Raw genomic sequence first — 121,896 nt, 5'->3', positions numbered from 1 at the left:
CAAATGAAAAAAAATGAAATATCTTTTCACTTTGACATTATAGAGTATTTTGTGAAGATCAATGACAAAAAGAAATCACAATGAAATGCATTTCAATCCCACTTTGTAACGAAACAAAATGTTTTTAAAAAACAAGGGGGGGGGGGTTCTGAAACTTTATCAGCTTGAGACCCAAATTAGAATTTGAACGTCCTCCTGTGACCCAAAAAATCCTCCAACGACCCAAGTTAAAAATAAATAGTGTGTGATTATAGATGTATTCTCAAAACTCGCGACCCATGTATCACATGCCCAGGACCCACTTTGGGTCCCAACCCATAAGAAACCCTCATATAGATTATAGTCTAGGTTGTCTAGATCAAATACTATATGACCAAAATATATTATAGACTGTAAATTGGTTTACTCACTATATCATAAATAATCTGACACCCATCAACCCAAAAAGGATGAACAAAATAACCATTGTAAACGTTTTGAAAAAGTATTGTGTGCAATTTATTGAATGATATTCTCTCTTCGTTATACAGTACATATTTGAACAAATGAGCTCTTTGAAATTGTATAAAGAAATCTACAACATTGTAAAAGATTAAGCGGTTCTCTGCATTCAGATTTAGTTCTTATTTACAACAATGTGATTTTGATGAGCACATGGGGAATTACTAGCTGGTCCCAGATCTGTTTGTGCTGCGTTACAATGACCATAAGCTAAGACATCACAAAACAGATCTGGGACCAGGCTAGTGAATTACTTTATCATAGCATGTTCAACTTAGCATAGAACCAATTTACTCAATTAATTTTGTATTTCATAATATGCTTTAATGTTACCAGAGTAGATATAGTCACAGGAATCATAGTAAATCTAATTTCATCTCAACCTTTTACACTAAACCGAAAACCCTGACAAATACAGTCTAACTTGTATAGCATTATCAATAATGAACAAATCCTATTCAATAAAATATGTGCTTGTTTCATAAAATATTTCATTATTGTTTGTTATAGTGTCTCTCTTTTTTGCTTCATATCTCCTGTGGTAAGAGTGTTGGTTCTTTCCCTCTCCCAACCCTTGTAGGCCAAAGGTACAAAGTAAAAGTGGACAGACAATTCAGGAGGGGGCTTATTTTTGCTTCGTAGGCCTTTGGACCAGGGAGTGGCATGACATGTACTCCTACCCTGGAGTACCCTATCTGGGCACCCCCTGAAATGTATTGTTGTATCCTAGCCTTGAGAGTCATATACTGTAAATCAGTTCAAATTGACTTCAGTCTCACAGAAATGAGTTTGCTGTTGAGTCCAAGTGAGAATGGCAAGTGTCCACCACGACAGCAATGTCTTCTAGAAGTTTGAAGATGTAGAAAAATGTTCAGGAAATGGCCCGTAGTCAGAATTCCATAGTGAACACATCCAAAAAGATTGTTGACCACCCTAATATGTCACACTCACTAACAGCACAGATGAGTCGAGTCAAAACTGGTGATGTGAAAAACACTTCTGAGTTATAAGGAGATTAAGTGTGACAAGACAAACAGCATCGCTAAATGCAGTAAGGAATTGGAACATGGCCACACTTTAGCAATATTGTAAAGCCTTGAAAATACCATTATAATAAACAAGAGCTGTTAATTATGAGACAGTCTAAAATGTCTCTTCCTTGTGGAGGTTTGCTACCAATGCAGACCTACAACTCATGAGAATATCAAGTGAACACTTTTAATGCATGAAAACAGCATGGTCAAATGCAGTTTCATGGAACACATCAAGTCAGTGTACACTGTGTAATCTACACCAAAGGGACCATGATAAAGTTGTTGTTGTTGTTGGTTTAAGAGTATTTCAACTGGCCTTTGTCAATTAGTCACTCGATTTCCTCTAAACAAAACAATGGCTTCATAATTTCAAGCAAAATGCGACATTGTGAATATCGACCAATCCAATACACCTGAGTAAGGCCTAGATCTAAATCTCCGAAACAAACGCTTAAAACATTATGTCTTAAAACACCTCAACACGTGTCATAAGATCTTTCATGCCTACAGAGAATCAGGACATTGGTTAAACATCTTGAGGAAATTGGCCTAGGTGTGTCCCTCGGGTTTGTGTATTGGAGCAGTGGGTTGTTTAAATGTATGAGACAAGCCTCTGCCGTAGTCTCTCAGGGACAGACAGTTGCTGTCATTTACGTATTCACGCAGATTAGAGCAGAAGTGGACTGCCTTTCGGTCATCCTGTAATAGCTTTTTTGTCCTTGACGCACTCCATCACTCTCTCTCTCTGCCTCGCACTCTCACCATATGCATATTACATTATTTCAATTCCTGTCAGGAACTGACTCAAATCGAAATAAAGCTGGCAGTGTTGACAGATCTCAGTTGTCTTTCCTCTGAAACTAACAGGATTATCCCTGATTAGTGCTTGGATGGGAAACCACCTTGGAAAACGGGTGTCTGGAAGTGGTTTTGGAAGGCCAGAAGGGGCCCGCCGGAGCCCAAGTGAAGTGATGGGGGGGGGGGGGGGGGGGGGGGGGTGACATCCATTCTTATCATTATTGATACAGTCAATTTCATTATTTTCTTCATTTGACCATTACCCTGTTATCGACTTACAATATAAATTGCTTTGCGCAATCTAGCAGGCTCTCATATAGTGCTACAAATAACACTTGTTACCCACATGTTCACGCTGCCTGAAGAAGACTCTTTTAGTCAAAATGTGTTGCAGTCGTGCGTTCTGATGTTATATACACTATAGGCCGATCTGCTCCTTATACAGTATGTATTCGTTGTAAAAATGTTCTGTATCGTACTGGCCGCCTACTTGTTTTCTTTCTTGGCCTACCTTCCACTGCCCTCATCTCACCAATATGTTGTTATTATCATTTTTTAAAATTACCTTTATTTAACTAGGCAAGTCAGTTGAGGACAAATTATATTTACAATGACGGCCTACCCCAGCCAAACTCGGACGACCCTGGGCCAACTGTGCACCGCCCTATGGGACTCCCAATGTGGTGCAGCCTGAATTCAAACCAGCTCCTGCAGTGATGCATCTTGCACTGAGATACAGTGCCTTAGACCACCGCGCCACTCAGGAGCCTCATGTTATAACAGAATGCATCCAAGTCCAAGGCACTGGATTACAAAACACCAGAGAAACGAGTTGGAATGGTCCAGAATAAGCATGAAAAACAAATAGCCACGTCTAACTACATTGGTCACAAGAGCAAACCAAGAACACAACTTGTCAGACACACCAACCCCCTTCCTGGTAAATGATCAAATCACCAATGACAAGTGATTGTCACACAAAGCCTGGAGATGACTTATTCACAGAGAGGGAGCAGAGCCATTGACACCCCGCCGTTTACTGAGCAGAGCAAAGGGGGCCATCAGCAATTCAGGCAAACACACAACAGCAAACAATAGGCTGCAATCAAGACCGACCTTTTCCCAGGAGGGGGGATGATGGCCAATAAAGCCAGGCCTTTCCAATGCAAAGCCTGATGCTCAGGCTATTCTGTCACTGTGGTGGTGGGGAGAAAAATAACCCCAAAATGAGAAACGAGAAATGGAGCAACTAGCTGACAAGCAACCAGGCATATGGTTGGAATGACTTAAGTAAAAAAAAAAGTGAATGTCGTTTTTATTCAAGCGAACACATTGTATGTGTCCCATGTGGTGACCCGGGTGTTGCGAGCACCATCTTCAACAGACTGAGCCATTGGAACAACTGAGGAACCACTAATTAATGAGCAGGGAAAGGTAGGTGTTTGTCGCCAGCAATATGGTATAGGAGAACATGTTGGGGGGGATGGGAAGGGGAAATGGAAGAAAAGTCATTGGTTTTGACTCTGACATATAGTGAAGATGTAGGTAGAGTTCCCTGTCACTACTGCACGCCCTAGCCATGTGTGGGGAAACCACGTGGATTTGGACAGAGAACATTCAATAGCAGTTGGTCAGTGTGTGAGAGATAGTGAGAAGGGGGAGGAGACTGCATTCTTCAGTGTTTTGTCAAACAACAAGAAACAAACACAATGAACCAGTATCTGGCTACCACTAAAAGTCTTAATTAGCTATAAAAAAATATATTTTAAAACAGTACTGGTTGGAAATGTATGGTCGGAAGCATTTTTGTAATGACCAACTGTGAAAATGCTGTTCACTGGTAGTATACAGTTCACTCTGCCTTTTTAATAGAATTTGTCTCAAATTGCACCCTACTCCCTAAAAACAGTGCATTACTTTTGAAAAGTACTTTCAAAGGGAGTTCACTTTGTAGGGAATAGGGTGCCACTTGGGTCACACACATGGCGTCTCCCCGCAACCATTGGAGTCTTTTAGAGAAAGCAACATATTTTTAGAGAAAAGGAAATGCTACACTAGCTACACTCTAGTAGCTCCGATGCTATGATTTAGTTACTAATGTTTTCGACAGCAAGCTGTCTTCATCAGAGTTTCATCATTTGAAAATCACCAACTTTTGACAGGTACCCTCTAACAAATGTCCCCAAAACGTATTGATCTCTCACACCCAGATAAAGAATGTATTACCGATATTTTCATTTGACAAAGTTAATATGTTTTGTTAGATGAGCGATTAGGCTACTTTTTAATCACTTGACTGGAATCATTCCATTTTCCACATTTACAGGCCCCTTGAGAGAGTGAACCACCTGATGGCTATACATACCACACAGGCAGAAAGGTAATGCATTTCCATTTTGTTAAAGGACCAACAAAAAATACATGTCAAAGAAATTAAAAAAATAGATGTACTATGAGAGATGTAATCATTTGTTTCAATTTAAAAAAAAATGTAGGTAGCTAGGGATGATATTTAACGTAAAAAGTAAGAAAACTGCAACAATGGTAGGCAGTGGTGTGACAGGGTGCTTAGTTAAACATCTTTAATGCAAACAATGTGTTCTGCTACATTCAAGAATGAAATCCTTCCCTCCAAAACTGTCATGGACAATTGAGATGAAGTGCAAACTATTACCTGTACGGGAGGGGGGGGGGGGGGGGGGGGGGGTAAGAGAGCTTCCAACATGGTTTCACATAGTGCTACTGAAATAGTCTAAAGCAGTTTCCTCTCCTAGTCTCCTAATCCTTTCTCGAGTTGTGTCCTTTCCTTTCTCCCTCTCTTCTGAATAGGCCGCCTGGTCAGGAACTGTGACGTGGGAAAAGCCATACAGTAGCACTGAATATGCAGTGCAGTGAATCACAGACCATTTACATGGGTATGTGCAGTGTGGAGAACAGTCGAATACAACCACTGTCATTTAGCAGGCATTAGTCAAAGTTATTTGATGCTTAACCTCAAGTCCGAATTGGCCTTAGTTTCATTTGCTATCCTATAGAGATTTGAAATGGAATGAATGGTTGACGTGACTGAGATTTGAGGTGGAACTAACCACAACTTTCCCATGCATACTGAGTAGTGGTCCCATATGTGAAACACACCAGCATCTGTGCAAACTCATTTACAATATAAAAAACAGTGATGCCAAAACACCAAAAGGTGAATTGTAGAGAGGGAAGTTGAGGCAGAAGTTTGGGAGAGAAACCATTTTGAATTATATTGCTGCCGCAACAAGCTTGAGTTGCTAGAAGTACCTACTTTATAAAACCCACAGACTTTTGAAATGTTCAATGAAATCGCCACAATGATGCAGCATAACGTTGTTAAAAGCATCCTGAAATAACAAGGAAACAATAAAAACTCAATCACTTTTTGCCCAGTGGGACAGTTCTCTATGGTGGTCCTGTCTACGTTTTCCACAAAACCTGAATTATATTCAATTGATCTGATATACCTACACCATGGTTGTATTCATTAGGGAACAACATAGCGAAACATTTTGCAATGGAAAATTAAACGAGAGTTTCCACCAGGTTTCAGTCTGTTTTTTTCCCCTGTGTGGTGCCTTATAAAAAGGACCGATTAGTAAATTCACAAACCAATGGAGACACATGCGAGTGCAAAGTGTTGTCACGGGACCGTGGACATTGTCACGGGACTGTGGACATTGGCTGATGAATACATCCTCAGACCAAAAATGGCAGAAAACAATATCTCAATGGAAAAGTAGGATCTTCAAACGTTATTCCAGTAAATATCGACGTATGAGTGTAGTTCGAGTCGGTTATAAAGTACCGATTCTTTTTTTTTTCAGATATATCTTTAAAAAGGTTGGACAAAGACATACATTATGTTTTCAATAGATCTCACATATAAAGTTGTGGTATTTGACATGAAATACCCCAATCCTCTATTTCCTAATTCAGTTTTCAGTGCCCTGCTCTCCAAAACTGCTCACAAATCTAGAGCTGCAGGCAAAGGCTCATACAAAACAGATGAACACAATGAAAACAAAAAAGCACCAGGAAGACATAAGATAGCTGTGGGTCTGATGCGTGCGTGTGTGTGTGTGTGCGCTCCTCCGAATAAGTGTGTGTACGTTTGACCGCATGGTGGTGTTGTGCAAACTATGGGTTGGCCAAGGCAAGGGAGAGGGAGGGGCATTGGAAAGCACAAACGCTTACTCTTGTCCGCATATTAGATATCTTATAGCCAAGATACAGGTACATCTAAAATAGTCTTGATATAGTTTCTTAAGGAGATAATAATAATACCATCATCAACAACAAAAAAATGTCATCATTTGCGAAATAGTCAAGAGTTTTGTGTGTATGTACTGGTATGTAGGCTATCTGCGGCGTTTTAAATGTGTGCTGCATTATGTCATGTTTCGTGTTTTGTGTGGACCCCAGGAAGAGTAGCTGCTGCTTTCGCAAGAGCTAATGGGGATCCTAATAAAATAACCCCAATAAAAGTTCTAAAAATAGTAACAAAGGCTGTGGTTTAGGTTTTTCCATTGCAGCCTCGTGAGAGGAGACAAGCATTCCCCATATAGTCTACAACCCAAAAGTTCTCTCTCACTCTCTTTGTTTCTCACTCCATCTTCTGTAGACTGGCGGCCACCAAGACCAGACGACCCTGCGTGTGGTGAAAAGACCCCAACCCTCCCTCTCTCCCTCCGCCATCATCCCTTCCTCCATCCCAGTTTCTCTCTCTCTCTCTCTCTCTCTCTCTCTCTCTTAGAGGCGAGTCTGGGCCTCAGGGACATAGATCTCGATGCTGTCGGCGCTCTCCGTGGCCGAGTTCTGCCGGACCGAGGCGGCCCTCTTGGCAGCCAGTAGGCGCTTGCGGGCCTCCGTCCGCTGCTTCTCCGCCGAAGAGGTGGACGAGGCGGAGTCGGCGCTCTTCTCGCGGCCCAGCACCGGCCTCCCCTTACCGGGCTTCTTTGGCACTGGAGGAGGGGCCTCTTTCTTGTCCTCCTGGTGGTGGTGGGCCACAATGGACGGAGTCAACCACAAGGGGGCAGAAAAGACATGGGAAAGAGAGACACGGGAGAGAGAAGGGGTTGGGTGGAGGGGGGGATGAGGGGGGAGAGATGAGAGAGTGAGAGGATGCAAGGCGTTGTTGCTGTAGGAAGAAAACCTTGTAACTCCATTAAAAGCTGTAACTCCCCCACTTTTAATATTTTATGACTTTAGGACCAAGAAAAAGTATTCAAAATAGCATCTGATTATTAATAGCTTTCGTGAAATGTATGTTCATACATGGTTTCAGTTTGTTTCAGTTTTGGAGATACAAGGTTTTATTCTGAAAGCAACGAAACAACGGAGGGTAATGCAGAGGTTGCAAAAAAAGAGCATTGTGAGTGCCATTTGATAAACGTAGATCTTTGACAGGGACATTTGATTATGGTGAAGCTTTCTACAACAAAATGTACAAGGTGGCTAACTTGACACAGGGCCAATTATATGGACAACACAGATAAAATACGTTGAATATAGGAGATTTAAGGTGACACTTTGTCAGAGTAGACGCTGAACAATACCTGTGTGAATAACATGACGAGGACATTAAAAAATGGTCACACTCTATTTGGCCGTACGCCATAAAAAAAGTGTCACTATATTCATATAACTTAAACAAGACATAACACATATCGATGCTGTTATGACGAACAGTTCAAATGAAGTGTATCCCATTGGATGAATCACACTGAATCTAATGCAATGTCCCTGCAGAAGTAGTGAAACGGAAACTGCATGAACTCAAAGCAGTTGAACCACACATCCACCCAACTGCTCTCACCAAAACATACTCCTTCCACTACAGTCAATCCAGCAGCCATCAAACTAACCACTCCCTACACACGCGCGCGTGCACACACACATCCAAGATAGAGCGAAAGCCAGGGCCGCATTCCATGACGTGATGCAACCTTTGCCATTGCCATGCAAGTTCGACTTCAGACCGCAGCATTTATTTTACCGCTGACATGCATGCTCAAAGGAGGGGCCTAAAAGCGCAGAAACAGTCCAAAACAAACTGCCCTCTTTGAGATTGAACACCATGCATGTGTAAAGGGAGGTGGCTTCTCTCTAGCCCCCTTTACATTGGGCTGGGAAGCCCCTTTAAGTGTTCCCCTCACACAGGGAGGGGGAGAAGAGAGAGGGGAGATGGGGGGGAGGGAGGAGAGAGGCCAGTTTCGGCGGCTTTCCTACCCCAGTCTGGGCACTGGGCAGCAGGGGTGGGAAGTACCTTCCGCTCGGGGGGCGAGTGGGCCACGGCAGGGGACTGCCAGTCGCTGGACTTGAGTTGGTAGAGCTCGTCAAATTTGAGGCTGATGTCCTCGATGGAGAGCTGCAGCAGGTCCCAGAAGCCCGCCAGGTCCTGGGCTGTGGGCCGCGGGTTGGCGTTCACATTCTGGAGGGAGGGAGAAAAAAAAAGAAGAAACAAAATGGGGGAGTAGGTGGGAGAGGGAGAAATAGTGAAAAAGAGAGCGAATGTTAGAGGGGGAGAGGGAAATGGTGAGGGAGAAAACAAGAGAGGGATAAAGAAGAGGTTTGAAATTCATCGAGTCTTGCTCTGTCCACTTTTGATACTAGAGGGAGCTGTCCTACAACACAATGTCAGTGAAGACCTCTGTCTCACTGAATAGATCCGCGTTTCCCAAACTCGGTCCCGGGGACCCCAAGGGGTGCAAGTTTTGGTTTTTGCCCTAGCGCTACACGGGTGATTCAAATGATCAACTCGTCACCAAGCTCTGATTATTTGAATCAGCTGTGTAGTGTTAGGGCAGAAAACAAAACGTGCACCCTTGGGTTCCCCAGGAACGAGTTTGTGTAAATCATTCTGTCGGGATGTGTAGATGTTGTTTGTCCTTGCACTCAAGTGTGCTACTGTATTGTCATTTGATATATGCCTCTGTAAAAACCTACGCTGCTGTCTTGGGGCAGGTCTTCCTTGAAAATATATATTTTTCCCTGCTTGATAAAGTATAAGAAGTCAAATGAAATAAAAAGCACCACAAAAGTCCCTTAACGCAAGGTAGAATGACCACTTTACATAAGCAGTATACTGACTGTATAGTGACTTGGGTGGCACTCTGTTTTGCCGTGCAAGCTATGTCTGTCAGAGTCTGACGGACGGCTTGACGGTCACACTTCCACTTGTTTTTTTCCACCTGACCCACTCGTTCTGTGACTAATGCGCTACCAGACTATTCTTTGTTATGGTTGGGTCTACCTGGTTATGGTCGGGTCTTGTGTGGCTCAGTTGGTAGAGCCTGGCGGTTGTGGGTTCAATTCCCACAGGGGACCAGTATGGAAAATGTATGCACTCACTTACTGTAAGTCACTCTAGATAAAAGCGTCTGCTAAAATGTAAAAAAAAAAAAAAGTTAAATGCTTGCGTTTCCTGCCATCTGTTCAACTAGACTTAGTTTGAGGGACAGTTCTCGTTCTGTGGGATTTCAACACCACAACAATGTATGGTAGAACTAACTGTTTCCAGCTGAAAACTGTATGTATTGAGAGAAATTATCTGGATTCTGAATAACATTTCTCCTTCAAAAGGGACATGTTGTGTAATGATAGGGGGGGGATCCCAATAGGTAATTGTCCAATAAATACAAAAAAAGGTAGTCTTTATTTGTAGGATAGAATTTGTATTGGATGTCAGAACATTTCTTCTGAATATAGATGCCTTTTGATAGAATTATATCAGCAAAGCACAGCATAGCCCAAAGGTTCAATACACAACCATTAATGCAAAACATGAGTTCAACAATATGGTGGCATTAAAACTGACTCCCATTACAACCGACTCATTGAACACAAATCAGTACCCCTTTCTACAACGATACGCACACTGAACTTTATGACCACATGATCAGTATTCAGAAAAACGGTGTTAACATCCATGGATTCTTGGTCCTCTGTCTGAATAACTGCACGTCTAGTTCTCATTTGAGAGAACGTAAAACATTCAGTCAAGGATGACACTGAATTCCCCTGAGAATAGGCTACAAGAGGACGCAACCAACAAAATGCAATCGTTTGCCGAACGTCAGTCTTATCCTACTGATTGGGGCTGTCATAGTCGGAGTCCGCTGTACTGAGATCAGGAGATCAGTGGAATGATGGGATACAGAGAGACGTGTCTGACTTTTTAAGGGTGCTTAACCACTCAGGTCGGGGAAAAGCCCGGTCAATTAATTTTCCATTGACCTTACTGCCTGTTAGCATTCAGCTTGTCACTTAGCTAATGCTAATCTCTCAGTCGCATTTCATGTGGCATGTGTTTGCCTAATGATGTGATGTGTGTACAATCAGATGTGGAATTTATTTTTTTGTGTGCTTTTTTGTAATGTCTGGTTATTTGATGTGTGTGTGTGTAGAGTATGGAATAGTATTGTTTTGTCTGGTAATGTTTTTGTAGGGTAGTGTTGTTTTGTTTTGTGATGTTGTTGTGGTGGCAAAACAAACATTGTTTGGTCTAGTCTAGATTTTGTTGTCACCGGGTAGTATTGTTTTGTCTGTTTATGTGATGTGTGTATGGGTGAGTTGGAATATGCAGAGGTGATTACTTACCAAGTTTTGTTCACACAGCCCTCTGAACTGCTCAAATTTCTTGGTCATGAGGAGCTGAGCACTGCCCACTGCACTGCGGACCTTCCCCAACACTGCAGATAACAAACACACACACAGATTGACTCAAACAGACAAGACAGACCAGACACATTTTGCTGTGCATTTGGAATACAACGCTAATCAATGGAGCGTCTTGAATGTCTATTGTTTCACTCAGGAATGAAACCCTAAACTAGGCTAATGGTAATAAACTCTTCCCATAGCTACTGATGTGTATCTGGTCTTACCGTACAGTCTCAAAAACAACAAGACAGTGTTCTTGCCATGTACTGAGTAAATACTTAGAACACTACCATCTTGAGAGAGATGTGGTTGTCTACACACTTCCCCCTGTCTGTACAACTACATCGAAAGCTAGCACACAAGGGAATCTGTGAAAAGGATTTGTCACACAGGGAGAAACGAGATGATTTGCGAGGGAGAGCAACCTGTTTTAACAGGAACATTACATTGTAACAGCAAAACATGCCAACAACGTTACCAAAATGAACCCCAAGCTAATGTTGGGCGTCTAGACTAGAGGTGGATGTTGAGGCCATGTCAGAATGACTCCATAAGAGGGCAACACGAGAGGATCACAATGTCTTTATGACGTGGTTTTACTGCTGCGTCAGAAGTAGAACGAACATCTGCATTGGTGAAATCTGACCATTGGATGATGAGGTTATGGAATTGAGAATAGGGACCAGCGGAACCAGGTATTTTTCCATGGTCCTGCAGTAATCCGATTTGATGTCGACTCGATCTTGCCAACAGTGAGAGAAATGCACATGTGAGCACACATACACTGTGCACGCGCAGGTACACACATGCGTGACCTTGGCTGGTTCTTGGTTTGGGGCGTGCTTGACTGAGATGATGTGTCAGGACTGTGCAGTGTGTGTGTGTGTATGAGTGTGTGTGTGTGTCTCAGGCCTACTCTCTCTTGTGTGCTGTGTCAGCCTGATGTTGAGGCGTTAATATTATCTGGGTCTGTAATTCGGTCCAGAGTAGATTAGTGTAATTCTAGTATAAAACAGGTCTGTCTGTGTGTTAACCCCAGGTATTACCGCCTCATCCACTGCAGTGTGTGTGTGTGTTTGTGTGTGAATCCTGTGGTTGAACCCTACTTCCAAGGCTTTGAACCTTTGGATCGAGTCAGTTCAGGTCTAACCACTATCTAGATCAGTTCATCCGCATGGTGTGGATGTGAGTGGGGGCTCTTTCATAAAGAATAGGCTACATTATGTCATCTCAGAAAAACTTTGCATAGGGTTGAGTTAGGGAGAGGTTTGTCCCGGAGCATAGTCTGTTGTCAGGGTATGGCCTACTTTCTGATAGGTTCATGATCATTATGTCTGCACAGGAGCAAAATTTTCAAATGAAAGCGGTCAATGATAGTTGTAACTAGGGTAGGCAATTGTTTGTATATGTCCTGCAAGAATAGAACGATTAGTTGTCTTACCCTCCTCTGAGAGCTGGTTGTCTTTGGTCTCTTGCTCCATCTGCTGGCACCAGCCCTCCATGCGGCCCGTCTCCGCCTGCAGCAGCTTGAGGAACCAGTGGCCGTCCCGCCGGCAGGCAGGGCCTGGAGGGGGCACCGCGTTAGGGTTCCCGCTGCCGCTATTTCCGTTCCCGCTCTCCAGCCAGGGGTCCGGAGGGGGCAGGGATGAGGGGTCCAGGGCTGGGTCCATGCTCTCGGAGAAGGAGTCGGAGGAGTCGGACCGTGTGGTGGAGCGGTTGAGGATCTGCCGAAGCGGAGGTGGCGACGTACTGGTGTCAACGGTGGGATTTGATCCGTTGCCCTTGCTGACCTGGCCGCTGCACGGGGGCGAGGCCATGGATTGGCAGGCGCTGTTGACCATGCTCTTCTTCTCGGCGGCGGGCTTGGCGTGGGAGTTGGCGTGCGAGTTAATGGGAAGGTCCTGTGTGTCAGAGTCTGTCTCCTGCTTGGAGGCCATGCTACTGGAGCGACTGTGCCTGAAAAAAACCCACACAAAACAGTGAGAAAATAAAAAGTGGTCAATGTTCCATCAATATCGATGGCAAAACAGACAATGCATCTCTAATAATGTTATTCTGTCAAAACAATGGATAAGTAACACCAACCTGCAATCAAAAGCCAACCAAACCAACCCCAGCTGCTTCGGTAACTGAGCCAACCATCCATAACAAAGACTAGAGGACAAAAATACGACCTAGCCTTTTCCTGCTGCCAAACAAACCAAGGAATGTTCTCAACGCCAGCCACTACATCCTCTACTGATCAATACAGGTATAAAAACAGAAGACGGATATCGATCACAGTGTAGCGTTGCCTTGTCGACATGATGCGGTGGTGCACTCAGCTTGGAGGCAGTAGACAGGAGACACAGAACATAGCCTAAACCATAGAGATGGATAGAGAGCATACCACACAGTTGACAACGTTAAAATGGTGAAAGCCCTCCATTGCACTGCACATGCCATCGCAGTCTTTTGTGGAAAGTTCGATCTCTATCCATCTCTATGACTCATCACGTGTACGGGTAAAGGGCTTGGCTGGGGAATGGTATGTTAGTGCAAACCCTGACCTTTGTCGGGACCTTGGCTACAACGCTACCTTCCGATTGAAGTGATAGAACAGGAAACGCCAAACTTTCATCTGTGGAAATATTATGGATACTTGGCAGTCTGAATATCCATGGTTAAGAATAGGATAATAATAATAATAATAGATGGGGAGGGAGGTAAAATACATACTTTAATTGTTGGTATGGGGTGCCAATAAATAGCATTTATGTTTAAATTAGAAATAGGACTAGGAGGTGGTGTTTTGAAAATGAGTCTGTTATCGGTGGACATTCCGGTATAGAAGCTCTTTGTTTAGGCTCTGTCTAAGATATCAAATGATAAAGGCCACATTCAGATGTATTCAAATAGTGAGATAATTCTGACAACCAACTGGTATTTGCAAAACAGCATGAAAACTAGGAGGGAGGTCAAAGAGAGGGAACAAAGGGGAGTGAAGCCGAGTGTGGCATCCGAAGACTTCCTGGCATTCAAAATATTGCGAAACTATGTAAAACTACATGACAAGCACTACGCTACAGAACTACAGAATGACTTTCAAATGTCGCATGCGTCATTGTAAAATAGCTTATGTAAATATTGTATGCTCTTGGCAACATAGAAGGTGTGTTACTGTTTTCTCACATTATGTATATTTTCTCAGGGTCTACATCAAAATGGCCCCTCAGAAATGAATATATTTAGGCAACATTTTATTGTGTGGAGGAGAAACGAACGGGAGTCACAAACGGGACAGGAAGTGCACTTACCAGCCGTCGTCCGCCTGGATTCCGATTGACTGGAATCTGGCCAATGGCGGTGGCGGTGTCTCCTCTCGCTGGACTTCCTCCTGAATGCAGTCAACCTAACAACCGATCAAAAAAACAGTATTCAATACAAAACATTTGTCACCTGGAAAAGGTTGATTCCGGTAGAAAATCTGTGGTGCTCCAGGTCATATTTTTTTGCAGTCGATCTGCGCGCCTGGTACTGTATATAATGTTTATGTGGTTCCAGAGACAGTAAACACTTCTGCAGGCATTGTGAGATCTGACCATTTGCATCGCGCAAAAAAAGAACCAGCTGCCTCATTCTAGAGACAGTCTGAAAAAAAAAATCTATATTAAATAATTAAGTGAAAGCATAATGTTTTCCCCAGGCAAGGATGGGGAGAACTCTGAGTTTTTCATTTTCCAGATGGCACTTTTTCAAAATTCTAATTCAGCATGCCCCATATGAGCTGTAAGCATAAGAAAAATACATGTTTAATTAGCACAGTTCACTGTTTGTTTATTCTTTAAAATGATCAATGGTTAGGTTAAATAGCCTCCAGCAGCCCAATGGTTGCACGACAGTCCATTGCTGGACCTAAGCCATACTGCCAAACTTGTACCACAGACACACTTACTCTAGCTTTTTACCTCAAACACTAAGAAACATACTGTGATATTAATGAATCTAATGAAACGTTAATGACTCCACTGTAACACCACTGACAATACCATAATGTCACCGACAGTACTTTAACGTCACAGATAGCACCGTAACGTCACTTTTATATTACCGTAACGTCACTTTTATATTACCGTAATGTCACTTTTATTACCGTAACTTTTATTACCGTAACGTCACTTTTATTACCGTAACTTTTATTACCGTAACGTCACTTTTATTACCGTAACGTCACTTTTATTACCGTAACTATTACCGTAACGTCACTTTTATTACCGTAACGTCACTTATATTACCATAATGTCACTGACTATACCATATCGTCATTGACTAAACTGTAACGACGCGCTCCAACCTGTATCCCTATGGAGGATAGCTTTCTCCGGGGCACGATGTCCGCTCGTGGCTCCTCTGCTGTCAGGCTCCCTCTGCTGCCGGCTGTCCTCAGGGGTTCATGCTGGGAGTCATTGGTGTCAGTCCCGGTGGTGGCGTGGTGGACGGTGGTGGCGAGGGGTTCCCGGTGGATGGCGATGGGCATGGGGATAGGCCGAGGGACACCCCGAGCCAGGCTGTTGGCGCGCGTGCTGTCGAGGCTGTCGGAGGAATTGCTGTGTGCCTGGCTAGACTGGCTGGTGATGGTCTCGCTGCGACGGTCGCGCTCAGACTGGTGGTCCAGGTAGGTGTCCTGGGCCGACTCAGTGCTGCTCTGCACCGTCACCGAGATGTAGGGCTTGGAGGTGGTGCGGGGCGGCACGGGCGGGGGCGCCGGCTTCTTACAGGTGGTGATGCATGTGGAGACTGGAGGGGATGGAGAGAGAGTTTTGAGTTAACAAGTCTTTATTGTTCTACAATGATATACTGTAAAGCTTTGAGGGTTCAGAGAGATCAATTCCTATGAAGTGGCGTCAGCGTGAATTTTGAAGACCGCTGTACTTTGTCCGTTCATTTGCATACCAACAAAACTGATGTCAGGGAAAGTGTCGCCACCTTTAATATAAGATACCTTTATCTCCAAGCAGAAATAAACAAACCAAATGCACGCTAGATTAGCGCGAAGGAGGAACACCTGCACCAACAGGAATCTTCTAAAGCGGAGAATTACATTTACTGGCACACGGAACATACAGTACATACCGTGCACATAATGTCATACAGGTGGTTAGCATGAGTGGCATGCGTCAAAGTCCACATTTCAGATTCAGTCAATTAAATAATGAATGCAATTGCATGTGAACAGGAAGTACAGATCACCACCGGCTGATTGCTGAGTCGAGCCTATGGAGCTTTCACATAGCTTGATGAATAAGACAATTGATTCAAGTAATTCCAGCCCAGAACCCCTAGCCCGAAGAACACGATCCCAATCCCATGCTTCAGGTGATGTGACTGACTGAGGATGGATGCATCGAGAGACAGAGAGAGAGAGAGAGAGCGAGAGAGAGCAATTCCTGGTAATGGAGGACCAGTACCTGAGAAGCAGCTCCAATGGAGTGACTGACCATTCGGAAAAGCAGGTGTGCTGTTGAATAGCGCCGATCCTGTTTTTTCAGACCGTCTTTGTTTCTTTGTTTCTCCTCCTGTCCCATCGATGCCTCCTCCACTGAACCTACAATGCCTTTTCAACTCAAACTTCATCCCAAGTCAACTGAGGCTTTCAATCTTCGTCATTTAAATGTTTTGTTTGTTGTTTTACCTTCAATGCGCTTTTGAGATTATCTGAAGTATTTTGGGGGAAAATTCTTAACTATTATTATATATGTAACTCGAGTATGCCTAGAAGGCTCGGTCTGTTACGTTTGTAATTGTTTTTTGGCATTTATTTAAGAGGACCTCAATGAAAATATGTTTTTTTGTTTGTCATCCTCGATTTATTTAAATTTAAATTCATTATCCACTTGTCTGGTTGTATTGTGTTTTAAATGATCAAATAAATCCATCTATCCATGGTAGAGTAATCACCCTGCTACACTACAGCCATCGAGGGAGTGATTCCTTTTATATCAATGAAGGCTGCTATACTGCCTGCGTTGCGTTGAGTCCAATGGAATCGTAAAGGTTCAATTCTCGATGGCTGACGCGCGTTCATTCTATCTTGGGAATTGAAATAACGAGAAATAAAGTTGATTTTGGTTGGTTTCTGGTGTAGCAGGTAGAGTGTCGAATTGACACGATGCTGATGGCGACGCAACGCGACACGTGTAGCGTAGCTGAAGTGTAAGCAAAGGGCTGTGGGGATGAAGTTGAGAAAGAAAGAAAAAGAGAGGGAGAGAGACAAGAAGCACTCCCAACTGAATAGAAGGAGGGTGTTGTGTGCAATCTGTTCTGCTACATCAGCATTTAACTGCGAAGGCCAATTCTACTCCTTCCCCTCTTTGTCAACAGAATGGTGACATACAGTACAGCAGGTGACATGAGGGACATATTAAGGACGATACTCAGCAATAATAGAATAACTAAAGGAACTCACCACTGTTGGATCACCAAATATATATATTTTTAAATGGTTACATATCATTTAGCGGACACTCTTATCCAGAGCAATTAGGGTAAAGTGCCTTGCTCAAGGGTACATTGATAGATTTTCACCTAGTCAGCTTGGGGATTCAAACCAGTGACTTTTTGGTTACTGACCCAACACTCTTAATCGCTAGGCTATCTGACGGAGTTCCTATTTGTGTATTTTCATTATAGGAACTCCATTCCCACCCACGGCTTACCCCACCGCACACTAATGCTTTTCTAACAACATTTAATAGGGACTTATGTTTGTTTTTTTGCAGAGTCATGATAACTAAGCTCGGTGACCCACAATTGGAGCCATTAGGCTGTGTGTGTCCAAATCGACAAGGATACTGCCTTTGGATTGGGACACAGCCATAGTCTGGTTCAGTCCATAAAGCACACATTCATGGCTTGCGAGACGAAAGAAATTCATTATCAGTGAAGTGCTTTCAGTCATCACTGTAGCCCACGTGTTGGAGTATAAGTAGGCTACATTAAACCACTTACTGATGCAGACTTGTTCAACACACTATCACAGCTTATTGTGAAATAGACTAAAATGACTTATCCGAAGTGTGACAGGCACACGATAAAGTCCACTTTTCCATGTGCATTAAACGATTTTCATCACAACGCATTTTGCGTGTATTATACAATTTTCTTTCTTCATAACGCATTCGTGTACAATTCCAATTTGATGTGGCTAACATTAGCTAGGTTGCTAAAGTTAGCTAGGCTAGGGGTTAGGGTTAGTCAACATGCTAGCTAAGTAGTTAAAGGGTTAGGTTTAGAAGTTAGGTTAAAGGGTTAAGGGAAAAGTTAGCTAACATGCTAAGTAGTTGCAAAGTAGATAAAAAGTAGCAAAAAAACGTAAGTTATCCGTGATGAGATTCGAATACACAACCTTTGGGTTGTTCGACGTTTGCGTTATACACCTACACATCCTCCCTGACCAACTCCCTCCTATCATTTCTGTTTTAAGTAACCTACTGTCTTCATCTGTGATTGAAATGTACTTTTTATTTTGTCTTTCATTGTTGAAGTGTACCTATGATGAAAATTACAGGCCTCTCTCATCTTTTTTAAGTCGGAGAACTTGCACAATCAGTGGCTGACTAAATACTTTTTTGCCCCACTGTATGACCCTATACCTGGCATGTAAGTTTCTCACTTATGGGTGGCACAAATTGGGATTTGGGGGAGGGGAATGGGAAGGGTATATGCAAACTAAATTCTGTAGTATTACTATAGTTAAAAAACTGTAGTGTTTTTGGGGACATAACTGTAATATTAATTATGGTATTCTACAGTATACAAGACAATTTTGTACTAAGTACTACACATGATCGAGGAATACTGCAGTATACTACAAAATTCTATAGTAAGTACTGTAGTATTCTATAGTAAACTGTATTATTTTTTCTTGTGGGTGTGTTCAGTAGAAATGTTCTGTCCTTGATAGACAGGGGTCAGGGGTGAAACTAATCCAAAATGGCACAGTTAAAACTATACAGGAACTTATAGTGATAATGACATTGTCACTGAGCCCTATTCTGTGTTGACTGTAACCAAAGGAGTTGCTGTTGCCTTTTGATCACACCACATTAAGTCTTCCTTATGGTCCTATAAAATGTGGTGAAATGTGAGTGTGATGAGTATTTCACAAAGAGGCAGTGGTTGCTATGTGAAACTTTATTTGACACCATTTCTAGACTTACAAATGATCTTATTTTGAGCCAATATGCTACAACAGGAAAATAATTTTGCAGCAAGAGCAAATGTGAATTATAATATATGGACATTTCTGTAGGGGTTATTACATTTTTCGTAAAAGAAAATCTACTTCAGAAGCCTTTTTTCAGAAACCTTTTTTAAACCTTGAATACACTACAAGTTTTCCTGCAACAATGTGATCAAATTAAGATCCTACATTTGTAATAAAAGGGGCAAGCAGGATCCTGTTCCATAGGATGCTAATTTCAGGCTAGCATCATGCTACAGATGACTCTGTGGTGGGTCCATTTTGAGTGTTTGAAAATTAGCGGAGCTTACTTGAATAGAGGACATTTCTTTCACAAAAATGCCAATGTTTACAGTAGCCCAAAAAATGGCTTTCACACAACTTTGCTTCCTTGTTTTCCACTCCTTATGGAGCTTAAGGCAGGGTGGGAGGGGATATGCAGCAGGTCTATGTAGTGGAATTAGCAGGGACATTGGCTTAGTAATAGCCAGGGGGAGTTAGATAGCATTTTTGGGGCTTGGGGTGGGAAAAAAAATTTAACCACTGCCTGTTAACCACTGCGTGTGCTTACGTCACCACCCCACAAGACTGTGGATTTTGTGTGACGACACTTCTTTCCAATAAGAATTCCTTAAGCGTGTCCTAAGATGGATATGGTCATGTGTCCTTTTTATATGACTTGTGGAGACTCGAATGATCATATTTGAATAATATTTGAAAGTGGAGATGAATTTAGCCTGGTATAATTCTGGATATATACATACAGTGGGGAGAGCAAGTATTAGATACACTGCCGATTTTTCCCACTTACAAAGCACAAAGAGGTCTGTAATTTTTATCATAGGTACACTTCAACTGTGAGAGATGGAATCTAAAACAAAAATCCAGAAAATCACATTGTATGATTTTTAAGTAATTAATTAGCATTTTATTGTATGACATAAATATTTGATACATCAGAAAAGTAGAACTTAATATTTGGTACAGAAACCTTTGTCTGCAATTACAGAGATCATACGTTTCCTGTAGTTCTTGACCAGGTTTGCACACACTGCAGCAGGGATTTTGGCCCACTCCTCCATACAGACCTTCTCCAGATCCTTCAGGTTTCGGGGCTGTCGCTGGGCAATACTGACTTTCAGTTCCCTCCAAAGATTTTATATTGGGTTCAGGTCTGGAGACTGGCTAGGCCACTCCAGGACCTTGAGATGCTTCTTACAGAGCCACTCCTTAGTTGCCCTGGCTGTGTGATTCGGGTCGTTGTCATGCTGGAAGACCCAGCCACGACCCATCTTCAATGCTCTTACTGAGGGAAGGAGATTGTTGGCCAAGGTCTCGCGATACATGGCCCCATCCATCCTCCCCTCAATACGGTGCAGTCGTCCTGTCCCATTTGCAGAAAAGCATCCCCAAAGAATGATGTTTCCACCTCCATGCTTCACAGTTGGGATGGTGTTCTTAGGGTTGTACTCATCCTTCTTCTTCCTCCAAACACGGCGAGTGGAGTTTAGACTAAAAAGCTCTATTTTTGTCTCATCAGACCACACAACCTTCTCCCATTCCTCCTCTGAATCATCCAGATAGTCATTGGCAAACTTCAGACGGGCTTGGACATGCGCAGGCTTGAGCAGGGGGATCTTGCGTGCCCTGCTGGATTTTAATCCATGACGGCGTATTGTATTACTAATGGTTTTCTTTGAGACTGTGGCCCCAGCTCTCTTCAGGTCATTGACCAGGTCCTGCCGTGTAGCTCTGGGCTGATCCCCCACCTTCCTCATGTCATGCAATAAAATGCTAATTAATTACTTAAAAATCATACAATGTGATTTTCTGGATTTTTGTTTTAGATTCCGTCTCTCACATTTGAAGTGTACCTATGATAAAAATTACAGACCTCTACATGCTTTGTAAGTAGGAAAACCTGCAAAATCCGCAGTGTATCAAATACTTGTTCTCCCCACTGTATATATATTTTTTTACCCCCTTTTCTCCCCAATAGGTCTTGTCATATCACTGCAACTCCAGTACGGACTCGGGAGAGACGAAGGTAGAGAGCCATGTCTCCTCCAAAACACGATCCTGCCAAGCCGCACTGCTTCTTGACACACTGCTCACTTAACCCGGAAGTCAGCTGCACCAATGTGTCAGAAGAAACACCATCCAACTGGTGACCGTGTCAGCGTGCATGTGCCCGGCCAGCCACAGGAGTCGCTAGACCGCAATGGGACAAGGACATCCTGGCCGGCCAAACCCTTCCTTATCCCAGACAACGCTGGGCCAATTGTGCGTCGCCTCATGGGTCTATCGGTCGCTGCCGCCTGCGACACAGCCCAGGCTCGAACCCGGATTTGTAGTGACGCCACTCACGAGGCCCTAGCCTGGTGTAATTCTAACTACCCAGATATGTTTATTATTCACCTACGTGAGCTGAATTTCCTAAATGACAAGCAGTTACAGTTAAAGGCTAACAACAAGCACTAAGCATGACACATAAAATATAGGCCAATGCCATGGCACATCACATTTTGGACATCTGGGCAAAAACTGGAACCGTCCTAAATCAAAAATGCCATGACCTTTTTCTAGCACATTTCCTGAGGCAATCCCCCAAAATGTTTTACCCTTGGCTTAAAGGAAATGTGTACGACTATGACAGCTCTTTCAAAACAGCTCAAACTTGGTACGAGGTGTGGTGTGAACATAAAACATACAGGAACTCAAGTCCTTTTGTTCACCTGACTTAGAATTCCTCACAATCAAATGCCGACCGCATTATCTACCAAGAGAATTCTCTTCGATCATAATCACAGTCGTGTATATTCCCCCCCAAGCAGACACATCGACGGCCCTGAAAGAACTTCATTCAAATCTATGTAAACTGGAAACCACATATCCAGAGGCTGCATTTATAGTAGCTGGGGATTTTAACAAGCCTAATCTAAAAACAATGCTTCCTAAATTCTATCAGCACATCAATTGCGCAACCCGGGCTGGCAAAACCCTAGATCATTGTTATTTTAACTTCCGCGACGCATATAAGGCCCTCCCCCGCCCTCCTTTCGGAAAAGCTGACCACGACACCATTTTGTTGCTACCAGCCTATAGACATAAACTAAAACAGGAAGCAACCGCACTCAGGTCTGTTCAACGCTGGTCCGACCAATCGGACTCAATCCAAACTCGTTATTAAGCTCGAGACCCTGGGTCTCGACCCCGCCCTGTGCAACTGGGTCCTGGACTTCCTGATGGGCCGCCGCCAAGGGTGAGGGTAGGTAACAGCATCTCCACCCCGCTGATCCTCAACACTGGGACCCCACAAGGGTGTGTTCTCAGCCCTCTCCTGTACTCCCTGTTCACCCACGACTGCGTGGCCATGCACGCCTCAAACTCAATCAAGTTTGCAGACGACACCACAGTGGTAGGCTTGATTACCAACAACGATGAGACGGCCTACAGGGAGGAGGTGAGGGCCCTCGGAGTGTCGTGTCAGGAAAATAACCTCACACTCAATGTCAACAAAACAAAGGAGATGATCATGGACTTCAGGAAACAGCAGAGGGAGCACCCCCCTATCCACATCGATGGGTCAGTAGTGGAGAGGGTGGAAAGTTTTAAGTTCCTCGGCGTACACAAACTGAAATGGTCCACCCACACAGACAGTGTGTTGAAGAAGGTGCAGCCTCAGGAGGCTGAAGAAATTTGGCTTGTCACCAAAAACACTCACAAACCTTTACAGATGCATCACCGCCTGGTACGGCAACTGCTCCGCACATAACCATAAGGCTCTCCAGAGGGTAGTGAGGTCTGCACAACGCATCACCGGGGGCAAACTACCTGCCCTCCAGGACACCTACACCACCCAATGTCACAGAAAGGCCATAAAGATCATCAAGGACATCAATCACCCGAGCCACTGCCTGTTCACCCCGCTATCATCCAGAAGGCGAGGTCAGTACAGGTGCATCAAAGCGGGGACAGAGAGACTGAAAAACAGCTTCTATCTCAAGGCCATCAAACTGTTAAACAGCCTTCACTAACATTGAGTGGCTACTGACTCAACTCCAGCCACTTTAATAATGGAAAAAATGTATCACTAGCCACTTTAAACTATGCCACTAATGTTTACATACCCTACATTACTCATCTCATATGTATATACTGTACTGTATACCATCTACTGCATCTTGCCTATGCCGTTCGGCCATCACTCATTCATATATTTTTATGTACATATATGTACTGATTCATTCCTTTACACTTGTGTGTGTATATAAGGTAGTTGTTGTGAAATTGTTAAGTTAGATTACTTGTTAGATATTACTGCATGGTCGGAACTAGAAGCACAAACATTTCGCTACACTCACATTAACATCTGCTAACCATGTGTATGTGACAAATAACATTTGATTTGAGGCTGGTCCTTCCATCGAGATGTACGGTATTTCAAACCCTAATATTGTTATGTTAGTAAGATCTCCCTATGACTGTCCATCTCAGCTACTCTATGGGCACCAGCTTTTTAAAAACCCTCACAGCAGCTTTTAAAAACCCTAGCAGCAACAAACAGGCGAGGGAACTCGGAAACAAACACTCCAAACAAAAGATCTGTTGTGTGGCTTGATCCACAGACAGCCTTAGCCTCAATATGTGTCGCGACCTCACCTAATTAATGTTGCACGGTATACCAAAGCTTTTTCGATACTAGTACATGAAAAACGGTTCGGTACTAGATTTTTAAAAATAAATAACAACTTTCGGTACTTCTTTCAAATGTGTCTCACATCGTTTACTGATTGAGGATCAAGTCTCTATCAGCACAGCTGATGTCCCCTGTTTACGCGTGAGCACCGTGCCTGCTCCACTTTTAGCCTGCACTGGGAGTCTGGGCTGCATCATGTTAGCTCCCCACCACAGGAGGTTGGTGGCACCTTCATTGGTCATGGCTGGAGAAGAATATGTGGAAAGGTATCAACAACAAACACATGGCTTCCATGAGTTTGATGCCATTCCATTCGCCCCGTTCCAGCCATTATTATGAGCCGTCCTCCCCTCAGCAGCCTCCACTGCAGTCCCCACTCTTGCTGCAAAAAAGTTAACAAACTTGAATAATGCAACACGGCACACAGAAAAGCTAAAACTGTTAATTACTGTTCGCAAAACAAAATGTCCATTACAGGCTAGAAGAATTTACAATGCAAGAAGATGCATGTAGCTTCCATCTTAGTAGGCTAACTTTCCTTGTTAGCTTACTGCTAAAGCTAACATCAATTCACTACCCTAGTATCTTGTTTGTGATAATATGCAAACCACAACGTAAAATATTGCTGATTTGAAAGCTGATCGTCACAAAAAAACATTATTAATTCACTTTGTGTTCTCTGTCTCATGTCTCTCCCAATCAAGATCATGTTCACTAGATCCTTGAACTGATTGTATGTAAATGATGTCATGGGTCTTAAAGAAACAGCACACACTTTTATAAAAGAAGAGATTTCTTTGTCTATGCAAATGTTGTTGATCAGTACAATAAAATAAGTCCCAAATGCATGCACACTCCTATTGAAAATGCATTCACCTGTATAGTGCGATCACGCCTAGGCTACATCTTGATTTACCCAGTTTATCGATAGACTAGAGATTTACCATTCAAATCAAATCAAATTTATTTATATAGCCCTTCGTACATCAGCTGATATCTCAAAGTGCTGTACAGAAACCCAGCCTAAAACCCCAAACAGCAAGCAATGCAGGTGTAGAAGCACGGTGGCTAGGAAAAACTCCCTAGAAAGGCCAAAACCTAGGAAGAAACCTAGAGAGGAACCAGGCTATGTGGGGTGGCCAGTCCTCTTCTGGCTGTGCCGGGTGGAGATTATAACAGAACATGGCCAAGATGTTCAAATGTTCATAAATGACCAGCATGGTCGAATAATAATAAGGCAGAACAGTTGAAACTGGAGCAGCAGCACAGTCAGGTGGACTGGGGACAGTAAGGAGTCATCATGTCAGGTATTCCTGGGGCATGGTCCTAGGGCTCAGGTCAGTTGAAAGAAACTGAAATAAATAAATAATTACAATTATGTGGTTATGTAGTTAAAATATTTTTTATTTTATTTAGTTTTTTACAAATGTATTATTTGATTGTATAATTGATTCATTAAAGCATACATTCAAAAATCGAACGTCAATTGTAATGATATTGAACTCAAAATATCTATATGGATGCAATTCTGGACCTGGGCTAATAAGCCTTTTTTGTTGTTGTTGCCATTGTCTCGTTGTGGTATCAAGTACCGCGATGGTATCGAGTATCTTGATAATAAACCTGGTATCAAAGTCCAAATTCAGGTATCGTGACACTACACCTAATGATACGCACACATGAACTCACTCGCGTCTTGCTGTAAATCGGCAGGCTAGTTTTTGCGCTGCCTCGTTGCTGCGTCAAAGTACAGGCTAGCTCTCGGTTACCGTAGAATGGCTGAGCTGGAACTACTAAGGCTTGTCTCTAGGTGAAACGACAGGCTGCACCACTGAGAAAAACTGTACGCCCTTGTGTCACTCCAAAACCACAGACAATTCATGAAGAGTCTCAGTGTAAAAGAACTGCAAACTTTCAACGTCTTCTCACTGTAAATGTTGTAAAAGACTATCCAGAGCAAAAAAAATGTGTCTTGTACAAAATGGTACATAAATCCCTACAGCAAGGTCAAGAGCAAGAGGGGGGCCTTCACTTGGAATGCAACAACAATACACAGAATGTTTCAAATACATAGGTTTCACATTGACAAAGAACATACCAGCATGACGGGTTGAGCCCTGAATAATGGATGCTCTTCGGAATGCTCTGGCTTTCACCATTCCGTCACTACTAGCAACAATAACACTGTACCCAGTTGCTTCTCTCGCTCTCCTCATACACTAGAAGTTGCCTCACCTCGCATTTCTAGTTCAAATGGTGCCGTCACATTCTTTCCCACAACAGTAGAGCTTTTAGAACTGTACAACAATGGCAAATAGCTTGCGTAAGGACGAGTAGAAGTACACATTTCCAATGTTGTCATCCATCTCTTCATTGACATACCACCGATAACATAATCAGTAACTACCATGGTCGGGCCCCAGGGAAAGAATTTTCTAAAGAGAGACAGGAAAGCAACACATGCTGTCAAAGATGTACTGCCATACTGACCGTTGTGAGTCGTTGATTCCTGTGTTATGTATGGGTCTGCGGGTCACACTTAATATGGCAAAAACCCTATACCAGAGTAAATATCTGGGTAATACATTATAATATATGTAATTACCCTGTAATAGGATAGAAGTAAACACTCTTATGGCTTGCAGACGTTTTAGAAAACGTATTATGAAACAGGTTAGCACTGTGTACAGTAACTGCTTGTAAGTAAGATTATATGACATAAATTATCTAAGACTAGGCCTATATGAGAACATATTCCCTCATAGCTAGCCAGGAATAAGACTTTTGTGAATTAGTCAATGTGTTTCCCTGCTGTTTAATGCTATACCTGTATCCCCGAGCTTTTGACAGACATCCATGCCAGGGGAAGATAGTGCTGAAGGGGGACTAGTGACCACTGCCTGTCTGCCAACTCTAATAACAGAGACGTCGACAGGGCTGAAGGGGCTTGTCGTCGCAATGGCAGCTATGTGACATGCTGGCTCCACTCCAGATTCCAGTCTGTATGTTTGTGTGCATGTTCGAGACGCATTTTTTGGATACTTGCCCTGCCCTATGGGGCACCAAGTGGCATATTATTATTGCATAATTACAAACAGTCTGCCCAGAATGTATCCTTGTGTGAAACCCCCCCCCCCCAAAAAATCTGATTCTCTTACAAAAAACCCTAACAGATGGAAAATCATAAATTACCTCCTCTTTTCAAATCACACAGAGATTATTCATGCTGGTTTACATGGTTATTGAGGCTGTGGGTTTTGGGTTTGCCTATAACCTACATCAGGCTAGCTCTGTGACAAAGAGATGGATACAGAAGAGAGGACACATCTCGAGAAGGGAAAAAAAGGGTGCATCTCAATAGTTTAAAGTAGCTTCCTTTAGTTGTCTTCTTTAGGTCATTTGCACGGGACATTAAAAAAAATGACAGGCGAGAGGAAGCCACTTGAGACTTTTGAGATGCACCCAATTAAATGTGAAATGTGTGATCTCCTACCAACACGGGAAGAGAGTGTAGCTGTCTCCAGAGTACATTTCCCTCCCAATTTCTGGCTATTATGCATAAGTCACTCACACACACACAACATAAGACAGCCCCAATGTGCAATGACTGCGATGACGCAACTAATCTTTCCGCCAGTTACGTACATAATGTTGATGCTGACAAAGCTTGCTTTCAGAAGCCATCTGCAAAGCAGTTTAAAGCTTTGCAAACAGTCCAGCTAAATACTGTTCCTGCTTAATGGCACTAATTGAATGAAGCTCAGGCGGTACGGGTTGTTGGCTGCCACCACCACCAAACTGAAATCCTATTAAATAGGAGTAGCTGTTCTGAATTAAACAGAAGGACTAAAACAAAAACAACACTGGAAACCCAGAGATTTGTTCAAAATGTTTACTCTGACTGGAATGCGTGTGGACAACGGTCCGGTCTTCTGCCATCTGTATTAACGGTCAAGCTATCAACTGGCGGGACTCTAGTTCACCATGAGTTATTGGAAGTGTAAAAAATAATATATCATGGACAGATGCAAACTACGCAGGATAGTTGTCATGACAAGTCATTCCATCCCACTGGGCACATACTGGTTGAATCAACCCTGTTTCAACTCCCGAGTGGCACAGCGGTCTAAGGCTTGCTTCTGAAGCTAAGCAGGGTTGGTCCTGGTCAGTTCCTGGATGGGAGACCAGATGCTGCTGGGAGTGGTGTTGGAGGGCCAGTAGGAGTCACTCTTTCCTCTGGTCTAAAAAAAAATAACCCAATGCCCCAGGGCACTGCCCTGTGTAGGGTGCCGTCTTTCAGATGGGATGTTAAACAGGTGTCCTGACTCTCTGAGGTCATTAAAGAACCCATGGCACTTATCGTAAGAGTAGGGGTGTTAACCCCGGTGTCCTGGCTAAAATCTCAATCTAGCCCTCAAACCATCACGGTCACCTAATAACCCCCAGTTTACAATTGGCTCATTATTCCCCCTCCTCTCCCCTGTAACTATTCCCCAGGTCGTTGCTGCAAATGAGAACGTGTTTTCAGTCAACTTACCTGGTAAAATAACGGATAAATAAATAAGACAGTGCACAATTGGCCCAGCTTCATTCGAGTTTGGCCGGTGTAGGCCTTCATTGTAAATACGAATTTGTGCTTAACTGACTTGCCTAGCTAAATAAAATAAATATTGAATAATATAAAAATTCTATGTGTATTGTGATGTGGAAAATACATCATCAGCCAGTACTGTTTTCATCTAATTTCAATCAGCGTTGTCAACATTGAAATGAAGGTAAAACTTTAACTTAAATACATTGACTTAACCCGACTAATAGGTTGTAACATCAATATAATCATTAGAACTGTTTATACGTTGAACTTTTGTTGAAAAGTCCATAGAAATGTAAAAAAAATGTTTTATACGATAATCAATATACTGTATCTAAGCCCATTCAATCTGTCCCATGAGGTGGTTTGAGTAAAATTATTATTCGATTTTTTTCAGCAGAATTGACATTGAAATGACTAAAACTAAATCCTAACGATAATGGTAATAGACTTAAATGTATAGTCTCTTTACGCTCTCCAGCTTGCTAACAGTCATCGAAATGAAAGCTAGAAAGTCAGGGCAAAGGAAATATGACGGCAAGGAAATAGAACCAATTTTAAGTGCGGCCATCCGGACCTTTGTCAATTTGGTCATATGTGCATATTAATTCTTAAAACCTGTTTGGGATAGGGGCAGTATTTTCACGTACGGATGAAAAGCATGCCCAAAGTAAACTGCCTGCTACTCAGGCCAAGAAGCTAGGATGTGCGCATATAATTGGTACATTTGGATAGGAAACACTAAAGTTTCTAAAACTGTTAAAATTATGTCTGAGTATAACAAAACTTATTTGGCAGGCGAAACCCCAAGGACAAACCACCCAGGAAATGTTATTTTAGAGGTGACTGTTTTCAATTGGTTTTCTATGGGAATCTAGATTTCTGAGGCATCTGGTTGCAGTTCCTAGGTTTTCCACTAGATGTCAACAGTCGTTATAAATTGGTTGATGTTTATCTTTTGAGTAATGAAGAAGTATGGCTGTTCAGACTGCGTGTCGAGTCTAGTGTACTGTTGTGTTTGGGGCGCGTGACCTGGCGCTCCATCCACTTTAATTGTATCCGCTATTGAACACGGTTTATTCCGTCTTAAATGTTATCGATTATTTATGTTTTAAAATATCTAAAGTTGGATTAGGAAAGTTGTTTGAAATGTTTGGAACAAGATTACAGGTAATTTATTAGATAATGTGTAGTCATGTTGGGCGAGTTGGAACCGGTGTTGTTCTGAATCAAACACGCCAAATAAATTGACATTTTGGGGATATAACGACGGAATTAATCAAACAAAAGGACCATTTGTGATGTTTATGGGACATATTGGAGTGCCAACAGAAAAAGATCGTCAAAGGTAAGGCATGAATTATATCGTTATTTCTGAGTTGTGTCGCGCCTGGCGGGTTGAAATATGATTGTCATGTGTTTGTTTGATGGGGTGCTGTCCACAGATAATAGCATGGTTTGCTTTCGCAGTAAAGCCTTTTTGAAATCGGATACGGTGGCTGGATTAACAAGAAGTTAAGCTTTATTTTTGTGTATTACAATTGTATGAAAGTTAAATATTTTGAATAATTTCTTTTGAATTTAACATTGGAGTGATAAATGAGCAGATGATGATCAAGTAGAGATACTGGTGTGCAAAAGAGAAGAAAAGTAAATAAAATAAAAACAATTATGGGGATGAGGCAGGAAGATTAGGTGGGCTATTTACAGATGGACTATGTACAGCTGCAGTGATCAGTTAGCTGCTCAGATAGTTGATGTTTAAAGTTGGTGAGGGAAATAAAAGTCTCCAACTTCAGCGATTTTTGCAATTCGTTCCAGTCACTGGCAGCAGAGAACAGGAAGGAAAGGCGGCCAAATTAGGTGTTGGCTTTTGGGATGATCAGTGAGATATACCTGCTGGAACGTGTGCTACGGGTGGGTGTTGTTATCGTGACCAGTGAACTGAGATAAGGCAGAGCTTTACCTAGCATAGACTTATAGATGACCTGGAGCCAGTGGGTCTGGCGACGAATATGTAGCGAGGGCCAGCCGACTAGAGCATACAGGTCGCAGTGGTGGGTGGTATAAGGTGATTTTGTAGATGACATCGACGAAGTCAAGGATCGGTAGGATTGTCAGTTTTACTAGGGTAAGGTTCGCGGCGTGAGTTGAGGCTTTTTTGCGAAATAGAAAGCCGATTATAGATTTGATTTTGGATTGGAGATGTTTAATATGAGTCTGGAAGGAGAGTTTACAGTCTAGCCAGACACCTAGGTATTTATAGCCTGTCCACATATTCTAGGATGGAACCGTCCAGGGTGGGGATGCTAGTCGGGCAGGTGCGGGCTGGTTGAAAAGCATGCATTTGGTTTTACTAGCGTTTAAGAGCAGTTGGAGGCCACGGAAGGAGTGTTGAATGGCATTGAAGCTCGTTTGGAGGTTAGTTAGCGCAGTGTCCAAGGAAGGGCCAGAAGTATACAGAATGGTGTCGTCTGCCTATAGGTGGATCAGGGAATTGCCCGCAGCAAGAGCGACATCATTGATATATACAGAGAAAAAAGTCGGCCCGAGAATTGAACCCTGTGGTACCCCCATAGAGACTGCCAGAGGTCCGGACAACATGCCCTCCGATTTGACACACTGAACTCTGTCTGCAAAGTAGTTGGTGAACCAGGTGAGGCAGTCATTAGAAAAACCAAGGCTATTGAGTCTGCCGATAAGAATACGGTGATTGACAGAGTAGAAAGCCTTGGCCAGGTCGATGAAGATGGCTGAACAGTACTGTATTTTATCGATGGTGGTTATGATATTGTTTAGTACCTTCAGCATGGTTGAGGTGCACCCGTGACCGGCTCGGAAGCAGGATTGCACAGCGGAGAAGGTACGGTAGAATTCGAAATGGTCAGTGATCTGTTTATTAACTTGGCTTTCGAAGACTTTAGATAGTAGGATATACTTGGTGGTGTGGGGGTCCTTAATAATTGATCAAGTGGTGGGTGGGTCCATGAAACAATCCCATAGTGTCCCACTGTTCCGGAGGGAGACCCACACAAGCCCAGAAGCAATAAAAGCAATTAAGGGGGGGGGGGGTGGTAGCAGTCGGCATCAGATCTGTAACTAAGGATGGATGGAGGGAGAACAGTATTGTTGGGTGGAGAAGCTGCCTCAACGTGTGAAAGAAAGTGAGTTGTAAACCGCTTTAGGTGGTTTATTGCTTTTGTGCTGATAGTCCTCTATGGCGTCAACGATACTAAACAAACACAAATGTCTCATAGCACACACTTCCCACTGTCAGTTTAACTCAGTCTTACTTTGTGGCTTAACTCCTACAGTACCACGTGACACCTGCACATTTTTGACTTATTTTGCTTGTACCATTGGACTTGTCTATTTCTTCTGCATCCACTGATATCAACCATTGGTCTGTGTGATTAACAGGGGTTGAGCTAGAGCGATGTATGTGAGACAAGGGCAGATCCCGAAAAGGTCCGGTGGTGATTCTTCTCACAAAAAAACGTCTATAAAATTCAAATGGGTTTCACAAAAAAACTATTATGACCCATCTATGAAAAGCTGAGACTCTCACGAACACGTACATTTAATGTATTGCTCTATGATGCTCACAAGCCACTCAAGAGTAGTTAGGAGGTAAGGAGTAGCTTCATTCTATAGCTAGAGGACTCCTGATATCTCCAGGAGTGATAAGTAAAATTTGTGTCTGTTTATCTGTTGTCCTTTTGCTAGCTAGGGCCATTTACTTTAAAGTGCTGCCTGTTTTCCCAGTAGCCTACTTGGTGTGTGAACTGCCGACTGCTAATAACTTGCAGATGATTGCTGATACATCAGCCAGGATCAAGGGGCAGGGCAATTTGTGACATGCTTGGTAATCAGTGGCTGTATTGGAAGGGGGAGTTGTTTCTCCTCTCCTAAGCTATCAGCAATTAGTACAGGGGGGGGTGCTCTTCACCTCTGCTAGGCAATTAGCAATTAGTGTTAGTACTTCAGTCTCCCCTGGTTTCTTAGCGGTGGTCTCGTCGGCAAAACTAAGATCATCACCAAAAACAAAGACGGTTCTGTCGAGTTGTTCAAGGAAGGAAAGAAGGTGCCGCTCTCACTTGAGTATCTTGCCTAGTTATTTTCAGATGATCTCATTTAGCTCTTTTGTAGCTTTGGCAACTTTCTATACCTCACCCTTTCCAAATCCCCCCCAACTCAGAAGACAGACAATTCGCATGACCTCATCTTTACTAGAGGCTGTTTTCCTACTAATCTCATTGCAAACCCCATCCAGGTCTCTGATCACTACTTTGTTAACCTTTTCTGTCTCCCTTTCATCCAGCCCCTACCCAGATGGTCATGATCTGTCAATCGTTCTCTCGCTCTCCTATCCTATCATCACTCCCTTCTGCTAAATCCTTCTCCCTCCTCGACCCTACTCTCCTCCCTTTCCGCATCCTATGACTCTCACATTCCCCTTTCCTGCTGGTCGGCTCATCCATCCCCTCTTGCTCTGTGGCTGAGTGACTCATTACGAGCTTACAGGGCTGTGGACAGCTGAGCAAAAATGGAGAACTAAACTTCTGGAGGACCTATCATACTTTACTCTCTCCATCTTCTCTTCCCCTGTATCAGCTGCTAAAGCCACTTTCTATCACTCTAAAGTTCACGCTTCGGCCTCTAAACCTAGGAAACTATTTTCCACCTTCTCACTCTCTTCTCTCTATAGTCACTCTGCTCTTTCGTCAAATCCTCAAATGGTCACTCCCATCATTGCTATGTGGATGACACACAACTACCCCCCCCCCCCCCCCCCCCCCCCCCCCCCCCCCCCCCGACAAGACGGAGCTGCTTTTCCTCCGGGGGAAGGCCTGCCCGCTCAAACCTCTCCATCACAGTTGACAACTCCAGTTTCACCCAGCAAATATTCTTTGGGTGACCCTGGACAACATCTTCCCCTTTTCCGCTAACATGACATTAGTGACTCGTTCATGCTCTACAATATCCGTAGAGTACGACCCTACCTCACAAAAGAAGCAGCGCATGACCTAATCCAGGCACTTATCTCCTGTCTGGGCTTCCTGCTTGTGCCATCAAACCCCTGCAAGTTATCCAGAACGCTGACGCCTGGTTTTTAACATCCCCAACTTCTCCCAAGTCACCCTGCTCCTCCACACATGCCAACGGGCTTCCAGCTGAAGCTCACATACACTACAAGACCATAGCACTTGCCTACGGAGCAAGAACTGCCCCTTCCTACCATGCTCAAACGCTACAGCCCAAGCACTGCGTTCTGCCACCTCTGGTCTCTTGGCCCTCCCACACCTACGGGAGGGCAGGTCCCACTCAACCCAGTCCAAGCTCTGCTTTGTCCTGGCACCCCAATGGTGGGACCAGCTTCCCCCTGAAGCTTGTACAGCAGAAACACAACCTCAACACAGGAGGTTGATGGGGAGAATGGGCATGTGGTAATGACTGTCGAGGAATGGTATCAAACACACGGTGTAAAGGTGTTTAATGCTGTTCCATTTGCTACTTTCCGGCCATTATTATGAGCAGTTATTCCCTCAGCAGCCTCCACTACTCTTTGAAGAGTATCTCAAATAATCCCCCCCCCCCCCCCCCCCCCCCCCCCTCCATGCCAGTGATGTCCCACCTAGCTATTTTAAGATTAACTGCAAATTGTGTCTGCTAAATGACTTGTTCTACATGGGATTCCCTATGATATTCTAAGACATGGGGTCTGTAATAAACTTGCATAGCTGCAGTCAAACTCCGCAACAGTTGTCACTGACTAGTTGGATATATTTCCCACTGGGCAAACCATTTATGCACTTACAACATTCATATGCATTTTCGCTCAGGGTTTTTCTTGGGGGAACTTTTTATTTATTGACATTTGCCAATAACAAATCAACTGTTTGTCAAAAGAAAATGGTAAAACACTTAATTGCGAGGCTAAATATAGGGCTGGACATGCAGATAAATGAAAGTTGTTTAAAAAAATGCTTGGGTCCTTGAGCCTGATGAGGTTAACAGAGAATGTTCCATTGGTTCAGGGTGACATTCAGTATAGAAATGTATTTTTTTGCCTGGCCTCAAATTATATATGTGACACTGAAATTAGTATGTTATCTTACATTTGGTATGGTTACTTAAGCCACAAATGAAAGGAGGTTGGATGGGTAGGCTACTTAGTATGTTAGCTAACCCTTAACCTTAACCCTAATTCAGTATTCCTTAAAGGGTCGTAGCCATTTCCTGCAGTCAAATTACCTAGCGGCCTCATGGGTGGAATGTTAATATTTGTTCTGATATGATAATTAAACTTTTTTTAAATAACGTCTCATCCAGGGTTTGTCAAATTGTTTTGTTATATTTCAGTCTTCTGTGATGTATACTGAACCAAAATATGAACAAAACAAAGTGTTGCTTCATGAGCTGAAATAAAAGATCCCAGAAATGTTCAATTAGCACTAAAAGCTTCTCTAAAATTGTGCACAAATAATAATAATCCGTCCACCTGACTAGAAGCTGGTTAAACATGATCATTACACAGGTGTGCCTTGTGCTGGGGACAATTAAAAAGCCACTCTAAAATGTGTTGTTTTATCACAACACAATGCCACAATTGTCTCAAGTTGAGCGAAGTGTGCAGGAATGTCAACCACAGCTGTTGCCAGAGAATTGAATGTTAATTTCTCTACCATAAGCCACCTCCAACATCGTTTTAGAGAATTTGGAAGTACATCCAACCGGCCTCACAACCGCAGACCATGTGTAATCACGCCAGCCCAGGCCCACCTATGGCTGCGCCCCTGCCCAGTCATGTGAAATCCATAGATTAGTAAAATCGTTGAATCTATATTTTTGTTCAGTATATATTTTGTTGTAAACATATATAATACGTTGTAGAACAATCCACACATATATATATATATATATATATATATATATATATATATATATATATATATATATATATATATATATATATATATTGAAAATAAGAATGTGTTCTTAACTGACTTGCCTAGTTAAATAAAGGTTAAAAAAAAAAAAAGACACACACACACATACATATATATATATATATATATATATATATATATATATATATATATATATATATATATATATATATATATATATATATATAGTGTGGATTGCTCTCCATCCGCCCCTGATTCAGAATATACCATCTTTATAGTAATGGTATTCTTGGTTCAATAGTTATCTACTGATGAATGGATGTCCACCGAATTTCCAATATAAAACACATTTGACCTCGGTTGACTTAACGTTACACCGCGCGCGCTCTGATCTCGATTCCCGAATATTGCGCATCTATAGGCTAAACTGTGGCTAAATATTACGAAAGCCAACTGTCCTCGTCCAGGTTTACTGTCAAAAATCAAATACAGCTACAGTAATATATCCATCCAAACAGTATCCCTTGCATTATACTCGCTAACATTATAGTTTGCAAAGCTGTTCAGGACTTAAATGAGAACCGATTTGAGAACCGAAGGTAAACATTATTGGCAAAAAACACTTACCCTTGTATCAGAAGATAAAAACTGAAAACGAAGCTTAGAAATGGCTTCGGGATTGCAGGAGCTGTTACTTCGAAACAACTCGTTTCAACACAAGCTTCTTGGTAAAGCCTTCTTTTGTATTGCCCAGTTCCCAGGAAACGGTGGGGAAAGAGGCGTGGTGATTACGGTCAAGAGCGCTGCGATGTGGAGGCTTTGGACGTGGAAGTAGGCTATCATTTCATGGATGCAAAATAGCAAGGAAACTCATGATGGCAATTCAAACCAACTGAGTGTGTCTTTCAGCCTCTGTATTACGAGTGGTTCATAGTCTAGTAGAGAGGGAGAGAGAGAGACACGCTTCAGCCTCCACCGAAGCCAACTTCACAGGTGGCCAAGCCTGGACCATAGCCAAGGGTGACTGACCTTGTCAGATATGGGATAACAACAGGATGTGTTCACAGCCTGGTATCATAGACTAGACATAACATAGTACATGTAAATCCTGCATGCTCAAATTAGTATGATATGTTACATTTGGTATGGTTACATAAAGCAGATGGTTACTTGGGTGGCTGTATAACCAAACGTTTAGCAACCCAAAGGTTGTGAGTTTGAATCTCATCATGGACAACTTTAGCATTTGAGCAACTTTTCAACTACTTACTACTTTTTTAGCGACAGTACTTTGCAACTACTTAGGATATTAGCTAACCCTTCCCCTTTTAGCTAACAATTTCACAAACCCTAACCGTAACCCTTTAACCTAACTCCTAAACCTAACCCCTAGCCTAGCTAACGTTAGGTTAGCCAGATAACTATTAACCACCTATCCACCTAGCTAGAATTCATAGCATGTCATACATTTAGCAAATTCGTAACATATAATACGAATAGTAATTCGTAACCTACTGTATAATACAAAATGGGTGATGGACATCCACAAATGAATACATACCAAACGAAACATAACATATCATACTAAATGAGTGTCCCGGATTTATGGACAGAATAATACAATGCTCTGAGACCAGGTTGGTGTTCAGGGTGGTGAGTAGTCTGACAAGTAGAAAGCTTACCCTCTCAATAATGATAACCTCAACCATTAGCAGGTAAAAGTGAAAAAATGACCTAAGATCAGCCTCTAAGGTAGGCCTACTCACCAGTGCTGGTGCTGTAGGTACGAACAGTAGTGGCGGTTGGCGGTGGCGAATCCGAGTCCACAGAAGCAGTGTCGTCATCCTGCGAGCATCCGGCCTGGATGGCCCGCAGGTAGCTATGGCTACGAGATCGGAAGCACGTGGGCATGGGTAGATCGGGAGGCTCCACTGCCTGGGAATGGGAGCGCGAGAGTGTGTGGGAATCTCGGAACGACGACTCGGCGCAGCTATCCTCGTAGCGTTGGCTCAACATCTCCAAGTCTCGTAGCTGGAAGGAGAAAGACAGGTTGGCATGGGTGGCATAGGTTGGCATCTTGGCATGGGTGGCAGAGGTAGAGAGAGAGGGACAGCGTTACACGGCTCCTGCTGCTAGCAGGAGAGTGAAAGAAAGGCATGGTTTGTCCCGGGACCAGAGAGGCATGGTTGTTAGAGATCCATGGATTAAACCTGGGTTCTAATAGTATTTGCATTTTTCAAATACATTTCCTGTACCTTTTTCAAGTTACCTAGCAAATCGGAACCAATGGAATAGTCCCAAAAGTGCATGTAATACCCATGTAATACTTCAAGCAGGCTCACGGAAACACTAAGTGTTTTGAATTAAATCAAATACTATATGAACCAGGTCTGCCATTGAGAGCACAGCTGACTGCGTCTGTTAGAGGAGGGAGCTAATTCCAGTTTTTTAAATGTATTATATTTCACCTTTATTTAACCAGGTAGGCCAGTTGAGAACAAGTTTTCATTTACAACTGGCCAAGATAAAGCAAAGCAGTGTGACAAAAACAACAACACAGAGTTACACATAAACAAACGTACAATCAATAACACAATAGAAAAATCTATATACAGTGTGTGCAAATGTAGAAGAGTAGGGAGGTAAGGCAATAAATAGGCCATAGAGGCGAAATAATTACAATTTAGCATTAACACTGGAGGGATAGATGTGCAGATGATGATGTGCAAGTAGAGAAACTGGGGTGCAAAAGAGCAAGAAGATAAATAACAATATGGGGATGCGGTAGTTGGGTGTGCTATTTACAGATTGGCTGTGAATAGGTACAGTGATCGGTAAGCTGCTCTGACAGCTGATGCTTAAATTTAGAGAGGGAGATATAAGTCTCCAACTTCAGTGATTTTTGCAATTCGTTCCAGTCATTGGCAGCAGAGAACTGGAATTAAAGGCGGCCAAAGAAAGTGTTGGCTTTGGGGATGACCAGTGAAATATACCTGCTGGAGCGTGTGCTATGCTGGGTGTTGCTATGGTGAACAGTGAGCTGAGATAAGGCCGGGCTTTACCTAGCAAAGACTTATAGATGACCTGGAGCCAATGGGTTTGGCGACGAATATGTACCGAGGGGCAGCCAATGGGAGCATATAGGTCACAGTGGTGGGTAGTATATGAGGCTTTGATGACAAAACGTATGGCACTGTGATAGACTACATCCAGTTTGCTGAGTGGAGAGTTGGAGGCTATTTTGTAAATTACATCGCCGAAGTCAAGGATCAGTAGGATAGTTTTACGAGGGTATGTTTAGCAGCGTGAGTGAAGGAGGCTTTGTTTTGCGAAATAGGAAGCCAATTCTAGATTTAATTTTGGATTGGAGATGCTTTATGCGAGCCTGGAAGGAGAGTTTACAGTCTTACCAGACACCTAGGTATATGTAGTTGTCCACATATTCTAAGTCAGAGTAGTGATGCTGGTCGGTCGGGTGCAGGCAGCAATCGGTTGAAGAGCATGCATTTGGTTTTTATTGCATTTAAAGCAGTTGGAGGCCACGGAAGGAGTGTTGTATGGCATTGAAGCTTGTTTGGATGTTTGTTAACACAGTGTCCAAAGAAGGGCCAGATGTATACAGAATGTTGTTGTCTGCGTAGAGATGGATCAGAGAATCACCAGCTGCAAGAGCGACATCATTGATATATACAGAGAAAAGAGTCGGCCCGAGAATTGAACCCTGTGGCACCCACATAGTGACTGCCAGAGGTCCGGACAACAGGGCCTCCGATTTGACACACTGAACTCTGAGAAGTAGTTGGTGAACCAGGCGAGGCAGTCATTTGAGAAACCAAGGCTATTGAGTCTGCCGATAAGAATGTGGTGATTGACAGAGTCGAAAGCCTTAGCCAGGTCGATGACGACGGCTGCACAGTACTGTCTTTTATCGATGGCGGTTATGATATCGGCAAGTTGGCAAGTTGCTGCAGGGGGTGCAGAGCTGTTGGCCGCAGTAGAGGTAGCCAGGTGGAATACATGGCCACCGGTAGAAAAATACTTATTCAAATTCTCGATTATCGTAGATTTATCGGTGGTGTGACACATTTGGATGGGATGCAGTAAAATGCACCCAAGAGGACACATTACAGTATTAAGGCTGGGTGAGGGGTCAGGAAAGTGCAGCAGTAACACTTTCTCCCAAATCAACTCCTCATAGCAACTTGTCAAAGTCTAAGGCAGTTGAGAAGCTAAGCAAAGCTAACAACCATGCAATTTTTAACTGCCAATTAGTTTCAGTATCACTTTGTAAGTATTAATCAAAGATGTCTAACTTCTCATAAAAACATAGCCATTTGATTGACTTGCATTAAATTGGTTTCGAAGCCAGATTAAAGGCGCAGCAGTTCAAATGAAGGACTCTTGAGGTTTGACTGAGGGACATGAACAATCTTTCTAAGAGGCGAGCCTAACGCAGTGTTGGAGTGACAGGGACGTGATGAGTATGGTGTTTGAGTTGTCACTTATGCAGTTGGCTCTGTCGCACACTTCAGCAAATCAAAGAGTGGGGAGTAACGACAGCTCAGAGAGAGAGCGAGAGAACGAGTGACAGATAAAAAGGGAGAAAGTGAGAGAAAGAGTGAGGGCATGAGATCTATAGCCTGATCCCCGATCTGTTTAGCGCTGTCTCGCCAACTCTTAGGGTCATCGTCATGTCTGTACTTTGCAGTCCCCTTTATAATAACAGCATGTTATTCTGCGGTTTTTGGTTGATATACAGTCAACTCACAGAAAGGCGTTCTGTACCTTGCAGCTCTGAAGATTAGTAATTTACATGTAGGCCTGAATCCGCATGCATTTTCCTGAATTCATAAAACGTTGTACATTTCCCAAGATGGGGTCAGAATGCTTAATACTAATGGATTTTAAAGCCTAGTTTGACAGGCCTTTTGTAAAAGATCAAAGAGGATCAAGAGTCGTTCTTCATAACCATGATGACCTAGAAAGGTAATGGATCTTTCTGTGTAAATGGAGGAATTAGCTTTTTTGGCTCAGAACATTAATATGAGAGACATAATGAAAATGGACTCTTTTTTTTTCAATAGGAGAATTATTCTATTGCAGTCATGTCGCTGAAGGCTGTTATCAGAGTAATTGCCCATTTGACAAGGCAAACTCTCATTTCGAGGCAAAAGAGGGGCCTCTTGAAAATGACTTGAGTGATTTGCAGGTGGAATGAGTGGAATGAGCTAGGTGATTTTTGAGAGGTGTATAAATACTCTCTTCTACCTCATTAGAACAGAATCAACTGAGGTGGAGAATTGGAGGGCTAATGTTATACTTCACTCCAAAATCAAAATATGTCCAATTATATGTGCCGCAGTCTGCTCCTTCCTGCATCTAATTCCCTTTCTCTGTACATCCCCACTATTCTGTCACAAAAATAATTAAAAGTACGATCGGAAAGAAGAAGAACAAAATAGAGTCTAATGAGTCTAATGCTGAGATAAGCTCAAGTCCCATTCTAGTTGTATGACCCCCCCCTCCAACCCCCATCACAGGTGACCTCTGACCTGGCTAATGCAGCTGCTCCTCCCCAGGGTGCTGCATCCGCCACCCTGGCTGAAGTCCTCATCATCCCAGCGGGGGAACAGGGAGCCCCCCACCGGACCCCCCAGACAGTCCAGGTTGTCCAGGCTACGGTTGGTGGACAACTCTCTCAGAGAGGGAAGACAGCTGAAGAGGACAGGAGGAGGAGGAGGAGGAGGGGAGGATGGGAAAAGAGTTGACGTGAGAAGACGGGATGATATCAGAGAGAAGGGAAGGAGAGAATGAGCAAAGAATGGAAGAGCCGAGAGGAGTGGGAAAAGGGATTATGAAGGAAAGAAAAGAGAGAAGTAGAGGGGAGGGGCAGACAGGAGATGAAAGGAAGATAAATTCAGTTTAGGTCGCTTCTCATCCCTGGTTCCATTCATTATCATTTTCATTACCTGTCAGCATCATTGCCCCTATCATGACACCTGTGAATAATGTTTCGCCCATCTCATCTCATTACAATAATATAACCCATATACTGTAGCCCTCAAACACTGCAAAGCCAATGATACACAGGTCAAGTATATGTAAAGTCTTATTCCACGCATCAGGGTGCCAATATCAAAGACTATTAGGGAAAACAATCCAAATTCACTTCATATCAGCACATATTGAATGTGATTACCAAAAGAGAACCTACTATTTATTTGTCTTTGCTGGCCCACAGTGATAGCGACATGACATTTCACTTTTCATGTGATTGTGATGATTCTTCCGTACATACAGTTGAAATTGGAAGTTTACATACACTTAGGTTGGAGTCATTAAAACTCATTTTTCCACCATTCCACAAATTTCTTGTTAACAAACTATAGTTTTGGCAAGTCAGTTAGGACATCTACTTTGTGCATGACACAAGTCATTTTTCCAACAATTGTTTACAGACAGATTATTTCACTCCTAATTCACTGTATCACAATTCCAGTGGGTCAGAAGTTTACATACACTAAGTTGACTGTGCCTTTAAACAGCATGGAAAATTCCATAAAATTATGTCATGGCTTTTGAAGCTTTTGATAGGCTAATTGACATAATTTAAGTCAATTGGAGGTGTACTTTTGGATGTATTTCAAGGCCTACCTTCAAACTCAGTGCCTCTTTGCTTGACATCATGGGAAAATCTAAAGAAATCATCCAAGGCCTCAGAAAAAAAATGGTAGACCTCAAGTCTGGTTCATCCTTGGGAGCAATTTCCAAATACATGAAGGTACCACGTTCATCTGTGCAAACAATAATACGCAAGTATAAACACACATGGGACCACGCAGCTGTCATACCGCTCAGGAAGGAGACGTGTTCTGTCTCCTAGAGATAAACATACTTTGGTGCGAGAAGTGTAAATCAATCCCAGAACAACAGCAAAAGACATTGTTAAGGTGCTGGAGGAAACGGGTACAAAAGTATCTATATCCACAGTAAAACGAGTCCTATATTGACATAACCTAAAAGGCCGCTCAGCAAGGAAGAAGCCACTGCTCCAAAAGCGCCATAAAAAATCCATACTACAATTTGCAACTGCACATGGGGACAAAGATCGTACATTTTGGAGAAATGTCCTCTGGTCTGATGAAACAAAAATAGAACTGCTTGGGCATAATGACCATCGTTATGTTTGGAGGAAAAAGGGGGAGGCTTGCAAGCCGAAGAACAACATCCCAACCGTGAAGCACGGGGGTGGCAGCGTCATGTTGTGGGGGTGCTTTGCTGCAGGAGGGACTGGTGCACTTCACAAAATAGATCATGAGGAAGGAAAATTATGTGGATATATTGAAGCAACATCTCGAGACATCAGTCAGAAAGTTAAAGCTTGGTCGCTAATGGGTCTTCCAAATGGACAATAACCCCAAGCATACTTACAAAGTTGTGGCAAAATGGCTTAAGGAGAACAAATAGTAGGTATTGGAGTGGCCATCACAAAGCTCTGACCTCAATCATATAGAACATTTGTGGGCAGAACTGAAAAAGCACGTGTGAGCAAGGATGCCTACAAACCTGACTCAGTTACACCAGCTCTGTCAGGAGGAATGGGCCAAAATTCACCCAACTTATTGTGGGAAGCTTGTGGAGGGCTACCTGAAACGTTTGACCATGTTAAACAATTTAAATGCAATGCTACCAAATACTAATTGAGTGTATGTAAACTTCTGACCCACTGGGAATCTGATGAAAGAACTAAAAGCTGAAATAAATCATTCTCTCTATTATTATTCTGACATTTTACATTCTTAAAATAAAGTTGTGATCCTAACTGACCTAAGATAGGGAATTTCTACTAGAATTAAATGTCAGGAATTGTGAAAAACTGAGATTAAATGTATTTGGCTAAAGTGTATGTAAACTTCCTACTTCAACTGTACAGTCATGACCGAAATTGTATGCTAAATAAATGGGATAATTATATTATTTTATACTAATACAATTGCTCAGAGAAAGATATTTGTTTAAGAAGTGGGTCGTTCCACCAATTCAAGTTGATCACATTTTTGGGGGGATTTCACCTAATGTTAATATTCTGTCATAAAGAGCACATGTTTAATTTAATTAAAAAAATAATTTTCCCATCTCAGGAGGTCTAATTTAAAAAATAAGTGCCTGTTAACTGCCAAATAAAGTAACAGGGTTGACAGTAACAGGGTTGATGGTTTAATCTTAAATCAGCCATAAATCCCCTTGTGACAGGGGGAATGGAAGCGCATTGTGGCCAACAGGGAGTGGCAATTGAATGCGAGCTTCACAAGGACATTTGACATTGTTAAAATACTCATTTCGTGGAACGAAAAAGGATAGGGGTCAATATTTTTGGCACCCCGGCTTTCAATACTCCGGCACCCTCCCTTTGCGAGGATAACAACAAAGAAAGAAATTCATAAATGATTTGACCACAAAATAAAGAATTTGCAATGGCCATCTCAGTACCCGGACCTGAACCCTATTGAAAACCTGTGGTTTGAATTGAAGCAGGCAGTCCATAAGCACAGATGATTAAGGATCTGGTAAGATTCTGTATGGATGAGTGGTTGAAGATCCCTCCCAATGTGTTCTCCAATCTCAGAAAACATTTGAGAAAAAGGCTCAGTGTCATTATCCTAGCAAGAGGATGGTGCCGGAGTATTGATAACAGGAGATCCAATCATTTTAAATCATATTTCTCTGAGCAATATATATTTTTGTCATGACTGTACAGACGGAGATCCCTGGCATGGAAGGCCAGCTGTGCATTGGCAATCCTTTATTTGGGAGGGGGGGTACTTTGTGTGAGGGCAGAGGGGGCAGTGGGGGAAGCAAATTAGTTTGGAGGAAAAGGCGGGTGTGGTGGGTGGCATGACTTTGGCATGGCGTTGGCACTCACGTGGCATGGGTAACCGAAGAGGTGGGCAAGACCTGGGGGGCAGGGGGAGTGGTGACTGATTGATTGATTGATTGGGGCAGCATCCAATCCAGTGTAAGCGTAAGCCTGCCACCTAATGGTGATTAGCTGGCTGCCTAGCACTGACCTGCCCAGTTGGTGCAGAGAGGACACACTGTGCAGAGGAGACCACAGTGCCTCCAGCTCCCCCTGCAGCATGGCGTAATCCAGGGCTCTGCTGCTCCTGCCAACCAGGGTGGAGCAGACCACGGCGGGAGAACAGGGGTTTGGCGTTTGGGTTTTGGCAGGGTGGGGGGGAGCAGGGTTAGAGTCATTTAGCATGCAGGTTTGAAATCATTTACGTATTTTAATGACATGTCATTTTTTTTAAGCAACACTCCTGCTACTTTATCATGTTGTGTGTGTTGTCAATATCAACAAAAAGCTGCGTCTATCATGACGTAACAGAATATATTCACTTTTGCTTCGTGATTGCCAGTCTGCAACAACACGTCCCTATGGAAATACATCCGTGTCAAATTCTATCACACAAAGGTTTAGGATATTATTGGCACACATGTCATGCCATATAATCCTGACCTCAGAGAACATGGAGAACACAAACCTTACAAACTCCTTTAAGTTCCTTCAAATCAAAGGAGACATTAGAGGAAACCGTAAACCCAGCAGCTTGCTCATTGTTGATCCCATTCTCTGTGACTCTTAATCAAAATGGGTTTCGATTCGTTTGTCATTATGTGAAAATGAACAGGACCCCCAATGCACTGTCCCCCCCCCCCCCTGTGTCTAGCCCAGTGTGTGTCTGTCTGCTTCAGAAAGCATGTAATCTAGAGACAATGAACTAGAAACCCTAGTCAGTCTGTCAGGGGGAGAGGAGGAGACTATAGCCTAGTTTGTGGTGACTCACTATCTGTCTGTGCAGTAGCTGAAGGCGGCATCGTGTGTGTGATGTTCCGAAAATGTTACGGTAAGAGGACTCTATCCTTTCAGGCCAAGCCGCTACGTTGTGGAAACGTTAGTAAATCAACGGTGAGGAAACCATAATCAGAGCTCTGGCATGTGTAGGAGGCAGGAGTCTGACGGTGCTTAATCCCACGCGTGAGTGAGCACAGCTTGTCTGACTGTGTGTGTTAGTCTCTATAGTATGCAAGGCCTGTTTACTGGCATGCCAAAAGCTGGCAGCATGGCCGTCTCCTTCCTGCATGTCACAGCTCTGTTTTGAAATGGTGCCATGGGCTCAGTGTGTGTGTTTGTTTATGTGTGTGTGTTTGTGTGTAGGTCTGTGTGTGTGTGTGTGTGTGTGTGTGTGTGTGTGTGTGTGTGTGTGTGTGTGTGTGTGTGCGTGCGTGCGTGCATCTAAGAGAGAGGGAAAGGATGTGGATGTGTGTGTATACTATGTGACATAGCCTTATTCATTCTTCTCGAGTGGTGCAGCGGTCTAAGGCACTGCAACTGAGTGCTAGAGGCGTCACTACAGGCACCCTGGTTCGAAATCCAGGCTGTATCACAACCGGCCATGATTGGGTGTCCCACAGGGCGGTGCACAATTGGCCCTTCATCGCCTGGGTTTGGCCGGTGTAGGCCGTCATTGTAAATAAGAATTTGTTCTTAACTGACTTGCCTAGTTAAATAAAGATAAAATATACATCATGCAACTGTGTGTACGTCTGTATGCTTGTGTGTGGGCGTCTAAGAGAGAGTGAAAGGATGTGTGTATGCTATGCGACATAGCCTTATTAATGCTTATCCTATACAATGTAATTGAGTTGATACTACACTGAACAAAAATGTAAACACAACAATGTAAAGGATTTTACTGAGTTACAGTTCCTATAAGGAAATCAGTCAATTGAAATAAATTCATTAGGCCCATAATCTATGGATTTAATCTGTTGGTGTTGTTGGTACCTTGAAAAAAAGGTAAGGGTGTGGGTCAGAAAACCAGTCAGTATCTGGTGTGACCACCATTTGCCTCATGCAGCGCGACACATCTCCTTCACATTGTTGAACAGGCTGTTGGTTGTGGCCTGTGGAATGTTGTCCCACTCCTCTTAAATGGCTGTGTGAAGATGCTGGATACTGGTGGGAACTGGAACGCACTGTCGTACACGATCCAGAGCATCCCAACCATGCTCAATGGGTGACGTGTCTGGTCAGTATGCAGGCAATGAGGTGATGGTGGTGGATGAATGGCACGACAATGGGCCTCAGGATCTTGTCACGATATCTCAGTGCATTCAAATTGCCAGCGATAAAATGCAATTGTGTTCGTTGTCTGTAGCTTATGCCTGGCCATATCATAACCCGACCACCACCATGGGGCACTCTGTTCATAACGTTGACATCAGCAAACCGCTCACCCACAAGACGCCATACACACTGTCTGCCATCTGCCCGGTACAATTGAAACCCGGGATTCATCCATGAAGAGCACACTTTTCCAGCGTGCCAATGGCCATCAAAAGTGAGCATATGCCCACTGAAGTCGGTTATGACGCCGAACTGCAGTCAGGTCAAGACCCGGGTGAGGACAATGAGCATGCAGATGAGCTTCCCTGAGAAGGTTTCTGACAGTTTGTGCAGAAATTCTTCGGTTGTGCAAACCCACAGTTTTATCAGCTGTCCGGGTGGCTGGTCTCAGACCATCCCGTAAGTGAAGAAGCCAGATGTGGAGGTCCTGGGTTGGCGTGGTTACATGTGGTCTGCGGTTGTGAGGCCCGGTTGCCAAATTCTCTAAAACGACATTGGAGGTGGATTATGGTAAAGAAATAAATGGACATTCCTCCAGTCATCATGTCAGTTGCGTACTCCCTCAAAAATGTTGACATTTCTGGCATTGTGTTGCACATTTTAGAGTGGCCTTTTATTGTCCCCAGCACAAGGTGCACCTGTGTAATCATCATTCTGTTTAATCAGCTTCTTGATATGCCACTCTCAGGTGGATGGATTATCTTGGCAAAGGAGAAATGCTCACTAACAGGGAAGTAAACACATTTGTGCACAACATTTTAGAGAAAGAAGCTTTTTGTGCGTATGGAACATTTCTGGGATCTTTTATTTCAGCTCATGAAACATGGGACCAACACTTTACATGTTGCATTTATATTTTTGTTCAGTGTAGTTCGGGTTTGCGTCAACTTGAAAGTGTTATAAAGTCTACAAACTCTATGTCAGCAAGGCAGTATTGATCAAATCGCTACATCAAAAAGGTCTACATGTTAGTATGCTGACATGAATGCATGTTTGCCTACATTAATGTCCATGTGGGATACTTTGGTGCTGAGCTTACTTGCGTGACGGTAGCTGGTCGCTCAGAGACTGCTGGGTGGCCCTGAGGTAGCTCTGGCGGCGGGCGGCCATTTTGGGCGAGGGCTTGATGCTGACGTCTGAGTCGTCGCTGTCCTCCAGGTCACCCATGGCCTTCACGTAGCTGCCACTCCGCATGCGCCTGCATGGGATCTCGTTGGCTCCGGCTACTCCACCGCTGCGACCCAGCGTGTTACTCCAGTCCCCCTACAAGCAGCAGCCCATATATATATTCTTATATATGACAATATACCACTATGTAATTTATATTGAGATGATTGTGTGTGTATTGTGATATTCACATAATATAATTTGTTTTGCTGAATTCATTCAGTAATCTAAAGTATCTACAGTATGTTCTAAAGACCCACAACAGATCCCTGAGGGACACCATCCTACTTTTCTTGACCATAGCTATGGTGTTATCGATTGCACATGTAAATAAACGTTTTGAACAAAAAAAAAATTAATGAAATCATTAAGAATGTTATAGGGCTGTTACATTTGACCAACTCCTCCCTCAATATCTTTACTTTGAAAACCAAGTAAAAACAATTTGTATCAAAACAATTCTATGGGTAAAAAAAAGCATGTTAATGTCACATGGATAAATGTCACGACATAAAGTCAGGCTGATAAAATGGATGATGCACAGTAATCATACCAAACTGGTAGACAGGGCCATATCTTAGTGAAATAAACTGAGGTAATTGAAAAACAAGACAAGCGGACATACAGTGGAGGAATAGTCAACCTAACACTCAAATGGTCCAACACATACAGTATAGTAGGTTTATTGTAGTCACAAGGCTACAAGTTTTATGTTTCGATCCAAACAGATCTTTGTCAAACCTGAAAAACTGTCTGGATATTTGTTGGAATATTTAACCCTATAAGTGCCAACAGGGGTCAATTTTGACCCTCAAGTGGTCAAAGATTGCCATTTCAGACAACCCTCCCACAATTTACCATGATTTCAGTGTTAACATAGTAATCTCTATTTTGTGTACTTGTTTTGCGTGGCTAAACTGAACATGTAAACTTAGTAAACTTAGTGATAAAAGCACCACATTTGTACCCTGAAAAGATATAGATATGGAATACCATAGTATCATAACAAAGTCATAATACCCATAAAACCTAGCGGTCAAACAGCGAAATGGTTCCAATAGTCCCCCCCCCCCCCCAGCCAAAAATGCCATATTACAACGTATGTGTTGTGATAATTGCGTTGTTTGCTCTATAACCTGTTCATTTATATGCCTTGTGACCGTGATATATAGGCCTAAAGGCCGAGACAATAAGAAGACGCATTGGCAGAATAAATTCAACCACACGTTTGTTTTAGCACAAAACCGGACAGCAACCTCTGTCCAGTGAAGTCCACAAAGCATATTGCATGTACAGTAGCAGACACTTACATGACCTACAGCATGGTGTTTCTAAAACCCCCTGTGGAAAAAATGAAATGAAAAAACGATTGGAACCATTTCACTGTTTGCACTTTACTAGTAATATTTTGGGCAACTTTTACTTCACTAAACTAAATGATGTCTGAGTGTTGGAGTGTGCTCCTGGATATCTGTCAATAAAAATAAAAAAACAAACAAATGTCTTCTTGATTGTTTAATATAAGAAATTTGAAATTATTTTTATTTTACTTTTACTTTTGATACTCAAGTACATTTTAGCAATTCCATTTACATTTGAAACTTATGTATATTTAAAACCAAATAAAGACTTTTACTCAAGTAGTATTTTACTAGGTGACTTTCACTTTTACTTGAGTCATTTTCTATTAAGGTATCTTTACTTTTACTCAAGTATGACAATTGAGTACTTTTTCCACCACTGGCTCTATGGAGCTACCCCAGATATGGCCGCTCGGGGGGCATGGCAACCACTGTAACTAAAAAAATACCAAATCGAGAGTCTCATCTTTTCGATGCAATAGGAACTGAATTGATAGCCCATAGCATTCCAAAGTTAGAGCTAAGAGTCTGATGGCACCGGCGCCCATATCGCCTATATTGCCGGCCATCTTAGGTCATACCAGTAGGTCAGATTAGCTGTTTCGCCAATGTCTCAGCCTCTGAGTATCACAGAAACAAAACACTTTGAATGAATAACATGTTCATAACAAGTGGCTATGGATGAAATTGATCAAAATTTCTGTTCAAAACATGAAACCATACAAAAACGTTTATTTTGAAACATCAAATTTGACTATAAATGTGCAATTATTTTCAAAATATATGCTTATTTTGGGGGAATTTAAACTATTTACTTGTGTTACAAAATGTAAACAAAAGAAAAAGTGTTATTGTTTGACAGAAAGTGTATTTTTGTCATATTTTCCTATTTTGGTAAAAAAAATATCCCCTTTAAAATCTTTAATATGTTGCCACTTTTAGGGTTGTGTCCACTATGCCTTATTCTATCTCTCCGCAATTTCTTTATGTCCAGCACATATCCGTTTGACAACAAATTTTTTTTAGATACTACTCACCTGTCTGCCCACTTGCAGGTAGTTGCAGGCCAGCTCCTGCTGGCACGACTTGGACTTGAGCATGGACCGGTCCAGGGTGGCCGAGTGGCCCTTCTGCAGCACCTGTCTGGGCTGACCCAGGGTCAGTGTCGACCACGAACCCCCCTTCATAAAGTCATTACTGTTCACCCCCATGCTGATCCCACCTCCTCCTCCGCCCCCACCTCCGCCCCCAGGTCCTGGCAGTGCCTGTTGATACTTTATGACCTCGTTGTGGCTCTTGGATGAGCTGATGGTATTGTATCCGCTGTGGACCACGTAGCGGCTCTGGTGCCCCTGCTGCTGCTGTAGTGCCCCCTGCTGGGAATCGTAGGCAGTACCGTGGGTGGCGTGCTGGGTGGCATGTGCTGTGGGTCGTCCCAGTGTCATGGCTATGGGGTTGCGGTAGTTGCTGAGGTCAGCACTGTCCAGGTCGTCCGAGCTCCAGTAGCCCGACATGTTGGAGCGCGGCCGCCGCTTGCCCGTGCCGCCCCCATCTGACTTGGACCCGCCCCGGTCTTTGCTCTTTGCTCGCTGGTCCCGCTTCCCACCGTCCTCGGTCCCGGATGAGGTCCCACCGCTGCCACTTCCTGCCCCCGAACGCCCATTGACACCCTTGAGGTTGTGGCCATCCATTGACTGTGACTTGGCGAAGAGCTTCTGGACAGAGCACACCAGGTTACGGATGCGCCCGGGGCTGTCGGTGCGCTGCTTGGAGGCGGCGGAGAGGGCGGCCGATGTGCTCCGGTGGAACTGCAGTGTGCTGAAGCCATCTCTGGGCCCCCCAGGCAGCTGCTTGTCCAACTGGTCCAGCAAGTTAGGCGCCAGCTGCCGGTTCATCTTGGCCCCGCCGGAGATGGTGGCAGAGCCGCTGGTGATCATGGGCCCCCGACTGCTCTGCAGGCCCCCCATGCCACTCGAGCCATGCATCCCTATGCCCATTCCCATGCCCATGGACATGGAGGTGCCCAGGGTTCCCGTGCTAATGCCCCCGATGCTGTCCCCCTGTGGCGGGGAGAAGTCGGACGGGTCATAGTGGGCGTTGTAATGGATGCGGGGGAAGGTGCTGCTGTTGGACAGCTGGTTGTTGAGGGGGAGAGAATAGTCCGGGGGCAGGGAGCCCTGATTGTAGTGGTGGTCCACAGAGGGGTTGTAGTGGTGCGGGTCCATGGTGCCGTAGTGGTCCATGCTGGTGGGGCTGAGAAGGTAGGGGCTGCGAGGCAGTGTGGCGGCCTGGTGGGGGTACAGGGGCTCCGGGGGGCCCTGGGTGGGGTCGCAGGAGTCGGAGCGATTGCGGTTGGCTCCTAACCCTTTCATGGTGGTCAGGAGGGGCCCCCTTCTAGAAGACTCCCCAGCCAGGGAGAGACGAGAGGCCTGGAGGATGACTCCTGGAAAAGAGAGAGAGAGAGAGAGAGAGAGAGAGAGAGAGTTGGGTAAGCTTCTACCCAGACAGACACACACCATTTCTTACATGCAATACATATGCACAGGCAAACAAACAAAAAACATTTATGCGCACAGACTGACGAGCACTGTGAAATTATTTCATCTCAATGAGCCAACACCCCACAGCCTTCCACGGAGAACATCAGTCTTCAAATGTTAAAATGTTGGAAATAGATAGGAACAACAAGACTAGAAACAATGCAATGTTGCAACCTGTGGGTCAGAAGGTTTGTTTTGTCGACAATTGCTGGCAGCCACATACAGCTACATCCATGGCATTGTAGAGTTATACTTTCAACTGAAGAGAGCAGTTGGAAAATTGTGACTATTGGCAATTAATCTCTCCTTATCAACATTTCTTGACGAGATAATCATAACCTGACATTGTAATCTGAGAGAGAGAGAGAGAGAGAGAGTGTGGATAGTGTGTGTTTTTGTGGTGCGTGCATGGGGATGGGATGTCATTGTCATTGCTCTCGGCATAGCATGAGTAGCCAGCTAAACCCATCAAGACATCCCTTTTATCCTCTCACACATCCAACATCAAACCTCCACCTCGCTTCTGTTCCACTCTGATAGCAACACCTCCTGCTACCAACTATCCTCCACAGCCGGGAGGTACCCAGTGCCTTATCACCAGGAGAGCCCTTACCTCCGGGTAGACCCCTCCCTTCTCCCAGCTTCCCATCTGTCTCTTCCTCGCCAGTCTCCAATACATGAGAGCTTTTCCAGCGGGCATCCCTGGCACGGGGCACTAAGACTGGCACGCCCAGTGGTATTATGATGAGGGTTAAGAGGATTGGTGGCAGGGGGTGGCAGATGGGGATTGGCTGGTTGGTGCCCCGCCGCCCGCCTGCCCAGCCCAAGACGGTCTGTGCCAGTGCCCAGCCTGGCAAGGTGGTTAACGCTTGCCATTGCAAAGGGATGGAGCTTTACGGAAGGATGGTTTACGGGGTCAACAACGAGTATCTAATACACTGCAAGCAAGTTGTGTCTGATTTATCTGTGTTTTCTTTATGTAACATGGGTCTGGTTGATCTATTAGGGGAATGGTTAACTAAAGAAATACAGAGTAACTGTCTCTGTTGTCTCCTGTGTCTCCATATGCACTCTCAAAAACTGCAGGTACGTACAGACACAATAAGCTCCTTTACAACCTCTTGTGGAATACAATCATTTGGTGTAAACCTAAAATGCTTTCAACATGTTGTTGCTACAGTATGGCGTTGACAGACTGTGTACAGATTGTCTGTACTGCACACACTTTTATTCCTCTGAAAGAGATCTCACCTACTGTAGTTTATGGCTGTGGGCACAAGGCCAAGCCCTGGACAGTACTGGATACGAAAGGACACCAATCAGAATTGATCTTTACCCTGGAGTGGGTTTTTGACTACAAACACTTTCTGATGGGCTATAACGGACTCGTTACAGGGGAAAAATAAACTTGTATAGTTAGAGGGAAACAAAACTCTGGTTGCAGGGTGCAGCACATTGCTTCAGCACCAACAGTCACAAGAGGAGGCAGCGATTCACAGATTGTTTAACAGCAGTAAAAGTGAGCATTCAGTTTAAATACGTTAGTCATAAAATGTGTTCAATTTTCTACAACAATCTACTCTACAGTATTTGAATAACCGTAGCGACGGTTTTATTAACGGTATAAAGCCAGGTCTTTATACACAAACGATCTCTTGCGTCACTATTTACTACACAATTCTATGTCAAACAACAAGAGTTCTGTGATAATCGAGTCCTGCTTCTTGGAAAAGTCAACAATCGTTGGTGTCAAGCAAAAACAAGAATGATCACCAAAAATGTGCACCCCTTTTAGGTCCCCAGGACCAGGGTTAAGAAACACTGCCCCAAGGAGCTGCTTGGCCTTTAAAACGCCAAGGGTGTGTTCAGTTGGTAAGTTTTGCTATGTTTTGCGACAGTGTGCTGAACGACATTGTTTTCTTACAACTGAGATACATTTGCTGGATGGGCATGAAGGGGTGTTGACCGGAAGGCTTGCTAAAAAAATCCTGCTGAAGCGGAGCGCACTATACGCGGTCACCCAATCAACAGCAAAGAGTTGCAATACTCCTCAATATTCTGTTCACATCAACATTTGCTACATTTCTCTCTTTCGGAACGCAGCAGGTGTAGTAGGCCAAAGGTATTTTAGTCGGGATATATAGTATGTGTACACTGTAAATGTAGTGGTATTAAAAGTACTGAATTGGGGAGTAGGTTTTTATATATATCGAAGGTGTGTGCATTTAGTGAGTGTGTGTTTATAGGGAATGGGTGTGGCTCTACAGGGATTTCTGCTATTTTACAATTGAAAATAAACTCAAGTCAAGGGAATTAAACAAGTTACGTATGTTTAGTTTTGTGTGTTTTGTGTTTACATATGTATGTGGTCAATAATGAGTATCTGATTTCTCAATGATTTCTTGGATGCAAAAAGGGTCAGATTAATCTATTTGGTGAATGGTTAAATCAATAAATAAAAAGTGGAACTGACTCTAGTCTGTTGTCTCTTGTGGCTCTCTACACACTCTGAAAAACTGTCAGGATGTTGTTTTTATTGTCTGATAGTATGGTCCTCTGTAGCTCAGTTGGGCGAGCATGGTGCTTGCAATGCCAGGACAATGGGCTTGATTCTCGGGACCACCCATCCTTAAATTGTGTACACGCATGACTAAGTTGCTTTGGATAAAAGTGTCTGTTAAATGGTATATATTATTATATCAAAATGTTATTAAGTATCAAGTTGATAGCTCTGAACAACTAATAAAAGTGCATTGAATTCTGACTGAGGACAGGACAAGAGCAAAATGCCCATGCAGAAAGAGCTAATTTGGCTGACAAAATTGCGTAATTTATTAAATGTAACTAGGGTGGAAATAATATAAGGTATACATTTTCTTCCGAAGCAGAAAATATGATAATTGTACTACCACGCTGACTGAAAATGATAGCAACGGACAAATAAATCACACATTATGTCTCAATTAATTTACAGCCCCATGTAAATGGAGTGTGATTTTCTAGCAGGCAAATGAGATGAATGATTCTGAAGGTGCAGCTGTAATACGCGCACACATACACACAGGCGCACATGAACGCATTCACAAACAGGAAAGAATGCACACACACACACACACACACGCTGGATAACCCAGCTCCCCGAGAGTAGTCTAACTCATCCGTATACGCTAACGATTGATTTAGCGCATCTCTCCCCACACAACCGACTGCCACTTCTATCCCACCGCAATTAGCATGCGACAGACTCATGCTAATTTAACGTGATAATCAGAGAACTGTTTAAATACAATCTCTCTGCTGATAGATAGCCCAGAGGGTCAACTCCTCACTATCAATTCACAGCACATTTAGCTGACAGTCTCATATCGCATCCTGCCACACTGCTTGGCTTGGTTTAGCGTAGCCTCCTGAATGCTAATCAGCGTTGTCCTCTGATGAGCATAAAACATGTGCTGTAGTAGGAGGGTATACGCAAGAATACACCATTTACCTTTAATATTTGTGACCATTGCATGTACTCACTTCTTAATCCCCAATATCAATGTTAAATTATTTTGGTCACTGAGCAAATTTCAGGTCTGCTGAGCACAAACTTGAACTTTGTAAAAAAGGATGTGCAAATTCTAGCAGGTGTTTATTGTGAACACTGAGGATGTACCAGCTTTACAGTTTCAGACAGTGGTCAAGTAGCCTACTGTGATCATAATGTAGGACTACCAGAGTGGCCTACCATCAACATTTTAACTTGGAAATAGCTGTTCTATAATTTCGCCTACAGCAGCAGCCAATGTGTGGTGTTCAATGTAGGCCTACATTCCATGATACTTTTGGGCTTGACATTAACATGTTTATCCACTTGTCTTTCAGACAAGTAGGTGACTGAAAATGTTGTTGTGTTTGTTGCAAGAACCTACTTTACAAAATAAATAAATAATATTATTATTGCCATACCATTATTACAGAGAATCAGACAAATTATTCTACCCTCTGCCTATTGGCTGCCTAGCTCATTCAAGCCTGTCTCAAAATACAACACTGCCCCTTTAATACCAAAAAAGTCATTTACCTGACTTGCTTTTCAAAGATGTCTAGAAATGTAAACATGTTGTGCTCTTGTAGGAACCAATCACTCCCCCATTGCTGACTACAAATGATTTATAACTGGGCTAATAACTCACTAACTAGTAAAGGATATAAACAAATGTGCACACTTGGCTACATGCAGCTCTCGCTTTGATCACAAAACAAACGCATCTACTCACAACTGCTCATGCTGTAAACACAGTCCAGTCCAATTGCACAGATCCATATGGAAATGGTCTATTTGCATATAGGCTTACTGCAGCTCTGATTGGTTATGCAGCTCCGATCTGTGTAGAATACGGGCTAAGTTGTGCCTGTCAATGTAGTAGAATCCTACTCCAATGCGTTCTGCCTACAACAAAATCTCTTGCATAGTCATTTTTGCATACCAAGTCTTCCATAGTTTGTTTTGTTTTGTTACATAGTTTATAGTACATAGTACATATGTTGCATTGAAAGTGGCTAATATTGTGTTGATTCGATCACAATTCACCCAGTATAGGGAAATGTTGATAGTGCTAACTAAGGAGGAAAACTCTAGAAAGTTGAGTGAAGTTCAATCTCGTGCTTCTCTGCACGGGCTGATATTTCCTCTGCATGGCAGTTATGCGGAGGTAGTGTAGGGGAGGTATACGCTGTATCAATTAATAAGGCTGATAGAAAAGATCAGAATGTTTAGCTTAAGATTTTGATAAACAATTATTTTTCACATTTTAAGTGCAACAATGAGCACACACATTTGTAAGTACAAATGTTCCAAAATGCAATTTGCAGATAAACACTTTTCTAGAATTTGCACTGTACATACGAGTGGTTTCCTGGACAGAGATAGAAATATCTGATACAAATTTTGAAAGAGGGGAGATCTAAAGATGCAACTATTCTATCATGTGTTGCTAACATGACTAGGATAATGGCTTTGGCTTAGACAACAAAAGAAAGTTGATTTGAAAACCATTAGAACAGGAGAGCGCATATACAATACAGTATCAACTCGCCTGTAAAAAATTGGAACCTGCACTTGTATATTAATGATACTGTTGTGTATGCTATTGCACCCACAGTCAACCAGGCTCCCATCTCAACTACAGTCTGCCTTCATTGTGTAACAGAGAAACTTTATTGACCTGAAATTAGTATTGAATGGCAGGTTATATGTTGTTCTCTAGACCACATAAAACTAACTGATGATAGAATAAAGTGCCTTTAGGAAAGTATTCAGACCCCTTGACTTTTCCACATTTTGTTACGTTACAGCCTTATTCTAAAATTGATTTTTTTTTAAATTCAGCAATCTGCACAAAATACCCCATAATGACAAAGCAAATAAAACAACTGAAATGCCTTATTTACATAAGTATTCAGACCCTTCGCTATGAGACTCGAAATTCAGCTCAGGCGCATCCTGTTTCCATTGATCATCCTTGAGATGTTTCTACAGCTTCATTGGAGTCCACCTGTTGTAAATTCAATTGATTGGACATTATTTGGAACGGCACATTCCTATCTATATAAGGTCCTGGAGTTGACAGTGCATGTCAGAGCAAAAACCAAGCCATGAATGTAACGACAGATTTCCTCTTCGTCTGAAGAGGAGTAACAGGGATCATACCAAAACGCAGTGTGGTAAGTGTCCATGTTTTAATAGTATAAGACTGAACACGACAGAATACAAAATAACAAAGTGAATATAAACGAAACAGTCCCGTGTGGCACAAACACTGACACAGGAAACAAACACCCACAAACCAACAACGAAACCCAGGCTACCTAAGTATGATTCTCAATCATAGAGAACACACGACACCTGCCTCTGATTGAGAACCATACTAGCCCGAAACAGAAACCAAACATAGAAACACAAACAGACTGCCCACCCCAACTCACGCCCTGACCATACTAAATAACGACAAAACAAAAGAAATAAAGGTCAGAACGTGACAATGCTGTGGGGATATTTTTCAGCGGCAGGCACTGGGAGACGAGTCAGGACCAAGGGAAAGATGAGCAGAACAAAGTACAGAGTTATCCTTGATGAAAACCTGCTCCAGAGCGCTCAGGACCTCAGACTGGGGAGAAGGTTCACCTTACAACAGGACAACAACCCTAAGGACACAAGACAATGCAAGAGTGGCTTCGGGACAAGTCTCTGAATGTCCTCGAGTGGTCCAGCCAGAGCCAGGACTTGAACCCGATCGAACATTTCTGGAGAGACCTGTAAATAGCTGTGCAGGAACACTCCCCATCCAACCTGACAGAGCTTGAGGATCTACAGCAAAGAATGGGAGAAACTCCCCTAAAACAGGTGTGCCAAGCTTGTAGCGGTATACAGTGGCTTGCGAAAGTGTTAACCCCCCTTGACATTCTTCCCATTTTGTTGCCTTACAACCTGTCATTATTATTATTATAATTTTTTTTTTTTGGGGGGTTGGGGTTGTTGTATCATTTGATTTACACAACATGCCTACCACTTTGAAGATGCAAAATATTTTTTATTGTGAAACAAACAAGAGATAAGACAAAAAAACAGAACTTGAGTGTGCATAACTATTCACCCCCCCCGAAGTCAATACTTTGTAGAGCCACCTTTTGCAGCAATTACAACTGCAAGTCTCTTGAGGTTTATCTCTATAAGCTTGGCAGATCTAGCCTCTGGGATTTTTGCCCATTCTTCAAGGAAAAACTGCTCCAGCTCCTTCAAGTTGGATGGGTTCCACTGGTGCACAGCATTCTTTAAGTCATGTCACAGATTCTCTATTGGATTGAGGTCTGGGCTTTGAATAGGCCATTCCAATACATTTAAATGTTTCCCCCCAAAAAACACTCAAATGTTTCAGTAGCAGTATGCTTAGGGTCATTGTCCTGCTGGAAGGTGAACCTACATCTCAGTCTCAAATCTCTGGAAGACTGAAACAGGTTTCCCTCAAGAATTTCCCTGTATTTAACACCATCCATCATTCCTTCAATTCGGACCAGTTTCCCAGTCCCTGCTGATGAAAAACATGATGTTGTTCTCGGGGTGATGAGAGGTGTTGGGTTTGCGCCAGACATAGCGTTTTCCTGGCCAAAAAGCTCAATTTTAGTCTCATCTGACCAGAGTACCTTCTTCCATATGTTTTGGGAACATCAAATGTGTTTGCTTATTTTTTTCTTTAAGCAATTACTTTTTTTCCTGGCCACTCTTCCATAAAGCCCAGCTCTGTGGAGTGTACGGCTTAAAGTGGTCCTATGGACAAATACTCCAATCTCCGCTGTGAAGCTTTGCAGCTCCTTCAGGGTTATCTTTGGTCTCTTTGTTGCCTCTCTGATTAATGCCCTCCTTGCCTGGTCCGTGAGTTTTGGTGGGCGGGCCACTCTGGGCAGGTTTGTTGTGGTGCCATATTCTTTAAATTTTTAAATAATGGATTTAATGGTGCTCCGTGGGATGTTCAAAGTTTCAGATATTTTTTTATAACCCAACCCTGGTCTGTACTTCTCCACAACTTTGTCCCTGACCTGTTTGGAGAGCTCCCTGGTCTTCATAGTGTCACTTGCTTGGTGATGCCCCTTGATTAGTGGTGTTTCAGACTCTGGGGCCTTTCAGAACAGGTATACTGAGATCATGTAACAGATCATGTGACACTTAGATTGCACACAGGTGGACATTATTTAACTAATTATGTGACTTCTGAAGGTAATTGGTTGCACCAGATCTTATTTAGGGGCTTCATAGCTAACGGGATGAATAAATATGCACCCACCACTTTACAGTTTTTACATTTTTATTTCACTTCACCAATTTGGATTATTTTGTTTATGTCCATTACATTCAATCCAATTAAACATCTATTTAAATACAGGTTGTAATGCAACAAAATAGGAACATTCACCAAGGGGGGTGAATACTTTTACATTTCCGTAAGATTTCAGACCCTTTACTCAGTACTTTGTTGAAGCACCGTTGGCAGTGATTACAGCAGAGTCTCTTTGTGTACAGTGCCTTGCAAAAGTATTCACCCCCCTTGGTGAATGTTCCTATTTTGTTGCATTACAACCTGTATTTAAATAGATTTTTAATTGGATTGAATGTAATGGACATAAACAAAATAATCCAAATTGGTGAAGTGAAATAAAAATGTAAAAACTGTAAAGTGGTGGGTGCATATTTATTCATCCCGTTAGCTATGAAGCCCCTAAATAAGATCTGGTGCAACCAATTACCTTCAGAAGTCACATAATTAGTTAAATAATGTCCACCTGTGTGCAATCTAAGTGTCACATGATCTTTTACATGATCTCAGTATATATACACCTGTTCTGAAAGGCCCCAGAGTCTGAAACACCACTAATCAAGGGGCATCACCAAGCAAGTGACACTATGAAGACCAGGGAGCTCTCCAAACAGGTCAGGGACAAAGTTGTGGAGAAGTACAGACCAGGGTTGGGTTATAAAAAAATATCTGAAACTTTGAACATCCCACGGAGCACCATTAAATCCATTATTAAAAAATTGAAAGAATATGGCACCACAATAAACCTGCCAAGAGAGGGCCGCCCACCAAAACCAGGCAAGGAGGGCATTAATCAGAGAGGCAACAAAGAGACCAAAGATAAGCCTGAAGGAGCTGCAAACATTTCTAAAACCTGTTTAAATATAAATTAGCAAACATTTCTAAAAACCTGTTTTTTTGCTTTGTCATTATGGGGTATTGTGTGTAGGTTGATGAGCAATTTATAATATTTTATTTTAGCAATTTTAAAATAAAGCTAACGTTTAAAAAATCAAGGGGGCTGAATACGAAGGCACTGTATGTACTTTGGATGGTGTCCTTATTGATCGTGTCCCTGCTTACACATATCTGGGCATCTGGATAGATGAAAATCTGTCTATTAAAAAGCATATTGATGAGTTAGTTAAGAAGCTGTGAGTAAAAATGGGCTTCTTCTATAGAAATTGGTCCTGCCTCTCTGTCCCGTTTGTTGTAACGATGAGACCAAGGCGCAGCGTGAGATGAATACATTCTTACTTTTAATTCAAATGAAGAACACTTAAACAAACTAACAAAACGAACGTGACGCTATATTAACTGAGTGAGGACACAGGCAACAACACATAGACAATAACCCACAGATAAACCAAAGAATACGGCTACCTAAATATTGTTCCCAATCAGAGACAAAGATAAACAGCGGCCTCTGATTGAGAACCAATCTAGGCAACCACATATAAACCCCTAGGATAGAGAAACCCCTAGACATACAAAACCCCTAGACATACAAAAAACCCTAGACATACAAAAAACCCTAGACATACAAAAACAACCTAGACATACAAAAAACCCTAGACATACAATAACCCCTAGACAATACAAAAACCAAACACACCACCCTTATCACACCCTGACCAAACCAAATAATATTGAAAACTAAGATAACTACGGTCAGGGCGTGACACTCTCGCTACATAATAGAATGCCGATTATTCAGTTGACGTTCCTATTGGTCCTAGACTATGGCAACAACATCTATATGAAAGCAGCTGCCACTTCCTTAAAGCCAATAGATGCAGTTTATCATGGAGCACTGCGCTTTATTACAGGCAAGAATTTAAGTACTCATCACTGCATTCTGGCACAGACAGTTGGTTGGCCCTCTTTGATATCACGTAGGTTTTGATACATTGCTATGTTTTTATTTATAAAGCCCTTTTACAAAAAGTCACACTGTACCTAACATCATTACTAAACTTTAGACATACGAGTTTCCACACCCGGTCACAGAGATGGCCAACTGTGTCCTTTGGTCTCTAATGAGTTAGGTAAATCAGCTTTTAGTTTTGTTGCACCTTATTTCTGGAACAGCCGTCAACATGTTCTTACATTTGATGTGTTAGTGCCTCTAATTTAAATTCAGGAAGCTGATTGAGGACTATATTACTGGTGAATGTGTTTTTTTTATGACCGTGTTTTTCATTCTGCTTTCATTTTGGATTCATATTTTGATGTGTATATTTACTGTAATTTATGTAATTAATCTGTAAAAATTAGCATGGTCTCAGTATGACTCCCGAGAAAATAAAAGTACATATTTTTTTTTTAAATGAAGAAATAAATAATAATTTCTTCAATGTTTCTATGGTGGGATGTTGGATATATTCTACTTTCAAGTAAGGTAAGACCTCACAATATTAAATAAAACGTCCAGGTTTCAAACAATTAGGGAACAGAACAAATATAGCGATGCTAATGAAAGGACCAACCGTCTTCTGGTCAATTGAACGGCTTTCCCAAACACCTTCTCAAATTCAATGTTAACTAGCTACAAATCAGTCTATGCCTACCTGGCAGAATGATATCACGATTATTACATCAGTCCAGTGGCCATTTGTTTTGCAAACCGGCATCTCATGTGCACTCCAGAAACACCCCTAACCAAACAACAGTACTAGGTGCCTGCACCGTTTAATTAAAAGGGTAACTACACTCGAAAAGTTGAAATGTATTCAACGTTTCTCAAACCTCAAGAGCAGTCTCTTGATGTGGTTTAAGCGTTGTCGTGGACTTCATAACATCCGATGTGTGTGTTTTTCTATTTTAAAAAAAATGTGACTTTGAGGGCAAACACCTGAAAGAAAGAAATCAAATCTGAAACCTGGGAATTTTTGACTCAGTTGACAGCCTCATTTAAATAGTAGGCCTACTATTAGCATACTGCCACGGTAAAGCTTGGATTGGCCTGACTGTGAAAAACCCAATATGAGATTAATCATTTTTAGTTAGTTCAGAGTGTATGTCACTGTTTGTCATGCCATTAATCACACAGGGTCCCGTGTGGGATTTTTGTTTTAGCAAAATTTGAATTTACCCACTTCTCCAGGAACCTCTACACCACTGATTAAGTCCCGAATAATGTCAATGTGCAGACAGCCAGTGAAGATACACACACACACACACATTTCTGAATATTTAATGGAGTCAATATGCAGTACGTGATCAGAAAGACTCCTTTTAATTATATTTAGGTCACTTCCAATATAACTTCACATACTGCGTCATTGGCCTAGTTAGTCTACTCTGAGTAGCCCTCTTTTTGGAATAGACTTGGGTTAGGTCTTTTTAAGGGATTTGCCTTGCTTATTGCTCTGCCTTGCATTGGCCTAGATGGCGATGATGATATACTCTGAACAACCCAGAAAGCCAGAAGAGGCTGGGCGGATCGAGTCCGGGTGAAACATTTAAAGCGGAACAAATACATTGGGATTGATTGATTAACGCCCCGCTGCGTGTCGAGGAGTATGTACTCTTCCCTCTTTTTGAGAAGGGCTCGGCCTGAGACGACAGTTTCTTGCGCTCTCCTTTTATATATTTATTTTTGCATGCAGTGTTTTCTGTTACTATAATACATCGCGTTCTATTATTGAATGAGCCCATGTGGTTGAAAAGATGAAAGCAGAGGCGGATGTAGGAGACCATTTAATTCAGCTCTTTCTCCATTTGGTGGAAGGATTGAGTTGGGGTCTAGCTGCTTCGCACTGTAGTGATTCATAAAGCAGCCAGGTCAATGTGAGGTGTCAAGTTACTTTTCATTGTGGAGAAACTTGTGGTCGGAAATAACACCCCATTAGACCGGGCTACTTCTGCAAACGTTATACTACCCTGGATCACAGCACCATGGTATAGATATTACCCCATTGCCATTATAGCCATAACATATCTTTAACGAGAGAGAGAAGGAAGAGGCGATTTCAAGAGGAGGACAGAACAGATAAAAAGGGGGGTAGAGCAGGAAACATCACTATGCAGTTACCGATAGCCGCTTCAAAGACATGCGCTGCTACCGGCTTATTGGAAGAGATTCTCCCTGCCTCGTGCACAGGGGAGCTGCCATCTGCTCATAGTCCAATGGAAAGGGCAAGTTTGGCATGGTGTCCAATCCCTGACCTGACCACATTTCCATCCACAACCATATACATAGTGTGCCCTTCTAACCATTAGGGGGTGCCATTATCCAATACAAAAAACACTGACTCCATGCATTCATGAGTAAGGTGAATTTGCCACTGGAAAGGTCAGGTTTTGCATTTGTGTGTTTTTTCTTCCTATTGGATAAGGTTAGGATTTGGCGCAGGTAAGCTGATCCTAGATCTGTACTGTACGGCAACTTCTACCCGGTGGCCAATCATAATACACAGTTTTAATACGTGGAATACAATACAATTCCTTTGATTTTTTATTTAACCTTTATCCAGACGAGTCAATTAAGAGCAAATTCTTATTTACAACGGTTGCCTGGCAATGTAGTTTTTTAATGCAATAACACCGGCGTAAAATGCGTCATTATTGCTTGTGGGACTGCTTTGTTCACAATGGCCATCTGGACTTGGTTGTTTTACTGCTTGGTTTTAAGAGGTGATAAACTCCAAGGTTAAAAACCTTGAAGAGTCTCTCAGGTGAAAGCTGTTGGATCTAATAAGCCTCGTGGGGAAATATTCATTTTGTTCAAGGATACGGTTGGCATTGGTGTCTCATTTAGTCTCAGGACTAAATAACGACCCACAGGAGACATAACACCCACATCTCCAATTATGGAAGCATATATCTGTCAGAAAACCTGTGTTATTGATTTGTCATTACCCAATTAGAGTTTGAACATGAATATGGGCAGCCACATGCTTTCATACCAACTACTATCGACAAGGTCCCCACTCAGAAGGCTAAACGTACAAGCTCTATACAAATAACATTTGACACTGAGACATTGAGATATCTGAAAATCCTGTGGATACTTGAATAATCCGTGATTCAGTTGTGTAGTCCAGTCTTCCAACATCGTGTCTGCTTAGCTACAAGGAAGCACGCACCACATAGATTTACATGTACACCGATAGGTGCAGTGAAATGTGTGGTTTTACAGGGTCGAACCTACACTGAGCGTACAAAACATTAGGAACATGACATAGACTCACCATAGACTCTTTCCATGACATAGAATTACCAGGTGAATAAAGGTGAAAGCTATTATTACCTTATGGATGTCACTTGTTAAATCCAAATCAATCAGTGTAGATGAAGGGGACGAGACAGGTTAAAGAAGTATTTTTAAACCAGGAGACAATTGAAACAGGGATTGTGTGTGTGTACCATTCAAAGGTGAATGGGCAAGACAAAATATTTAAGTGCCTTTGAATGGGGTCTGGTAGTATGTGCCAGGTGCACCGGTTTGAATGTGTCAAGAACTGCAACGCTGCTGGATTTTTCACACTCAACAGTGTGCTGTGTATATCAAGAATGGTCCACCACCCAAAGGACATCCAGCCAACTTGACACAATTGTGGGAAGCATTGGAGTCAACATGGGCCAGAATCCCTGTGGAATGCTTTCAACACCTTGCAGAGTAAATTCCCCAATGAATTGAGGCTGTTCTGAGAGCAAAAGGGGATGCAACTCAATATTAGGAAGGTGTTCTTAATGTTTTGTACACTCAGTGTATGTCCTCAAACAGGTAAATCCCAAACTCAAACCCTGAGCCAAGCTGGTCATCTAAAGCCAATAGCAAAGTTGGAACCTCCAGGTTGCCAGATCCAGACTGCATGGGAGCCTGAGGGCGGGTTACCTCACAGCGGGGAAGGTATAGCCACATCTGAGAAGCGCTGTGTGGAAGATGTGTACTTTGTCAGAACATATCTCAGTCATGGAGCCCTGAGCCCCATCTGCTCCACTGGCTTAGAGGACAGGGGTGTGAGAGGGGGATGTGTGTGTGTGTGTGTGTGTGTGTGTGTGCGTGTGTGTGGAAGAGAGAGGGAGGGAGGGAGAATGAGAGAGAGGCAGGCAGGGGAGAGAGGGGAAGGAGGAGGGAGAGAGAGAGGAGGGAGAGAGAGAGAGAGAGAGAGAGAGAGAGGGCAGGGAGGAGGGAGAGAGAGAAGGCAGGGGGAGAGACAGGAGAAGGAGGAGGGAGAGAGGGGGGAGAGAGAGGAGAAGGAGGAGGGAGAGAGAGAGAAAGAGAGAAGGGAGGGGGGCAAGAGAGGTGAAGGAGGAGGGAGAGAGAGGAGGAGGAGGGAGAGAGGGGGAGGGAGGAAGGGGAGGGAGAGAGAGAGAAGGGAGGGAGGGAGAGAGGAGGGAGAGAGAGAAGGGAGGGAGGAGGGAGGGAGAGAGAGGGAAGGAGGAAGGAGAGAGAAAGGAAGTGAGAAAGAGATAGGAGAAGGTGGAGGGAGAGAGAGGGTTCGAGGAGAGAGAGAAGGGAGATATGAGTGAGGGAGAGAGAGAGGGAAGGAGGAGTGACAAAGAGGGGAGGGAGGAGGGAGAGAGAGGAGAAGGAGGAGGGAGAGAGGGGAGGAGGGAGAGAGAGGAGAAGGATGAGGGAGAGAGAGAGGAGGGAGGAGGAAGAGAGAGATAGAAGGGAGTGAGGGAGGGATAGAGAAGAGGAGGGAGAGAGGGTAGGGAGGAGAGAGAGAGAGAGAGAGAGAGAGAGAGAGGGGGAGGGAGAGAGGGGGAGGGAGGGAGGGAGGGAGGGAGGGAGGGAGGGAGGGAGGGAGGGGGGGCAGAGAGGAGTAAACAAGAGGTGCTGTGTTGAATGAAAACAATCTGAAGGGAAATGCGAAATGCGAAAAACGTGATCTAAAATGAAAGAGGGGTTGAGAAAGGGAGAGAGAGGGAGGAAGATATAGAGGAAGAGAGGAGGGAGGGGGGCAAGAGAGGTGAAGGAGGAGGGAGAGAGAGGAGGAGGAGTGAGAGAGGGGGAGGGAGGAAGGGGAGGGAGAGAGAGAGAAGGGAGGGAGGGAGAGAGGAGGGAGTGAGAGGAAAAGGAGGAGGGAGAGAGAAGGGAGAAGGGAGAGAGGGAGAGGAGAAGGAGGAGGGAGAGAGGATGGAGGAGGGAGAGAGAGAAGGGAGGGAGGAGGGAGGGAGAGAGAGGGAAGGAGGAAGGAGAGAGAAGGGAGATATGAGTGAGGGAGAGAGAGAGGGAAGGAGGAGTGACAAAGAGGGGAGGGAGGAGGGAGAGAGAGGAGAAGGAGGAGGGAGAGAGGGGAGGAGGGAGAGAGAGGAGAAGGATGAGGGAGAGAGAGAGGAGGGAGGAGGAAGAGAGAGATAGAAGGGAGTGAGGGAGGGATAGAGAAGAGGAGGGAGAGAGGGTAGGGAGGAGAGAGAGAGGGGGGGGAGGGAGAGAGGGGGAGGGAGGGAGGGGGGGAGGGAGAGAGGGGGAGGGAGGGAGGGAGGGAGGGAGGGAGGGAGGGAGGGAGGGAGGGAGGGAGGGAGGGAGGGAGGGAGGGGCAGAGAGGAGTAAACAAGAGGTGCTGTGTTGAATGAAAACAATCTGAAGGGAAATGCGAAATGCGAAAAACGTGATCTAAAATGAAAGAGGGGTTGAGAAAGGGAGAGAGAGGGAGGAAGATATAGAGGAAGAGATGGAGAGATGCGGTGAGTGAGAAAGGAAGAGAGGGAGGAAGATATGAAGGATGAGATGGAGAGATACGGTGAGCAGGAAGAGGAAGAGAGGGAGGAAGATATCGAGGATGAGATGGAGAGATACAGTGAGCGAGAAAGGAGGAGGGAGGAAAATATGGAGGAAGAGATGGAGAGATACGGTGAGAGGGAAGAGGAATAAATAGAGAACAAGGGAGAAATCAATGACGAGTAAGAAGAAATGAAGGAATGAGAAATAAAATAAGAGAAACATTGGTGGAGTAACTATGAACTATTCTTGTGGGGACCAGAAGTCCCCACAAGAATAGCAAACAAACAGAAATATGAAGGTCAAATGCTATTGCTAGGGGGTTTAAGGTTAAGGTTAGAATTAGTGTTAGGGTTAGAATTACGTTAAGGGTTAGGGTAAGGAACTAGGGTTAGGTTCAGGGTTAAATTTGATTTTGAATGGAAGTGAATTGTGTTCCCCCACAAAGTTAGCTGTACAAGATTGTGTGTATATGTTCCTGAGATTGTGTATTTAATCAAATGTGTGTGTGTGTATGTGTGAAGCACCAGTAGCTCCTAATTACATTAGGCTGTATGCCGTCAGTTCTGGGCTCTGGCCTAGTTTCACATCTATAAATTTACCAGTCTTGGTGGCCCACTCATTTCAGCCAATCTCTAAAGACCATGACACACACACACACACACACACACACACACACACACACACACACACACACACACACACACACACACACACACACACACACACACACACACACACACACACTACTTCACCAGCAAAGGCGGGGACGGATTGGAGTATGTTCCTTGCCCTTCAAAAGTTGTCATTTTAAAAGTTAAGAGGCGAACACGGATACTGAGTTATGATCTAATTTCAGTAGTTAGCGTGGCCGTGCGAAATGGAATTCCTCTGTTTTCGGAAGGTAGAGAAATGTACAGCAATGGAATTAATGATCATTTGAAAGTAGTATAATATAAGTACATTGGTGGTGGATAGTCCTTTGCCTCATGGCACGGCATATACATAAGCACGTTTTGCATAGTTTTAAAGAAATGGTATTTAACTAACACTGTCTATAGCTCATATTCTGAATTTCAGAGATATTGCAGGATATTAGCCACAACAGAGCCTCTAGCTAAACTCTTAGCTTTAAATGAATTGTTAGCCCAGGGCCGATTTAGCCATTCAATTTCACGTTTGTTTACCTTTTCATCAGTGACAACATACAGATGCCAGGGCTAGGTTCCACTCTGAAAACATGCACCCTTCCTTCCCATATGCCCTTGTTGACTTCCCCTTGTAGATCTGAGATGGATCGGAGAGGTGAGAGCAACAGGATGGATCACCCTATCATCAGGACACTTCCACCAGAACGAACCATTCCACTCAGATTCAGGAGGGTAAAGTCATAACGGTCAGAATGGAACTCACGCCACATTTCTTTAACCCTGTTTCAACAGAGCTTCCCTTTAGAAAATGAGGCTACCCTGATGTATGCTGCAGTAAACAATTTGGAGAAACGTTATGAGGTTGTCTTGTACTACTTTACTTTTAGCATGATTGTGTGTGTGTGTGTGTGAGTGTTGCACAGTGGGTATTTATATAGCAGGGAATAAAACGGACATGGGCAGCTATCCCAGAGTACCATGCGCACAGAGCAGAGCAGTAGAGCTGGGTGTTCTAGGCTACAGCTGGGTCTGCTATCTCTAGATCCAGGGCAGATAAGAAACTCTAATACAAACCGACATACAGAGATGCGAGACACATGCACGTGTGCACACACACACACACGCACACGCACGCACGCACACACACACACACACGCACGCACGCACACACACACACACACGCACGCACGCACGCACACACACACACACACACACGCATGCATGCACTTGCAAACATGCATGTACGCACACGCACACGCACACACCAGAAAGACCCAGGCAGAAGGCTAAAACATCCCTTGTATTATAAAACAGCATCACTCTACGCTATAACCCCCCATCTTGTGCACATTATTAAATTAAGACCATTCCATTACACCTAGTCCAACAATCCAAATAATCAACACTAAGCACTCACACTAGAGCAGTTTCTCTGTCCATTAACTGGCTTGGTCTGCCAGTTTGGATTGGTCTGCCATGTAACGCGCTTCTGTCGATAACATGAACTGGTCAGTATCTGTAGTTAATCCTTTGTAACGCAGATTTTTGGAAAGATATGACGTAGTAGAACTGCATAAGTGTTGCTCTCCACTTTCTGGAGGACCGAGTCTTGAAATCAGTGGAATTAGAGTATGATAGCTAAGGAGATGGAGAAAATCCTGCCGTTTGATTGCTAATATGCAGACGGAGTCGAAAAGAGAACACACAGAAGGCTGTTGTATAAAACACCTGTCCCTGAATTGCATCTTCAAACTCAGGGCAATGATGGCATCCGCGACAGAGAGGGAGAAGCATGTTCATGATATCACTGCGACAACTGTCGATTGGCGTAGCTGGTAAATTTGCTCTGGTTATCTACTCCGATTTCAGAGCATTCTCGTCTGACTGTGCCAGAGTGGAGAAAAACGCACAAATGTACGAACGCTCAACACCCGTTGAATGTGGCTGGTGTCAGAAAACATTGGGGAAACAATGTAATTCAATTGTTGCCAGCAGGACAGTTGCAGTCACCAACGCTCTGGATAAAATAAAAACAGCCTAACCATCTCTACTAGGGCGAGTAACATTGTCAAAGTGAGCTGTTCTCACATTTGTGTCTGGAACTAGCTAGCAAGCTAGCCAATGTTAGCCAGTTAGCTTGGGTGCTTGACTCCTTTTGTGAGGTCAGAATGCTCGGATCAACCCTACTCATCGGCCAGAGCGTCCAGTTTGATGCTCTGAATATACGAACGGACAATCTGACAGCGCTCTGAATTTCCGAACACCCAGACTCACTCTAGCACTTGAGATTACGAACACACCTGTAATATAAACCAGCCATCAGTCTTGAAATCTTTGGTTGTTTAGTACATGGCCTCACATGTGAATCCTTAAAGAGATGGGTGGGGCTAAAGCTTAAGAGGGTGTGAATGATGCTGAATGGGTGTAGACAAAGAAGAGCTCTCCAGTAGTTGTACCAAACATTCAAGCGCCATTTTCTCAAAAGTGAGGTTAGAAGTTTATCAACTATCAAAGCAGAATTACTTTCCCATTGTTCCTCAACTGCAGTGTATGATATACTATTTTCTAGCTCTGAGTGTCTACTTTTATCCAATTAAAAAACGCAATTTCAAATTTTGCTGCATAAGATCGAATTGAGCCGGTCACAAATGCTTAGCCAATCCACAGCATCCAGGGGTCATGGTGGCCATTCTGACCTGTTCGCATAACCTTGACCTTCCACAGGAACTTCCTGTTTTGACAGGCGGGTCAGAGGTCACGTTCTGTGTTTCTTGTTTGTGCTATTTCAATGGGCTGGCAGTGTGACAGCAGTGACAGTAGTGTGAACAGAGGACACAAGTTCAGGGTCCCCTGTCCTCTCAGAGAACTTGGTCAGTCAGTGTATCAATCCCCCTGTGACATCACCATACTGCCCTACCAAGCAAAAAGGCAGTAACTGCTCATTTGGTCAAAAATGAGTTAATGTAACTGCTGCAACATTAAATACATGCTTAATCACGTGGACAAATATCCTGCCTCTATTGTATTGTGTTTTGGAGAAAATGGGGGTCATCTTAGCATTAACTGCATAAAGTTACCGTGAAACCAAGGTAAATAAAGGTCATTTCTCTCATTTCCACGCTATGAGCAGTTACTGCCTTTTTGCTTGGTAGGGCAGCATAGTAACCTAATGATCTTCTGTCAACCTGTCAACACTTCAGATGGGATGAGCCATTACCATGGCAATGACGGCAATTGCCGCCAAGCAAGCGAGTGGGGGGTGAAGGTATATATACACTGAGTGCCTGTGTCTACACTGAGTGCATACAGTTGAAGTCGGAAGTTTGCATACACTTAGGTTGTCATTAAAACTCATTTTTTAACCACTCCACAAATTTCTTGTTAACAAACTATAGTTTTGGCAAGTCAGTTAGGACATCTACTTTGTGCATGACACAAGTCATTTTTCCAACAATTGTTAATAGACAGATTATTTCACTTATTCACTGTATCACAATTCCAGTGGGTCAGAGGTTTACATACACTAACTTGACTGTGCCTTCAAACAGTTTGGAAAATTCCAGAAAATGATGTCATTGCTTTAGAAGCTTCTGATAGGCTAATTGACATAATTTGAGTCAATTGGAGGTGTACCTATGGATATATTTCAAGGTATACCTTTAAACTCAACACGTCTTTGCTTGACATCATGGGAAAATCAAAAGAAATCATCCAAGAATTGTAGACCTCCACAAGTCTGGTTCATCCTTGGGAGTAAAAAACAATAGTACGCAAGTATAAACACCATGGGACGACGCAGCCGTCATACCGCTCAGGAAGGAGACACGTTCTGTCTCCTAGAGATAAACGTACTTTGATGTGAAAAGTGCACATCAATCCCAGAACAACCGCAACGGACCTTGTGAAGATTCTGGAGGAAACATGTACAAAATTCTCTATATCCACAGTAAAACGAGTCCTATATCGAAATAACCTGAAAGGCCGCTCAGCAAGGAAGAAGCTGCTGCTCCATAACCGGCATAAAAAAATCCAGACTTTGGAAAATGTCCTCTGGTCTGATGAAACAAAAATAGAACTGTTTGGCCAAAATGACCATCGTTATATTTGCAGGAAAAAGGGGGAGGCTTGCAAGCTGAAGAACACCATCCCAACCGTGGAGCACTGGAGTGGCAGCATCATGTTGTGTGGGTGCTTTGCTGCAGGAGGGACTGGTGCACTTCACAAAATAGATGGCATCATGAGGAATCAAAATGATGTGGATATATTAAAGCAACATCTCAAGACATCATTCAGGAAGTTAAATCTTAGTCGAAAATTGGTCTTCCAAATGGACAATGACCCCAAGCATACTTCCAAAGTTGTGGCTAAATGCCTTAAGGACAACAAAGTCAAGGTATTGGAGTGGCCATCACAAAGCCCTGACCTCAATCCTATAGAACATTTGTGGGCAGAACTGAAAAAGCGCCTGTTAGCAAGGAGGCCTACAAACCTGACTCAGTTACACCAACTCTGTCATGAGAAACGGGCCAAAATTCACCCAACTTATTGTGGGAAGCTCTTGGAAGGCTACCCGAAAAGTTTGACCGAAGTGAAACAATTTAAAGGCAATGCCACCAAGTACTAATTGAGTGTATGTAAACTCCTGACCCACTGGGAATGTGATGAAAAAAATTAAATGTGAAATAAATCATTCTCTCTACTTTTATTCTGACATTTCACATTCTTAAAATAAAGTGGCGATCCTAACTGACCTAAGACAGGGAAAATTTACTAGGATTAAATGTTAGGAATTGTGAAAAACGGAGTTTAAATGTATTTGGCTAAGGTGTATGTAAACTTCCAACTTCAACTGTATATACACAATCCAAGTTTCAATTGTCTCAAGGCTTAAATAAATCCTTCTTTAACCTGTCTCCTCCCCTTCATCTACACTGATTGAAGTGGATTTAACAAGTGACATCAATAAGGGATTGTAGCTTTCACCTTGTCAGTCTATGAAAGAGCAGGTTCTTCAAGCTTTGTCATAAAAGGATGACATTAAGGATGCTATGCTAAGCTAGGCTATGGTTTATGTTTGGTTTAGGCGATGGACTAAATGTCCTGCAGTGTGAGCTAGTTAGCATTGTCTACACGTACACTGAGTATATCAAACATCTTAATGTTACTCAGTGTATGGCAGTTGAGGTACAAATGTGTTGTTTGTTTGTTGTTGTTTTTTATGGAAAGAATGATACCATAATGAAGAAAAAGAGGCGAGAGAGCGAGAGGAGGGAGGGAGGAGAATTTGGAGCGATTGAAAGGGGAAGAAAGAGAAGTTCTGCGCTCTGATTCAAGGAAATTGCCTACTTCCCCGGTTGCGACAGTGGGGACAGTCAAATACATCAATCACATCATTCTCTTTCCAATCCTCCCTTCCTCACTTCCATCCTCATTTGCAGAGCTGTTTTTATATTAAGGCCGCATTCAATTACTACGAATATGCATCCGTCCATCCACCCACCCATCCTTGCTCATTTAACGAAAGTAATCAAGGGATCAGTAATGACTGGATTGGTGAAAGCAGTGGAACTCTCGCTTTCAGTGATTGAGGCATGTTAGATCTCTTCAAGGAAGGAAAACAGGAAGGATGCATTTGAAAGGATTGGAACAGGGCCTCAAGTTGGAGGAGGGGGGCGGGGGGGGGGGGGGGTTACATAAGACGGACACAGACAGACCAGGCACACACACAGCAACAAAAATACTACCAATCAATCAAATTGATTTATAAAGCCCATCTTACATCAGCTGATGTCACAAAAAAGTGCTGTACAGAAACCCAGACGAAAAAAACCCAAACAGCAAGCAATGCAGGTGTAGAAGCACTATATACTGTAGAATGTGGCAGACAAACACACATACGGTCAAATGGACAGAGAGATAGAAAGACTCAGATAAACGGAAAGACACATTGACTGACTGACTGGATAGAAGGATGGATATGGGTCGGCCTCAGAGGTAATGTGCGATTAAAGCCTCTTCTTATCCCCTTACTACAGCAACATGGCTAGCAGGGGGGCAACCCAGCAGCATGAGATGGCCATGTGTGTGTGTGTGTGTGTGTGTGTGTGTGTGTGTGTGTGTGTGTGCTTGCTTGTGTGCGTGTGTATGTATACGTGTGTATGTATTTGTGTGCGTGTGTACATGCGGGAGCATGAAGCATTGATCAGCTTAAACATCAAAGAGAGACCAACATGGTCGTCCGTGAGGGAGAGATGGAGCAAGAGAAGAGTGACGCATTGAATATGTTGTGGATGCAGCAGCATCTGAGTGTGAAAAGCAGTGGAGTGGAAAGGCAAAGTCCCGACCAGAAATTGATACAGGGGTGAGGGGAGATGGATTCAATGTTTTCTTTTGATAGCTGAGTACATAATTCTGTATCAGACCTGGGTCAAATACACATCCATTATATCAAACACTTTTATATACTTTAGGTATGCTTGATTGAGGATGGTCCGCATTCAAAGGGGACATTGTTTGCACTTTTGGGAATATTCTATTCAAATACTTGAAGTATTTTAAATCATTGGTACTTGACCCAGGTCTTATGTCCCCGGACACCAACCAGACTCAATATTTGCACCACACACACACACACACACACACACACACACACACACACACACACACACACACACACACACACACACACACACACACACACACACACACACACACACACACACACACACACACACACCACAAACTACCATAGGCTGCGTCAGACCACGTACACATCCCAGCCGTGCAACCTTGCACCACACACATATACAGTAGGAGGGCCACATCAAACTGACAAAATATGAAGCAGTCCTGAAGTTGGATTTAAGCCGGCACTGAAGCATTCATTTGATTATTACTTCAACTTTCAGACCAGGGTACTTCCTGGAGTGCTGGTCTTGGATCAGATCATTGCCTTTCAGATCATGATGAATTAAATGAATAGGAGAGATAGGACCTGATCCCAGATCAGCCCTCCTACTCTGAGACGCTTTATGACTACAGACCTTGATCTTTTCATTTGAGGCTTGATTGAAAACTTCTGATGACACAGACTGAAATTTCAAGAGAACCTCAGAATACCCAGGAACCCAACTCTCAGGTGGCAGCTTAGCACAGGGGATTGATTTTCCTTGAACACTGGCATCACAACCCTTCCTTACAAGGGACAGGGAAACAGTCCCGAGAGGTTAGGACTGAAAGCAGTGCCGCTCCTTGAAAGCAGCCCGGATCATCCATTTTGAATACTCTGCCTTTTCTCTCCTCGTATGGAGGATGACCAAAGCAAAGAAAGCTCCAATAATCAGAAAATGTTGACACTGGACTGTGTTTTAACTCTATTGATTTGCATTTGAAACGGTGTTCCTATGATCTTCCATCAAGACATTCATTTCATTAATTTATTCATCCATTTATTCAACGCAGGGACTTACATTGGCTGCTCATTCTTCAGGAGCCAAGGTCTCGATAGAAAGGAGTTTCCTGTCAAAGAAACATATAAAAATGATAGGCTTAGTAATGTAAAGGGAATAACCAATGTAACAGGTAAACGCTGTGCCAAATCCCTGAGTAACTAACACACACAACGCATACACACACACACACACACACACACACACACACACACACACACACACACACACACACACACACACACACACACACACACACACACACACACACACACACACACACACACACACACACATACACACACACACACACACACACACACACACACACACACACACACACACACACAAATTCTTAGCCAGCATTGAGCTATATAATCTGATCGTAGACCAGTCCTTAAGGCCTTCCCACACTGTATGTTGGATTCAGTCTTTAGCGATTATTACATGTCACACTGTGCGCTGTTACCAAATCACAATCCCGATATCAATCTGGACAAATTTGAACGATTCGCTTTCAGCTCTGCCGTCACATTCTGTGAATGGCTTGCGAGGCTACGTCAGCCGACGTTGGCTAGGTCAACTGCAGCGGTGTATTTGACATGCCAGCACCAGCAACTGCAAGCCTCCCAAGTGAGTTCGGAAAAACTGAAAGTATGCATCTTAGAAATAGTTTTGACACAGGGACTTCATATGTCCAAACCCCCGAATCAAACAGGCTTCCCAAAAATAACGTGGTAGAACGCTTATTTTGATCGGCGATCTTGTGCCTTTAAACCAGACTTTTAGGGAAATCGTTCTTCTTGCAGAGTATGTGAATGTTTAGATCAAACTATTATATTCATCTAATTATTCACAATAATCATATTACCGCGTGCATTGTCAGTGCCGGCTGTGTTCCTATTGGTCAGTAACCGGGATGGGCTCGCAGCATCATCCACACTACACGATAAAGCCTAAATCTGACACTATCTGAACCTTGTCTGAGCCTATGAACACACATAGTGGTACTTCATCGGCAGACCTAGACCGATATGTCCGTCAATCATTTACGTCGGAAGAATTTGCCCAAAACGTGGATATTTTGTCTGGGACGGGCAAAATCGTGGCGTAAGACTGCTGAAATCATCTGTGCGGGCCTTTAGGGGCATCTTCTGCCCAGGAGGACCAAGTCAACAAGCCAAAGTAGTGGCATGCGATGCGGTTCCACCTTGTACTGCACCGAACTGTGCTTCCCTGGTCTACTACTCATCTTCTTCCCTCTGTGCACCTGACAGCATAGAGGACAAAGGCACCGACTCGCTTCACAACATTTCAATAACATTCCCATCCTCATCCATATTAAAAGCCGCTGCGTAACAACTTTTTTGTTTGTTAGGGGTTGTCAAAGCATTGGGTTATGGTTTTTGCTGGCTCAGATTCCTCTCAAGACCCAAATGACAACAGCAGCAGGGTGCTTCCACACCTGGGCTTGACCGGGACTTTGGGTGTACTGTGTGTTCCTATACATTATGCAAGAGTGTGTGTGTGTGTTAGTGTGTGTGTGTGTGTGTGTGTGTGTGTGTGTGTGTAGCCATGCACAAAGGATATGCCACAGCGGATAGAAGTGGAGGTAAGGGCACTGCAGCCTTAGTTAGTGTGTGTTTGTGTGTGTATGTGCATGCGTGGGTGCGAGACTCTGACCACCATACACTGCTCACTGACCCTGAACTGACAAGTGTGTATTCATGTCAAACGCCATCATCCATAGAGAGAGAAAGAATCTCCTGGGCCAAGGGGATAACAAATACTTTTATGGTATATTTATGACACTTTTCACTTTTTACAGGCAGAGCTTGGTGATTTGTGGCCCCCTTTCTCCATCCTCATACAAATTATAGGATTTCTACTTCCAGTCCTTCCACAGTGACAGCAAACGTCCATGGTTTGAGCCTCTTGCCCTCTTCCCCACATCCACTTCGGCATGTGCCTTGTGAAAATCAAGAGAAACAGGCTGAGTTCTTCAAACTGCATAGAACATCACTTTCTTCAAAACTCGGATGCTTTGTTCCTCCTTCCTCACTCTCACCTCACTTATACAACACATATAGAAGAGCATATTTTCCCCTCCTTCATGTGGAAAAGCATTAAATGTTTTATGCTTCGTTTCTTCCATCTCCCTCTCACGGACTTTTGGAGTCTGTCTTAGATTTTTTTGGGTAGAGAAGCACTTGATGCTCCTTGTACAAGCGCACATGCACGCACGCACACACCCTCCGACATCACATACACACACCCTCTAAACGCCATCTCTGAGAGAGACACTCTGAGGACGCTCCCCCTGTGTAGTTGAAACATTAGCCTCTGCCCTCAGGCCACTGTAAGCTCTGCCCAAATGAGCCCTCCGTGCACCAGAGCTGCCTTTGCTGGGACCTACTATGGGCCTGGATCAGGGAGCCCCAACAGGGCCCAACCATGTCCAAACTCCAGACTATAGTCCCAGAACAACCAGAGAGGGGCACTATAATTCGATGGTCCAAGCTGAACTCCCTTTGCTAAGCTAACCCATGTCCAGTCAACTGGCTCCAACCCCAGTCTAAAGGCCCACAACCCAGCCCCAGCCCCAGCCCCAGCCCCAGCCCCAGCCCCAGCCCCAGCCCCAGCCCCAACTTGACCAAGCCCAAGCTTAGTCTACAGAACATTACACTGTAACTGTCCAACATAGTTAAGTAAAAAAAAAAGAAAGTTAAAAGGTATATACCAGCCCAAACCTGTATCAGAGACCCCATCTACCGTTTCTGGGTTCCTACTAGATATCAACGTGTTATAGCTGGTCAAACAAGGGTTAAACAATGATCCCTTAACACCGCAGCTTGCCAGTCCAAATCAAGTCTCATAACGTGTACCCAGCCCCATCTCACCCCCACCTTTCCAGGGTTCCTAGACTTCGACATACTGTACCTGGTCAAATAAGGGTTAAACAACAAAACCCCAGCCATACAGTAAGTCTCATACTGTATATCCCAGATCCTGATTTCCCCGGGTTCCTAGACACCAACATACTGTAGTCAAAAAAGGAAACCTAAGTCCAAACCCTATTCATAAGTCTCATACTGTGTATCCCAGTCAAGCCTCAGCTTGCCCACCTTCCCTTGGTTCCGATTAACATGCCTGGTCAGATAAGGGTTAAATAACTAACCCTAACACCAAAACCCCAGCCATACAGTGCGTATCATATTGTGTATCCCAGCCCCATCTCGCCCCCACCTTTCCTGGGTTCCTAGACATCCTTAGCAGGGCTGGATGGCTCAGCAGGAGAAAGTCACAGCAGATGAGTCAGAGGACGGAGCTAACTGAGCCGAGGGAAAACAGACCACAGCAGTAAAGACTGGCTGGAGAGGAGAAAATGCTTGTGTTAACGAGAAGTGCCGCTGTGTCTGACTCAACTTCTGTCGTGTTTCACAGTATGCACAAGTACTGAAATCTCATTTTGACCTTTTTTTTGTTTTAAAATGAATCTGTTTTGGTACTACATTCCTTGTCAGGTTTTGACCACAGCTAATTTACCACAACTAAGCAAGTGTGAAAGTACCCTTGAACAATTAATTGAAGAAAAAGTGCATTGGAGGAATCTTTCTTTTTCCGTTTCCATTCCACACTCAGACGTTTCCTTCAGTCTGATTTATTTCAAAACACCTGGTTGTCACAATTTCTATCAGAGTGAATTTAATATCCTCATTAGCCCTCTATCGATTTCAAGCACTTAGTGTAACAATACAGGATCATTTTGATCATCATTAAATCATTCCCTTTGTGGCAGCATTGTGATTCTTCAAACCAACACAGAAAATGTGTTAATTGAGGAATTAACGCGGCCATCGGCTCCAAGTGGATTAAATCAGATAATGATGGTTAATGATGATGGTTGACGATGTCATCCATTCTCATTCATCCACGATGTACATCCTACACACTTACAGTTAGAAACTTTGTACCCATTTAAGGATGGCATGAAAATCATCTATTTTAGCTGTGGAGAAAGAGGAGGTCCATTGGATGTTAGACACGATACATTAGTGTCGGCTAAGTAGACACGAATAGCATTAGTGTCGGCTAAGTGGACTTGAATTGGAGGAAGCAGACAAATTAATGGCAGTTTATGGAGTATGGCGGTTGAAGTAGAAACATGGGGAGTAATGTTGAACAGAATTCACTCACTTCTTTTAGCCCACTGCAGATTAATTTGAAAAAATACAGGCACAACCATGCACACAACACACGCACACACACACACACACACACACACACACACACACACACACACACACACACACACACACACACACACACACACACACACACACACACACACACACACACACACACACACACACACACACACACACACACACACACACACACACACACCCTGTGGCTGTGGAGTGTGAAAATAAGAGCATTAGTAAGCAAATTGAGGCATCAGTGGGTGAAGGACTTTTTGATTAGGCTCTTAATTTAGGAAATGTATAATGAATGTCAACTCACTTTTGGGCATACATTTCTTTTCCAGAGTGAGCATGGGTTTGGGGTGGGAGTCCTCAGTAACGGTAAATGGCTTTACTGAGCAACAATAACAAATCAACTGGGCTAGACAATCTGGACCCTCTCTTCCTAAAATTATCCTCCGCCATTGTTGCAACCCCTATTACTAGTCTGTTCAACCTCTCTTTCGTATCGTCTGAAATTCCTAAAGATTGGAAAGCGGCCGCGGTCATCCCCCTCTTCTAAGGGGGAGACACTCTAGACTCAAACTGTTACAGACCTATATCCATCCTGCCCTGCCTTTCTAAAGTCTTCGAAAGCCAAGTGTACAAACAGATCACCAACCATTTAGAATCCCACCTTACCTCCGTTATGCAATCCTGTTTCCGAGATGGTCATGGGTGCACCTCAGCCACGCTCAAGGTCCGAAACGATATCATAACCACCATCGATAAAAGATGTGCAGCCGTCTTCATCGACTTGGCCAAGGCTTTCGACTCTGTCAATCACCGTATTCTTATCGGCAGACTCAATAGCCTTAGTTTCTCAAATGACTGCCTCGCCTGGTTCACTAACTACTTCTCACATTCCGTGTCAAATCGGAGGGCCTGTTGTCTGGACCTCTGACAGTCTCAATGGGGGTGCCACATGGTTCAATTCTCGGGCTGACTCTTTTCTCTGTATATATCAATAATGTTGCTTTTGCTGCGGGTGATTCTTTGATCCACCTCTACGCAGATGACACCACACTGTGTTAACAAACCTCCAAACAAGCTTTCAACACCATACAACAGTCCTTCCGTGGCCTCCGACTGCTCTTAAATGCTAGTAAAATGAAAGGCATGCTCTTCAACCGATCGTTGCCCGCACCCACCTGCACGACTAGCATCACTACTCTGGACGGTTCTGACTTAAAATATGTGGACAACTATTAATACCTAGGTGTCTGGCTAGACTGTAAACTCTCCTTCCAGACTCGCATTAAGCATCTCCAATCCAAAATTAAATCTAGAATCGGCGTCCTATTTTGAAACAAAGCCTCATTCACTCATGCTGCCAAACATACCCTTGTAAAACTGACTATCCTACCGATCCTTGCTTTGGCGATGTCATTTACAAAATAGCCTCCAACACTCTACTCAGCAAATTGGATGCAGTCCATCACAGTGCCATCCGTTTTGTCACCAAAGCCCCATATACTACCCACCACTGTGACCTGTATGCTCTCGTTGGCTGGTCCTCGCTACATACTCGTCGCTAAACCCACTGGCTCCAGGTCATCTATAAGTCTTTGCTAGGTAAAGCTCCGCCTTATCTCAGCTCACTGGTCACCATAGCAACACCCAACAATAGCACGCACTCCAGCAGCTATATTTTACTGGTCATCCGCAAAGCAAACTCCTACTTTGGCCGCCTTTCCTTCCAGTTCTCTGCTGCCAATGACTGAAATGAATGGCAAAAATCACTGAGTTGGAGACTTATTGTCACGCCCTGACCTTAGAGATCCTTATTATTCTCTATGTTTGGTTAGGTCAGGGTGTGACTCGGGTGGGAAAGTCAATGTTTTCTATTTCTTTGTTTTTGGCCGAGTGTGGTTCCCAATCAGAGGCAGTTGTCTATCGTGTCTCCGATTGGGGTTCATATAGAAGTTGTCATTTTCCTTTTGGGTTTTGTGAGATCTTCTTTTCTGTTTAGTGTCTGAGTCTGACAGAACTGTGCGCTTTTGTTTTTTGACTTTGTTATTTTGTTTGGTGTCATCAGTAAAGTTACAATGTACGCCTACAATGCTGCACCTCGGTCCACTCTTCATTCTACAAACGAGAGCTGTTACACTTATACCTCCCTCACTAACTTTAAGCGTCAGCTGTCAGAACAGCTTACCGATCGCTGCAGCTGTACACAGCCCATCTGTAAATAGCCCATCCAACCAACTATCTACCTCATCCCCATATTTTGTTTTTGTTTTTCTGCTCTTTTGCACACCAGTATTTCTACTTGCACATCCTCATCTGCAGACATATCACTCCAGTGTTAATTGCTAAATTGTAATTACTTCGCCACTATTGGCCTATTTATTGCCTTACCTCCTTACATAATTTGCACAAACTGTATATAGATTTTTCTATTGTGTTATTGACTGTACGTTTGTTATTCCCATGTGTAACTCTGTGTTGCATCTAGTCGCTCTGCTTTGCTTTATCTTGGCCAGGTCGCAGTTGTAAATTAGAACTTGTTCTCAACTGGTCTACCTGATTAAATAAAGATGAAAAAAAACACTCCAAAAAACCAATGCATCTGTTGGAGGTTTTGCATGGGTGATTCCAACTAAGCGATGATAATTAAGTGCTGAGTTAATTTCAGAGCACGAATGTAGCCAAGGAAAATCCATGCAGACATTTTGTCTGCAAAAAGCTCTCTTTCTCACAAGGATCTTCGAGAAAATGTGATCATTTTCAAACTTTCAGACTAAGATTTCTGATGTGTATTCAAACAGAAGTGTGCAGACATTAGCTCGCCGGAAAATCAATCAAACCAGATGTCCATTTCTGTTGAATGAGGATGTTTTGCTATTAACAATCTACAGTGAACAAACAGTTCTCCATCCATCCATACCAATCCAACATTCCTACCATAACACAGCAAGCATCCGACTTCTGACACCACATTTCACTTAATGGATAGATGGATTGTGTGTCAGGAATGTGGCCATCTAACTTCTATGACCCTCTCATCTTATCTGTGTGTCTCTCTTTATTGCACATCTGTCTTTCTGTGTGTGCTAATATAATTGAATGTTGGCATTCGTAGCTACAACTACTGGATTCGCTATGGTCACTATAGTACTGGACATACAGTATGTGCATATACAAGACAATATTCTTCCCCCTTCATTTTTTTCATCACATACAATATATTCTATTTCCCCTGCAGGTAACCATGTCTGAGCAGCATGTCTGACCTGTCTGAGCAGAAAGCTACCTCCCAAATGACTGATTGAATGTACAGTAGAACTACAGTAGAAGTACTGTAGAAGCTAAAGGCAGTAAAAAGACAACACCGGGCGGCGATTCCATAGATAAGAGGACTGTTAGAGTGTCAGTGGTGAATATAAAGGCATCAGTCATGACGCAAAAAAACCCCCCCTCTTTATAAGCACAGGGGAGGGATTGGTAGGAGCGCTAACAGTGAAGTCTGTCGTTTACCTCTTGCCTGAGGTTGTAGAATAATCCCATTCAAGCATCTCAGGCCATGTTGTCCTTGTGGTTTATTGCTTGTGGATTCTCTCTCTCTCTCTCTCTCTCTCTCTCTCTCTCTCTCTCTCTCTCTCTCTCTCTCTCTCATCATATGGGCCAGGTTTCTGTATTTTGAAAGTTACATATCTTGAAAACTTGATTGCTGACATGCAAAACATTTTTTGGGGACTATACCAACAATGGACTAATGAAACAAATACCAAAATAGATTTTTCGGTTGTTTTCCTTTAACTGAGAGTTTATGCAGGTCTTCACATCTCAATACAAACACTATTGATATGAAGCCTAACTACTGAGAGTGCTGACAAGTACAGTTGTCTGTCGCTCACTTTGGGTAGAAACCTGCTAAATAGTCAAAGTGTATGTATGTTGACTATGTTATTTCATGTATATACAGTATGTATGAGTTGGAGGAACGACAGCTAAATGTGTACTCTACAGAGACACCAGATGGCTAATGTGAACGCAACGAGGAGAAGAGATCTGGTCTAAATCCTAAACTAGTTCTCTATTTTCTCCATGACGTTTTTAGGACAGCATGTCCTGGACCCAACACCCAGAATACATTTATTTCAAAGAAACAAATAGCACATTCAAGGCCCACACTCAAACCCCTTTGCAGAATAACTTGAAGTCAAGATGAGAAAAGGAATATCTTGCGTTATGAGAGGCAACAAGAGGGAGTGAGAGCTCGTACAGGGACGGAATCAAAACTTGCTAGCACTGCTTAAAAACAAAGTTAGAGTGCAATTCCTCAAAAATAAAAACATTTTCAAAGACCTTTCTCCTGAGTACTGTACGGCACAGCCTGAAAGAGTATAACTCGATTACTCGGGAACGATGTGTGTGTGTTAGCTGTTTGAGCCTCCCTCTCTGTATTGGTCCTTTGAACTTCCTCATTGCTGAGCGAGGAGGCAGAGTGTTATTTAGTTGAGCAAAAGGGGGAGCCGGAGATACAAAACAAGGCAAACCGTGACTCCTTAGGGCTCCAAAGCCTTGCTTCGAAAAGCAAACCCTGACTCCTTAGGGCTCCAAAGCCTTGCTTCGAAAAGCAAACCGTGACTCCTTAGGGCTCCAAAGCCTTGCTTCGAAAAAACAAACCCTGACTCCTTGGGGCTCCGAAGCCTTGCTTCGGAAAACAGAAGGTGTGATACAAAACCCTCTCTAACCGCGTGTGGCAAGCCAAAGTCGGGAACACACACTTAGAACTTTAATGAGTTGCTCTGCGTACAGAAATACAGTACCGAGTAACTAAACAGACTGGGGGGGGATGAAGGGTTTACGCTAGACTGGTTCAATTGGTCGTTTAAATGGCAAGGCCAACTAAATCAGATCAACCATTAGACGTGTTCCCCTGTCCTTGGTGTAGGAGTTAGGCAGATATACTTCAGATTCAAAGAATATTGCTTGTCTGTGTCGTTCTTGATGGCCGCTGTCAAGATTTAAGGACCAGTTACGCTCAAGGATTCTATTCAATCCCGAGAGAGCTATTGAAATTGAGTAATTGTGTGTGTGTGTTTGTGTGTATCTTGTGTTTGTGTCTGTGTGTGTGAGCGCTTGTGTGTCTGTTGAGTGAGTAAATATTCTACGCGTCAGATTATTTCTCATTGTATTTCTTTTTAATCATTTGACAGAGACAAAAACACGAACCATTCATGACTTAGTTGTTATGACATGGAGAAGCTATGAGAAGGTCAGATGAGATACACAGACTCTAAATAAATCCACTCCCACGGAAATTCGGTATAAAGCTGCCCAAACCATGCATTGTTTTACACACACACACACACACACACACACACACACACACACACACACACACACACACACACACACACACACACACACACACACACACACACACACACACACACACACACACACACACACACACACACACACACACACACTCTCACACACACACACACAGCATCTGCCTGCTGCATCATAGGGTTAAATCAGATGAAAAAAAACCCAGCCCTTTCTCTGGTTAGATGGATTATACACGTACTGGATAGCAGAGATGGCTGGAGTCTAGAGGCACCTGTACTGTATGCCTCACATTAACACCACAAAAGCCAGGCCTCGAGGGACCCGACTTCGATTTTGACTCAGGATTTTGACTCAAACATTCAATAAATACATTGCATATATGCTATCAGAAAATCATTGGATTGTGTTTCTGAAGGTCTTGGGTCAAAAATATATATATATTTCAAAGAACAAAATAGTTTACGTTACAGTAGGCTATCTAGTTATTCTTGGAAAAAGTTATATTTTGAAAACCTCCCGTTAACACCAGGGAAGGGAGGAGGGAGCAGCCAAACAATGTAATTCTACTACATATTAAATATTGTATAGGCAATAATAGGCAAAGGCACAAAATGTATTACCCTGGAAGTTGGAGGGAAAGCAGAGAGGCAGACAGACAGATGGACAGACAGCAGTCTGAATGATTTTAATGCTGACAAGAGCAGCCATACCTGCATGGTACACAAGCCTGAGGCCTGTTCTTGTCCTTATGTAACGTGGACAGTGGAACAACAGGTTAACCTCCCTGTTACGCTCTGTGGCCTCTTGGGAGACGTTTGAGACAGTCAAGTACAAAGTCACCACCACACAGGAACTTGTTTCCCCCTGCCAGCTTGGGAGCAAGGCCGTTACTGTGAATGGTGTCATAAACGGACCGTTTGTATATCTCGCATCCTGCGCCGGACCAACTATCAGGCCTTTCAGTATAGCATTCCAAGTCAGTGTCCACTATAGCCCTCACCCCAATGCCCCGGTTGCCCTGTTGAGGGGAAAAACTGTGTCTTACTAGACACACAAGAGGACTGCTGGATGGTTTCTCATGGTGACGGCCCACATCCCAGGAGCGGCAAGCCAGGGGCGCTACCTTATTAACGTAATTATCTCGGCCGGGCCACAATACTACAACACCAGCGTGTCGCCTCTAATTCTCAATCATTGTGGTGCGTAGCCGCCTTTGTGTGAGCCGAGCTACAGCCGCCATTATTACGGCCTCTCCTTCCTAAATGGCAGTTGCTGAAAACACTGGAGGCACTTAAGTACCAAACATTATGCTTCCTAAGACCTGTGGGAGACATAAATATGTGTAGCCGAATTAGTCGCTTTCAATTATTGTGTGGAGCCACACTTAGACCTTGAGGAACAAGGAATCAAACGACATTTGTCACCTACACGTGTTTTGCAGATGTTATTGCGGGTGTAGCGAAATGCTTGTGCTTCTAGCTACAACAGTGCAGCAATACCTAACAAGTAATATCTAACAATTTCACAACAAATACCTAATACACACAAATCTGTCTAAATATCGCTGACGGTCCCAACAATGTAGTTCCGGTCAGGAATCGCAACGCAACATTATTTTATTGATCCCAGGCAGCTGGAGCTCGCATCAAAAACCATTCCTCACTTCCTTTTACTGGAATGATATCTTTAGCATCAAATATAGTGTCAACTCATTCCTAATTTCACTCCTAAAATAGGCTGCAGCCTGTGACTTCTTAGGTTAAAGGAGGTAAATAGACCAAGATTGATAATGATCTCCACCAAAACAAACAGCGCGCGTGGGCCGCAGACCGAAACCAGGCGTCCCAGATGAGTCTTTCATTTGTTTATTTGTCAGGGACCACGTACAATATGTCACTGCACCAGATATAGCTAGATGGCTCATTTTCATCTGTAGTCCCTGGGAATCAAATATATGGATGGTTGTCAGTGGATTGGACTTGCAGGGTGGATTGGATTTGCATGGTGGATTGGATCTGATAGAGGGAAAAAAGAGATGGAGGGATGAAATCCAATCCGCCCCATCTCTGAGGTGAGTGGCAGCACTGTTTGACATCTCTAGGGATCTGCTTAGAGGGGGGCCGTTTCCTCATGTTCGCTAGACAACGCGCTGTGGGGCTGCTGGAAAATGGGACAAGAACAGACTGATCTACCGTAAAAGCCTATGGGACCACCAAGCACACAGACTACTTGGAGAGAAATCACATTTGATTATCAGTTTTGACGTGCCCATTGTAGCTGCATCTACTGCAGAGGATTTCAGCCTAGTTGTATTTTTTTGGCATCTAACTTCAGTTTTTTAGAGGCCTTAATGTGGTACAGGGGCAATTGGGTATGCTCACCTATAATGAAATAACCATAAGGGTGACATTATACTCTTCAGGGACATTTGGTGTCCGAAGGGATACAATGTTAAAAAGCGCTGCCCTTTCTTTGACCTAAAATACCCATTTAAGCACATTGTCCTTCTTTGAAAGAGACAGCTTAAAGTATTCACATAGAACGCATGGCCAAGCATAGGAAGCAGGAGGACAGAAGGGTAGAGAACGAGCCAGAAAGTACAATAGTGCTCGGGTGTGTTTTCCCTGGCATAATATGGATCCTGATTATCCAAACACACCATTACAATCTGCTCGAATTCTTCCCCAGAGAACAGGCCGAAGCAGACATCTGGACTGCTCCTCGAGTGCTAGCGCTAATGCTAACATCTGCCTAAGCATTACTGCAACAAGGCTGTTTGAATAAGACGTGGGGCAATGTCAACACGCAGGTGTTCGTCAAGAAGAACATGCAATTACAGTACCCTGGAAATGGATCTAATCACTTAATTTGCCTGTATTGTTTCCCTAAACTGAGGGGGAAAAAACTTGAGCAGGGTGTGGATTGGTTTTTGAATTGATGCCTTTAGGGTTGTAGCATGACTCGTATTGGGCAGTTAAAAACCTCTAAAAGTCTAAGCTGTTGGGGGGAGGGGGGGAGGGTGGAGCTGGGGGTACTAAGCTAACATATGGAATTGTTTTAAGATAGTCATACAATGGATCATTTAGCTATTTGATTTAGAATTTTAGGGCTCCTTTAGGTATCAAATATCCATATTTAAAATCCATAGAATAACACATTCATAAATTGCAAAAAAGGCAATCAAAAAAGAAATCATAAGGAGTAAGGTTTTGATGTGTCTGTCCTATATCTAGGAGACATCAATTTAGGAAAATGTATATTTCTTTGGTCACATTTAACCTCTTATTTTTTGGAGGGCACAAAACTACCTCCATACTTCCATTTTGTTTGTATGGGTTACCTTCACTTGTGGGGGTTGTAGAGCAAAATGGAGATGGACACCAAAGCCGATTTCGCGAGAAAAGTTTTGGGAAGTCTCATGGTGTGACAAACACCGCTGTAGCTCGGTTGCCTTCTACTGCAGATGCGGAAGGCCGACATACACTAGGCAGATGCGGTAAGATTGAGACACAGCCAATGCTACAAAAAAAATATATATATATATATCTCTATCTTAAAGTGACACATATTGATGGGGATTTTTGTATTAAACACATGTGCGTCAATTGACTCTTAAGGATTATTAATCAGGGGGAATGAATGCAGTTTTGTAGTGGATGAGAAACACTCTTGTGTTTATTGCGACCTGAATCAATTGGGAAGAGGTCTGAGCTAAATGAGTGAACAAACCTAGACTTTATTAAAGTCTGAAAGGGTATGCATCCCAAATGGTGCCCAATCCCCTATATAGTGCACTACTTTATACCAGAGCCCTATGGGAATAGGGTGCCATTTGGGATGCAACCTCTATTTCATCAGCAGGGGGGGACTGTTACAGTGGTTCTTCCTTTAAAAGTTGCGTCAAGCTAAGTCATTGAAGTGACATGGAGCCGTAGGCCTAAAAGTCAAAGGGAGCCTTGAATAGAACAGAATATATGGGATTGATTTTTAGAAATGTAGCTTGATTCATTTGATGAATATTATGGTTTTTCCATTCCAAGAAAAATGAAAAATATTTTTTTACAGTAGCCGATGTACCTTAGGCCTAAGGGAAAATATGTCACTGTACAATGTGTTTCTATTCCAAGAAAAACGAAAATGCATTTGTTACTGTAGCTGTTTTACCGTAACTTACTTATTGGCATAAAGGCCTACTTTAATATACAGTACATCAATCGATCACTTAACAATTTGTGCATGTCATCACACAGCATACAAGTCATCTATGTCTTTAAATACAGTCAAGTATTTTAGTTATAATACAAAATAACAAAGTGAGCCTTGATTAATTTTACAATCACGGCTAAAGCGATTTAATTCAGGGTTTCAGTTAGGAAAATATGGCACTGTACAACATGACCGGTCAGGAGTAGGCCTAGGCTCCTAAGTGACTGCGAGTGAAGAGCAAAATAATCCTTACATTTACACATCAAAAATGTGATTGATTTATAAAGACCAGTCCCCATGCTCTGTCATTCAGTGATATTTATTCCCTATTGTCCTGCTGATGGTTGAAATTAACATCTGTAGTTAGGGATCATAGCAGGTATGTTTTGCACACTCAGTGTATATATTTTTGGGAAAATCACACACATAGAAAAAACATTTTTAGACAGTGTGCAGATTATATTGAAAGGTAGATTTTCAATAGCATTGGTTGGCCAAATTCATCTTACATGCATAAATCCATGTTTCTTAGAAACAAGGAGAAACAGCTTTCCTAGACAAAAGGGGAATGTGTGTTATCAGATTAGGTATCTCCAGGAAAGTTGGAAGCGAGGAAAAATCAGATGGAGAAAAACTTTGGAGCAAATAATACAGACAATACAGACTGGGGAAAAATAAATGTATGATTGTGGTGATTCCTGTGAATGTATGACCGTGGATTCAAGTTAGGCTTACAGTAATCCTCAACCTGACAGTTGTTGTCCAGTGGCTACTGCCAAGAGACCAGGGCTTAGGATCAAAATGCTAAATAGTTTCAACAAAGTGCAGAGAGAGATCTGGGGCTGGGGGTATAACATTCAAAAGGCTATATGAATCATTTTTCCTTGCAGAAATAGTCTATTTCTTAATGGCAGGCCGCTCTCTCTGAAAGTTCTAATACATTGGCAGACTCATAGAGAGATGCTTAGCTGGGCTTTGTCATACTTGGGAGCTCAACCTCTTTCTGCTAAAGGCATTGGGCACTTTGTTGAGATGCTTCATGGGAAAGTGGTTCTATCAGGGCCTCTATTCAAAACTCGTCTCGGAATAGTACTGATCTAGCATCTGGGTTGGCTTATAGATGATAATGAATAGGATGACATGGTCCTAGATCAGTTTGTGATTATGGTCCCGGGGTTCCATGTTCCAGAATGCTCTAGTCTATTTCTCTTGGGATACAGTGTAAATGTGCAACCTGGACTCAGGGATAGACATAACGCAGCAAACATAAACCTGTCTCCCTGCATTAAGTATGATATGTTACATTTCATATGGTATGTATTAATTTGTGTACGTCTATCATCCATTTCATATGATATGTTACGAATTGCAATTAGTATGATATGTTACGAATTGCAATTTGTATGATATATTACGAATTGCAATTTGTACAATATGTTAGGAATTTGCTAAACATATGATATGCTACGAATTCCACTTTGTTGTTGCTAACATTAGCTAGATGGCTAGGTGGTTAACGTTAGCTAGGCAAGGGGTTAGGGGTTAAGGTTAGGGTTAGGGGAAGGGTTAGCTAACCTGCTAAGTATTTGCAAAATAGCTAAAAAGTAGTAAGTAGTTGCAAAATTGCTAATTTAATAAAATGCTAAAGTAGTCCGTGATGTTTTTCAAACACGCAACCTTTATTTAATACGCCCACCCATCCACCCCGACCAACCTCCAACCTTTTGTTTTTGCCTTAAAAGCCTTTTGTCTGTTGTAACATACACATTTTAGTGTCACAGATTTACATTTACTGTGTTACGTCTAATCTTTGAGGCCAGGCTGAAATGTGTCACCATTTTGGCTCTGGCATATTATCTCCTGTCTGTCCCCATGTGTGAATATAACTGACACTCCACTTTCTTCAGTGTATGACTCAGCTGGTGATTTGGTGCCAGCCTTGAGAGATCATTGAGTTTGTGACAAGATAATTCACACGGCTGTTGCCATTTCTGGCAATTAAGAATTCAACTTTTTTTCCTCACTTTTCCAAAAATATAATCTGCTGATCCACAAACACAGTGTGTCAGAATATATTCCTTTCTTGAATTCAATATAGAACAACTACATAAGACTATATATTTTTTTAAACAAGTGCACATATCATTGGAGATTTTAGCATGTAAATCTTGGTGGGGCAAAAAAAATAAACAGTTGGATGCATGCCAGCAAAGCCACTACAAAACACAACACTAAACAATACATTAACTGCATTATAACGGTGACAAAGGTGCACACAAACCTACAGAGTCCCAACAGCAGTCCCAGCACCTTACCACTGCTACCACGGGCTATCAGGGGAGCCTTGTCTGGCAACGAAACAGTTCATTCAGCCTCATTTACTGCCTTTAAAAAAAACATAGCTGATATGGCTGACTTGCTTAAACAAATGTGGTTTCTACTGGCAATTGAGATGTACAAAGTATGGCATAAGGGGACGACAAGCAGATAAGAGGCAATCCGTATTTTCGATTAAGACATTAATGAGCGAGCTAGGACGGACGTAGTCAATATAACCATTTGTTTAGCACTTTTTAAACATACAGCAACAGAATTCAGAACATGGGCCATTCTTACAGTGTTCTTCCTGTACACCAAGTCAGAACTGTAGGATAAATAAAGGGGGCATATAAGCACACAATGAAAGTTCTTACAAAATTTGATGATTACATTTCTCTAAAACAGATTATAGCCTACATGGGCACCTCCAAGTCAGAACAATAGGCAAAATCAAGAGTAGTAAATAGACCAAATTATTAGGGTGAGGCACATGGGCTACTAACAGCTTACTACACAACATGCACTTAGTATTACTTTCTTATCTACAGTATACATATCTCCCTGGCATATTACATAATTTATGCAGCAGCATACAATACATTTTTGGACTCACCTTGTTGTGCTGTGCTCACTTGAACTGGAAGGTGGCGTGGCGGTCCTTCGTGGGCAAATTTTGTCATCAAAGTCTGGCATTCTCTGGATTTATGGTGTTTTCAAGACAACTGGGAAGTCTGAAAAAAACAAGGTCGAATCATGAAGACGTCAATGATCTTCATGGAATAGCTCTAAAAAGAGGCCAGAGTTCTCAACTTCCGAGTTGGATGACCGTTCAAAACGTATTTCCCAGTCATAGCTCATTTTTCCAGAATTCCCAATTGTCTTGAACTCAATGAAGTCAAGTTTTTGCAGGTCCGAATTAACAGTTGTTTTGTGTGCAGCACAAATCATGCTTCATTGACAGCATGGCCAATGTTGAATGTTTATCATTTTAAACTAGGAAAAGAGCCCCTTAAGCCCTGATTCCTTTCAAACCACTCATTGTTGAATTTGCGATTTCCAGCTTGTTGTGTAATGTTAATGTCCAATGGCCGATGAGCACCGATACTTTTTATCTATCATTTCTCTTCATTATTTATCTTCATATGACAAGGATTAAATCGGATTTTCCAGGAGATTGTCAACTTGATTCATGATGATGGCTGCTAGCTAAGATTTTGAAAGTATGATGCTCAGCGACACACAAATTGGCTTTTTAGGAACTAACTAAATAATCACACAGAATTACATAAACACACACACAGGATAGATTATGCATTGATTACTACATAATGCAATGAAACGTCCCTAGTGGACTAACCTGATATGATGTTACACAATGAAAGGGGGGGGGGGGGGGGGGGGGAGAAAGAGCAGTATAAGGAGAGACAAAGGAATTAAACTATCGTACATACAGTTGAATAATATGCTCATCACAAATATGGATATTTAACACTCAAACAACCGCTCATTCGGATTTAGACATGCAATGTACATATTTACGCTTGTATGTCTTTGAAATAACTTGATCAGTCTGGGGAGAGTAGTTAGACAGAAATCTCTGGGTGTGTAAGTCTCTGGTTGTCCACCAGAGGTCACAATGTACTTAGTAATTGTGGTAGGAGGCTTTCTTTGTTCTGGAAGTGTTCATTAGCCTGGATCCATCAGAGTACCACACGATGGTGGGAGGGAAATGTTCTTCCCATCTTGTCTTCATTAGATTGGATCAATCAAAGGTACACACGCGGTGGTCCTCGGTCGAGTCTAACCATTCGTGGCGTCCGACTCAATACTGGTCTCAATGGTTGATTATTCAGGGTACAGCTAGATCCATTTTACACGCCAGTAGCAACCTGGCAATGTACTGGTCTACATAGATTTTCTTCCTCTCTGTTGAAGGTTTCAGAGTTTCTAACCATTTCGTATTGTTAAACTCACGCTGTCGGCCACGCTGGTCTAATATGTTAATTCTTCAGTGAGTCCTTTTAAACACTCGCATTGGAGGGCAGTTCCATCACATTGTCACCATGTCTGTGCTCACATGGGCGTGGTTACTGACATGCCAAAGTCTATATGAAAAACAACTGTCTCATTTAGAAGGCTAAAATCACATTTCATCTTCTCACAAATAGTTGTATATTTAATCATATAAATTTGACAACATTTAGATGTAAACCTGACCCCGTGAATGCGTACACTTTTAGAGATACAGTTATTTAGTTATACTGTCATAACGATATCACAAAACAACAACTGACTTGATATGATTATTGTTTAAGTCCCACCAACCATTTCCCCACATTATTTATGTTAGAAATATTGTTTCAATGTCCAACCTTTTGATGTTACAGTGCTGCAACATCTCTCTCTGTTGTAACAAATGGATTTTAAACTTCTATTTCTGCAGAGTGGGAGAGAGAGTTCCTGCAAGGTATTTACGACCGGCATAAAACTGGCAAACTCCCACAGGAGAGGGGGGAGGGGGAGGGGGTCTTTAAACCTTTGGATAGCCTGCACCTTTGATCTCCATCATGATAGCTGAATCCTCCGCATGTTGGAGCTGCCTTACTCAAGAAAACAAAAATGAGATAATGTTTGTATGCGACTTTATTAACTCAATACACTACCGTTCAAAAGCTTGGGGTCACTTAGACATTTCCCACATTTTTTGTCCATTAAAATAACATCAAATTGATCAGAAATACAGTGTAGACATTGTTAATGTTGTAAATGACTAGCTAGAAACTGCAGATTTTTTATGGAATGTCTACATAGGCGTACAGAGGCCCATTATCAGCAACCATCATTCCTGTGTTCCAATGGCATGTTGTGTTATCTAATCCAAGTTGATCATTTTAAAAGACTAATTGATCATTAGAAAACCCTTCTGCAATTATGTTAGCACAGCTGAAAACCATTTGTTCTGATTAAAGAAGAAATAAAACTGGCCTTCTTTAGACTAGTTGAGTATCTGGAGCATCAGCATTTGTGGGTTCGATTACAGGCTCAAAATGGCCAGAAACAAATCACTTTCTTCTGAATCTCGTCAGTCTATTCTTGTTCTGAAAAATGAAGGCTATTCGATGCGAGAAATTGCCCAAAAACTGATCTCGTACAACGTTGTGTACTGCTCCTTTCACATAACAGCGCAAACTGGCTCTAACCAGAATAGAAAGAGGGGTGGGAGGCACAACTGAGCAAGAGGACAAGTACATTAGAGTGTCTAGTTTGAGAAACAAACGCCTCACTAGTCCTCAACTGGCAGCTTCATTAAATTGTACCTGCAAAACACCAGTCTCAATGTCAACAGTGAAGAGGTGACTCTGGGATGCTGGCCTTCTGGGCAGAGTTGCAAAGAAAATCTTCATTAATCAAGACAACAGTTTTCAGCTGTGCCAACATAATTGCAAAAGGGTTTTCTTTTGGAAGGCAGTGTATATATTTTTCATTGATTGCAAACTGATATGTGACACGTATTAAGGCCAAAATAACATGCAAAACAAGCAAGACTAAAAACGTTACATTTTAAAACAAAACTTTTAACCACTATAAATCCATCCCACAGTGCCTTTTACATGTTAACCATTTAATGGACACGTAAACCTTTTGATTTATCAATAACTTCTTTTGACCAATAACTTAGCTTTTCTCAAACTAAGTTCACGTGTAATTTGGTTTTATGGTTTATTCGAAGAAGATTTTTTGCATATTTGAGCATATTAGCATCTACAGTCCCCAAATCCAGAACAAATTCAAGAAATTGTACAATATTATATAGAGCCCTTATTGCATGGAACTTCCTTCCATCTCATATTGCTCAAATAAACAGCAAACCTGGTTTAAAAAAAACAGATAAAGCAACACCTTGCGGCACAACGCCTTTCCCCTATTGGACCTAGATAGTTTGTGTGTATGCATTGATATGTAGGCTACGTGTGCCTTTATTTTTTTTTAAATGTATTTCTGTCCTTGAGCTGTTCTTGTCTACTGATGTTCTGTATTATGTCATTCTGTATTACAGTATGTTACATGTTTTGTGTGGACCCCAGCAAGAGTAGCTGCTGTTTTTGCAACAGCTAATGGGGATCCTGATAAAATACCAATACCAAAATACTTGTATAGTGTGGCCATCTTTGAATGCATCAACGTTATTTTCTCAAACTCTTTAGGGACTATTATGATGAGTCCAAATTTTGAATGAATCTGACTTGTAGTCCATGATAAGTTTAAAAAAAAGTTTCAAGTTTCAATAACTCGTGCATCTCTTTTTCTGTAAGGGCTGTCTCTGTAGTGAGTGATACCAGCAGACAGACACACACACACACACACACACACACACACACACACACACACACACACACACACACACACACACACACACACACACACACACACACACACACACACACACACACACACACACACACACACACACACACACACACACACACACACACACAGTGCTAAACCTAGAAGCACCATTTACACCCCAGCCTACCCTCATTATTCTTGATTCTAGTTACTAGATAAATAAAACATCTCAAATTAGCTCCTCACTTTAGCCTTAACTTATTTGAGGTATTTTCTGAACAGCTTCTCACTTCTTTGTTTCTCCAGATGTCAGTTCCAGCACACATTGTTTGCACACACATTTGTGGCCCAAAATTTAAAAAATGACAGTTGGAACTCCACAGCAAAAATACGTGATTCTTGCTGCTAGGCCACCAGTTACAGTGCTTTTAGCTTGCAGTTTGCTCGTGCCTTTATCCAGAGGGAATATAAAAATTACATCAAGTTTCTGAAAGAATGATATGGATTTGATATCTATCAAATTATTGAGCATGTCCTCAAAACTCAAATAAGCATCAGAAATTGTCATTTAGAAAATCAAAATGCATATCAAGATCCTGATATGGACTTCAGTCAAGAGCATACAGTTGAAGTCGGAAGTTTACATACACCTTAGCCAAATACATTTAAACTCAGTTATTCACAATTCCTGACATTTAATCCTAGTAAATATTCCCTATTTTATGTGAAATGTCAGAATAATAGTAGAGAGAATGATTTATTTCAGCTTTTATTTCTTTCATCACATTCCCAGTGGGTCAGAAGTTTACATACACTCAATTATTATTTGGTAGCATTGCCTTTAAATGGTTTAACGTGGGTCAAATATTTCAGGTAGCCTTCCACAAGCTTCCCACAATAAGTTGGGTGAATTCTGTCCCATTCCTCCTCACAGAGCTGGTGTAATTGAGTCAGGTTTGTAGGCCTCCTTGCACGCACAAACCTTTTCAGTTCTGCACACACATTTTCTATAGGATTGAGGTCAAGGCTTTGTGATGCCACTCCAATACCTTGACTTTGTTGTCCTTAAGACATTTTGACGCAACTTTGGAAGTATGCTTGGGGTCATTGTCCTTTTGGAAGACCCATTTGTGACCAGGCTTTAACTTCCTGACTGATGTCTTGAGATATTGCTTCAATATATCCACAACATTTTCATTCCTCATGATGCCATGTATTTTGTGAAGTGCACCAGTCCCTCCTGCAACAAAGCACCCCCACAACATGATGCTGCCACCCCCGTGCTTCACGGTTGGGATGGTGTTCTTCGGCTTGCAAGCCTACCCCTTTTTCCTTCAAACATAACAATGGCCATTATTCATTTTTTTGTTTCATCAGACCAGAGGACATTTCTCCAAAAAGTACGATCTTTGTCCCCATGTGTAGTTGCAAACCGTATTCTGGCTTTTTTTATGGCGGTTTTGGAGCAGTGGCTTCTTCCTTGCTGAGTGGCCTTTCAGGTTATGTCGATATAGGACTCGTTTTACTGTGGATATAAATACTTTTGTACCTGTTTCCTCCAGCATCTTCACACGGTCCTTTGCGGTTGTTCTCGGATTGATTTGCACTTTTCGCACCAAAGTACGTTCATCTCTAGGAGACAGAACGCATCTCATTCCTGAGCGGTATGACTGCTGCGTGGTCCCATGGTGTTTATACCGGCGTAGTATTGTCTGTACAGATGAACGTGGTAACTTCAGACGTTTGGAAATTCCTTGGATGAACCAGACTTGTGGAGGTCTACAATTTTTTTTCTGAGGTCTTGGCTGATTTATTTTGATTTCCCCATGATGTCAAGCAAAGAGGCACTGCGTTTGAAGGTAGGCCTTGAAACATATCCACAGGTACACTTCCAATTGACTCAAATTGACTTATGTCAATTAGGCTATCAGAAGCTTCTACATCCATGGCATAATTCTTTGCAATTTTCCAAGCTGTTTAAAGGCACAGTCAACTTAATGTATGTAAACTTCTGACCCACTGGAATTGTGATACAGTGAAATAACTGAAATAATCTGTCTGTAAACAATTGTCGGGAAATTGATTTGTGTCACGCACAAAGTAGATTTCCTAACCGATTTGCCAAACTATAGTTTGTTAACAAGAGATTTGTGGAGTGGTTGAAAAATGAGTTTTAATGACTCCAACCTAAGTGGATGTAAACTTCCGACTTCAACTGTATACAGCCCCTATCATCGCCAGTTTTTGATATCATATAGAGAAAATAAGATATCCACATGGGCCTGTATTAACATATCTAATGAGTCAATATCCATACCAATATCCATTCCATGTATGATGTCTAATGAGCCATACCATGTGTGATATCGGGAGGGAATCAAAAAATAACTTTTGCATAAAAAAAAACAAGGATATCGTATTTGTCAAATTATTGAGCAGATGCTGAAAACTAAGAAACTCATCAGAAATCGTCCTTATTTTCAGCATATCAAAAAGCACATCAAGATCCTCATAGGGACCTCATTCAGGAGAAGCATAACCGGAATCAATATAGCTTCATATATTGAATGTGCTGTGGAAACACACATATGCAATATATACAGTCAGTATTTGTCACCATGCAGAGAGAAAATAAGATGTCACATATCTCAGGATATTGAATTAGTCCATGTGTGATATTTAGAGTAATCCCAATATCATATATGTCTAAAATGCACATCTGGATTCCGAAGTTGTCAGGATGGTGCAAATCCACAAAACTCAAAATACGCATTGGAAATGGTCTTGTATAGAATATCAAAAATGTGTCTTGTAAAGATATCCCCTGATGTGGACCCTTTTCGCCCAGTGGCACTGCTTGTCGTCTCATTCACTGCCTCGTCCTCACTGACAGGCAGACTGCATTAACATGACAAAGTACCAAGCCTCCTGTCGACAAGCGGCGCTGCGGTTGGAGGACAGGGAAACAGGTGTTTCAGCAGCAAGCCGTCAGTCAAACGTGGCGGCGGAGGAGGCTCTCTTTCTTATCTTATGTTCATTGAAATGTGAATGAATCTGTGATGTCCTGCTCTACCTTCAGTTATGTTTGCTCTTACAAAGAAGAATGGAGCATTCCTTTCTAGTATGCTTGCAGGGAAGGTGTAACGTAAGGACATTTGCATGTCTAAAGCAGAAGACAACGCTACCCGCCAAATAGAAAAATTTGAAGTGACGCTGCTAGGCCCATGAACTGCTGGTCTGAAGATTGTCTACAGTGACTACAGTGCTGGCCGACCGGTTTTTAACACTTTTGTCTGATGCAGAATCAGACAAGGGAGCATTATGTAGCGAGGCCCCGCCCCGGAAGTGACTCTTCGAATCAATTGTTGTCTTAGTAAAGCTGCCTTATCTCATCAACCCCCTCTTGTCACAACTCTGGGTAGCAGAGATTCTGTTGTCTTTACATCATGTAGGTCTGATATCTGATTAGAGGTTAACTCAACAGTAATGCTATTGGTCAACAGATCAGATTTTGAATCCAAGCAACTCAGATTCCTATAAAAGGGTCTTAGCTTCATGGTCTGTTGCCTCTTATCCTGTATCCTGTCCATTGGATAACGGTTGTATGATATTTGTTTTAATTTACTAGGCTTCTAGGCCTCAGGCCTAGCAGGCATCTCTTTGTTCATGCTTTATCCTGTAAGTGAACCTTAGGATCTATATGCCTAGATTTGTGCTTTGTTAATGTCAGTATTGCCTTGTAACTTAAGCTTTATGCCTTGTATGTGAATCCATTAATTTGACAAAAGCTCTTAAAAAGTGCATGCTTTGATATTCACGTCTCATGACCTTTCCTTGACCTCGGTCAGCTAAACACACAATACTTGATTGCACATGGTTTTTACTGTGAATATCAAATGGAGTCAGATAGTCAGGTTTATCAAATATTATTTAGCACTACAGCCCTGCAACAATCGCCTGCTTCATGAATGATTACCAAACCAACTGGAGGAAAGCATGGGGATGATCCAGCATATTCCTGACTTTGATGAAGTCCGACAGATAGATCTTTACTGATGTTTACACCACGTGGATGAATCCAAGCCTGAAATCCTGACCTAATATACATGTGTTATGTGGCATATGTCATGAGTGAGTTTGAAAGGGTTCCATCTTTTCGAGCATATGTCTAGCAATTCAATGGGTCGGAAGCCACGTCATTGCTGAAAAATGGGGGAAATCATGGTTTGAGTAGGAGAGCCACTTTCAAACTCTGTGGACCATTACAACACAATTGTATGAAGCATTCATGTTAACAAATTAGAGCGTTACAAATGTGCCTCGTCTGCTTTGACACAGTGACAATCTCAAGCCAACTCTGACTTGCAGGGGGAGACGGTTTCAATGGCATTATCCCGCAAGGCTTTTTGTGTCAAATTAAAGGGTCCAAGGGTCAATTCAAACTGTCATAATATTTTGCGACCCTTTGGAACCTAACCTCTCTCTCCCACTCTCAGGTGCACCATCTTTATCCTACATGATCTTATTTGTAAGTATCAAACATGGGCGTGTAGTAGTGGTCTATTTAGTCCACTTATTTACAGTTTACCTCAACAGTATACAATACATCACCATAATTATGTAAGTGAGCCAAGGTCTCCTGCGCACCACATGTTTGCCTGCTGAGCTAAAGCCTAGGTATTAACTCAGATGGTTTATGCAGGTCTTCACATCTCAGTTCAATTCGGATGATATAAAGCCAAACTACGTAGAGTGCTGACAAGTACAGTTGTCTGTCACTCACTTGTGGTAGGAACCTGCTAAAAAGTAAATGTATACACTGAGTACTGTACACCAAACATTAGGAACACCTTCCAAATGTCTCTTTTTCCCCCTGCCCCGCTACAACGTTTCTCCATGCAGGCAGTCACTGAGTCTGAGGTGCTAAAGGAGCTCCTTAAACTTTACCCCCAAAAAAACATCTGGGTCAGATGGTTTAGATCCTTTCTTCTTTAAGGTTGCAGCCCCTATCATCGCCAAGCCTATGATCTTTTTAACTTGTCTATCCTCTCTGAGGTTCCCATTGCTTGGAAGGCAGCCATGGTACGTCCTTATTTAAAGGGGAAGTTCAAGCTGATCCTAACTGTTACAGGCCAATTTCTATTTTGCCCTGTTTATCAAAACTTGTCAATAATCAACTGACTGGCTTTCTTGATGTCTATAGTATTATCTCTGGTATACAATCTGGTTTCCCCACAGGATATGGATGTGTCACTGCAACCTTAAATGTCCTAAATTATGTCACCATTGCCCTTGATTCTAAGCAATGTTGTGCTGCTATTTTTATTGACATTGCCAAAGCTTTTGATACGGTAGACCATTCCATTCTTGTGGACCGGCTAAGGAGTATTGGTGTCTCTGAGGGGTCTTTGGCCTGGTTTGATAACTACCTCTCTCAAAGAGTGCAGTGTATAAATTCAGAACATCTTCTGTCTCAGCCACTGCCTGTCACCAAGGGAGTACACCAAGGCTCAATCCTAGGCCCCACACTCTTCTCAATTTACATCAACAACGTAGCTCAGGCAGTAGGAAGCTCTCTCATCCATTTATATGCAGATGATACAGTCTCATACTCAGCTGGCACCCTCCCTGGACTTTGTGTTAAACGCTGTACAACAAAGCTTTCTTAGTGTCCAACAAGCTTTCTATGCCCTTCACCTTGTTCTGAACGCCTCCAAAACAAAGGTAATATGGTTTGGTAAGAAGAATGCCCCTCTCTCCACTGGTGTGATTACTACCTCTGAGGGTTTAGAGCTTGAGGTAGTCATCTCATACAAGTACTTGAGAGTATGGCTAGACTGTACACTGTCCTTCTCTCAGCACAAATCAAAGCTGCAGTTAAATCTAGACTTGGTTTCTTCTATTGTAGTCGCTCCTCTTTCACCCTAGCTGCCAAACTAACCCTGATTCAGATGACCATCCTACCCATGCTAGATTACGGAGATGTAATTTATAGATCGGCAGGTAAGGTTGCTCTCGAGAGGCGAGATGTTCTTTACCATTTGGCCATCAGATTTTCCACCAATGCTCCTTATAAGACACAACACTGCACTTTATACTCCTCTGTAAACCCATTGCAAGACCCACTGGTTGATGCTTATTTATAAAACCCTCTTAGGCCTCACTCCACCCTATCTGAGATACCTACTACAGCCCTCATTCTCCACATACAACACCCGTTCTGCCAGTCACATTCTGTTAAAGGTCCCCAAAGAGAGGACAGGTGGCATTACTACAGGTAATGAGTGGAGGACAGAGGAGCCTCTTGAAGAAGATGTTACAGGTCTGTGAGAGCCAGAAATCTTGCTTGTTTGTAGGTGACCAAATACTTATTTTCCACCACAGTTTGCAAATAAATTCATAAAAAATCCTACAATGGGATTTTCTGGATTTTTTTTCTTCTCATTTTGTCTGTCATAGTTGAAGTGTACCTATGATGAAAATTACAGGCCTCTCTCATCTTTTTAAGTGGGGGAACTTGCACAATTGGTGGCTGACTAAATACTTTTTTGTCCCACTGTATATACAGTGCCTTGCGAAAGTATTCGAACCCCTTGAACTTTGCGACCTTTTGCCACATTTCAGGCTTCAAACATAAAGATATAAAAGTGTATTTTTACCTTTTAGTAGGCCATCATTGTAAATAAGAATTTGTTCTTAAAGGTTAAATACAAAATAATATTAAGTTTGCCCTCAGAACAGCCTCAATTCGTCAGGCATGGACTCTACAATGTTCCATAGGGATGCTGGCCCATGTTGACTCCAGTACTTCCCACAGTTGTGTCTTAGCCTGGTGTCCTTTTGGTGCTGGACCATTCTTGATACACATGGGACACTGTAAAAAAAATCCTTATTTAACCTGCCTCCTCATCTTAATCTACACTGAATTAAGTGGATTTAACATGTGACATCAATAAGGGATCATAGCTTTCACCTGGATTCACCTGATCATTCTATGTCACTGAAAGAGCAGGTGTTCTTAATGTTTTGTATACTAAGTGTATGTGTGTTGAATATGTATAATGTCAAAGTCAAATTATGTATTTTGAAATTCTTACAAATTAATAAAAAATGAATAGCTCAAATGTCTTGAGTATTCAAGTATTCAACCCCTTTGTTATGGCAAGCCTAATACGTTTGTGGGTAGAAATATGCTTAGCAATTCACATAATAAGTTGCATGGACTCACTTTGTGTACAATAATAGTGTTTAACATGATTTTTCTATGATTACCTCATCTGTAAATAAAAAAAGATGACAATGAATATCCCTTTGAGCATGATGAGGTTATTAATTACACTTTGGATGGTGTATCAAAACACTCAGTCACTACAAAGATACAGGCGTCCTTCCTAACTCAGTTGCCACAGAGGAAAGAAACAACTCAGGGATTTCACCATGCCAGTGGTGACTTTAAAACAGTTACAGAATTGAATGGCTGAGGATGGATCAACAATATTGTAGTTACTCCACAATACGAATCGAATTGATAGAGTGAAAAGAAGGAAGCCTGTACAGAATAAAAATATTCCAACAAGGCACTAAAGTAATACTGCAAAATTAAAAATGTTTGGGGCAAATCCAATGCAACACATTACTGAGTACCACTCTCCATACTTTCAAGTGTAGTGGTGGCTGTATCATGTTATGGGTATGCTTGTAATTGTTAAGGAGTGCTGTCCAGAAACACCCCCTAGCCCCTACCCCTAGACACTTATGGAGATCTGAGAGGATTGGACAGGTGTAAGTGATGCAAAAGGAGACCGCTCTTCTCTGTGCACAATACATCAAAGGTTCCATGATGCAACCTTCTCTGTGGCACAGCCAATCCCTTTCTATACAACAAGGCCAGTCAACCAGCATAGCCACACCCACAACATCCATCAAGTGCACATTCAAATCATCATCAAATGGAGTGTACTGACCTTTTCACTATGGAGGAGGCCCTATTTATTGCATATGTATTCTATCATTGGATGCCAAGGCTGTTGTATTGTGAAAGCTGCCTCTTAGCCTCGATGGATCAATCTGTCCCAAATGTCACCCTACTCCCTATGTAGTGCACTACCGTTGCAATGCATAGGGAATAGGGTGTCATTTATGATGCAGCCTATACATGCCCCCACAAGTGCCTCCTCAATGGGAAACAAACAATTAGCCTTTCAGCGTCCCACTGAGTGGCTTCTAGGGTAAATCGATGTGAAGAACATTCATCATTCTGTATCATATTGTGTCAACTTGTGTTTTTATGAGCTGTGTTGCATGTCTTTCGCTTACTGGCAATGTTGTTGCATCGTTAGGAGTGTTTCTGTCAGGAGAGGGAAACGTGTTTTTTATAGTCCGAATTCTTGATTGTGTTTGGTGTATTTAGCTCATGCTGGAAAGACTTGGTCTGTGTCTGCTCTGTCTATAGGCTATGGGTAACATTTGTGTCACACAAAAGAGCACAACAAATATCGTAAAACATAATTATCTGGAGTGCAATTATTTTAAACCTTTCTAAAACAACACGTGTTATAATAATGTTTCTAAATACAGTAGGTATGTCATGTGATGTTACACAGCATACAACACTTACCAAAAATACTTGAATGGTTACCTAACAAATCCAATGCATCTTTTACGGACAAAAATGGTCACATTCATAATGATAATAATGTATGGATCACAATAACATGTGGTCACAAATAATGCTGTAGCATGCATTTCCTGTTTGAGATTCCATGGTTCCATAGTTTGACGTGGAATGTGACTACAGAGCATTAAAGTCTCTGAATTACATCCTTCATTTTGTCCCGATTAAACCTAAAAAGATGGCGCCGAAGACCATGGCTGACATTTTACATTCTCCAAACCAATTGTGCTATTTTGTAAAAAATGATTGCGTTTTGTGTAACTTATCTTTTAACTTATTTTGAGCATAATTGTTGCTGCTACCATCTCTTTTGACCGAAAATAACTTCTGGACATCAGAACAGCGATTACTCACCGCGGACTGGAATAAACTTTTTCCTTTAAAACTTCTTATGGCTGCAGGGGCAGTATTGAGTAGCTTGGATGAGAGGTGCCCAGAGTTAAACTGCCTGCTCCTCAGTCCCAGTTGCTAATATATGCATATCATTATTAGTATTGGATAGAAAACACTCTGACATTTCTAAAACTGTTTAAATGATGTCTGTGAGTATAACAGAACTCATATGGCAGGCAAAAACCTGAGAAAAAAATCCAGAGGGTAGTGCGTACAGCCCAGTACTTCACTAGAGCCCAACTTCCTGCCATTCAGGACCTATATAATAGGCTGTGTCAGAGGAAAGACGATAAAATTGTCAGACTCCAGTCACTTAAGTTATAGACTGTTTTCTCTGCTACCGCACGGCAAGCGGTACCGAAGCGCCAAGTCTAGGTCCAAGAGGCTCCTCAAGAGCTTCTACCCCCAAGCCATAAGACTACTGAACAATTAATAAAATCACCACCGGACTATTTAAATTGACCCCCCCGTCCCCCCCTCCCTTTTGTACACTGCTGCTACTCGTTGTTTATTATCTATGCATAGTCACTTCACCCCTACCTACATGTACAAATTACCTCGTTATTGTTATTCTTATTGTGTTACTTATTATTATTTTTTTTTACTTTAGTCTATTTGGTAAATATTTTCTTAACTCTTCTTGAACTGCACTGTTGGTTAAGGGCTTGTAAGTGCGCATTTCACGGTAAGGTCCACACTTTTCGGTGTATGTGACAAATAAAGTTGAATTTGATTTGATTTAAAACACTACTTTTCACCAGGGCCCATTGTAAAAACTAGTGCAGTCTATAGGGAATAGGGTTCAATTCGATACGCAGACATCTTCTCTTCCTGGAAAAGCCTCTGTGACAAAGATGTAAGCTTCTCATTGGTTTTGGATTTGTTTGAGTGAGACAGGCTAGTGTAATAATGTTAAAGTGGTTAAGCCCCTCAGGCATCCTTAAAGCTCTTTGAAAAGCTGGACAGGGAGGGAGGGAGAGAGTGATGGAGAGAGAGTGAGGGAGAGAGAAGGAGAAAGAGGGAGGGAGGGAGGGAGTGAGAGAATGAGAGAGAGAGACACAGAGAGAGAGAGAGAGATATATGGGTCCAGGACATGCTGTCCTAAAAACATCATGGAGAAGAACTAGTTCAGGATTTGGACCAGATCTCTTCTCCTCGTTGCGTTCACATTAGCCATCTGGTGTCTCTGACTGTAGAGTACACATTTAGCTGTCGGCCTCCAACTCATACATACTGTATATGGGCCTTTCTATAAATAAAGGGGCCAAAGTGTCAGGGTCAACATTTAAAAATGGTTTGATACACATTAAAATATGATTTTCTTGCAGCTTCACATGTGTAGTTACAGGGATATGCTTCTTGATAGGCACAAAGAGGACATAACTCCACGTAGCAACAACAAAACATCTACATGTCATTCAAAATGTCACTTGAAACATGGACACCACTTCCTCTGTCCACGTTTCCTCCACTCCTTGCCTCTCCTTGAAAGTGCATTGGACCTCAGGGAAGGAACCTTCACTCCTCTCCCCCAATGTGCTTTGAGATGGAGTTGAGGAATGGAGGAAACAAGTGGAAAATCTCAATTGCATTTCCTTGATTTCTCACATTCCCTTTCCTCACCTCCTTCTCAAAACCCATTGGATAAGAAGGTGAAGGGGGAGACTTCTGACCCTCTCATCCAATGGGTTTTTGAGAAGGACACGAGGAGAGAGGATGCGATGAATCAAGGAAATGCAATTGGGATTCTCCCAAGGACTGAGAGGGATTGATGAGTGCTGAGATCTAGAGAGCACCACCTTACCCTCTGATAGGCTTGGTGGAATTTTGGCGGTATTGCACTGACATGATTCGATTTGGCCACGTTGCCTGACACTGGCTTACAGGGAGGCTGTGTGTGTGTGTGTGCATGTGTGTGTGTGTGTGTTTTTTCAAAGGCGTTAATACATGATTACAATGGAAGCCTCTGTCATGGAAATTCAGTTGAGTGTGGTGTAGGGTTTAATATTTTCCCAGTATTTTACAAATGTTCCAGTCCGAGAATAAACCACTTTTCTCCCGAGTAAACTGGAGAAATTTCCTGGCCATACCGGAAGTGTCATTCAAAATCAGTATAAAGCATATAAATATGTCTGGATTTGATTAGAGCGTTGATCAGCATGAAAATTCAAAATCCGATTCTACCTGAGCCATAAAATAAATTCATTTTATGAGCCCTACATTAAAAGACATTTAATGAGCTCAATCCCAAAAAAGCCCAAATTATTGTCCATAGATGTAGCTAGATATTTGGTCTCTTGGGTAAACAAATGAAACTAGCTTCTGTCAGCAAATCGTTTTGAGTTTGAACTGTATTACTGTACTGTATTGTATTATACTGTATTACATGGACTGGAATTACACACGTCATACAAACCAGGAGAAAGAAGAAGAGAACATTTGATTCTGGTGTAGCACATGCGGCCTACAAAGTCACAAGTATAGGCTAGCAAATTTTATTTTCAATTGGAAATATAATAGGGCCTATTTGTATAATTTGGCCTAGACCAACTCCAATTTGCATACCGCAGCACCAGATCCACAGTTGATGCAATCTCTATTGCACTCCACACTGCCCTTTCACACCTGGACAAAAGGAGCACCTATGTGGGAATAATATTCATTGACTACAGCTCAGCGTTCAACACCATAGTTCCCTCAAAGCTCATCAATAAGCTAAGGATACTGGGACTAAACACTTCCCTCTGCAACTGGATCCTGGACTTCCTGATGGGCCGACCCCAGGTGGTAAGGGTAGATAAAGACACGATGATCCTCAACACGGCGGCCCCTCAGGGGTGCATGCTCAGTCCCCTACTCCGTGTTCACCTGTACTCCCTGTTCACTCATGACTGCATGGCCAGGCACGACTCCAACACTATTATTAAGGTTGCCGATGACACAACAGTGGTTGGCCTGATCACCGACAACGACGAGACAGCCAATAGGGAGGAGGTCAGAGACCTGACCGTGTGGTGGAAGGATAACAACCTCCCCCTCAACGTGATCAAGACAAAGGAGATGATTGTGGACTACAGGAACAGGAGGACTGAGCACGCCCTCATTCTCATCGACGTAGTGGAGAAAGTTGAGTGCTTGAAGTTCCTTGGCGTCCACATCACCAACAAACTAACATGGTCCAAGCACACCAAGACAGTCATGAAGAGGGCACGACAAAACCTATTCCCCCTCAGGAGACTGAAAAGATTTGGCATGGGTCCTCAGATCCTCAAAAGGCTCTACAGCTGCACCATCGAGAGCATCCTGACGGGTTGCATCACTGCCTGGTATGGCAACTGCTCGGCCTCCGACCTCAAGGCACTACAGACGGTAGTGCCTTTGGCCCAGCACATCACTGGAGCCAAGCTCCATGCCATCCAGGACCTCTATACCAGGCGATGTCAGAGGAAGGCCTTAAAAATTGTCAAAGACTCCAGTCTCCCTAGACATAGACTGTTCTCTCTGCTACCGCACACTAAGCGGTACCGGAGCGCCATGTCTAGGTCCAAGAGGCTTCTAAACAGCGTCTACCCCCAAGCCATAAGACTCCTGAACATCTAATGAAATGGCTACCCAGACTATGTGCATTGCCCCCTTCCCCTTTTGTGCTGCTGCTACTTTCTGTTATTATCTATGCATAGTGACTTTAATAACTCTACCTACATGTACATATTACCTCAATTACCTCGACTAACCTGTGCCTCCGCACATTGACTCTGTACCGGTACCCCCTGTATATAGCCTCGCTATTGTTATTTTACTGCTGCTCTTTAATTATTTGAAAAAATTATGTCCGACAAGCTATTTTAGTCTAGCTTTTCCTGCATGGGACTCCGAGAGCTAAGGAGCTTTTTTTAAGGCGAGGTGCTTACATATTGTTTAAGAGATAGAGGCTTTAGTCTAGAAGCTTATTATGCATAACCCCTCATTAATTAGCTAAATATAAGGCTAATACTGCAATGAATGTATTACCTGAAAGAGGTAGGCTAGGACATCTATATATAGGGCTATATATAAATCTAGAACAGGATTGTCTATTTTGGATGCAATTTGAATGAAGTTAATGGAGCGAGAGAAAGACTGCCAGACAGTGCTCGCGTGTGCACTGATTTGAAGCAAGGATATTCGAGTGATAGGCTGTTTTAAAACTCTGGAGCTGCAGTAAAAAAACAAAGATATATATTTTCAATTAAAAAACAAGTTGACCCCCGAAAGCCATATGGAGATGGGTAAATTAGACACTCATTCGGTCTTTATATTAATGTAGCATTGGCTACGCTGCAGCAAATATAGGCCTACCTGTCACAAGAAAAAAGTTACCATGACGAGACAGATGATAGGTCGACATCAGTGGAAGCTGCTAAGGGGAGAACGGCTCATAATAATGGCTGGAACGGAGTGTAATTAGATGGAATGGAGTGAACGGAATGGTATCAAACCCATGAAAACCATGTTTTTGATACCATTCCATTTACTCTATTCCAGCCATTATTATGAGCCGTTCTCCCCTCAGCAGCCTCCACTGGTCTACATGCATTGTGAACTGCACTCCATACTGAGATGGGCTGCCTGTCCCCACCCTGAGTGTTGATTCATCATGCAGAGGCTGTAGAGCAGCCCGATTTAGACATTGCATATCATTTAACAGTTCCATTTCACGCCATGCTGTTCATATGAATAAATTATTATAATATACCGGTTTCTCTCAGTTATTTATCCTGGGAAAAGGAAGTAGTTTTGGGCGGTAAATCTCGGTAACCGGGTTCCCGCCATTCAACCCTAGTGCGGTGTACCGCAGGGCAGCCTGTGTGTACGTTGACGATTCAGTATACCCGTCGGCTGCAACAGTAAAAAAATAAAATAAGACACTTAACATAGAGCTTCAGTCAATTTTAAAATGGGAAACTAGCAATAGGCTGGTGCTAAATATCTCAAAAACTAAAAGCATAATTTATGGGACAAATCACTTGATCAATGCTAAACCTCGTCGAGATCTATTATCAAATAATGTGGCTATTGAGCAGTTTGAGGAGACTAAACTGCTGCTGTGTAACCATAGATAGCAAGCTGTCATTGTCAAAACATATAGACTCAATGGTTGCTAAAATGGGTAGAGGTCTGTCCATGATAGGGCGTTGCTCTGCCTTGACATCTCAGTCAACCAGATAGGTCCTACATGCCTTAGTTTTGTCGCACCTGGACTACTGCCCAGCTGTGTGGTCACGTGCTGCAAAGAAGGACATAGGTCAATTGCAGTTGGTCCAAAACAAAGCAGCGCGTATCGCACTTCGATGTACACGGAGGGAAAGTGTCAGTAACATGCACGTCAGTCTCCCCTGGCTCAAAGTTGAGGAGAGATTGACTGCATCACTGTTGGTCTTTGTGCGAGGTCAAATCAAATCAAATCAAATCACATTTTATTTGTCACATACACATGGTTAGCAGATGTTAATGCGAGTGTAGCGAAATGCTTGTGCTTCTAGTTCCGACAATGCAGTAATAACAAGTAATCTAACTAACAATTCCAAAACTACTGTCTTGTACACAGTGTAAGGGGATAAAGAATATGTACATAAGGATATATGAATGAGTGATGGTACAGAGCAGCATAGGCAAGATACAGTAGATGGTATCGAGTACAGTATATACATGTGAGATGAGTATGTAAACAAAGTGGCATAGTTAAAGTGGCTAGTGATACATGTATTACATAAGGATACAGTCGATGATATAGAGTACAGTATATACGTATGCATATGAGATGAATAATGTAGGGTAAGTAACATTATATAAGGTATTGATTGATGTGTTGAAGGTACGAACTGTCTGTGTTCAGTTGGCACACATTTCGGACACCAGAGGTCTCTTCACAGTTCCGAGGTCCACAACAGAAGCTGGGAAACGCGCAGTATTAAATAGAACCTTGACTTCATGGAACTCACCTCACTGCACAAAGAGGACTGTGAAGAGACAGCCATTTTATATATCTTGTATTGTAATTTGCACTGTACCATGTATTAGACCTAGATATTGTGTGTATGTCCTGTACTGGTATGTAGGCTATGTGTGATGTTTTAGATGTATGTATTTCAGTCCTTCAGTAATAATGTTCTGTACTATGTATTATGTCATGTTTCATGTGGATCCCAGGAAGAGTAGCTGGCGCATTTTCAGTGGCTAATGGGGATCCTAATAAATACCAAATGTCGGTGTCTCTGTACTTATTTGTGTGTGTGTGTGTGTATATGCAGTACATATTTGCTTGTGTGTGTATAAGTCTATGTTAACACTGAGTGTACAAAACATTAGGAACACCATGACATAGACTATCCAGGTGAATCCAGGTGAAAGCTATGATCTCTTATTGATGTCACTTGTTAAACCCACCTTAAGCCTTGAGACAATTGAGACATGGAGTGTGTATGTGCACCATTCATACGGTGAATAGGCATGACAAAATATTTAAGTGCCTTGTAACGGGGAATGCTTGTAGGTGCCAGGCGCACCGGTTTGAATGTGTCAAGAACTCCAACACTGCTGGGTTTTTCCACGCTCAACAGTTTCCCGTGTGTATCAAGAATGGTCCACCACCCAAAGGACATCCAGCCAATTTGACACAACGGTGGGTCACATTCGACACCTGTAGAGTCCATGCTTGGACAAATTGAGTCTGTTCTGAGGGCAAAAATGGGGGTGCAACTCAATATTAGAAAGGTGTTCCTAATGTTTTGTACACTCAGTGTACTTGTGTGTGTGTGTGTGTGTGTGTGTGTGTGTGTGTGTGTGTGTGTGTGAAGAACTTGATTTTGCTACACACAGCCTAACTACAGACCACTGGTGTGATGCCTGTTGCTCAGAGTGTGAGCTCTTCGAAACCTAATTTTATAGTCTAGGAGCGTCTATGCACATGGAGGACTGTAGAAGAACACTGCTCAGCTTGCTGAAAAATACACCAGCGCACATAAAAACAAACCACCCAGCCACGAGCACACACGCACGCATACACAAACACACTAAACTCATTAATTCACTCACTCAGACTCACTCACTAACTCACAGCTCTTTCGAGAAGTAACTTTCTGACTTTGGTGACATCGACAAGTATTTCCACAACTAATTTTCCATCCCATCGAATTTCAGATGCCTGGTTTTATCTCAATCAAAAAGTGCAATCGCAAAATCTTAAACCCAAGCTTATCTCTGCAATTTGTTGATTTCTCATCAAAGGTAGGCTATGCCAGGAAGAATTTAATGCCAGGGGAGGAGGTTTTTAATTAAGATTATTGCTAATCAATGGAGAACTCTAATCACATTAGGGACTTGGGTTAGAAACATTCATCTCACCACGTACACTGATCTGGCCAAGTATTGATTTTTTTTACATCTGTGATAAGATAGTCACTGAATCTATCCAGCCCGAGCCAGAGTTTAGATTAGTTTTCTTTATTTGCTCATAATTAATTCCAATAACAATTATGAAGAACATAAAAGTAGCATGTTGACTATGGCCTGGCTGGGTTAGCACTGCTGCAGCCTCCAGCACAAAGGACTATGATATTGACACAGGTTTGAATACGGCCTGTTGCTCGCGACACAACCGCTATCTTTCCAAATTGTCATCCTTTCTCACTGTCTGTTCAACAAAATCTGAAAATACCTGAAAATAGCTTTCAAATATATAGTCTTTAGGCGAGGTAGAAACCCTGACATGGTTACGGGGCATGGGAAATGATCAGAACACAAAGCATTCTCAAAACGTACTTGTGAATGTAGCTGATGACACATTTGCCTTTGTTTACATCTTTGTTTACATCTATTTCCGGCTCGTCTCCCGTCTCAGTCTCAGACAGATTGCATGATCAAGGACACCATTTCTACGATTCCCTTCCACGACCCTCTCAAGCTAAGCTACTGTGTCTCTCAAGCTACTGCAATGCCATTAGTCCACATTTCCTGTGGATTTAGATAAGAGCAATTCCATGGGAATGAAATAACGCTTAGACTCTTTCTACTTAAATATATATGCCAAACAAAAAGCGTCGGTGTCAAGTTTAACAAAGCATACAACTCTATGCACAATGACTCCTTTGAACAATGTCCACGGAAACATTTACAAAATCTAATTTAGTGGAAGAACTGTGCAGATGCAAACTTTGGTAACGGAATTATGTCATTACTATTATATATCTGCTCCAAAATAAGATTAAAAGATGTCTGCAGAAAGAATGGGGTGTCAGCTATGACATATGACCTTGAGTTTGAAATAACTTATTTTGGTTATTGAACAACAGTAAGTGATGTGGATGTGGATCTGCACCCGGTAACGGAATTACGGTAACGGATTTCGTGCTTTCAGTTGGTCCCAACCGCAGTGCTTTCAGTTGGTCCCATTCATTTTCCAGCGATTGAACGTTAGCTAGCAGAACGGAAGGCAAGGGCAGATTAGCCACTCATCGCCTGATCCTCGCAAGGCACCCTGATCTTTTGCATCGAAATCTCCGTTTCCTTCTCCAGCAAATCACGGGGATCTGGGCCTGGTCGGGAGTCTGCAGTATATCCCTCGCATCCAACTCATTGAAGAAGAACTCCTCGTCTAATTTGAGGTGAATAATCCCAGTTCTGATGTCTAGAAGTTATTTTCGGTCAGCAACATGTACAAAGCAAGTCACGAATAATGCGGAAAAACAAACAAGATAGCATGATTGGTTGAGAGCCCCACCCTCCGGCGCCATCATGGAAAGGATGTTATGTGATTAAATGTTAATTATTTGACTAGGCTACTTGTATTTAACATTGTGTTGTTATTTCGCTGAGCACTAAAGTGTTTAATTTTATTTTTGGCCGTGAAACGAGGCTACTCAGGTGAGAGATTTTTTTTCCATGCTTTTGTCACTTCTAGATTAGACTACTGCAATGCTCTACTCTACGGATACCCGGATAAAGCACTGAATAAACTTCAATTAGTGCTAAACACGGCTGCTAGAATCTTGACCCAAACCAAAACATTTGATCATATTACTCCAGTGCTAGCCTCTCTACACTTGCTTCCTGTTAAGGCCGGGGCTGATTTCAAGGTTTTACTGCTAACCTACAAAGCATTACATGGACTTGCTCTTACCTATCTCTCCGATTTGGTCCTGCTGCACATACCTACAGGTACGCATACAACGGTCACAAGACGCAGGCCTCCTTATTGCCCCTAGAATTTCTAAGCAAGCAGCTCGAGGCAGGGCTTTCTCCTATAGAGCAACATTTTTATGCAATGGTCTGCCTATCCATGTGAGAGACGCAGATTTGGTCTCGACCTTTAAGTCTTTACTGAAAATGAATCTCTTCAGTAGGTCCTATGATTGAGTCTGGCTCAGGGATGCGAAGGTGAACGGCAATGCACTTGAGTGATGAACTACCCTTGCTGTCTCTGCCTGACCGGCTCCCCTCTCTCCACTGGGATTCTCTGCCTCTGAGCCTACTACAGGGGCTGAGTCATTGGCTTACTAGTGCTCTTCCATGCCATCACTAGGAGCAGTGCGTCACGTTGTGCCACGCTTTTTTTCCGCTATACTCAGTGATCTTCCTGTCCGGTTTTGCTGCAATAGTCTATGTGCCTGGGGGCTAGGGTCTGTCTGTCCTATCTGGTGTCCTGTGTGAACTTAAGTATGGTTAGTGTAATTCTCCCATCTCTCACTATCTCTCCTCCCCCTCCCGGAGGACCTAAGCCCTAGGATCATGCCTCATGACTTCATGGCTTGATGACTCCTGGCTGACCCTGTCCCCAGTCCACCTTGTTGTGCTGCTGATCCAGTTTTCTGCCATTATCCCTGTGGCCATGGAGCCCTGATCTGTTCACCAGACGTGCTACCTTATCCAGGACCTGCTGTTTTCAACCCTCCCTCTCCTTCTCCCGCTCCCTCCCTCTCTCGCTCCCTCTCTAGCGCACATGCTGTCTCGACCTCTGAAAGCTCGGCTATGAAAAGCCAACTGGCATTTATTCCTGAGGTGCTGACCTGTTGCACCAGCTACAGTACAACAACTGTGATTACTATTTGACCCTGCTGGTCATCTATGAATGTTTGAACATCTTGAAGAACGATCTGGTCTTAATGGTCATGTACTCTTATAATCTCCACCCGGCACAGCCAGAAGAGGACTGGCCACCCCTCAGAGCCTGGTTCCTCTCTAAGTTTCTTCCTCGGTTCCTGCCTTTCTAGGGAGTTTTTCCTAGCCACCGTGCTTCTACATATGCATTACTTGCTGTTTGGGGTTTAGGCTGGGTTTCTGTATAAGCACTTTGTGACATCTACTGATGTGAAAAGGCTTTTATAAATACATTTAATTTGATTTGAGACAACAGATTACTAAGAGCGGGGTGGTATAATGATTTGTAACATCAATGCAACAGCCTTGCGCTCTGGGCACCAGTAGAGCCAAAGTGAGTGCATCCATTTATTCACTAGATTTTATGTTTATCAGCTACATGTTCAGCTACATTTCTTATACAAAGAGCTGAAAATAATAATTGAAATGTGCGTAATTATGGGCTTCCCACACATAACCTGCTTATTTGTCTATCACTTTTATAAACTCGTCAATTGCCCATGTTTCTTCAACATTAATTCAACCAATTCATTGACATTTTTCATTGTACTTTTTATGGAAAAAAAATAAAAGAAATGGTAAATTTCTAAATTGGTGACACATTTTTCAATTCATATATCAATTTCTTCGTTATCATGCCTTAATCAGGCGAAAGTAAATAAAATAAGAAAAAATAAGGAAGAGAGAGAGAGATCAACAGAAATAAAAGTACTGTGTGCTCACAATGTCAGCGTCTTATGCCTGAAGTTCACCAGATGCATGTGCATTTTGTTTTGCTGGATGTCTAGCCCGCATTTTCCGTACTTGACACACGTGCTTCGCTTTTCAACTAGCTAAAAGCAAGCTTGTTGGATGGTGTGTGTACATACGTTTGTACCACCCCACGATAAAGCAATGCATGAGTTGAAAATATTGAATACATGCGCTACACAGAACGTACCGCAGCCTAGCGGTTTGCGGACTCCTCCACAAAAATGAATGACTTCTTCTCGAACGCAGAGCTTGACGCATCTGGTGGACATGAGGCGTTAGGCTGTATAACATTTTATCTCTCCCAGTCTTTTTACACATATGGGCCATTTAAATTCTTCCCACCTACTAGGCCTTTACAGCCTATCAGCTACGGAGCTTTCAAAGATAATTGTTCAGATAATAGCAATTGATAACTTAAATGAGTAAATTAAGCCTACCAGTTAATGGGTTGTCATTACGGCTGCATAGCCAATAGTCATTAAAGTGTTATTCATTTAGACAGATCGCCCGAGTGGTGCTGTGATTGTCTTTTCAATAGGCGTGTGACTAAAGGCATTAACAACACATACCTTTCTCTTTTGTGTCTTTGATGTGGGGTGTAATAGTCCATCGTTCACCTAATTTCAGTAGCTTAGACAGTTCAATAGTCCAGTGTCCCATCTGTCGTACATCGTCTATTGACAGGCTGTTTTAGTCTACACAGTTCCGTCTAGATCCGACGACCCTCATAGATCAAAGGTCAGATTCCTGACTTTTTGGCTTGGATGGCCAGTCGTAGAACTTTATCTTGTTCCCTATAGTTAAGGAACTTTGCAATGATGCCCCTTGGTTTGCTGATCGTGTCCCCTACTCGGGGACTGTTCGATGTGCTTGTTCGATTGTGGGAGCCTGTGTGAAGTTTTCCTGGCCCAGTAGTTGTTTCCAGGTATTCTTCCATTCTGGTTGTTCAACAGCATTTGGGAAAATGTACAAAATGAAGATTTGAATGGCAATTGAAGTTCTCCCTCCCGTTTAATCTTTCAGGCAGCCCCAAAATGATGTATTATTGTTCAGCCACAATTTTCTGGAGATTTATTCATGCAATTTTCTCCAGGGTTAACCCATTTTTGGCCTCCTCCACGCATTTGCCCAGTTTAGTCATATCAGTTTGGATATTTTTTGTAATACCATCAGATATTGTCTTCATCTGCTTAGACAGTTTCTCATTACCAGTGAAAATTTCTAAACTCACTTTAGTCGAATCGGCGACTACTTGGTCCGTTGTTTTGTTGTGTTTGTTAGTCTCTATTTCTCGATCTAGTATTTGCCATAACATGCAGTTGCCAACATAACGTTTCAGTTATTTCTTAATTTTAGAGTCAAGTTCTTTTAGTAAAGAAACGGAATGCCAAACGGCTCACCTTCACCTGACCACCTCATGGTCGCCATATTGTGGAGCTTGTTGACTTAAAAAAACATAGCCTATACTGCCTATATTACATAATTTTGCTAATTTTGTCATTTTGCGGGCTTGTGCTATTGTGTGTGTTTTTTTGGCGTTATTTGTATCTTCTTTTGTACATAATGTTTCTGCCACCATCTCTTATGACCGAAAAGAGCTTCTGGACATCAGGACAGCGATTACTCACCTCGTACTGGAAGACAATTTTTTTATTTAATGAGTCGGACGCGAAGGATTTACAGACATCCGACAAGGCACAAATCCCTGTCATTCTCATGAGAAAGAGACAGAGATATCGGGGATGTAGCTCAGGGTGCCTTGTAAAGATCAGACGGCGAGTGGGTAATCTGCCTCTACCATCAGTCCTATTAGCCAACGTACAATCATTAGATAACAAATAGACAAGCTACGATCACGAATATCCTAACAACAGGACATTAAAAACAGTAATATCTTCTGTTTCGTGGCTGAACGACGACATGGATAACATACAGCTGGTGGGGTTTACGCTGCATCGGCAAGATAGAACAGCTGCCTCCGGTAAGACAAGGGGTGGCGGTCTGTGTATATTTGTAAACAACAGCTGGTGCACAAAATCTAATATTAAGGAAGTCTCAAGGTCTTGCTTGCCTGAGGTAGAGTATCTCATGATCAGCTGTAGACCACCCTATTTACCAAGAGAGTTTGCATATATACTTTTTGTAGCTGTCTACTTACCACCACCAATTAATGCTGGCACTAAGACAGCACTCAATGAGCTGTATAAGGCCATAAGCAAAAATGAAAACACTTATCCAGGGGTGGCGCTCCTAGTGGCAGGGTACTTTAATGCAGGGAAACTTAAATCCGTTTGACCTCATTTCTACCAGCATGTTGAATGTGCAACCGGAGAAAAAAAACCTCTAGACCACCTTTACTCCACACACAGAGACGGGTACAAAGCTCTCCCTCACCCTCCATTTGGCAAATCTGACCATAACTGACCATATCCTCCTGATTCCTGCTTACATCAAAAACTAAAGCAGGAAACACCAGTGTCTCAGTCAATAAAGAAGTGGTCAGATGACGCAGATGCTAAGCTACAGGACTGTCTTGCTAGCACAGACTGGAATATGTTCCGGGATTCTTCCAATGGCATTGAGGAGTACACCACATCAGTCACTGGCTTCATCAATAAGTGCATCAATGACGTCGTCCCCACAGTGACAGAATGTACATACCCCAACCAGAAGCCATGGATTACAGGCAACATCCACACTGAGCTAAAGGGTAGAGCTGCCGCTTTCAAGGAGCGAGACTCTAACCCGGATGCTTATAAGAAATCCCGCTATGCCCTCCGACCAACCATCAAACAGGCAAAGTGTCAATACAGGACTAAGATTGAATCGTACTACATCAGCTTCAATGGTCGTTTGAATGTGGCAAGGCTTCCAAACTATTACAGACCACAAAGGAAAGGACAGCTGCGAGCTGCCAAGTGATGAGCTAAATAACTTGTATGCTCACTTCATGGCAAGCAACACCAAAGCATGCATAAGAGCATCAGCTGTTCCGGACGACTGTGCGATCACGCTCTCCGTAGCCGATGTGAGTAAGACCTTCAAACAGGTCAACATTCACAATGGCGTAGGGCTAGACAAATTACCAGAACGTGTACTCCGAGCATGAGCTGACAAGTGTCTTCACTGACATTTTATGTAGTCTGTAATACCAACATGTTGCAAGCAGCCCACCATAGTCTCTGTGCCCAAGAACACTAAGGTAACCTGCCTAAAGACTGCCGACCCATAGAACTCATGTCTGGAGTCATGAAGTACTTTGAAACACTGGTCATAGCTCACATCAACACCATTATCCCAGAAACCCTAGACTCACTCCAATTTGCATACTGCCCCAACAGATCCACAGATGATGCAATCTCTAATGCACTCCACACTGCCCTTTCCCACCTGGACAAAAGGAACACCTACGTGAGAATGCTATTCATTGACTGCAGCTCAGTGTTCAACACCATAGTGCTCTCAAAGCTCATCAATAAGCTAAGGACCCTGGGACTAAATACCTCCCTCTGCAACTGGATCCTGGAATTCCTGAGGGGCCGCCCCCAGGTGGTAAGTGTAGGCAACAACACATCTGACACGCTGTTCTTCAACACAGGGGCCCCTCAGGGGTGCTTGCTCAGTCCCCTCCTGTTCTCCCTGTTCACCCACGACTGCATGGCCAGGCACGACTCCAACACCATCCTTAAGTTCGCAGATGACACAACAGTGGTAAGCCTGATCACCGACAACGATGAGACAGCCTATAGGGAGACCTGGCCGTGTGATGTAAAGACAACAAACTCTCCCTCAACGTGATGAAAACAAAGGAGATGATTGTGGACTACAGGAAAATGAGGACCGAGCACGGCCCCATTCTCATCAACGGGGCTACAGTGGAGCAGGTTGAGAGCTTCAAGTTCCATGGTGTCCACATCACCAACAAACTATCATGGTCCAAACACACCAAGACAGTTGTGAAGAGGGCACGACAAAGCCTATTCCCCCTCAGGAAACGGAAAACATTTGGCATGTGTGCTCAGATCCTCAAAAAGTTCTACAGTGTCACCATTGAGAGAATCCTGACTGGTGGCATCACTGACTGGTATGGCAACTGCTCAGCCTACGACCACAAGGCACAACAGAGGGTAGTGGCTCAGTACATCACTGGGGCCAAGCTTCCTGCCATCCAGGACCTCTATACCAGGCGGTGTCAGAGGAAGGCCCTAAGAATGGTCAAATACTCCAGCCACCCTAGTCATAGACTGTTCTCTCTGCTACCACACACCAAGCGGTACAGGAGCACCAAGTCTAGGTCCAAAGGGCTTCTTAACAGCTTGTACCCCCATCCACAAGACTCCTGAACAGCTAATCAAATGGCTACCCAGACTATTTGCATTGTCTCCCACCCCCTCTTTTACACTGCTGCTTCTCTCTGTTTATTATCTATGCATTGTCACTTTAACTCTACCTACATGTACATATTACCGCAATTACCTCTAATAACCTGTTGACTCTGTACCTGTACCCCCTGTATAGAGCTTACGCTACTGTTATTTTACTGCTTCTCTTTAATTATTTGTTATTTATCACTTAACAATTTTTTATTTAACACTTATTTTTCTTAAAACTGCATTGTTGGTTAATTAAGGGCTTGTAAGTAAACATTTCACTGTAAGGTCTACTACACCTATTGTATTCGGCACATGTGATTACTACCAATGTGCTATCATGAGGAGGATTATTTTGAGAGATCTCTTACTGTAAATAGAAATATATAATAAACCTCTCTCTCTCGCTTTGAGAAGGGCTTCCATTAGCCAGTTGTTGTGTTAGTTCTACCGTTAACTTTAATCAATTTATACCAGTGTTAACCAGCCCGCCACACACTAATAGAGACATCAACCCTGTTGACAATACCTAATCCATTTGCCGGTATGTATCGGAACAATAATCATCTTTTACATTTTTTATATTGAAACATATATTTTTTATGTAAAAGGGTAATAACACCAATTATTATAGGATCGTATAAGCCTATTCCAATAGAGAACCTAGGCATGTTTTTAATTATATAATCCTTTATCCTAACCCTATAATAAATCTATTCATATTTATTTATGTTTTATCTTAAAAGCTATTCGTTCCGATTCACATCAGCTGTCACGTTCTGACCTTAGTTCCTTTGTTTTGTCTTTTGTTTTAGTATGGTCAGGGTGTGAGTTGGGTGTGTTGTCTACGTTAGTTTGTCTATGATTTTCTATTTCTGTGTTTGGCCTGGTATGGTTCTCAATCAGAGGCAGCTGTCAATCGTTGTCCCTGATTGAGAACCATATTTAGGTAGCCTGTTTTCCATTGTGTTCTGTGGGTGGTTATTTTCTGTTTAGTGTTGTGTTGCACCTTATAGGACTGTTCGTTGGTTGTTTATTGTTTTGTTTTCAGTGTTCATTAAAATATTTAAAATATGAACACTTACCACGCTGCACCTTGGTCCTCCTCGCCTTCCCCAGATGACAAGTGTTACATCAGCAAACAAGTTCCGCACTATATAACAGCTTTTAAGTCATAATATACCCGACCTCTAGAACTAGGTCATATCATATCAAACTAAAAAAACAACATTGGTATTTCTAATGAACAATATTCAAATTAAATAAAGAAAAAATCATAAAGATAAAAGGTCAGCCTTACCCATCTTTTCCTTCCCCTAAATCAAGACCTGATATTACGTCCACATAGTCCAGTTGCATATTGCCTAAATAGAAAAAGGATAAGTTCATCATACCCATTCTGCATTACCATAAGTCCAACCTTATTTTAAGTCCACATAGTCCACCGAACATTCTGCTTCTCTGCTCGGAGCCTTTTGAAAGTGGGGTACAGGGCACGTCGTCTCTCCACTATTTCATGGGGAAATTGTTCATTAATAGAGAATGAGGTGTTCTTCGATTCCCTACCATTTTGTAACAATGCAATTTGTTGTGGGTTAGCATAGCTATGATCGGACCAGGGCTTCCCTCTGCTCTGCCATTGTAATGGTGAGTCCATTGAAAAAAAAAGTTTCCACCTGTTCGTCTGTCATTTTGAGATGTTTCATGAACACCTTGACTTTTTCCTCCTTTGACTGATAGTTTTAATTTTCATCCTCCTTTATTCCAATTATAACAATATTATTTTTCATACTTCTGCACTTTAGATCAAGTAATTCAGCTTAGATTGTTTTATTATCATACCGT

At 42.7% G+C, this 121,896-nt stretch overlaps 1 protein-coding gene across 3 annotated transcripts; it reads right to left on the bottom strand.

Moving 5' to 3' along the window:
- Positions 1 to 474: 474 nt before the first annotated feature.
- Positions 475 to 75,379, bottom strand: dlgap4b (discs, large (Drosophila) homolog-associated protein 4b). 3 transcript variants are annotated; one of them, XM_021568600.2, is made up of 12 exons: positions 75,329 to 75,379; positions 50,200 to 51,605; positions 47,674 to 47,897; positions 44,512 to 44,607; positions 40,996 to 41,158; positions 37,210 to 37,474; positions 15,355 to 15,797; positions 14,318 to 14,412; positions 12,463 to 12,977; positions 10,959 to 11,050; positions 8,626 to 8,790; positions 475 to 7,349 (listed from the first exon to the last, which is right to left on the bottom strand). In XM_021568600.2, exons 2-12 carry the CDS (start codon positions 51,532 to 51,534, stop codon positions 7,110 to 7,112), a joined length of 3,633 nt encoding a protein of 1,210 aa, XP_021424275.2. In that variant the 5' UTR covers positions 51,535 to 51,605; positions 75,329 to 75,379; the 3' UTR covers positions 475 to 7,109. The 3 variants fall into 3 exon arrangements, with proteins under 3 accessions (XP_021424275.2, XP_036805879.1, XP_021424277.2); XM_021568602.2 differs by having other exon boundaries at positions 7,155 to 7,349; positions 8,589 to 8,790; XM_036949984.1 differs by lacking the exon at positions 44,512 to 44,607.
- Positions 75,380 to 121,896: the final 46,517 nt, after the last annotated feature.

Source organism: Oncorhynchus mykiss, chromosome 17 (assembly GCF_013265735.2).
Source record: "Oncorhynchus mykiss isolate Arlee chromosome 17, USDA_OmykA_1.1, whole genome shotgun sequence".
NCBI classification, from domain to species: domain Eukaryota; kingdom Metazoa; phylum Chordata; class Actinopteri; order Salmoniformes; family Salmonidae; genus Oncorhynchus; species Oncorhynchus mykiss.
Note: the sequence above shows the minus strand (reverse complement) of the source record. Positions and strands in the feature narration are given on the sequence as shown.

What these genes read in the sequence shown, in the direction of transcription:
- dlgap4b (XM_021568600.2), bottom strand. Translation starts at nt 51,534, where the DNA reads ATGAAAGGGTTAGGAGCCAACCGCAATCGCTCCGACTCCTGCGACCCC. An exon ending in GGAGCAGCTGCATTAGCCAG is followed by an intron (nt 37,475 to 40,995) that starts GTCAGAGGTCAC and finishes TTCTCCTTCCAG; the next exon opens with CTACGAGACTTGGAGATGTT. An exon ending in TACCTACAGCACCAGCACTG is followed by an intron (nt 15,798 to 37,209) that starts GTGAGTAGGCCT and finishes CATCCCCTCCAG; the next exon opens with TCTCCACATGCATCACCACC.